The sequence below is a fragment of the Setaria viridis genome, chromosome 1 (assembly GCF_005286985.2).
Source record: "Setaria viridis chromosome 1, Setaria_viridis_v4.0, whole genome shotgun sequence".
In the NCBI taxonomy this organism is placed as follows: Eukaryota; Viridiplantae; Streptophyta; class Magnoliopsida; order Poales; family Poaceae; genus Setaria; species Setaria viridis.
In genome coordinates this window covers 8352866-8467821 of record NC_048263.2, presented here as the reverse complement: position 1 = coordinate 8467821, position 114956 = coordinate 8352866, and the positions used below count along the sequence as shown (strand labels likewise).

Genomic DNA, 114956 nt, shown 5'->3' with positions numbered 1-114956 from the left:
AACTTTACTAGCTAGGCACTGTATGAGTGCAAGGACTAAACTACTAATTGTATGTTTCTGTTTGTTTTTCTCTGTATTCTGTATTAATCAAAGGCGTTCATGTGGAACAAAAACAATTTCTTGGAAAATAAAATCATCATGATATGTGAGCTGACAATAAACTGATCTTGGTTCTACCTAAACCAAGGATTGTCGTCGCAAACCAAATGGAAATGGGAAATGGTGGACTTTGTGATTCTGATCGTAAAGTGATACTCAGAATGGCTTTTGGAGGTAGCTTAAAACAATTACGGATTTTTAAAGTTAGGCCGATTTTTTAACCATGAAAACTAAGATTAGTTGATCCATTAATTTTCGTTATTGTTATGGCCTTGGGTTGGGTACGTGTCCAAATGATGAAAGCTCCAGTTAAGGGTACGTGATGAACATGATTAGGGGGACTAGCTCCACTTAACTATGTCTGCCATTATAGGGACGTACATGTATGCACATAATCAATTGGCTCATGTGTGTATAGATTTTTTCCCTTTTAACTAGGCACACCAAGAGAAGTACAATTATTCAGTGTGGTGTGTGTACCTTGATGTAACAAGACTCCAAATCCTGTCGTGATCCATCTACTAAAATACATGGTGATCCAATTATTGGATTGGATTGGATGTGTGATAAATGGAAGAGACAAGGAGCTAGAGATGTGTGTTACGGCTCATTTCGAATGCAAGATCAACACCACGAAGACCAAAATGTGTTATCGGTAGTCGTGTTAATGTTCAGTTAATGAGATTGGTGTTAAGTGAGAACGACAAGAACTAAAGCTAAGCCCTTGTTGAAATACATGCAGGAGGACTCGGCCCAAATACGGCGCGCATTAGAAAATCCATGCTCAATCCCCACTATATGCGTGGATAATGAATGTATACTAATCACTGGTACCACAAGATGTTGTCTCCTTCTTTTTGTATCATCCTGAAATTTACTTTGATCATAAGACTTTTTTGCTTTATAATGATTGAACACAAAAGGGAATTATAATGCCTAGTTAAGTACTTAATTTCATGTGTATAATATACTAATATAATCAGACATTCACTTACCTTTGCCTCTAACATTATCTAGGAGAGAGAGAGAGAGAGAGGAGTCATCTATCACAAAATCAATTCAAAGCCTACAGTTGTCGACCTATTCTTTCCAGCTCTGCAATGCAATGCAAGAGAATGTGACATGTCTTGGGATCAACAGGTAGGTCAATGTTCAGCACTCACCCATATGCATGACCCTAGTGTGCCTTACCATTTGTGCAACAACACCTGATATATCACGCAGGAGCCCTGTCCACGGCCACTTTCATGGTTTTGGCAAGGGGGTCTAGGCAATGATTCAGCCCATGGGCATGCGCCGAAACACACGGCAGCGATCGTGCGGACACATGAACAGTGCCATGACAGACAGACAAGTCGGTAGCCGGGCACAGGCATGTGAAACACACATAATGCAGCTCATTAATTTGCATGCAACGATGATAGGAATTAGGTGTGGTGAAATCCTGCACTGTTCAGGTAGAATCATGTGGCTGATAGCATCCAGTGAGGTACCTGTTTTCTGTGTGGAACTGGGTCATGTATACAGCTAGATGCAAACATGTAAAGTGAAAGGATTCCTGCAGGAATGAACAGGTTCACCAGTCAGTCATGGATGTGGATCACAGGTGTGTTCCAGGGGTGCTTGATGTTATGTTACACAAGCACATGCTAGTTCTTCTATCCCATCGTAGGGCAGTGGTTGTACACCAGCACGGTTGTACCAGGTATGACAGATCAAACAAATGTTTCCTTTCTACATGCCAATTAACCAGATGTCCTTCTGGGCCTCTAAACATATGGACCCAAAATGTTGTGGTTTATATTCAATCATTCAAGAAGTCCAGGGTTGTAGTTGCAGTCAAAAGTAGGAAATCAGGCCAAAAGACTTGGCTGTTTCAATAGAAGATGTATAGTTCAGATCAATCCAAATCCTAAAGGATCCAAAGAACAAGTCACTCCAAACATTTGTTTTGAATAATAGGAATTTACCTGCATTGGAGAAAATAAAGTCATACAAGAGTTTATATGGAATAAAACAGGTCAGTACGTTGATCATTTGAGTAATCTTTAGTTCTACAACGACATGCCAAAACTATGCAAGTAGATTACCAGAAATCTAAGAACCCTATTAGCAGAAACAACCTGGGCCAGTATTTATGCACAGCTGGATTAGCCATAACACCATTTCAATGTAAACGAAGTCTTTTGAGAGTAGAGGACAAGCCATGGCATCTTGCAGTTTAAAGAAGATACGATCAGGGAGCTTGCTGAAAGGTCAAAAGAAACTGAGGACGATCTCATATGCCTATCAGAATTCTATGCTGTAGATTCCTCTAGATACAAAAATGTGATCAGTCTAGACACAATTTCTCTATCGTATACTGATCAAGTCAACGCCTCAGGGATGACAGGTGCATCCCTTCAAGGGAAGAACAAGAAACCGGAAAGTTGTCCATTGCTGAGCTTAGGCAATCAGTAAGTTCATCTATTTGACGCTTCATCGTGTACAGCTCTTCAGCCCGATATTTGGATGACCACTCTTCTACTATCCTGTGAGTTGGAAACAGCAGAAGATAAGTAACAGACTTGAAGGTGGATAACACATACAGTTGTCAATACAGCAAAAGAAAATAATACTGTGGTATATACAAGTCAGAAGCTGGACAAACTGAGCTTTACGTGCAAGAAATGTTGTAGATATGCAACAACTGGTCATTTCAGAACCTGACAGAAGAATGGAACCGCTAACAGTTTGAAATACTCCAATTAACTAAATATAGCCTCCAATCATTAGACAAACATGAATTGAACGTAAATATCAGACAAAGTGCTACTCCCTCCATTCTTAAATATATAACATTTAGGACAAGCTAATTAGTTCATTTTTAACTATTAGTCGATCCCAAACGTCATATATTTACAAATGGAGTATTAATTATGAATGAAAACCAAATGCATGATTTCCCCACAAAATGACAGTAGTAAATTACTAAGCACAATGACAAAGGTTTAAGCCAAAGTGCCCATATAATTCCGTACTTTTATCTTCAACTACAAGAACTAGACATCTATGTAAAATTGCAAAATAGTATGGAGCAAGAGAATTTGAGCAAGTCAGATTTTCACTGTGACACTAAAATAAGATTAAATCCACCAGTAACTATGGCGTAATATGTGCAGTGCATTCTTCTGAGAAGAGAAAAACAAGTGTTAAAAAGGTTTGTGCATGATTAAATAGGTGGACAGTAAACACCCTAACAAGCAAGCATACAGCATACCTTAAGTCTGCTTCTGAAGCATTGCTATAATCCGAATACAAGAGTTTAACACTAGGCTGCAGATCTGCTGTTCCATGTGAACCATCCATATCATTTTCATCGCAGCAACCAGAAGATAACCATGCTTTTGAACTAAGAAGAACTAGTTGCAGGATGGGCCTTTTGGTTTTCAAATCTCTGACTAATGTACGAAAAGATATTTCATCTTCTGCAACTTCGAGCAACAGATTAACAAAAACTCTTTCCAATGTATGTCCCCTGCACATAGATAATGAATGTTCATGTATCAGTGTTTAAATCAACTTATTAGCAATAAGCAAGAGTGGACTATCTCTACAGAGCAAAAAATGTCATGCTTTCAGTATTTTCCTTTTGACAACATAATCAGAGTTGTGACTTTTGAGTGAAAGTTCAACATGTATCTCAAAACTAAGAAGCAGTGCAGAAAGTTACCTAAACACATCATGAGGCCCCATAACAGGAAGTTCTGTAGATGTGTAGCACTTGAAGAGTCGTAGACGGCCATCAGCCGGAACAAGTGAACCCTGAGAAGGGTATGACCCAAGAGGTGATAGGCATCGACCACAGAGAAGTTCAACCCACTCGAAATCATTCAAAAGGTTAGACGCTTTAACGATGAAGCCACTACCCAGAGAAATAGTTTTTGTTAATTTGTAATCTCTTTTAGTCTCCAACATGGTCTGCTTTTTCTGGTTCCCCAAGGACATTTGTAAAGGGTTATCTTCAGCTTTCCCATTGTATTCATAGACACAACAGCCATGGCAAGGATCTACCAGTGACAAATCGACCTCTTTGTTAGATTCCTCCATCTTCTCAACACAAGAGTCATTTTTAGGCTTCTCAAAGTTCACATCAATATCGATTTCCATCTCACAAGTGCCAGATTGATCAGTCTGAAGAGTGACTCCATTTGTTTCTCTACTACTAACACTATGTCCCTTTTCCAAAATAAATGGAGGTTGTGCATGAGTAGTGGTGATATTTGCTTGCTCTTCTGAATTATTCAATTTTATCTTCCCAGAGGCATGACCTTTTCCTACACTAACATCAGATATAGCTTCTTCCATAGCACTGAAATCACTACTCGCCGAACAAGCTACCTGAGCCACTAAATCTGACTCAAGATAGTCTGTTTCAATAGTAATGGCAGTTGTATCCAGTAGACTTGTTCCCTCTAAACGACCATATGCATTAATAAACTGAGCTACAAGCTTCTCGCCTGCACCACCAAATGAGGTGCAACATCCACCAAACCAATTGTCAGCCACATCTTCCCAATTTACAGATGGCATTTCCATGATTTTCCTGGGGGAAATGGGTATCTGACTGTTAAACTCGCCACAAAGATAATGTCCAATCAAACTTCAGAACAATAAGAAATTTTACATAGTTTCTCAAGTATAGTATTAAAAAATATTTATAGGAAATCGTGAACAAAAGCTAACCAACATACACCAACTCCTAAGTAGCCAAAATTTGTAGAAAACTAAATTTACTACTTGCAGTAAGAAACTTCTAGGCTTATAGAAGATTGCAGGCAGTTCTCAAAGCTCAGAATTCTGGAATAAGCTTCAGATACTTCCAGCAAAACAAAGCAATAGAGGTAGAATAATCTGATGTCAACACTCAACACTTCCTTGAAACATTTCAATTCATTGCTACTTTGAGAACCTCTGCGGTCAAGCAGGAGCCGACATCTCATAAACAGTAAGATCTCTCCAACTTAAAATCAAGGGAAAACATACTAAAGCGCAGGCAATCTTAAAAGTAAACATGTGAACAACATACGTTTCACAGAAGCTGCGAAAAAGTAAGAAGTTGATTAACTTCACAGAAAAGAAAAAAAAAAGCTTATCCACTTTAAGCTAGACACACTTAGGTGAAACACCACCTAACAGTACCATTTCAGTTTTTGCTAATGACTGATGCAATAGACAAGCAGATTAATTATACACAGCACGCTAAATGTAATGCCATGGTCTAGTGGTGCGAAGTGTGAACCACTAGTCATTTGTGCAGGCAATATGATTCAAGCAGATCAAGTTTCTACAAATCTTTCACTGGACATATATGCCGCGCATAAACTGACTACTGAAGACTAGAAACAGAAAGTGAATAAAACTAGAGGTCCCAAGTTGGGATGTTCTATACCTCAGTGCCTGTTTTGTCAACCTTGCTGAGCAATTCTTGCAATACAAATGAACGTCTCCAGTAGACAGACTCTTCAAATCTAGTTATCCATGAAAATGAGTCACAAAAACGGATTTTTAGATGACTGAAAATCAGAGATAAAACGAATATCGTGTCTGAAGCCAAGCTTAATTTGACAAAGGGAGGCAGCGCAGGATATGACTCACCATCGCGCACAACGAGCGGCGCGGGAGGCTCGGCGCCGTGCGGCGGCGGGAACGCGGCGGCGACGACGGGGTGGTCGACGGGGAGGACGAGCGCGAGGCGGACCTCGACGTGGTCCCCCGCGGCGCGGCACTCGACGGGGGCGGCGGGGTCGACGAGCACCCTCGGCACGGGGACCCTGAGCGCGACGGGGGCGGCCTCCCCGGCGAGCGAGAAGGAGAGGAGGAGGAGGGAGTCCTCGAGGCGGAGGTCGGCGCGGAGACCGCCGGAGGGGATGGCGGCGGGGAGCGCGGGGCGGGGGAATACGTAGAGGCGGAGGAGCGGGAGGTGGCCCAGGGCTTCCCACGTGTACCGCCACTGCCGCCGGCAAGCGTGGTCGCCGGGAGTGGGGACGGCGGCGGCGGCGGCCATGGCTGTGTGCCTGTGTCGTCTCTAGCGCGAACGAACCCAGTAGCGTCGGAGGTTTAGGAAGCCCGCCTGCGTAGATCTTGACCGTTCATCCTTGGACGGACGCTCCCAGTCGTCTAGAGCCAAAACAAAAGGTGTAGTTGAGTCAGCTGACTAGTCTGGCTGCTGACGTGGACCGTCCATGCTGCGGTGCTGCCCGTGCCCGGACCGGCAACTGCGGCGGAGCAGAAGCACGGTGGCGCGCGGCTGATCAGAACTGCAGCAACGGCGGCCGCGGCTCGCCGTCGTCTGCTGGCCGCAGGGCCGGTAAGAAATCCCAGTCCAACACGTCAAATCACTCGATTCCAAATAGGAGAACGAGATCCTTGTCTCCGCACCGATCGATCACGATATAAGCTGCGGGAGGGAGATCGCGAGCGCGAGAGGTTGAGGATCCACGTGTTCAACTCTGCCGGGAGAGCTTGAAGCCGCGAGCTGCACTCGCATGGCTGCACCGGCCGTCGACAGCTCGGTTTTTATCTCCACGGCGTCCGCCTCGAGGCAGTCCCGCCGCCGCCGCCGTCGTCAGCCGGCGCTGGAGATCCGCCCCTCCGCGCACCCCGTCGTCCCCCTGGAGCAAGGAGGAGCACGGATACAGCGCACTAGCCGCCGTCTGCTGCGGCGCCATCTTCGGCCTCGCACGTCGGCGGCTCCCATACGTTGAACGGCCGTCCGCGACACGGCCACGCAGACCGACACTCCCGCCCCGCCATGCTCCCCATGACCCCATGGGAGAGACGACGCCACACAGTGCTCGTGAATCGTGATGGACACGGTCCTGCGCCCCCGGCCACTGCTTCCAGGCGCTCCGCCGCGTCCCCGGCAGCTGGCCAGATTGAACTCCGATCCTCATCGAGATTGAACATGCATGCGCCCTGGCGCCTGGGGCACCGGCATGCAGCCACCGGCGCCGCGTGCCCGCCTGGCGAGGGTCACGGTCACGGGAACAGAGCTAGCTTCAACATTGGCAATGCCATCTCATCGGGCCGACACCGGAAAATCAGGTACTGTAGCATCGAGCGACGTGGAACATGCATGACCGAACTTTGGTCAACGGTCAAACAAACTGCTCACCGTCGTCTTCTCCTTGACGTCGTGCACGGCGACACCCCACGCCCAACCAGCGGCCACCGTACCAGGCGCGCAAGCACGCAGTCACGCACGTACGCCTCCCTCCTAGCGCCTCGCCGGGCGGCTGCACCGTACCGGAATCCGGAAACTCTATATCGATCGCATGTCCAACAAGTCCAACGTCGTCGTGGCGGGGCACCGCGACGAACTGGATTTACCTGCCGGACAACGTACATCTCCGGCACGTGTCGACACCAGGCAGGCCCCCGCTCGTGGCTTCTGCCGGCGCGGCGCTCGACGCGGCCGCGAAAGGCGTCGGCGCGGTCGACAGCGCCCCTGAATCTTCGCCGCGATCACCGCTAGCTGCCTGCTGCTACAGCCGCAACCATGCCGGCGGGAGAGCGCCAGCGCGACAGGTTGAGGATCCACGCGTTCAACTCTGTCGGGAGAGCTTGAAGCCGCGAGCTGCACTCGCATGCATGGCGCGCACGGTTGAGCCGCCGTCGGCCAACGGGCCGATTTTCATCTCCACCTTCGACTGGAACGACGGCTGCCTCGTCCACGGCGTCCGCATAGAGGCAGTCCCGCCGCCGGCTCTGACGACGTCTCGCCACTGATGGAGATCCGCCCCTCCGCCGAGCCCGAGGTCCGCTGGAGCGAGGAGGAGCACAAACTCAGCGCCCTCGCCACCGTCTCCGGCGGCACCATCTCTTTGGACACGGAGACGGGAACATCGCGGAAGGAGGGGACCTGGGAGCTGCCGCTGGACAACCTCGGGATCTTCGTGCCGGAGCTCGGTGTGGTCATTGGCATCGCCAGCACCAGAGACTGCTTGGAGCCCTCCGACCCGTGGTTCTGCCAGGTGTGCGCGCTGGACGTCGTCGAGGCCCGGCCACCGGCGGTGCGGCACGTGTGGGAGATCCCGCCGGAGCGCGCTGAGGACGTCGCGCCGTCGGAGGCGGTCAGCTTGGCGTACCTTCGCGATGATAGCAGGTTCTGCGTCTCCAGGTCGGTAGGTCATCTTGCGAGGGGTGTCGTCGAGCGAGGACACGGGCACCTCCTTCACGCTAGTGGACGTGAGCCGCTTGCCCGGCGGCGACCTTGAGCTCGCCAAGCACGGGAACGTGTACTGCCACGTGTGACCGTGGGGGCATATCGGGCACGCACGCTTTCTCCATCCTGCTTAACATGGTGTAAGCGGCCGACGTTGCACACGCCAACGGTGGAAAGGCAGTCAGTTGGAGGAAGAAGGCCGGCAGGGTCAGGGGACGAAGGGCTTCAACGTCCAGGTGCGTGACGGCGTGAGGAACACGATCGAGCAAGGCGAGGACGACGGTGGTGACTGGCGACCGTACCCCCGGCTTAGTTTTTCCTGCGGCCATCGGCGACGCCAGGTCATGGCAGCACCCAGGGCGCTGGGTCTGGCTTTGCGAGCCGACGGCCACCGCGCGGTTGACCTTCCACACGACAGCAGTCGCCGGCGCCCCGTGCCCGCCTGGCGACGATCGCGGTCACGCCTGCAACGCCAACGTCGAACGAACGAACGCCGCCGCCGCCGCCGCCAGCTTCGACATTGGCAATGCCATGCCATCTCGTCGATCGGGTCGTCCGTCCCCCATGCGCTGCCGACACCGGAATCACAGCAGCGAGCAACACCCGGCGCAAATGTTACGTTGAACGCCGCCAGCTGCCTTAGTGCATGCCGCCCGACTCGCCGCCGCCTTCGCCGCGGCTGCGTCGAGCAATGGCACGCGCGCCGGCGCGGCGGCCGGCCTCCGCCTCCATCGCGGCGCCCCATCAGGTCCCTGAGCGCCGTCGTCGGCGTCGGAGATGCCGCGCGCCGCTGCCCCGGACGACCTGGCAAACCACCATACCCCCATGCGTTCAAGTTAATTAATATACTGTAGAAAGAACATTATTATCTGCTCCATTAATTAATAATCGTCCCATGCATCATCAGTCCGCGGCAGTTGATTCGGCATGCATCCGGTTGCCCCTGCTCCACGTCCGAAACCCCGGGGGGGGGGGGGGGGGGGGGGGGGGGGGGGGGGGGGCCTCACCAGCTTCAGTACACGATCATCGAGGCTCTCAGTGTCGTGCAGACACCGGCCGGCCGGCTCCATTTTCAGTCACCGATCGGGGTACGGTCCGCGTGTCTGATCAAGTTTGAACACGACTGCCACGTGCACGGCCGCGCGTCGTCGGTGTCGTCCGGTCCGGGAGCGAGCGGCGCGAACACGACCATCGAGGCATGCAGGCTTCCGGCGGTGTAGCTACCGGCGGCTCAAGCAAGCTACTTGCCGCCGTGGTCAACGGTCAACCCCGCCTTCTACTACCGCTCACCATCGTCTTCTCCCCGCCGGCTGCCTCGTGTAACTCGTCGCATGTCCAACAAGTCCAACATCGTCGCCGTCGAGCGCGTCCCGCCGCTCCGCCGCCCGGGGCCCACCAAGATCATCCACGCATGGCGGTGCTTCACGGCTAGCTGAAACTTGGAATTGCCGCCACCAATGCCAGCTTGGCGGCCACCGGCAACGTCGTTCCAGCCTTCGACACGACGGCGGCCACCGGCCGGCGCGCCGCCGTGCCTGCGTGGCCGGTCACGGCTGCAACTTCGAACGGCCGCCGGCGCCGCTGCCAGCTTCGACAGTGGCAACGGCATCTTGCCGATCGGCTCGTCCCCAGCGCTGACACCGAATTCAGCATCGAGCATTGAAGTTTAACGCCAGCTGCAAGCCCAGGTGCAGCAGGTTGTCGACGTCGTGGCTCGCCGCGGCTGCGTCGTCGAGCAACGGCACCGGGCCTCCGCTTCCAGCGGCGCTTCCAGCGGTGGATGACCCGAGACTAGGATCCTTCTTTTGTCTCAAATAATTAGTTCCGGATGGATTTTTCAGGAGATATTATAGGTCCGTTTTCCACGGTGTTGGTGTATATGCGGGACGTCGTCGGAGCCGGCAGACGACGGCGGCGCTACTGCCTCGACGCCGTAGACGAGGCGGCCGGCGTTCCAGTCGTCTGTGTAGATAAAAATCGATCTGTCGGCGGCCGGCGGCGCAGCCATGCGCTCAACGGGACGCGGAGATCCGTCGGCGGCCGGCGCAGGCGGGCGCGCCACGCGACGCGTGTGCTTGCAGCTGCAGGGGCGGGCTCGCAGCTTCGACATGTTGCCAGTGGAGGTGCGGCGGCCTCCCCGGGCTTGCAGCTCTAGATCGATGAGTCTGCACCTGACGTACATGCCGTTGATTGATCCTATCCCGGCGGTAGGGGATCGGATGCGGCGGCTGGAGCTTCACCCGGGCAGTCAATATTTATTGTTGGTGTAAATCCGACTCTCTCTCTCTCTCCCCCCGACGAGTCCTATTTCGATTTAGATTATTAGGAGGAGTATAATCCGAATCTCTCTCCCTCTCTGGCGGTGGAAAAATAAATTTTCTATATTTTTCATCCATCAAAATGATTATCCATAAAAAAATTTATACAACCCTCGATAATCTTATCAGAGCATCAACATGACGAAGCAGGAGCAGCTAATCGATCCCGATTACTTTCACATTACAACAACAGTCCATTCAACACATACAACAACATTAATTTTGATCAATTTGTGAGTGCATGTCCTGACAATACATAGTTAAAGACACTCGATTGATCAAGAATTAACACAATAAACAAATACGGTCCCATACAGGTCCCCGCGGCAACCTCTCGTAGGCGACGTTGCTAAACGACGCAGCCACGGCGACGACGAGCCCCGCGGCGATGAGCGCGCCGGCCACGCTGCCTGCGACGATCTGCCCATGGCCCTCAGCCCGGAACGCGGCGAGACTGGTGGTGCCCGGCGGCACCGGGATCCCGCGAGGAAGAGTATCTCAAACTTGCAGTGGAGCTCTTCACGGCGAGGGCGGCCGCCAGCCAAATACTCTGCATCCACCCCAGCAATTCCAAATCGCCACCACGCACACCTCCTCCACCTTCCCAGCTACCAACCAGAGCCACCCAAAGCGTAGGCCGTGCACTAACTCGCCGGAATCGGGCGGATTCCCGACTGCCATTGTTGTCAGCCACCAAGCACCTCCGCCGACAAAATCCTCCAAGCTCCTCCTACCATTTTCAAATCAACAAAGAAAAGAGCCTCTCCAGCTATTCTCTACTCACTAATCTGCTGCACGTCGACTTCTTTTCCCCCAAATCCCGAGCAACAGAATTAGCACAAGCTGCAGCGGCTGGGGCTGCAAGGCAGCTTCCCCAAGCCGCACTGCCCGAAGCTGCCAATCGGCCCCACCCACGCCGCTCAGGGACAAGCGGCGGGCCGCCGGCACGGAGAGCTTCATCCACATGCTCCGCTCGGCACCCAGCACCGCCGAGGCCCTAGAGCTCTTCACGGCAGCGGCGCGGCAGCTCCCGCGATCCACACCACGGAGTACTACAACTACATGCTGGAGCTGATGCGCGGGGTGCGGCCGTCAGGCAGCGAGTGGCGAAGCTCCGGGGGCCGCGGCCGGGGGCGGCGGGCCGCTGGGGGCAGGAGGAGGAGGTGCACGTTTGGCTTTGCAGAAGGAGGCGGAGAAGAATAGAATGGGGAGGAACGAATCGGTATTCATAACTAGTGGCAGGCAGGTAATTTTTTCCCCAAAAGCACTCAAAAGCAGGGGCAAGGTGCTTTTGGTTTTGTACTAGAGCAAAAGCAGCTTTTGGAAAAAGCACGTGTGACTTTTAGATCTTTCGGTTCATTTTTGGCTTTTGCAAAAGCAAAAGCAGGTTGAAAAGCTCAACTAGAGGCACCCTATATTTTCCTTTGCTAGACTCAGGCCTGGTTTGGTTTCTCCTGCTTATTTTTAACACCCCTCACATCAAATGTTTAGATACTAATTAGAAGTATTAAATGTAGACTATTTACAAAACTCATTACATAAGTGGAGGCTAAACGGCGAGACGAATCTATTAAGCCTAATTAGTCCATGATTTGACAATGTGTTGCTACAGTAAATATTTGGTAATGATGGATTAATTAGGCTTAATAGTTTCGTCTCGCCGTTTAGCCTCCACTCATATAATGGGTTTTGTAAATAGTCTACATTTAATACTCCTAATTAGTATCTAAACATTCGATGTGACACGTGCTAAAAATAAGCAAAGTGAACTAAACACCCCCTCACATATCTGGTTCATGCTCTATTGATGGGTAAATGCACATTTCACCATGATGCATGTACAACTCACGATATTTTAGGCCTTGTTTAGTTGCCAAAGTTTGGAGGTGCCAAATTACTGTTACAACACTGTAGCACACTGTAGCGTTTCGTTTGTATTTGTGAATTATTATCCAAACATTGACTAATTATGCTCAAAAGATTCATCTCGCAAAGTACAACAAAACTGTGCAATTAGTTTTTAATTTCGTCTACATTTAGTACTCTATGCATGTACCACAAGTTTGATGTGATGGGGAATTTTCTTTTTGCATAGTGCCAAAATTGGAAATTAGGGTGAACTAAACAAGGACTTGCACATGAAATGAGCAGGGTAGTCAGAGATATTTCAAGGGCACTATTTGGACTCTCTATAATAGATCTTCCAGGTTCCCCATCTACCCAATCCCCATATAAAACTATAGACTACTTTGTTCCCTGCCCTTTCTTGTTCCGTGGAAGCTAGGCATATTTTTTTGGAACTTGTGTACTACTTCACTTTGATCTTTGTGTTCCACGCGGAAGCTAGCTAGCTGATCTATGGTTGGATTATAGATTTGCATTATTTCAAAAAATTTAGAGACTTCTAAGTATGGATTTTAGAGGGGTTTTTCGGTTTCGACCGAGGAGGTGGTTTGCACGGAATATTTCCCCATATTTTTATTTCTATATAAAAATGGTAGTAAATATGTTTTAAATATGATTCTATAAGGGCATTAGTAAATTTTGATATTTTTGTTAGGACAACTACAATGTGACTAATTATATACAATAATAATTGTTCCACCTAGAGACCCCAGCAGACCACCTCTCTTAACGTATTTTTAACACATAATGTACTTAAAATAAGTGGAGATTGAGAAATTAATTTGCCAATGTGCGAACATACCGATGTGTTTGGGAGCGGGTCCGATACGCATTGGACCGGTTGGATGATATATCTCTAACCGAGGCCAGCGAGCCCATCTCGAGATGCTTCCACAACCTGTGCTTCATAAGATATTGTCGTGCTTCTGAAAGCAACAGTGGTAAATAATAGTGCAACATATGCACAATCTTCCACATAGGGTATCCTCTGGCAGAAATTGCAAATAAGATTAGGGGAAGCAAACGATGCGAAGCAAAGAAAATCAAACAAAAGAACCGAGCGGCCGATCGAGCCGCGCGTAGTCGCTGCAGCCCGCCGCCGCGATTATACAATTACTTATTTACTTTCCTCTGGCGATTTAGGTGAGACGCGTGTGATGTACTTGTATGGAAACCAATCTGTACTCGGTGGCATTTCGTTTTCCAATCCTGCTACCTACCATCATTGTTGAATTGAAGGAAAGGGTTAATGTTGTACACAGCTGCATACCCCATTGATGTGGTGCCAGATCAGCAACTCGGTGAGTGTTGCTGACCTAATTTAACCTACCAGTGATGTTTCTTCTACCTATAGGTGTGTTTGATTGGGCTGTGACTTTTGGAAATAAGTGGAGATTGAGAAATTAATTGATATATCTCTGACCGAGGCCAGTGCGAGCCCATCTCGAGATGCTTCCATAACATGTGCTTCATAAGACATTGCTGTGCTTCTGGAAGCAACAGTGGCAAATAATAGTGCAACATATGCACAATCTTCCACATAGGGTATCTTCTAGCAGAAATTGCAAATGGATCAGTCAGTTTTGCAATATCTTGGAATTTATACGGTGCAGCACTCCGGTCCGGTTGATCGCGTTAAGTGAATGACCAGAAGATATAGCTTTATGTTTAGCTTTTGCCTTTCCTTCATCCTGCTCATCTTAGTTCGGCAGTAAGGAGACAGATCTTTCGCCTTTAATAGCTGCTCTGAACCTTCTGTTAAGGTAGGCAGTTTGTCATGAGGATCCTCTTCTAAATCCTCAGGTGGGGCTTCTGAATCCTAATGGGGCTCCAGTCCTGAGTCGCTGGCGCCGCTGAGGATGCAGATCTTGCTCCGCTCGCCAGCGTCCCCCTCCACGGTCCCGGCGGCGAGCAAAATCGTGGTAGGGAGCGAAGGCTAGCACCGAGTCCCCACTCTTGACGCTGGCGAGCAGAGCCATGGTGTGGAGCCGTTTTGGGGACTTGACAGGTTGGAGATGACTTCCCAGGCTACGCCTACGCCTGCGGACATATGGGTGTGTTAGTGTGTGGTCGGCTACGGTATTTATGGGACTAATTGGTTGGGTGTATATCTCTCAACCAGGCTGAGGGGATGCATGTGAGGTTAGTTTGGTTGCCTGAGGGTCATCGGAGTTGAGCCCTCCGCATGCTGCAAAAAGGAGGCCGGAGCCTGAGGAAACGCAGGGAACGACCGTTTCCCGCGGGACACGCTCGCACGGTGCAGTGTTTTGTATGGGTAATGATGTAATTAGCACGTTATTAGCATATATTAAGTGATATTAGTATGCATTAAAGAATATTAAACTATATTTTGATAAATTAAAGATTATTTGAGCATAATCATGAAAAAATATTATGATGATGATTAAATTTTGATCTTGTGCAACATATATTTGGATGGGCAATCAAATAACATCGTTTCTCAACCAGACTTAATAGATACAATCAACCAAGGGCTTATTCGCTTCAGCTTATAAGCTGGTTGAAAAGCTGAAACGGCTGATTTGTTGTGAGAAGAAAATATTATTTGGTGGCTGATAAGCCGACTGAATAAGCTAAAGTGGGCTCACACATACGAGCCAGGCTAGGCCATGCAATCAACATCGGGCCCTATACCTCGGGCCGCACTTGTCTCGCTCAACTCGTCGTACAGGCCTCACAGGACCATGCGCTCTGTATTCTATACTTCTCTCTCTCCACATTGATCTTTCGTCTGGGGTCTACAATACATCTAATTTATATAGTACTAATTTCATTTTTACTAGATCGAAAATTTTTATGTTGAAAAGGAAAATTTTGAAAAGGAAAATTTAGAGATCCAATGTCACATTCTGTAAAAATTTATGATACATTCCGATTCGTTGGGCCTTTCCACGTATTCTATACTTGAGTCAATCCTTCTAGGTGAGACCAAAATTTTGTGCCGTGTTTTATAAATTGGAAATGGAATTTTATCGTCATCGTCTTCAGTACATCTCTGCGCATCCAAGCTGCCACTGGGATGACCCCATGTCGATCCTGGAAACGTCCACTCGAATTCAGCATTTCATCAAAGATGCAAACATTCAGATTCAGCCAAATTACAATCCTGGCTCTCAATTGCTAACACATTTTATAGGAAGGGGAATGACAGGATGTCAGAATCTGCAGTCTCCGTATACATGCTCTACTAGTACTTAGCCTACTGCACAAGTTAGATCTTCTCGATGAACTTACAGTACTCGTGCTTCCACCTGCAAGTTCGGCTGCAAAACCACCTCTCATCCTCGCCGTCGCCGTCGCCGTCCCAGGCCTCCACCATCTCCGTCTCCACCTTGCCGCACCACGAATTCGGGCAGGGCGTTGGAGGCTCGGCCATCCTCCACCGGCGCATCGTCAGCCTTCGCATGACCGACACGGCCTCTCTGCGCACGGAAGCCATCCTGCGCCTTGTCCTGCTGGGGCCAGCGGATGCGGACGCGGAGAACCAGTCCAAGCCTTCCAGCGCCTGCTCGGCGGCGCCCGCCGACGAGCGCAGAGAGTCGTGCAGCGTGATCATCCCGAGCATGTAGGCCGCGGCGGCGTGGCCGTGCTCCATGGCGCGGCGGAGGTGCCGGAGCCCGCTCGCCTTTCTCCTCCGGTTGCAGAACTCCTCCTGGCAGAAGAGACGGCGGAATTGTGAGTAAGCAGCTAGATACAGTACGCGCGCCGATGCGATTCCGCTTGAATCTGTGTTCCAGGCGTTACCAATCCAAGGATGTAGGATGCCTCAGGGTTGCCGCTGGCTGCGCACCGCCGGAGCACGGACAGAAACCTCGCCTTGTCCCACCAGTGCAGCCTCCACTCCCTGTGCACGGCCATGCACCGCCCCACCTTCCTCGCCGCCGTCGCGTCGCGGAACACCTTGCACCTACGCACGCAGGATCCACCAAATCATGTAAGGTAGGCAGGCAGAAAAAGACGGGGATCCAGAAGCAACATGGACTTACGATCGCCTGAGGTTGACAACGTCAATGAGGGGCGTCGCGGACCTCGTCGCGATGCTTGCAGTCACCTCCACGAGAATGTCAGAAGGGAGCCCGGCGATGTCCATGTCCAAATCTGCCGAGCCCGTTCTCCCCTGTCGTCCCTTGCCTTCTTGAGGCCGCTCCTACGGCCAAACAAGCACGTGTAAGCATAGCTAATTGTAGAAAAGTTGCATGGCAGGCAGAAAAGAAGGTGGTTTGTGGTCTGTAGTCTGCAGATGATCCTGGAATCTAAGACCCGCAATAAGCGGTGGGACGGCATTCACAGCCATACCACGAGACTACGAGGGGACCAGGAGAAGTTGGGTAGTTTATTTGCCACGAACACCCAGCTAGCTAGCTTCCGCGTGGAACACAAAGATCAAAGTGAAGTTAGTACACAAGTTCCAAAAAAAATATGGCTAGCTTCCACAGAATAAGAAAGGGCAGGGAACAAAGTAGTCTATAGTTTTATATTGGGATTGGGTAGATGGGGAACCTGGGAGATCTAGTTATTATAGAGAGTCCAAATAGTGGCCCTTGAAATATCTCTGACTACCCTGCTCCTTTCATGTGTAAAATATCGTGAGTTGTACTTGCATCATGGTGAAATGTGCATTTACCCATCAATGAGCATGAACCAGATATGTGAGTCTAGCAAAGGAAAATATAGGCAGAAGAAACATGACTGGTAGCTCAAATTAGGTCAGCAACACTCACCGAGTTGCTGATCTGGCACAACATCAATGGGGTATGCAGCTGTGTACAACATTAACCCTTTCCTTCAATTCAACAGTGATTCTCTGTACAACAAGCAGGAAATGGGCAGTTCATATGCAAATATGCAATAAATTTAGGCTATACAAATGGAAGTCTCTACACAAATCGTTGAAATCACAACAATTCACATGTCAGGACAAAGCCGAGCTTTGATGTCTAGTCAATAGCAACCAGGTATAGAGCGGTAAAAACTAATTTACATACAGCCTAACACCAGCCCAAAGGAAATCTTAAAGCTTGGAATACCACGCAACACCAAAAGAGGTGAAATATCAAAAGTTTTAGCGGGGAAAAAACATCATAAGAGTTACACTTCATGGTGTTATGCGGATGATCTGAGTGTCAAACCTTATAGGTAGAATCTAATTACAAATCTTTTTAAATATATGCATAAGCCAACATGCTAAAAAGTTATGTAGACCTTGAGAAATATAGTTTCCTCTTCTAAAGTGGGGCTGATCCAGTACTCAGTAGTAAATACCTATAATAAGTGCATAATTTTGCTGAAGCATGAAGTCCAGATAATAACCCATAAACTTACCAGATATAAACTGAGCTTCCAACAGTGCTAAAAATGGTCAAGTCATCAATTGCATCACCGACCAGACATAGGATTAGATACTCCTTGTGGCCTTTCTTGATAGAATAATTTAAACATCAGATCTGTACAAAAAGGGTAGTAAATCAAAATATAATGTTGCAGTTCTTAAAAATTAGATAATATCACGTAAGACACCGGCACAACAAAATGAGGCATGATGTATAATGATTTTATTCTCTGCAGCTAGTGTCAACATTGATGCCATAAAAGCAATCATTCCAAGTCGATCACAAAACATCACATCTATGACATGCCAATTTGGGCCAAATTAGCACTCAACTAAAACTGAGCATATCACTAAATCAGTGTATCTCCAAATGATTATGGAATGCATTTCCAAATCATAAAATGATTACCACCAAAGGCACCTCTGCCTAGATGGTATGACATCCCTGTCAAAAACCATAACAGTTGATGTAGCGTGCAGTCAAATTACACTAAATTTGACTAAAAACATCATGAATAGAGAAAAATCCCTCCGTCCACCAATGTCAAAAATCCCTTCGTCCACCAATGTAAGGTGTATTTTAGTAGAGGACAAATATTCCAAAGCAGATTTGACTCTTACTTTCTCTTACAATATATTGTCAAATGTCAATTGCTACAGAATCAATATCATCTTTGAATTAAAATCTATTGACGCAACTTTTATACACCAAATATGCATATAATGTGACTAATTGTGTGTCAAACTTTGTAAAGTTTGACTTCGTCCTTGTCAAAATACTCCTTACATTGACAGATGGAGAGAGTACTTCCATAGTGATGTAATTATGTTTCCAGGACTGTGTTCAATGTCCAAGATTATGCTTTTTTGTAACTGGAGGATGTAAAAAGATATGTCTTACACTAAACACGGGCTCAGCTGTGCTGAGATCCACGTCATATGATTAACTAACCAGACTGAATCTTCAAAACCCATGTTAATTTAGCTAGTTGCAAGCAAGTTCCTAGATTTTTTCCATGCATGTTTGTTGTCAAGGGTAAAGAAAGACTTACTTAACCAGTGTTCTCTAGTACATAAAAATCATCATTTTGTTGCTGTTTGTGCTCGTATACGTTGCCTCTTTGACCCCATCCTGTCCGCACTCTCCTTGTAATTTTCATAATTGTGCGGGCGCTGTCATCTCTGCACATCAATAATACAGTCAGCCACTGCAGCTCAAGTCCAATATATATAGATTAAACGTGGAGAACCAATTTTCTTCCTAGAATTGTGTCTTCTTAGGTTCTCAGTGCATATGATGTCATTATATTTAATTCATTTTGAAACAGCAAGTTATCCTAAGAATTGCAAAAAACTTGCAATGAAATAAAAACAGAGAGAATCTCAAAAAACACAGCACAAGAAAGTTGCTCCTGATCATACCTGTGCAAAAGAGCACGCCAATCACTCTGACCATTCTTGGCATGCTCATGCCTCCGGCTTCCAGGAGTAATCTTACCAGAATAGGTTCCAAGACCATCATTAAAGTCTGCCATTTCCATCATTTTCTCTGACAGCATATCAGCATCCTGCTTCTTTCCTTTATTACTTAGTGCATCTATCACTGGCATGAATGCTGCTGGATCAAATGTATATCCTTTAGATATTAACAGCTTGAGAAGATTATGTGCATGATCCATCTCCCCAGCTTCACAGAGTCCAGCAATTATCTGCTTATATGGGAAACTCTGGATAGAGATCCTCATTTCAAGTGCTGTTTCTAGGATGTTCTTGGCTTCTATCCATCTACCATAAGTTGAGACTTCAGTGCACATTAAGCAAAAGAGCACTTCCTTCTGCCCACATGTTCTCAAAGCAGCATCAAAGACCATATGAGCTGAAGGGAAATCAGCAATCTTGCAAAAGGCCTTAATCACCAAGTCAAAAGAAGTTATATTTGGAACTATTTCATTCTGTAGCATCTCATCCAAAAGAGGCATGGCCTTATTAACCATTCCCCGTTCACAGAAGGACTTGATCAAGCTATTGTAGGTCATCACATTAGGAGAAATTCCCTTATCCTTCATTTCACTCATTAGTTTAATGATTTCATCCGAATTGTGTTTTTCTTCAAATCCCCGAATCAATAAATTGTATGTCCTTGTGCTTGGATTACAACCTTTCTTTTCCATGTCCCTAAGAACCTTAATAGCCAAAGAGGTCTTTCCATGCCTACAATAGCCATGAATAAAGGTGTCGTATATGACTGAATCAGGGGAAATATCTTTCACTATCATCTCGAGTAATTTCTTCTTTGCTTCATCAAACCTACCTTCTTTGCACAATGCACTTATCAGAATAGAATAAGTAATTCGATCAGGAAGACATCTTTGTCTGCTCGAAGAATCACTAGTTACAGTAAGGAATGAATTCCCTAGTCGGCCAAGAGCCACATTTCCTTCTTGCCACATCCCATCAACAATGCCCATCGCCACATCTAATCTACTATTCCTGCACAGTCCATCAATAATGATATTGCAGCTTGCTGTATCCAAACTGTAGCCTTTCTCAGACATCCTCTCTAACAAGCTTTCTGCCTCTGTGATCCTACCAGCCCTCCATAGACTCTGCAGCAGAACGTTATACGTAAACGAATTTGGCGCACATCCCTTCTGTGCCATCTCATCAAGAACCCTGTTGGCCGCAGCAGTGTTGCCCTTTGAGCAATAAGCATGGAGCAAACTAGTGTAAGTCACAACATCTGGGGTCATCACACCACTCCTAATGAAATCCTCTACTCTCCTCACATCAAACGCCTTGCCCTCCTTGCACAATCCTGAGACAATAATGTTGTATGTGTAGCTATTAGGCTGGATTCCCTCATGTGTCATCTCCCTCAGCAGCTCCTGTGTCTCACCAATCTTCCCATTCCTTACCAACCCTGCCAACCAGCGGTTGTAACTCTCCACCCTTCTCAGGAACCCACCGCACCTCATAATATCCACCAGCACCCTCGCCTCATCAACAAACCCAGCATCACAGAACCCACTAAGCATCACGTCAAATGTCACCTGGTCAGGCCTCGGCAGCCCCTGTTGCCACTCCTCCTGCATGTCCTTGAAAATACTGTACGCATCCAGCACCCTCCCAGCCTTGCAGAGTGCCGAGATCCTCGCATTGAACGTGATAACATTCGGTGCGAGGCCCTGGGCGCGCATCCGCTCCACCAGCCTCTCAGCCTCCTCCACCTGGCCCTCCCGGCAGAACCCTGCAACCACCGTGTTGCAGACCACTAGGTTGATGGTCGGCATTCTGTCGAGTACCTTAAGGGCATCGACGCTCCTCCCCGCACGGCAGTACCCACGAGTCAGGATCCCAAAACTGAACTCGTTCCTGGCGGGCATTGCGTCGAACACCCTCTGTGCAAGCTCCATCCGGCCCGCGTCACAGAGTGCCTGGAGCAGGAGGTTGCGAGTGAAGACGTCCGGCTCGGCGCCGGCGAGGAGGAGGTCCTTGTAGAGCGCCTCGACGAGGTCGAGTCGGGACTCGCGGAGCGCCGCGAGAATGAGGCGGTTGTAGACGGGGGTGGGTGGCGGCGGCGCGGACGCGAGCGCGAGGAGGGAGCGGAAGGCGGGGAGGGCGAGGCGCAGCGGGAGGGCGTCGGAGCAGGAGAGGAGCGCGAGGAGGTGGGGCGAGGGATCGGGGAAGGAGAGGACGTGGCGGAGGAGGCGCGGGAGGAGCGCGTCGGCGGCGGGCTGCGCGGCGAGGAGGCGGGCGAGGAATGAGGTGGAGCGCGGCGGCGGAGGGGAGGCCGCGGAGGAGAGGTGGAGGAAGAGGCGGAGGGCGACGGCCGGGGAGGCGGCGTTGCGGCGGAGGAGCGCGAGCAGGTTGGCGGCGGAGGGGGAGGAGGACATGGGAGGGTGGCGGCCGGCGGGGGGAGCGGCCGAGATGTGTTTAAACCGGTAACCGGCCCGGGGCCGGTGGGGCGCGCGGTCGGGTCAACGGCCCGGTCCGCTGACACTGCTAGGTTGGCCTGGCGTGTTGGTGATTTTGCCTCGAGCTAATTCCCTCTTCAGTTTTGCACTAGCAGCCTGTAGCTTGAGCTTTGTTAGCTTTAAGATTTTAGATCTTCACAAATCACAAGCACATTCACAGACTATCCCTTCTCATTTTCTCAAGATCGCCATCATCTAGCAGAGCTCTTCCGTAAATGATGATGTGATGCGGATGAGATCTGTCGTGTCCTATAAACATTGTCGTAATTCAGATGTATAAATTGAACTAATTTGAAATTTTCGTAGAACAGTTCCCCTCGTCCAAAAAGATGAGAAAAATACTCGTGTACGCTGACTTGAAATTTTCCTAGAGCAATTCCCCTCGTCCAAAAAGATGTAAACAATGTAAACGTTTCAACATTAGAGAAGGTGGCAATCTCCATCTCACAACCAACCAACCAACCAAACCGGAATGGTAGCATCTGAAGATTCTGAACTTCGTAAGAAAGAATTTGTTATTTCACGGGCCTGTGAAATTGTAAGTTGGGAACAACATACATCACAAGTTTTTTTTTTCACGTTACATCATGCCAGCACTCACCACTACTGTAATGAACATCACAAGGCTAAAGAAAGGGAACCTAATTTTGAGGTAAAGATCAGCAAAGAAAGAAACTAAATTACAGATGCAAGATCAGAAGCAAGGCACGTTTTCAGTTCTCATGACCATGTTGCACGTCGAGTAGATCGACGCGGCAGCAGCTTGCACCGCCCATTCACTCTCAGAAGTATCCGGGTTCTTCAGCTTCCTGAGGAGACATATTAGGATATTTCAGTTAGACACTTTCCCAAACAGTGATTTAAATGAGCTTCATATATATCAACACTTGGCTCTAAACATGAATAAAAACATAAGGTAAATCAGTTTTGATTGAACGTCGTGATGAACTAACCATAATTCAGCCATAGGCCCGAGCAGTGGAGCATCACTGGTCATGTGTTTGAGGCCTTTGTCACAGTTCAATTGCATTTCTTGCACTTGCTTCAACCGGTTCTCCTGCAGAAGTATTAGGCAGTCAGGTACTCAGGAGTATATGCATATTCCATGCACATGTATGCAAAAAAGTGAGCAATATGAATACAGCTTATATATCAGGATTAGTTGGTATGACTCCAGTGTGTTTAACAACAAGAAAATGAACCCACGAAGGATGGCAAATCATGATTTGACATAGTCCTTTCCTACATAGCAAACTACTTCAATCAGTAAACTCACCAGGTGTTTCCCCTCCTCCTGAAGTGCTCTGTCCATCTGAACAAAGAGAGATTTCCACCGCGCCGCATGTGCTTCTGAAACTGCTTTGTCAGTACATCCAGACTCAGAAGTATTCGCAATAGATGATTCATTCTCTTGATTAGATGAAAACTCTGTTGAAATTAGGTAAGGTAGTTCCGTGTGAAGAGCATTTCTGACTCTCTTCCTGCTGCGCTTCAAAGCTTCAACAAAGACAAAAGACATACTAAGTAACAATGCATGGCTACAAATTTGGCATTTACTTTGGACTTCAGAATTATACCAGCAAGGCGCCCCCTTATGTCCTGATGAAGTAGCTCCAACCACTGAGAAGCAACACTGGCCGCTGATCATTGGAAGAGCAAGAAAACTATCAGGCATCAATATTTCCATAAGTAGTACCCCATGCAAATCCACAGACAAAATTATTTTTAAATAAGCAAGGAAGCATACCTTTTACTGACAATAAAGTCATGTAATCATGATTAGATGCAAGATCATCAGCTGATGTACTGCAGGTCCTATCTGAAGACGCAGCGGCCGCTGATGAGAGTTGCAGTTTAAGACTATCACCATCCTGTGGAAGGAACTGTGATGTGGTAGGCAGTGTTTGGTGAAACATCGCATTATTATCTTTCATCATGAAATGGCACTTCATGAAACCACCCCCATAGTTATGATCCTGAATTCTCTCACTAACTTCTTTCCCTCTTTCACTTGTTCGACTAGTACAAGCAGGCTGATTCTCATTCTCAAGCCTCTCAGAGTGTACCATAGCCTTTATTATGGAGTAAACTTGCTTGCTATTTCTCACATGGTTAATGATTCCAGGGTTTAGCCCAGATAATAGGCCACTAGGAGCAGCAACCTTCACAAACTTGTTAGCCTGGCCATGTTGTGTGGAAGTGTTCTTCTTGAATTCATCATCCCTTTTCCTTTTGGGGGGTCGACCACGTGGCCTAGGCACCACTGCCTTTCCATGAGATGAAGAAAGAAAGCCATTCTGTTTCATTTCTCTCCACTTTCTGTGCGACTCGCTCTCTTCTGTAGCACCAGTAGTACTGCCACATTCCGATGGATCGCTGACTTTTGACTGCCCCAGCTTCTTGTAGGGGAAGAAGGGATTAAGCTCAGCTGCATCAGAACTATCTACTGTGTTTAGGTCCAATCCAAGATGTGCAGAACTCATCCTATTCTCACCATGTTCTGCATCAGGCTTAGACTGGAGATCTGTCCCAATGTTCTCTTTACCACATGACAAAGGATCACTACCATGCAGCTTCTCCACTGATGCTGCATTGGAATCACGACCCAAGGTCAGACAAGGAGCTTCTGTCTGAAGTGCCCCAGCCAGAGGCAATAAAGACACTCTATCTCCACATTGTTTGGCACCATCAGCAGTGAATTGAGGAATATCCTTGTTACATGGATGCAAACATGCTTCAGATTGACCCGAAGATTCCGGAATTCCTGCCCTCAGATCTACAGGATGAAATTACAAATCAATAAGCAAGAGCAAAATTATTGAGGCACAAAGTAAAAAACAAGTGATGGAGAAATACTGACACAGGCAGTGCACAACAGTGTTGAATTGATGCAAGTGTAGACTGTGTTCTTACTACTCGAAGCATGAATAGAATTGTAATAGATGCGAGTTCCTAGTTACTGCTAAAGAGTCTGCAGCAACCAAGTTTCATTTTATTGGCATGCTGAAGAGTATGCAACCATAAAGTGGGTAGAGTTTCATTTCAATAGAGGCACCAACATCTCCCACAAAACCTCAGTTGTTCATGGGATGGTAAATCAATTGGTACAAAAGCAATTCACCAAAAACATGCATCTTACGCACATTTTATGCATCTAACTACCAAATATAACTAGATAAGCATGTCTTGCCACTGCAAGGCTGAGATTATGCTGTTCACTTACAACTATGCTAAATAGAACAAGACACAGCCTATTGGACCGTCCACAGCTTCATGAAAATTCTAGCGGAAAACGTGGATGTACTGGAACGCTTAGATCTGCTGCACATGTCTACATGGTACCGTACTGCGACGTTCTCGAATTCGTCTGCTACTAACCAACGCGATGCTGCTTAAAATTGGAGAACAACATCCCAAGAAAGACGCCACACTCTTCTTCAGTTCATCCCCCGTTCAAAGCATGGGGGCGCGAGCACGAATCGGGACGAAAGCACGAGAAGATCAAGAAACGCCAAGAACTCACCTCCCAACCCAGCCACCACCGGCCGCGGCGCGCTCCCCTCCGCAGCCCCGCCGCCGGGCGCTCCGCTCCCGTCGAATTCCTGCACGGACACGCACGGAAACGTCGTCAGCGCATCGCCCGCCATCCCCAGACGAAGAACCGAGCCAGAGGCGCGGGCCCACCCACCTTGGGCGGCGGCGCGCCCGATCCGGCGGGATCCGCGGCCGCGGGGTCCATCGGGGAGCCGGCAGCGAGGCGCGCCGAGCGGGGGCGGGGGCGACGGGGGAGCCGACGGGATCTGGGCGGCGGGCGCCGGCTAGGGTTTGGAGGAGCGGAGGAGGAGGAGGGGAGTGGGGGTGGGGAGGAGCGGGGGAGGGAGACGAGACGCGAAGCTCCGCGCGGTTTTGAAATGGAGGTGGTGGGTGGGGTTGGGATGGGATGGGATGGGATGGGACGGACGGGGATCGCGTGGGGGATTTATGGTTTGCTTTGCGGGGGTTTAAATTTTTTTTGAATTCGAGCGGAGGTGGGCGCGGTTTGTTTCGGATGGCGCACGCGCCGCGCGGCGTGTGGTGGGGGCTGGCTGCGGCTGGGCTCATGGGCCTTTTAAATACACAGGAGCGGACGGGGCTCTAGTGGGTGGTGACTGGTGAGTCCGTGAGTGGATTGGGTGGAAGCCCCGGGAAGCGGGGATTTTTGAATTGGGCGCAGGTTCGAATTTTGAACGACGAGATCTGTAGCCCCTTTGTGATTTCAAAAGGGAGATCTGTAGCACCCCTGGTGGCCTGGTGTTGTGTTTGAATGAGTTTGAATCGTGCATGTCGTTGGCTGTCCTTTACCTCTCCTCCACTGGTTTAAAAAGTCAAATCGTGGGGCAAGTATCAATTCATACGCTTTGTAGGTACATACCAACTCTGTGCTATGATTTTATAGAGAGCCATGATTTTCACCAAAAGTACACTTTTCCTGATTATATGGATACTTTTTTTTTACTCTAATAAACATGTATTAACACACGATATGGACTACCCCTTAGGATAGGTGCAACAATTCATTTGATTCGATAGTTACTTAGATACAAATTGATCGGTTTTTTCACATGCTTTAGTTGATTTGTGCTTTTTTTATTATTACATTCTTTTTTTATCTAACATATCACTTATATTACTCACTCTGCCACAAACTTGAAATGGGATTTAACCAAAAGTTTTAGCCTTTTTTTTGATGTATAAAGGCAGAGTTTTTTGTGGTTGTGAATAAAAAGTTTTTTTTTTGGTGTTGCAATGCTTAAAGCCCTTTAGCCTATTTTTTTATAAGCAACCATGACATAGCAACAGTACAAATTATCTTATGCCCTGTCGGGGCAGCCCACGGGGGTGCCCAGGTGGTAGATTTATAGGCGGGGGAGATCATAATACCAAGACCTTGAATGGTAACACAGATGTGCAAGGTTTAGACAGGTTCAGGCTTTCGGAGAGTAATACTCTACGTCCTGTGTTCTGCTGGATTATATTGCTGGTATGAGTTGCATTGGGTTCGCTACCCTTTGGGGTGTCCCTGACCATCTTATATAAGCTGACAACCTAGGGTTACAAGTCAGATAGGATTTAATCCCATCGGTTGTTACAATGAAACCAATGTAAGTCGGTTTACAATATGAATCCTGCGATATCCGGGCGAAATCTGTTCGCCCATCCTCCGAGCTTGTGCTTCACGCATCTTCATACCTTACCCTGTACGTCATGGTCGGACGGAGCCTACTTGTCAGACCGACCAGTATCCTAGTCGGTATGGACCCATGGGTACCCTTATTCCTCACGTCTAATAGAAAACTTAAATAAAACCATGCGAGATGACTGAACTCGATCATTTTGTCATATATATAGCCTTAGCACATGTTTATGCTAACAAATAACATAGAATGACCTATTTGAATTACACAACTTTCCTCAAAACTTCCAAAAAAAACTTTTCCCCCAAATATGCCGCAAGATTAAGTATGCGTTGTCACTTTCATACTTCTCATACTTCTAGAGGATATTTGGATGGACTTCTTTTCAATGCAAATATTTTGATAGATTAGTGGATTCCTCGTGTTCACAATAAAAAGAGGTTAGAGAGAGTTGTTTATGGCGAGCCAAGTTTTCTATATTTCATTCAAATTACACTAGTGTGCATATTCTTAAAACGACATGTAAATATTATGCTTGACAACATGATGGAGATGGGCATAGGAGGACTATGGTATATGGAGTCACACTTTTTCTAGTGGTTCCTTATATTGTTATGCCCATTCTCGTAACAATATAAGAACATCTCCAATAATTAAAGTAACTTATCGAATAAAGGGCACTTTAAATTGAATGAGGCCCTCAGTCATCTAGGAACCCATATTGTACTCGCACCTCTACAAGTGGATCATCTTTGTTGTTAAGAGGTTATGTAATTTCTTGTAACCGTAGCACCCAATTTATCTTTTTGGATGGAAAAAGCACCGAATATGTGGTTGTAGAGTCATTGATGCATGACTCTACTTACCAGATTTTCAAATCGTGGTGCCGACCAACTTATATGCTACTGATTTTGATGGTTGTATGTATGATGTATCTCTAATTCGTGAGGAGGCATGCTCCATGCGGCTCTGTTCCTCAACTCCACTTTTGGTGCTCATTGATGAGCTGCCTAGCGTTGAATAAGTTAAAAAAAGTTCCATAGCGACAACCATGTCCTTTTCATGGTGATTGGGAAAAAAGCTCTACGATGGCGACGGCTGGGATGTTGCATGACTCAAACAACAAAGATTTGTCCAAATTCATTTTCTCCGTTCAATATGATTTCCAACTCAAAACATGATTACACTCTCTTCTCCATTTCCTCCACAGGTCGTATCCTCTCACCATCGATTTCTTCTCTATTTTTTTCTTCCAAAAGTCATGTTCTTTCATAATTAATTTACTCCCATGTACACAAAGGAGGGTTTCAATGCATACACATGACACTGTTTACGTGTCCTCCGAAAAACACGGATTATACTCGACAAAGTCAACTGCATTATAGCATTTGATTAGTTTAAGTCACTAATCCTATCCCTAACACCGAACTTGATGTAGCCTCGTACCTGAGCTACACCTGTTAAGAACTGCAGAGCCTGCACTCCCCTATGGTGCTCTGAAGATGATGCTCATCTGCTAACTACCGAAAGTGTCAGGGTCAATGCAGTGGAAGAAGGGAACACGACGAGCGACCAAGCAAAACCCAACCAACCCCTCCCTCCTCCAGTCCCAGTTCTCCACGCCCCCCTTCCCCCTCCACTAGTCTCCGGTCTCGATCCTTCGAGAAGACCGCTGACGCCGCGCCCCCCGCCGGCCGCACCCGTCCATACGGTGAAAGCCTCGGGCCAATCTCCTCTCCCACTTACTTATCGTCGCCGTCGCCGCGCCGCTCAGATCTCCGCCGCGCCTTCGCGCGATCCCCCATTGGAGGAGATCCGGCCTGCGCGGGCGCACGAGGTACGCGCGCTCGCATCTCTTCGATGTTCGATCCTCTGGCGTGCCCGCGGTGTTTAGGATTTCCGCTTTGCGTTTTTGTCTCGTTATTAGTGTTCCGGAGGGATCCTGAACCCATGCATATGTGTAGCCAATCCGTCAGTTGAACATCCGGAACGCGCGCTGCATCATGAGTAGCGTGGCAATTTGGTCGGGGCGAATCGGGGTCTGTAACTGGGATGGGGATGGGGTATCTGGAACCGGGTTTTAGTGGGGTTTAGGATAATATAGTAGATATACTAGTTTCAAGCAGAGATGCTGTTGGAACTTGATTCTCACCTTTTCTGGTTCTTCTGATGCTGGGTCGAGCTGAGACTTTCCTTTGTCGTCGGTCCCGTGTTGTTAACTTTGCAGCATTTGTAGTTATCGGCTGACAAAAGTTTAGCGCGCTGAAACCGTCGGGATTGGTTAAGCATTTGTTGAAACAATAAAAAATAGTAATAGGCTCCCAACATGGGACCATAGCTGCTCTAGTTGTCAACTCTAAGGCTTCCAGTAAAGTAGAGGAAACAATTAGACACCGAGTCTGAAACGAAGTAACATGAAACCATTTGAACCTAAAGGATTCGTTATGAAGTCTGCCAGTTTTATCCAGAATTTGTTAAAAATCAAGCTAAATAAAAGCATGAGAATAATGCTTGCTCGGATTAATAACATAGCTTATATAAGTACTATATAACTTATCACCTCTCTATCTGATACCCCTGTTTTCTAACCAAACTTTAGGATTCTGTCAGCAGCCATTTTTAAAATCATCAATAAATTATATGCAACTTTCTCTAATTGGCTTGGTTTTCATGTGGTGTCAAGTATTGTATCTAGGAGTTAATCTGTTTTAGCCTTTCAGTTACATGTTACTTGTTGACAGGTGACTTGACCTGCCATTTATCATCTTGCAGGACTTGTTTTCATCAACTGACTGGTGAAATGCTTGCTTGGTGATGTCTGGGTATGATTTGGGCGTTGTTTATAATGCAGTTGGCTTCTCATGGCACTCGGTCAGAAGAAACAATGCAGTTTGTACCCCATTGTGATCATGAGGAAGTGTCAGATTTGCAGCCAATAAGCTCACAACTAAACACAGTCGAGGGATCCACAGAACATCTAGCCTCATGTGAAATCAAGCCAGTTAGCATTGATGATGACAATGAAAATATTGACGCCAATGAAGAAACTCACCTTGTTATTCAAGATGTCCCTCAATGTCGGATTTGCCTTGATAATGAAGGTCCACACCATGACTTGTATTATTTTTTTTATTGGCAGTTCTTAATGAATTTGAAATGCTTATTTTTAAATATTTAATTTGTTTTGTTTGGCACTTGGAGCAGGTGATGACTTGATTGCGCCATGCCGTTGCAAGGGAACACAGAAGTATGTCCATAGGTCCTGCCTTGATAACTGGAGGTCGACAAAGGTATGGATTCTTGAGCATCTTTTCTCTACACTGCATAGACTTATAGACACTCAATCCGTACTGCACAAATCTTCTTTACAATTCTTAGTCTAGTTGGCTTTAACCCAGTATGTTTTTTTACATTACCCAGGAAGGTTTTGCATTTTCACATTGCACTGAGTGTCGAGCTGCATTCTTGCTTCGTGCAAATGTACCTCCAGATAGATGGTGGTTAAGGTTGAAGTTTCAACTTCTGGTAGTTAGGGATCACACATTGATCTTCTTTATTGTGCAACTGGTAAGATGCTCACAGCTTCTATAGTACAATGCAGCAGATTCTTCAGCGATCCTGCATTAACATTAATTTGCACCGAATCACTCTTTATCTTCTTTTATGGTTTTTATTTATTTAGCTGAAGCTGGAAGCAGACACATCAGTGAGCCTGTTTTCTGCATTAGGGAAAAATTAAGCATCATGCATGCGCCAAGCCATATGTAGCATGGTTTTCTGAACTAAGTTCACCTCTTTTCCCTTTTCCGTTGGTTGAATACTAAACCAAGAGTACGGTACTCTTTATCATTACATTGTGGGAATTCAACATATAATATTTTACGTAATCAAGGAAGAGGCCTGGATGATCATAATGCAATGTGCACTACTACATCTTTGTTTTCTCTTACAATCTTGGTTTTCCTTATTGTCTGATAGGTAGTTGCTTTCTTGGGTATGGTGGTATACAGATTTTATGGAGATGAACTGCGAGAAATGTTTGGTTATGAAGAGCACCCATATGCTTTCTACGCCATGGCAAGTAAGTTAATTTAGTAGTTTTTTAAAGTGGGATCTACAGTTGTGTTTGTGCATGTCGGGGTTCTGTTTCAACTGTGATTTGAAAACTTTCGTGAATATCCGCTTATCTTTGAAGCTTAACGAGGACCAATACTAATGCATTTTGTTTTACTGGAACTGCCGAATGCTTTCTTATACTCAAGTTTTCAATGACGGCAATATGTTCTGGCATTTAATTTTTGTAAAGAAAGCCATTATTTACGCCATTTGTCTCGCATAGCTGCTTGAATATGGAGTGCAATTAACATCTCTTTATATATTTTCTTGCTCATTGTGAGGGCATACGTCATCTTGGTGTAGCTTATGCTGTGAGGACTTACCATTTTGGTGTGGTTTATGATATCAATAACAGATTTGGACCTTAAAGATAGAGATAATTCATTTTGTTTTATGTTACTGGGTCTTGGACTGTTACTCAGTATTACTTGTGTAATCGTGGAAACTATCTTGTAGGACTCCACTAATCACACACTATTATAGTTATAAACCCATGGATGTTTTTGGAACTTCATAACTTCGACGAGATCCCACAGATTATAGATGGACATAGTTAACACAGAATTTTATGTGCTCGAAAATAGGGAGAAGATAAAATCATTCAAAAGTAAAGCCCGCAACTGGAACCTGGTATACTGGATGAGAATGCAATGGCGTACATCCTTCCCTTGTTGTCATTTAACTGAACAAATTTGATTGTATGCGTACTATATATGCATCTGACCCCTGTTAAGTGCTGTATGCATACATGAATTAGAATTTTTACCTGTACACTTCACATGAAACATTTGTTGAGGAAAAAGATTAATGTTTGAAAAATTGCTCAAATTGCAGTATTGGCTATTGTTTTGGTTGGTTTGCTGTATGGGTTCTTCATTGCTATAATATGTGGGCAGAGGATAACTGAACGGCATTACCATGTTCTTGCAAAGCAAGAGCTAACCAAGGTCTGTGAAAGAAAGAGGAAACTTCAGCAAGTTGGATTGATTTATCTTTCTCCTTATGGTTTATTGTAGTCTCATTTACCCCATAAAACTTGTATTAAATAGTCTGCTTGCAACATTTAATATTCCATTGGTGGCAGGAGTATATCGTAGAGGATCTTGAAGGAGCTGATCAAGTGCCAGACCTTGATCCTAGCCATGTTACAGAGTTGAAGGTATTGGGACTCTATTGAACATAGCTGCACATAACATCAGGTATGCAATGTTGCTCTGGTTGCTTTAAAATATTTGCTTAGCTGTTCTGTCAATAAATTAAATTTTGCTTTAAAATGTTGCTCTGGTACGCAATGTTACAGAGTTGAAGGTATTGGGACTATTGAATATAGCTACTTTAGAACATTTGCTTAGCTGTTCTGCACATAATTAAATTTTGAAATATAAAATACCGAGGGCAAGATGTTCAGCTTCACAATGGATGCATGCAGTCAACAAATTTGGCTTTCGTCCACATATGCTGAAATCCAATTTGATCAAGTTCCTTGGACATATTTGCTGAGGCTTCTGATGCCCAGATTCAGACATATTCCGTACGTTGGTAACTTATGTCTTGGAAAGAGTACCTGGTTAATTCAAATCTGCCAAACTTGCATACAATTCATAGTCATTTTGTACGAATTTTCACATAAAGAAAATGCCCTAGTATACTATGATAGCAACAAATTAAATGTTGAACGAGGTCTTCATCAAGAGACATGGCATCAATCCTTTGGTCCCTCCAGGGACCACGATTCATGAGCCTAAATATCCCTCCCTTTCTCATTCTTCTTCTTCTTTTTGCTTTGAAAAAGGCGATGAATGTAAATTGATAGTCTGACGTATCAGGGGTACTGATGCCTGATAAGTCATAAGTTGGGAGTTCAGTAACAATTAGAACAGAAGAACACGTCAAAGGCATATGGTGGTGAGCCTCTTAGCACTTGCAGCTATTTTCAGTTATGCCATGTCATGGTCGGTGCAATGATTATGTGTAGGCATGTCATTTAATGTTCTTGAGATACATTATTGATGTTCATGATGAGATACTATTTCCTCTATTATCCAGTACAACCTCCTGGATTGGTACTGCCTAGACAGCTGTGTAAGGGTGGCATAGTTGTTAAGTTACCAAAAATGGGTTGGGATAACTGTTTGAGAATCAGCACTTGTCACATGTCCGATTGCCATGTGATTTCATCCATAGAACTCTTGAAATTGTTATGATGCTCTGTTGTTGAGAAATCACTTATATTTGTCACACTGCCTCACCACTTTGAAAACTGGGGATCTCTTCTAAATGTTTCAGGCACTCTGAGTCCCTGCCTCGGATTAACTTTCTTGTATTTTTTTTCAGATAAACATCGATGATGAATCGGGAAAAGCATACTGGAAACAAATCCTAGGTTGATTTGCAAGAAATACATATATCATTTGCCACTTACCTGGAGAAATGAAAAATGGGCCTTTGCACGGCCCATGGACTCTTGAAATCGTTTGAAGCCATGTGAAGATTCTTTGGTCTCAGACTCAGTGTAGGTTTGATAACTCTCAAACAAGATAATAGCATTAATTGCCACGCATCTCAACGGACGAGGAAGATTATGATAGAAGTGCTGGGATGCCAGTCTGAATGGACATTTTTGTAAAGTAGTAGCATATTTCTATTCTTTCTTTATTCAGGTTCACAATAAACACATAACAGCTAAGATGCAAATGCGCTGTTCGCTGTACATGCCTTGCAAAATTTTATTGTCAAACACAATCCTTTGTCCGCCGATTGTGTTCATCAAATCGATGAACTAAATAATATACCCGGGAGCTGGAGATGCGCAAAAGTCTGTACATGTTGCATAGCTCTTCAGAAAATGGTATTGATGCGGACTTATGCTGGATTGCTTGACTTTGCTGCCTTCATAATTTGGTCTGCACATGCTACTCTCGTACCGGTGCATCTTTTTCATCGTTCCTTACATTTTTCTAATTTTTCTATGGTTGCTAGTACCTTGGGACTTGGGATGTGCTGCTGAAATCAGGAGCACGCTTGCAGGAGGGTACTCCTGCCTTGATGCTTGCATTGTTAATAATACAGCAGGCACCTGAAGGTGGTGATCATTAACAGCCCTGTAGAACCATCTCATGTGCAAAAGCTATCAAGATTCTAATTTTCCAATATATATGTATGGATCCTGTTTTGAATAATCATAACTTTTGGCTTTAAGATTTAATAATATATTGTTGGATGAAGGTAAAAGTGAAACTGACCCTTGGTAACTTGTTAAAAGAGAATTCCAGGCAAGGCTGCCTCAGTGCCTGTCAAGTGTGTGAATAGCCATCATGGATCTGCATGAACTTGCTCCAGAAAATGCCATTATGTCACCACGACTGTAAGTTGTGTTCTAACTTTGTTTGAGCTGTCAATTAGCCATGACCTGCGAATCATCCTTGAACTGAAATTCTTCTAGTTTGGCCTGGTTGGATTGTTGAAGAAGCAACACGATGTTGACTCCTTGCTTCCTAACAAAACAAATAAATGCGGATCCAACCATCCATTTTTTTTATGTTAGGACAACTGCACCCATCTCGGCCAAAGATCAAGTTGCTTAACTTCCTAGCTCTTAACGAAAGTATCATGTTCTAGCTTCACCACGTGCGCTGCACTTAAAATAGAAGGAATCTTTTTCGTTTTTCACATCACCAAGGAACTATATTACTTCGATTCCAAGTTAACTGACCTAGCTAAGACAAGATTCAAGCCTTCATTGGGAGTTAAAGACCCACTAATGATGATCCTAAAGCTGATTGTGGCAAGAGCCTGGAAGAAAGCAACCATGTGTGGCAAGGGGAAAAAAGATGCTACTTACCTATAACTTTCCATGATATGCAAGCATGTAGCAACTGAACGGCACTGTGATGGATGTAAATTAGAGACAGCGACTTGCTCACTTGTTCTGTGTCAATGATTCCCAATGGTACTCAAACTCTTTGATTTGGTGGGGATATTGTGATTATGACTGGATTTGGGCATTGATTGGCTTGCTAATAAATTCACGCATGAATGCAAATTCAGTTTGTTGCATAATTAAGACTTGGAAGCCATGAGATTGCATGCAATGTGGTATGTTATTCAATGGCACAAGTAAGCATCAGCAGTTACAGACTAGTACAATGATAGCCATGGCCCATGAGACGGTACCTCAGCAGAGCTAGTAGCTCTGGTCTTGTCCAATTGAATTTGTGCTGAACAAGTTAGCCTTTTCTTTTTTAGGTCCATACCTTCCTCATTTGGTTGAACAGTATTGTGGCATTGCCTCTTCATTGGTCACCTGACCACATAATCAAAGGCCACCCACTGCTTTGCAGTGATTTGCTACAACTACCATCTAGTACAATAACCGATGAATTACAAGAAATTTGAAGATGCATAATACATGGCTTGAATTTTCTTCGATAATATCTACGCATATATGCTTGAGTATATTTTGGTTGACAAACAGACAAAAACCTGATTGTTTGATTGGTGGGAGTGAAAAGATGGCACCAAAGTCAAGGAGGCATGATTGTGATACGGAATGGCAAATTTCAAATCAGTGAATACTGACATTTTTTAGAGCTAACCATGGCATATGTCATATAGCAATCTGTTACTCTTTTTGACCTGTACATCTCATCACTGAATTGAGTTGTTGATGGCTTCTCTCAGTGAGGGATCATGTGTAGCTTTCAAGCACTGTAGTTCAACAGTGGGTTTGGTTTCCTAGTTTCTGCAATCCCTTGGACTCTCTTGCATGCATCTTGATTGGGTGGACAGAGATGGCACATGGAATCAAATGAACTATCTGGACAGCTAGTGTTCATACTCCATAATAGTTACCCTTTGCAGGCAGTTAATCAGTTAAATTATATTCATTAGAAAGACCTAGTTGATGGAGAAAATATTAGTGATTGTTTCGCTAGTGTTAGAGTAAAGAACTATTGTTGCCAAATATTTTTGGAATCTTAACTGAACACGCAAGACACGGAGTTCCTTTGATTTTTTTTCCCTTGCTAGACAGAAAATGCGAGAGGGAAAAGGAATTGCGAAAAGTCTGGAGAAGAATGGCTATTAAGGATGGAACAACGCATTTGCAATCTGATAGTGTTGCTTTAATCCTTTAAGGGTAAGGTAACAGCTACTTTACCACACGGCATAGCACTACACAGTCAGAATAGAGTCAAATTGGTGAGTTGATACTGATGCCTCTAGCCAGTTGATGTAGATGAATCAGGCAATAGTAGTCACATCCAATAGATACCCAGAAGCTTCAAATACCCCCCCCCCCCCCCCCCCCCCCCAAAAAAAAAAAAAAAAAAAAGAGAAGAAGTTTGGGTGGTTGTGCTAAACACAGCTAAAGTTATACCCAATCATGTCCTCCCAGCAAACCCTGAAATACGAGATTCCTACTTTCTAGAATGCAAAGAGCCACTGTTGTCGGAATATGCTAACTTTATTGCTTACCATGAACAGACTTTCAAGACATAAAAGCATTCTTTGTAGCAAAGACTTAATCCTTGTACCTTTTGTCCTTCAGTTTGTGCATCCAGTCAGAGGCCATGATCTTCATTGGCTGTTCTCCAAATGTCTGTGGAGAGTGCTGGGGGTCACTCTCTACATGCTCTTCCGGGTAAGTTCATACCCCATCCTTCACCGCCCATGAATGCACGCTGCCACCGCGCTTTTGGCATTGCAACAGCCTGCTTTTGCACACTCCATTGCCCCCCCCTGAACACTAGAAACAAAACCCTAGCCTTCAACCAATGACCATGACAAGCCTCTTTCACCACTCATTGGTGCAATAATGCCGCATTTTCACCTTCCATTTTGTGCGCATAGCGTGTCGTCAAAACCGTATGACTAAGGTTAAAAAATGAGGGTAACAAACCGACATAGTAAGTTTTATAAGTGGAGAGGAGCATGGCTGCTTTACAGAGCAGTATGTATGCAGGATCAGCTACATCTGGTACAAAGGCAAGGGGCAATGTGCATGTGAGCGTGTACATTATTTGGTTTTATCTTTTCCATTTGCAGAAAAGTTGCTCTAAAACAATGATAAAGCCGGCCGACCACGCATATTTCTCTGTTGCCGATGGTTACCTGCAACATGGAATGCAAGGGAATCAGACAAATGTAATCAGATTCTGCCAATTGTCTATACAATTCTTAGGTAGAATCAAATGGTCCATGTTTGCGAATTTTAAATCTACGCGCTTTATGCTCTTGGGGAAAAGCCAATGAAATTCGCCAGAATTCAGCACCTGGTACAGCCATACGTCAGGAATAACAGAGGATCTTCTTTATAAAGCATGGTTCATACCAGGTTCAAGAAGTTGTTCCTTGGCTATTTCAGTTTCAAAACCTAACAAAATGCTGGTTTCAACAAATCAGAAATTTCAGGCACCTTTTCTAAAAAGCAAAAAGTAATTTTGCACACCTATCCTCAATATTATTTTTCTTCAAAAGGAAAAGAGCGCACCCAAACACTATGTAATTTCACGCACAAATCCTTCTAAGTAAAGACATGCATATTGAAGATTATGCACTTACACAAATCTAATTTAACAAACTACTAATCCTTTAAATTTTAAAATTAACAATGACTGAATCTAATCTAGGGACCTGTTCAATTACTGATGGAGCAATGTGACTGAACATGAACACAGCAGCCTTTGTCTGCAGCCTTCCCCATATGGGTGCCAAGAATGCATCACCGGCCACATGGGCATAGGAGACACACAGCCAGACCAAATGCATGCATAACCCACGGTCGTAACTCGTAACCAAGTATTCAACTGGGCACAAGTACAATTCTGCCTTGGTTTCTGCAAGAAGGAATCAAGAGATCATATTTTATTTTTTTCATGCCATATCTGCGCATGATAGATCGTGTTTGCACTAATCACTGTGCGACTGGTAAGATCTGAGTTACTAATCTACTGTTAAGAAATTCTTATCATTGAATGGAAATAACATTTAGCGCACTTTGTGCTATATAAGTTTGGTCTTTATTCTATGGAGAACTGTTAAGGCGTCCTTTATTCCGATCTTCATTCGGTTACTCAATTTTATTGTATCATTTTCGAATTTTTTTTTATTCTTCATAACTTTTGCATCTCCAGATAAGATATTTCTAGGCTTTTTAGTCATAATTGTGGTGCAGAACTATTTTACAGAAGACAAAAAAATGATTCCAATATTTTCTCATATTTTTTTCAACATTATTTATCTGAAAATATATAGGATGCAAATCTGTCAATCCCACAAGAAATGAAATTCCCTAGTCTGCTGGCAGCTGATTGTAGCTTTTGGAACAATGTCTTGTCAGGTTTCCCTAGTCTCATGTGTATGGCATGAACCTGCCCTTGGACTCATGTGAAGCTATGATCCAAAAGCAACATTGAGATTCTTTTCCTGTTTCTTTTCATCTTCTATAAATTACAAGTGCCAGATGTGTAATAACAGAGGCAACTCATGTTAAGGTACAAAGTACAAGGAGAAAATATCTTCTTCTCACATCTCCAATCTCCACAAATTTTATATGTAAAAAAACAGAACTTTGAAACACCAAGTGGTGTTAAAGTACTATTTTGTAATGCAGTGACTCTGGTGCCATGCCATTGAGTAGCTTAAGAATCTTGAGAGATACTACCACCAAGAAAACCAAAGTCCTCTGTTCTTGCTCTCCAGGGCCATTTCCTAATATATCTACAGGCACCCCAGTTTTCCTGCTGCAAGCAACATGCACTTCTTTATAGAGAAACACAATGCAAAAACATATACACATCAGGTAGCCAGATCAAGCAGAAAGATGGGTAGGTGATTCACTTGGCCGTGCAGAAGAAAAATTGATTATTTATAATACACTACAGTTCAAATTAATCATGCTCCATAGAGAACCGTCAGTTAGCACCAATGCTGATGAGTCTGAAATTCTCAAACCGGCAGTAAGGTCCTTTTCCTATCCACCGACTTCCGGCTGATCGTCGGCGCATCTGCCGCCGACCGCCCCGACCGCGACACCGGCCAGACCGGAGATGGAGAATTCCGGGCGGTTATTCACATATCTTCCTGTGTGTGGGTGGAGATGAGGAAAGGCTGAGGCTTGGGCTGCAAGAAGGTGAGGTGAGGGTGACCACCTCCTCCTTGGCCTTGATTCCCCTCCCCCATTGCAGAATGGCTTCTGCAGCAATCCCCTCTGTGTGAGAGCTGGCTCTGCTCCATCAATGTAGCTACCTCCCAGCCCCAAGCATTGCAGGTCCATTGCACCAATTGCAATTGCAGAGCAGTGGTCCATTCCATTGCATGCCATAGTGACCATAAGAGCATCCTGCATTATGCTTGGCAGCGGCCATTTGGGGATTGGGAGTAGTTGGTGATCTGCAGCTCCAGTTATAGCCACTGCAAGATCAGATTCATGTGTGTGTTGTGTGTGTGTGTGTGTGTGTGTGTGGGTGACAGCAGAATCATCAGAGTGCAGCATGTGGCTTGGTGGGTACCAAGAGGGAGATCATGTGAGCTGTGGTCTGATGAATGGAATGGAATGCAATGCAATGAAATATCTGTGTGCTGTGGAACTTGAGAGACAGAGGGGAGCTGAGCTACATGGCTACGAGAGATGGCACTGAGGGCTAGGCTACCACTAGTGCTACTGCCATTTACTTGCAGGGATCACTGTGCTGGTACCATTGTACAACAGTGCTGGTCCATGACAACTAGAAAAGTGGTCTTCTGGTACAATCAAACTCTCAAGAACAAACAAACAGAATACACAGTGGCTCAAAGTGGGGGAGAACAAAGAAGGTAATTTGGAGAATCTCTTTCTCCCTGCACAATGGCCATCAATACTGTACCCAGCCAAATCCACAGAGAGAAGAGTGAAATAAAAACCAGCCAGTTATTCCATTCTATTCCAACCATAAAGACCGGCTGTTATCACTCCGATTATTCCCACTACCTTGAGGAATATCGAGAGGAATTTTCTGCAGTGAATAGTAGGTAATATGCTTCTGCACCACTTGCCCATGGGCATCAGAAAAATGTACCAGCTGTTATAATCTGAAGCTGACAGCCAGACAGCATCACAGCACTCAGAAGCAGCTGTGGAGGCTCTTTCATTTACAGCACAGCATAATTCAGAGGCACAGGAAAGGTTAAATCTTGCTCCAAACAACGCAGTGAAAAGATTAATAGCAGTGAACTGAACATTAAGATTGATGCAAGGCACAGGTAGAGTAAACTGTAAAAATATATATTGCACTTCCTTTGTTTGAAGGAGAAATACTAGTAGGGTTACTGCTCTGATTCTTACATAGTGGAGTGGCACAGTACATGAGAAGAGTGACCAGAGCAGACCTCAGAGTTACATATGGTAATTAGTAGTGGTTCATTAACCTTAATCTCAGCAGCTAGCTTAGTTAATTAGGTGCAGTGCTCAGTTGCTTACCCCCAACACAGTACGGTGACAGTGAATTCCATGGCTCACCACCTCTGATCTGATTTCAGTTCCATCTCACTAGCAAACTACTAACCTGGTGAAACACCAAAAGCAAAAAGGGATGATTGTTTTCGCCTCGTTGATGCTTTGTGCTGCCATGGTGAGTCCAGTGTTGGGCTAGCAGAGCGGGAACATCTCCGGGCAGGATCTGAGGAGGTCGTCGATGGCGGCGGCGCCGTCGAAGGCGAGGTAGGCGTCGGAGGAAGCGGAAGCAGCGGCGGCTGCGGCGGCGGTGAGTGAGACGGCGACGGCCCCGGCGGCGGCGGCGGCGTTGGTGTTCATGCAGGCGATGATGTCGTTGAGGGAGGCGAGGCGCGCGGCGAGCTCGGCGGCCTGGGTGCGGAGTACGGCGTTCTCGGCGTCGACGGCGAGGAGTCCCTGCGCGGTGAGGCCGAGCGCGGTGGCGACGTGCGCGTTCTCGCGGCGCAGGTGCGCAGCCTGCGCGGTGAGGTCGTCGAGGTGGCGCTGCTTGCGCATCCGCGACCGGCGCGCGGACTCGCGGTTGGAGAGCATCCGCTTGGCGCGACGCTGCTCCATGAGCGCCCGTAGCTCCTCCCCCGTGCCCGCGGCGGCGGCGAGCGCCGCGGTCGCCGCGGAGAGCGAGCCCGAGCTGCCGCTCCCGCTCGAGGAAGCCATTGTCGCAGGTCCCTGCTTCTTGATTTCTTCTTCTTCTTCCTTATTACACAACACCACACCAGCAGAACTAGCAGAGGAATCGGAGCTCTTCTTCTTGCTGGCCTCGATTTCCTTCTTACACTACTACTGAAGATCTTTGGTAGCAGCAGAAGTAGGGAAGTGCATGCAAAGCTAAAGCTTCAGGAAGCTACTAGTAGTTGAACCGAAATAGAGAAGAAGACGACGACGAAGAAGACAGAGACGACAGATGAGGACGGACGATCGATGCTACTAGAGAGAAATCAAAGGGAAGGCGACGAGGAGGCGACGAAGAAGAAGAAGACGGGAGGGAGGAGGGGCTTGGTGACGGGGGCGAGTAGTTTATGAGAAGACATAGAACCAGTAGAGGAAGACGACGGAGAAAGACTGGACGAGGTGGGTGCGTCGCCGGAGTGTGGAGTTGATCATAAACCCCGAGAGGAGGATCTCACTGATCACAGGCGACATCAATGAGGAACTCTAGGGCGAACGGCAGCATGTGCTTCCCCTGCTTTGGGCTCCGATTGGCACTCCCAATCGGAGCAACCAGCCCGCGGCTTGGGCTTGGGATTCGGCGGCGGCGAGGTCGAGAGGGAGGAGGCGCAGGAGCGCGGAGGGGCGGTGGCGAGGCGATGGAGCAGGCAGGGCTGAGGCTGGGTTATAAAGCGGCCGGAGAAGAGACGAACAGAGCAGGCGAGCAGCACCCGATTCGATCGGTGGTGGTGGTGGTCGGTGGCTGGGTCGTAGCTAGGCTAGGTGCTGGGGGCTCCGCGGTGCTCCTGCCGATGGGAGACGAGATGTTCGCGCATCTGCCGGGGAGGAAGCGGAGAGGAAGGAGGGGGTTGGGGCAGCGAGGGCGCGGGGATTTATAGCCGCAGGGAATGGGGAGGTGGGAATCGGAGCGCTGAGGTGGTTGCCCGGCGGTGGGAATCTGTTTCCGGGGCAGGAGTGGGGAGCTACTGGAGGTCTGGAGCAGAGGAGGCGCAGGTGAGGATGGGAATGGGAATGGGTGGTGGCTTGGCCGTTGGGAAGAAAAAACCAGAGCAAAAGGCCATTCTGATTCCGATTCCAGCGCGGCCCTGGTTTGGCGTGGGAATGAGATCGACGGTGGCAATCGGCAAAAGCATCTGCTGGTTTTACCATTACCGCTTAACTCGCCAAGCAAGCGAAACCAGCGACGGTGGCAAAAAAGAAAAAGAAAAAAATAAAAATAAAAATTCCACCCGCAACTGCAACTGGGTTTTCTTTTCACTTCCCTACGGATCCGCGTGCGTGCAGGATGCTGGCTGCTGGTTGGCCGGCTGCCTGCCCGTGCGTGCGCGCGCCGTGCCCGCACGTGCGGGCCCGATCGATCGATGCAGCAGCAGCGAGCCAGCGACGGCCGGCATCCATGGACAGGGCCCTCGTGCTCCTCTGCCCCCACCCCGCCCTGCCCGGCTCTGCTGCCGCCACGTGGCCGCCCCGCCGCCCCCTGCGGATCAACTAGCTAGTGTAAAATACTTTTAAAAAAACAAAAGGAAAATAGTACTGTAAAAATCGTGTCCTGTAATTTCTTCTCCTCCCTGTAAATTGGTCTGAATGAATTCCGTCAGGCATTGCGCAGATCACCTGGGACGAAGACGAAATAGAACGACAGGCTAGACTAGAGGTATCGGTGCCGTCGTCGCTCGCTCATCAGCCCATCAGTCTCCGGCTTAGGACAGAATCTAGAGCAGCGCACAAGGCGTGCAGAATCTCCCTTGGCCCAAAGTGGCGATTGAACAAAGCCCCGGGCTGCCCTCTCCATCCATCATCCTTCTTGGCCAGGAGTACTTGATGATGACAAAGAAAAACGAAAACGGTAAAGGTTTTGCTACATATCCGTGAGCCAAAATCTGCTGACCATTTCGCCTGCCGTCGACGACGCATGGAACGAACAGATCACGAATCTTTACGCGGATCATACGTACTGAGCTAAAATTTTTACAGATTAGTTATCATGAAATGTGTCTCCAATTCCAACAAATACTCCCTCCACCCCAAATAAATATTCGTTCGTTCTAAATTAATATTCGTTTTGGATTTTTTGATACATCACTTTTAATATGTATCTATACATATATCTAGAAAAGTCAAAATGAATAGTAGTTTTATATATAGCTAGGTGCATATCAAAAGATCTGTATCTAGAAAAGTTAAAATGAATAGTAATTTGGGACGGAGGAGGTAGCAGGATACTTTAAAAATAAAAATGGCTGGAGGTCCGCATGATTTGGGCCCACGTACAGACATCGACCATGTACATAACGTAACACTTGAGGACAAGACGTATATTTCACGGTCACGCGCCGCCTCTCCCTGTCGCGCCATCTCCTTGATGGTAACACCACAGTACGCCTCCTGTTCATCAGAGGGCTCAGTTATTTTTTCTTTTTAAAAAAAGAGCCTCAGATTTTTTTTAAAAAAAATCCTGGGCAACAAGTCGGCACACAACAAGAGAGAAATAATTGAAATAGAAAGATTCCTACCGGATAATATGGATTAGAGATTCAGATAATAACTGATCGCTCCTCAATGATACACACTCTGAATCAGTAGAAGGGAAAGGAAAAACTGAATAAAGAGAAACAGATACCTAGACACTAGAAAAAGTGTAGGCGAGGATGAAAAGCAACCAGCTGTGCTGCTCGTATTACACAGCCGTTAGTGGGTCCTGATAGCTACAGGAACTAGAAAAGGCCGGTAGTGGTTCCAGAGCAACACGGATACACACGCACGCATGGCCCTGTTCGTGCGCGGTTTCTTGCATTGCGATCCCTTTCGACCTTTACCTCTATCTCTTTCTCGTTGTGTGCTGGAACTGAAAAGGGAGCGAGGGGGAGGAGCAGAAAGCGGCCGGCCGGCCGGCCGGCGGGGAGAGAGAGCCCATGCGGCGCTGCCGCCGCTTTTCCCGAACCGGCGGTCGCGGCCGGCACACTGCTACAGCGGCCGCCGATGATCTCGATCCCGATTCCATGCACGCATCAGCCATCAGCTCGTGCGAGACGATAGATTCCTAGCTCAGAGATGCAAGTTGCTGCTGCTGTGCGAGCTCGGCGGCTCCATGCCGCCATGTCCGGCCCTTTTCCATGTCGCTGGTGGAGAGGCGAAGGGGAGCCCAGAGCCCCGGCCCCGCCAAAGGCGCGTGGCATCTTCTCGCGGAGGTAGCAGCTGCGAGCCCCATGGCCCGTGCCATACGTGGAGGCCGCTACTGGGAGCCATGCTCATGCATGCCGACTTCCGTAGAGCTAGTCTGTACATCTCTCTGCGAAAAAGCTCTGAATTCTGATTGTGCATGAGCTCTGGCCTGATCTGATCTGGTCTTGCCCTCCCTGTCACCCTGTGTATGTGGCAAGCAGGCGACGCGTGCCGTGCCATGCCATGCCATTCGTTTCTTTTTCTTTCTCTGCAAGGATGAATGGGGTATGGCGCTACTGATACTGGTTACTGGTGGATCGGAGTACTACTAACCTGTAGTAAGAACTGGGCACTTTTACCTTGGAGCGTCACATCGAGCTGAGACCTCATCCAACAATGCTACCTCAGCTAGCTCCTAGTCGCTCACACGGAAAAGAGAAGTTGAAGAGATAGTTCATAGAGAGAAAAAAAATAGATCCCAAACTTATGAACGTGAGAAAGAATATATCTCAAGATATTTTGAGCAATGTCTTATGAGACAATCCTGAAGAAACCCTTAGCTATTATTTTTATGACATAGACAAACTTAAAGGTAGCATGCTTTCGAACCAACTAGAGGTGGTGTGCGAAAAAAGTGATATCCAGTGTCAAGCCCCACGTCACCTCCCGCTCGCGCGACAGGGGCGGCAACCGAAACCCTAGCCGTTGCTGCTCCCTCCCTTTCGTCCACCCTACCTCGCCGTCACAGGAGGGCGCCGCCGGAAGCCCGCGCGGCCCTAGGAAGGTGGTGGCGGGGCGATTTTGCCCTGTCTTGGCTGCGTCCGCTCGGATCTGGGTGGGAGATCAGGAGGTGGCCACGGCGAGCTTGTGCCGGCGGTAGGGCTGGCCAGGGGCCACGGTGGCAGCACTGTGATGACCGGCCCCTAATCTTTCCGGGTTAATCTTATCCTAGCCCCTGATCATCTGTCTTGTTTTTCCGCGCCTAAGTGTTCAATCTTTCGACCGGTTCCGACCCCTGAGACCCGACCCCTCCCCGCTTCGCTCCGATCCCGACCCCGCCAAACCCAGCCCACCGTCGGATCCTTCTAAGTCTTTCCCAAACGCCCGTTCTATCCGACCAGTGGACCCTTGAGATCTTTTTCCCCAGATCTTCCGCGGCAGGCGCACTCGAGTTGCATGCCCGCTTCAGAGTCTCCCCGCCGCGTGGCTTATCTTCTCCGACGCCCGCCGCTCAGTTTTGTCTCTGGCTCGCAACCGAATGGATTCTCGCGCCCCCTTCCCCAATGGCAGCGGAAGCCCCTCTGCAACCTTTCTGCGGCGCCTCGCCTCCCGCGCCCATCATCACACCGCTAGATCCCGGCCGCAGAGCCCAGTGTCGCCCGTCTTTTCCATCACTTCGGACACAGTCGTGCCGCCTGGTCTTCGCTACCCGACGATTCCTCCTTCGCCAACCCCGACCACGGCAGCGACAGCTCCTTTTCCTCCGCCCTGTCAGAAGCCGCCCGACAATCTGTTGCTCCGCGCTCGCCCGCGCGCCCGCGGCTGCATGTCTTTTCACCTGTGCGCCCTCGATTCTAGCGTCGTTAACCCGGTCGCGTCCATCAAATCTTCCGCACGGCGACGCCCGCCTCCGCCAAATCTCAACCACCGGCATACCCGCTCCTGCGCCGCCCTGACGTCAGAGCCCAATAACCGCTGGCGTCATCTCCGAAGTCCTGCACCACCGCCCTCGTCGCTCAATCGCCGCCCCGGCAGAGCACTCCATTGCTTCTCCCCGGCCTTCGCGCCGCTCCCCTTCTCGCTCCTGCGCCGCTTCCCTACCCCCGTCCCAGCAGCTATAAAAGGGAATGCGCAAGCCCGCCGGAGTTCCCTCCGCCATTGTTGCCTTCAGCCATTCTCTTGCTCCCTGCTCAAGCTCCCAGCACCACACCCTAAAGTTCTGGAGGAACTCTCCTCTCAGCTCCCCTCCGTTTTCTCCAAGCCACCCAGCCGCTTGCTCCCCCGTGCTGCGTAAAGGCTCACTTGTGATCCACAAGAAGCACCGCCGCCGCCGGAGCACTGCCGGTCTTAGCCGTTGTTCAAAGCCTTAGTCCCTCCGCCCAAGTCTGCCTCTTTCCGACCCCAAGCTTTCCGTGTAGGAAGAAGGTAAGCTGCCGACCCCAGTCCGCTTCGCCCGACCCCTCTTATCCGCCCGACCCCGGTTCCGTCTCGCCCGACCCTATTTGTTCCGCCGACCCTTATCCGCCTCGCCCGAGGGCTCGGCTGTGATCTTTTTCTTCAACCGAGGGTGTATGTGTAAAACTTGGGAAACCTTTCAGCGCTTGAGTCTGAGGATCCCTAGCATACCAAACCCTCTAGTTGAAGGACCAGATCATAAGTTCCTTTCCAACCCTCACCTCTTGATCTCCACCAGCTCCTTTGAACCTCCCCACCCTCCTGCTCTTTGTCGCGAGTTTCTGGGCTCAGGCGAGCAAGTGTTGCTGTTGAAATAACCGTCTATGCTAACTCTTGCATTGCATTCGTGTAGAGCTGCGCCTCGCCGACGGCCTCTACGAGCTACACCTGGCGCCAGAAGACGAAGCTGTAGCTGAGCTCCTGCTCCCAGAAGCCGAAGCCGCCCTCGAAGTCGAGCAGTTCCCCTCCTCTTTGCTCGAAGGCAAGCCCCGGTTGCATGAAAACCCTGCGTTGTTTTCCAAACTTGCGCATGCCTTCTGTAACGTGCTTGTGCATTTACGTATAGGAGTTGTTTGAAACCCTAGATGCATGACCTAGATTCCTATGATCTGAACACTAGCTGTTGGACTGAGTAGCTACTTGCTTAATTAGGAGACGGTAAAAGCCGAGTGATTCCCTGTCACTCGCGAGTTGTAGGAGTTGGATGTCTACCCTTCTGTTACAGCTATAAGGACGATGGACGGGGCAGGGTTTTTGGGTAACTCTTTGGTGGTCGGATGGTTGCCCCGTCTGTCTATGAAAACTTGCTAAGGCCCGACAGTGGTGGTGTTCGTGATCAAGTGTTTGAAAGTACTAGCCTCATACTTAGTATGGGATGAGGAAGCCTAGTACCGGATTGAACCTAGATGTGAGCGGTCGCCCCATTGTTCTTGGAACGGAGTTTCTCCTGCTGGATGTCGCACGTGGTGGCATGCGTGGTCACAGAATGACAGAGGCCGGGTCTGTGGAACCTTGCACCAAAGGAAATGGGCCCGACACGGGTTAGGGGATTGATGGGGAAGGCTGACACAGGAAGCGACCTCCGGGTGCGCGGATGTCGTGAGGCTAGGTTCACCATGCATGGTTAAAGAACTCGAATCGATTCGTCTGCCTCTCACAGTTTGAGATTGCTTGATCGCTATGTCACCCTGAGTAAATGAGGAATCGGATGATGACATGGTTTTGTTGATATATATACCTTGTTTTGGTTCTATGATTGCTTAGAATAGGATGCAAAAACCTAGACCGGTTAATGAACTTAGAACCGGAGCTAAAACTTGAGAATAGGGTTTTACTTAGTGCTTTTGGCAAACAAACCTCTCAGCCAAAGAGCCCTGCATGTCTAGAATGGTGGAGTAGTTTTACTCCTGTCGGTTAAGTCTTGTTGAGCTTAGTAGCTCAGCCTTGTTGTGGCTCCTGTTTTTCAGGTGAAGTTGCTGCCCCCGACCCTTCTCTTGTTGGCACTTGGCCGTCCCAGCTCCCTCCGGGTTGGACGGTCGAGTGGGATCCCTCCTCGGACGGTGAGGAGAGGGATCAGTGATGTCCCGGCTGGCCTCACCAGGATGTCCGACCCCGACGATTGCTTCCGCTAGTGTTGTACCTTCTGTTGTTTTTTTTTCGAAATCCTGTAAAACTCTGATGTTCATTTCGCAACTCAATCCAGTGGTTAATTTGATAACTTGGTGGACTTACTGTACTCTCTGGAACCGCTCACCTTCGTGTGAGTCTGCTAAACTGATCCTGTTCAAGTGGTTAAATCGGAGGAAAATCCGACGGCACTTCGTGTTTACTCGGCTTAGGCATGAGCGTCGCATATCAGGCGGCTAAATCATGTTTAACCAAGTAGATCCGAAGTGGATCCGCCACAAGCACGGCGACGCAGAGCGAGGAGGCCTCCCGGCGGATGCGAGGCTTGGCGAGCGGGCGGTTGGGCGCCAGAGCTGGGCGAAGGGGCTGCGGTGGCGCGCGTGGCGCAAGGCGAGGCGATGGCTCGCGGGCGACTGGGCGGCGACAACGTCCGGCAGCGGTGAGCGCGGATCTGCACGGGTGATGAGGTCGCGCACCGCGGCACCAGCGCGGGGGGCAAGGGGGGAGGGGAGGTGAGGCAAGCGCGGGAATAGGTGCAGGGTGAGGACAGCCGTGGCGGCGACCTGCCTGCAGCCTAGGAGGCGTCAGGTCGTGCCCGGCGGCGGCCCGTGCGCGTTGAGGGGCTGCTCATGGCGGCGCCCAGATGCGGAGTGAGGAGGTGGTGGCCTTGTGCTGGATTCAAGCGACGAGCGGCTGCTGTGCTGCAGTGGAGCGAAGGCGTGGAGAGGACGTGCCTACGAAGTTCTCAGTTGTGCCGTGGTGGCGTGGCCGGCGGCGGCCTGCACTGCTGCTTCCAGCGACGCCGTGGTTGCGTAGCTGCCTACGATTGCGCGGGTGCGCGTTAGCGACACTGTGGGGGTGTGGTTGACCGCGCTGCCCCCCTCTCTGCTCATTGCCAGGTCGGATTAATGTGGCAGCGTGCGAAAGCCTTGCGACGGTGACGTCTTTGGGCACCACGCTCCTCCTTGGAGGCGTCGACATGCTACCTACTCTTCTACCGGTGGGATGCCCTCATGGCGAAAGCCGTGCTCCAGTCAGAGCGGCGATGACGACATCTTAGCACGCCATTTCTCACATTGGAGACATCATTTCGGAGGATCCCTCGGCGGCGGTTGGTGTGCTTTTTTTGGAGTGGCTATTGGGTGGTTGGCGATGTGTTGGCGGTCTAGCGGTAGTCAATGGTGGCTACTCGTGAGTCGGCTTCGCGGCTTGCAGCGGGATGTGGTGGCTAATCTTGCTTGGCAAGGTTAACCCGGTGCAGAACAACTTCGTGAGAAGGTGCAAGCGGCTATGATGGAGTGATGGCTACACGACTTGCAGCGGTTCGTGGCGACCAACCCTACATGGCAGCGGCTAGCTCGGTGCGAATCATCGCCGGTTACAACGGTAGCGGTTGGCTCGGTGCGAATCATCGTCGGTTACGACGGCGCAAGTAGTGACTTGCGGGTCCTTGGTTTCGTCAGGCGGTCAGCGTTGCTTGTTTGGAGTGGTGGTGGACCGATGGTGGTGGTAGGACTGTTACCATGGTGGCGAGTGTTGAGAGGCTACCACCAGTAATTGCAGCTCGTGTTGATGTCCCAATCCGACCGGATAGAGTATGCTGGGGATGATTTGAGTTCGGTACGTGTTGATGTTCCAATCCAACCGGCCGATGTGTTGTTGAGTTAAGTGCGATGGCGTGGTGCGTTATGTTGATGACCCAATCCAACTTGCCGGTGTTTGTGTTATTTTTTTTCATTTGTTGTTTTGTCCCGTCTGAATTTCATTTTCTTTTTTAATATATCGGCAGCTCTCTCTCGGTTCATTTTGGAAAAATAGAGGTGGTGGTTGGGGGGAGGATCGGAAATTTTTACTGGGCTCGATCGCCACGAATTTGGATCTGAATAACTTCATTGCAATTGCGAAAAGAAAAAAGGTGTTACCGCCACAGACTCTCTCCTGATAGCGAGAGAGAACAACAGAACATGCATGCGTGTGCACGCAGTAGAGCTGGTTTGGCTTGTTCCGCGCCGGCTACGTGCCTGCAAGTCGATGATGCTCCATCTGCACACACATGCGTGTCATGCATGCAGGACTGCTGCGGCTGTGCTGCTGCTGGCAGGGATGATGCATGCATGGATCATCGCCGGCGCGGGTCCCGACGAGCGACAGCTAGAGGCGCCCTGGCCCCTGGCCTCGTGTGGCCGTCATACAAAACTAAAACCGGCGGCGCCGATGGGTGTCTGAAGAGGACCGGAGGAGGGAGGAGCTCCGTCCACTCCTTCCACTTCCAGTTTCCAGGTAGAGAGCGCGAAAGACATTTAACCATCGGCGGTGTGTGTTGGAACTTGAAAGCCTCTCCGATCGACGACGGGTCTTCTTCTCCTCCGTGCCGCGGGCGGCCGGCGCAATGTGCGTGGCGGCCATGCACGCGCGCCTCCATGTCGGCCATGCCATGGATAGTGCTACGGCCGCCGCGTGCTGTCCCGGCATGCATGCAGCGGTGTCCGATCGATCACCGCACCGGCAGCCACGGGTCGTCTGGTCTCGTGATCCGACGACCGGCCGCTAGCACCTTCCGTTTCGGGCGGCGTGAACGGGCAACGGCCGCCATTTAACACGGGCCCACGTACATTTGCCGCCGCGCGAAGCTTCGCGTGATCCTGACGCCAGCAAGCTCTTCAACTCATGGCAGCAATGGTGGCCAGCCGGAGCTAGCTAGCTAGTAGTCTACCTGATTCCTGCTGCAATGTTTCTCGAATGTTCAGCGGCAAGCTAGTGGAGTATATTAGGAGTAGGTTCGCTAGGTAGCTGTGCGACTGGCTATTTCTACACGGTTGTACCAGAGGAGATCGATCGGATCGGAGCTCGCAAATGGCCGGGCGGCACCGTGCGAGCTCTGACAGGCAGCGTGGCTGACTGAGAGATGATGACTATAGTGAGTGGTGCGACACTACACACAGCGCGAGTAAGTGATCTGCACCACTGCTTTCGGATTTAGGAGCAGTATTCATACGATTCTCTTTCCGTACGTCGCACGTACGTAGACAGCGATCTGCGCCACTCTTTTCAGATATTATTTTTTATTTCCCTACTACTAGGATATATAAAATGGATCGTGGGATTTTGCTTCTGATAAACGATGTGAAACTATTGCTGATCCCGTGTTTCCGATCCTACTATTCAGTATGGGAAAAAAAAAACTAGCTCGCGAGCGGTCGCGCGCGACCCTCTGCGCGGCCTGCTACGGCCGTGGAGATTACTTGGGCTGCTGTGTTACTGTGCATACGTGTTTGTTTAGTTAGTTTTTATTTTAAAAATGTGATATCGTGTCCGTTTTCGATTCCGTTTGCACCATTGTGTCCATTACAATGTTACAATGAGACCTATAAATCTAGATCCATGATGCGTATGTTTCGGAAAAACTTTTATCTACCAACAACTAACGTAGAATTTATAAGTGCGTAGTAATTTATGTGCAAACTTATTAATAGAGATATGCTACAAAATATATTTGTACCTAGTGTTATCACCTATCTTAAGTATCCTTGTCGCAATTGCCTTTACATGAGTTGATACATTTTCCTGTATTAAGTTGTTCCGATGTCTCTACATAAGTTGTGATAACATACAAGGTAACGTACGTTCTCTACATAAATGATACTAATTTGTTGAGACAAATTATTTACACAAGTAATGGTGCTACTAGGCACACATGTTACTACACTAAAACATAAGTTACTACATGGCTTTGAAGAAATTTCTAGTGAACAAACAAAACAACTTGCGGAGTTCTAAAAATACAATATGAAATGCTATACTATTTGAATATAAGTTACTACTATACATATAATATAAGTTGCTAGTTGCACAAAACTACTTCAAAACATATTGAATATGGGTCTTATTTTGTAGATACTGTCGCATGGAACACGATGGTGCAAACGGATTGGATGTTTGATGAAAGAATAGTGCTCATTTCAAGATAATGGAACAAATTTTACATGCAAACATAAGCGATGATGTTATGTAGAAAGCATCATCTCTACGTAGTTGCATGCAAGTGGCCCCATGCTTGTGATTCTGATGATTATGTACTATAGTCTCTAAGAGGGTGTTTCACTGACATGTACTATCGCCTGGAAGAGGGGGTCGCGCGCGCGACCCGCGCGATAACGCGGTCCATTCAGTTTTCACTTCCACACCTGATGAAACGTAAAATCTACGATCCCTACGTTTGAAAATATTATTTTAAAATAAGAGGTGATGAAAAATAATGTGAATTAGTCCACTCAAAATTATAAAATTTAAATTAAATTTATCAAAATCAATACTACAAGCTTCAGCTTGTGTACAACATATTGCAATTGTTACATAAAATACATACTTTTAGAATTTGATAGCATCTGATGGTGGTTAAGCACCAAGAGTGGGGATCCGATAGGACACCTTTTTATAGATCCGGCCTGGAGGTTAGTTCGTGCGTAGAGATTCGAGAGGCGTGCAGGGAAGTTAGTGTATGATTATGCTAAGAGAGTTTTTAGATAGGTTCAGACCGCTCGGAAGCGTAATACCCTACGTCCTATGTGCTATGTTGCTTAGAGTTGTCTCCCTGTGTTTGTACAAGAGCCAGCCTTTTATAGGCCAAGCCCATGGGGCAACTGATTGGGACCAGACTTGCCCCCCAATCCACCCCTTTACATTGCATGTGTGAACGCGGCGGCCCAATTGCCGCCCTCCTTGCTATAGTTCCTCTGATGCACCATCTATTTGCTGACGCTTCCTTGCCTCGGTACGCACGGCTGTGGAGCACCCTGACCAAGCCCTCGGTATGTTAATCTCATATTTTACCACCTTACTCTAGTAATCCTTGCTTTTCTGAATCCGGACCCACCATCCTGGGACGGGGAGCGTTGAATTCGGTTCCCGGGGCTCTTCCCGGGAAGCCTTTGCCTCTTCCCGGGGCCACGGTGTGGGCCCACCCTACAGCAGAGGGCAGCCAGGGGCTAGGCAGGCGCTCTCGACACGAGGGCGGCACCCGCCACCTGTTGGATGGGATAGGAGAGGCCGTCAGTCCCCGAGGCGCCAAGCGCATCCCATGAACCGTAATAATGATGTTTTTACGGAGGCGGGACGCCTACTGGCGACCTACCTTGATTGTTGTGCCACCGCTTGCTTCACCCTGAAGCGAGCCTTCCCAGGAAGCCTCCTTAGGGGCAACCCGTTCCCACCGTGTGGATCCTCAGTAGGCCTCACCATGAGGAGGTATATTTTCTTGATCCTTTCTGGACTTTGGATTTCTATACCCATCTCCTTACTTGGACTTCTTGAGGGGGGTCCTTTTTGCAGGTGAGCCCTACCTTCTCAGGGATCCCGTCCTTGACGCTGTCAGCATCCCGATCCTACAATAAAATTCTGATGGGAAAAACAATACAAACTAGTACTATCCCCGTACTAATTACTGGGAGATAGAATTCTATATATAATATCAAGATCGATCCATGGCCATGCATCTCTGTCGATCAACAATGAGCTGCGTTACACCCTCTTCTCGAAACAAGGGGGATAAAAAGAGGGATTTGTGGCGTTATCCCTGATGGATAGATGTGGTGACCACAGGAGCAACACGAGGCCGATCCGCCGATCTAGCCGGCCGGCCGGCCGGGGGTGAGGAGATGAGGTGACACCACTAGCAGCGAGAGGAGCCCATTTGAGAGGTAGCTTAGCGCATCGATGGTATATACGCATGTGATGTGGGTAGCTAGCCAATGCGCTTCTTTTTCTTAGTACCCAAGGCATGATTGCAATTGCAAAGGATCACCCAATGCAACAGGCCTATCCACCTACCACCTTGATCGATCTGGCTTTTTTTTGCCTGCCTGCCTGTGTGCCTCCCTGTTGCTGGAGGTGGTGCATGCTCCAGCTGATGAGGGACATGACAACTACATGCATGGCCTGCTGCCCTTGAGCAAGCAGCAATGCTAGCATGTCTGCTTTGCACGGACCTGCCGCCTAGTGCCTACTGCACTGCCTGCAAATGAACTGTGCTAAGCTGCTGTTTGTGATGATGACTCACTACAACATTTGTGAAGTACTGTGTATATGTTTTTTTTTCTCAAAAGACGACTGAGGTTATCGTTCTCCTCCACATTTTTTTTCTCAAGTGGCCGTGGGTTTTTTACCATTTATTTTGGACAATACCTAAGTGGTGAAACAAATTAGCAACCAAAAATCCCTAACCGATATTTCAAAAAAAAAGTAGCCACTTGATAAATAACTCTTGGAAATGTCTCAATCGGATTATTTGAGAAAATTATAAAGAAATCACTAACCATCGGATCGATATTTGCAAAAAGCATTCAGAAAAATCTTGAAACCGCTGGGCCCGTGCAAGAGTAAGAACGACAAAAAAAAACACAGTGGGAGAAATATATATCAATTCATTTGGAGGCTTCAACAAGCTGAGGTCAAAAGGAGATCTCGAGTGAGAATGTGTGCCGATCGAGAGCTCCTTTTGATCCAGACCCCCACATCTGGCCACCAACTTGGCCGGCTGCTCTCATGGCCATGGAGAATACATCGTCCATGCGTAGCAAGGTGTGAGCTAGATCTCTCACTCTGTGTATATTCTCTCTACCTGCATCTACAATATCTACACATGCATGGCCTGTGTGGGGGTACCCAACACCAACCAACCACATGGTAAAAGTGGAATCTCCTCCCAAAGATTCAAGAGGTGGGAGAAAGGTGTGTTCTTGTGTGCTTGTGCACCTTTAGCTTGTGGTGGCATTATCGACCGGCATGTCATCCGGTTAGTGGCCAAGCTGCTGCGTTCTGCGGCTCATGAACTGGCCCGGCTTGTGGTGCCTGGTGGTGTGCATGAACATCCATGCATATCAGCATATGCTTGCTTCAAAACCTGGGTGCTGGTTTCGCACCTAACGCGTACCAGACCACCTGTACCATGTAAGCGGTTTTCTCTGTGTGTGTGTGTTCCTTGGCATCATGTCCTATACAACAGTGAATATCATATGCAGTAGAAGAAAGTAGAAACTGCAAGTTAAACTTTCTAGATAAATTGTTTTTATCATCGGGTGAATGTAAAACTCAGACATGTCAGCGTTGCGTGTAAAAGGTTTTGTACTCTGTTTGTTCCATTTATTATAAGACGTTTTAGTTGTCTAAAGTCAAACTTTTATAAATTTGACCAATTTTATTGAAAAATACATTTATGACACTAAATTAGTTTCATCGAAATACACCAACATTTACAACAGCAAATCAATTTCACTAAATCCACCATAAAATACATCTTGATGTTTAGTTTATTTGATATTTGTAGATGTTAATATATGTTTCTATAAAATTAGTTTGACTTGGGACTAAACTAAAACATCTTACGTTTTGGAACAGAGAGACTACATCGTTGAGGATTGTCAAAGCTGTCTCAGCGCGCGAAAAGAGCTAAAAGAAGATGCAATTCTGTTGTGAGGCTAAAGTTTTGGATGTATCGAACATCAGAGAAGGATTGATACGACGGCCTAACTAGTTCCAACCTGCTCTGTTCCATGGGTACCTTACATGATATATGATATATCCAATCCACTCCACACCACTGGTCCAAAACCTTTCAAAGTGCAAACATTTCTGTAAAGGAAAAGGGGTGCAAAGCAACTAAAATATATCTTCGCGATGGAGACCAGGAGCATGCATGTCTAGGGCATATGCCAAACCGTCGTGCATCTTAAGCTTGCTGGTTCCTGATTCTTTCATCTGGGGACACGAACGGGCCGCTCATTTTCGGCATATCGAAACCCCTGTGTCCTTTCGTATCTTCAAGTACACAGATTGTATGTGTGCACCGTTCGTAAAGCGGATCATCACAGACCCTGAATTTGTTTGGACCATTCATGTTATATCTAGAGTGCAAGTGTGAGTGTTTGCTTTTCTTGCTGTCTCCAGGGCCAGCGCATAATTTTCTTAAACATTGCTATGTGAGGTTTCTATCAAGAATCATACAAGGTACCAGCTGGGTCTGAAAAGAAACGGGCGAAAAAGGGAGGCCGGGAAATGCAATGTTGTTTTCTTCCCCTTTAAGTTTGAAGCTACCTAGACATATATGCACGTTTTAAGGTAATGCTAGTGTCCGGTCCATTAGTCACGGACAGTAACTTGACATGAGGAAGCCATGATGCGACGCATATGCAATTCGATTGCAGCGACATATTCTCTTGCAGTTGCATGCAATGGAATCAGCAAATCATGGTTTCTACGACTAATTCGCCGCTCCCAGGAAGAGAACTCATCAGCAGATCTTTTTCCTGGTTGGTGAGGCACTGAGACCTTGTGGGGCAGTATTGCTAGCTTGTTTCACAGTGACCAAACTCCTGTGGTCACATGGATTGCACTATAGGGAAGGGAGGCTGAGGCTCTACTGGCTAAGGCCATTAAGCCAAGTGGGGCTGGCAGGAATGGTGGCCTGTGGTCACACCAAAGGGGGCCTCAAATATGGCTAGTGGCCTCATGATCTTTTGGCAATGGCCTGGATGTATGATTGCTTGTTTCAAGCTAAAAAAAAAGGTAACACATGCCGCACCTTCAAACATTGCAACTAAATTTTGAGCAACTAACGAAAGGACATGTTCAGAAAAGCTGATGATGAAGGGGCAGTTTTTGGCTACAATTTGAAATGGCTCATCTTTTAGCCTGCCTGAAGGCTTCATATTGGCCTTGGTATGCCTACAAGACATATTTAGAAAATTCCCACCAATTGCTTAAGAAGATATGGTTTAATGCCAGCAATGATCATACGATCCAAGGCGACAGGAGCTAGCAAGAAAGAATGGATTTGCCTTAGCAAAAGGATCGATTTCACTTCATTTCATTTCAGTATTTCCTGGAACTGGAGTGGTAAAAGTAAATAGATCTCTTACCCCTCAGTCGCCTCATTAGTAGCTCTTTGTTTTGAACTAGCTCTGTTTTTGGAACCAAACTTAATGGTAGCAGAAGGCTTCAAATCCTCCTTGCAGTATGTCATATGACAAGCATTTATTATGTAGCGCACATGTTCATCTTCCTTTGATATCGTTTTCAGCAACTTCTTAGCTGCCTTCCAGCACCCGGATGAAAGAAGAGCCTGATACATCCTGCAGGCACAAATGCAACAAAGATCACATAAGAGAAATCTACAAGGCTCCATGAGAAAAATCAACCAATAAATGTACTATTATGATCCAACCTCAAGGAAGTCAGCACATTATGTGAAACACCAGCGGATTCATATTCTGACCAGATCTGCTGAGCACATTGTAAATTCTTTAACTTTACACATGCACTGAGAAGAAAATCAAGGCTTGTCCGAGAGACATTAAGCCCGAGCTCTTTGACGGCATGGAGAAGCACCATTCCAAGATCCAAATTTGTGATCTCCATTTCCCATATTTGGCCAAAAACCTTCAAACCCCCATCCAAGCAAGTAAGCAAAAGTTACAATGCAAACTGGAAGGAAGGGAAACATGTAGTTCATAGGGAAATGTGTTGGAACGTTTAATACACCCTTAAACGAAAACAATTCATAGGAATCTGTATTACCAACAGATGCAGTAGCACAATTATATCGTTCACTAAAACCAAAAAATGTTTATTACTCATTGTCACCGCAACTTCAACTGGAATGACTTCTTTAAACTAACAGAACAACAAACAAGAGAGATCGCATCAAGCAGTCATGAAATGCTCACCGAAGGCAAACAATAAAAACAGTAAAACAAAAGGGGAGCTTATTTCATGGAAAACAAACAGAGACCGAATGGAACAGGCAACACAGAAGGGGATGTACTTTCAACGCACTGGAAACAGAAGGGTGTGCAATTTGGAAAATAAAGAAAATAGTACAATACTGATCATTAATCAGCTTGAGATTCTCTGTTGATTTCAATGTCTAGTAAGTGTTCATTAGGCAAAAGAAAGATGGGGGACAAATGTAAAGAAGTGAATCATTGCATCTGCAAGTTTTGTTTATTGATTCCTTGATCATTTCATACCATGCAATAGCTGTTCAAAACTAGAGGTAAAAATTTGCATGCTTTCACAAGAGATCAGGTGTATGTATTAAGATAGTACACGGGTGATTCTGATCAAACTGCAGAAATCGGAAAGCCGTCAGGTATCCTGATGCCCAAAAGGGTCAATAAAAAAATTACCTGATCAACAACCATGTATGTACTCATTTCATCTTTTTCCTTGAGCTGCTTAAGTAAATCAATTGCAGCACTGGCAGACAAAAAACAAAGCATATAAACACATCATGGTAAGTTTGACTAAATAGTGTAGAAAGGCAACTGCACAAACATCAGTTATCGTACTCAGGGTAGTTGTGCTGAACACAGTATAGAATGACTCTGCCACACCCCTCAAACCAGCTGCTTGAGTCATTGAACTCATCCAGAAGTTGATGCATTCTATCCAGTTCACCTTCTGTTCGAATATGCTCCTGCAGATGCAAATACAATGCTATAAGAAATGGAGACATCAATTAATTCAAACTATTCAGATTTGCTTATTTCAACAGGAAAGATGATTCACAGATCTACTCACAATCAGGGCAATGGCAGCCCTTGGCTCTATGGAGCCTCCAGATTGCTTTATATCATCATACATGTGAAGTGCATCCAATACTTGGCCATTTGATGCCAGCGCTCCTACAAGTGCACTCTTGGTGTCATTGAGGAGCTTACGTGGTATTTCCTTATCCAGTAGAACCTAAGGAGGCGACAACAGTTTAACATAGCCAATATAACAAAGAACAAAATAGCCCTTGTTCCATGATACTGAGAAATATACAGAAGAACTGAAGCACGAAAGCAGCTAAATTGAAAGAACATTCTGATCAGAAAAAACCATTTACCTGCTTGGCCATATCAAAATTCCCAAGTCTTGCGTATGCATTAATGAGTGCCATATATATATTTCTGGTCATTTGAATTCCATCTTGACGTAATTGGTCATGATACTGTCAACATTTCAATATTGAGCAGTTCACATTAGAAAAAAAATACATAGAAAGGAATTTACAAAATGTGTTTCGCACAATCATTTCCAATGGAACTACAATGAGAAATTATAGGTAATAATAGTGCAGGATGTGTTGTGCTGCATGGAGACAGACTATACCAATTAAAAGAAATTTTGATTAACTGGGGATATGCTTAGGTAATATCAGCAGAAGGAACTGATCTGGTAGTACTTAGCTTAGACTAAGTCCTTTTTGCTAAGACAAAACTGCAGAACCAAGACCTGTGCCTTTCCACAAACCACAATATAAACACAGACAGTAAGAATAACAAATGGTCTGGTATGTGGCAAACCTTAGAAATGTCCTCTTCAGACTCACAGTTCACTATCAAATAACTGAATGTTTCAGAATCGGGTTTTACTCCAGCAATCTGCATTTGGGACATGACCATTTGTGCTCCATTGTGGTTTTTCTGCACAACATGCAAACTCAAAGTTACAGATAAGAGGTAAAAAGAACAGAGAGATGTCATTTCAGAATGTCATTCTTAGCAGTATTTGCAACTGTGAGATTTTTTTATACGGATCGATAAAATGCCTTGCATGACTATTGGAGTTGTTATAAATGTTAAAGAATTTTGAGTAACATTGAACAAACACAAGCCAAGTAGTGTCATTTAATAGGCATATATGCATAGTACTGACTAAGCATGGGATAACAAGGACATCAGCTGAACTGAACAAATATGCAGGCAATGGTCAATTATAGGGCCACTGTTGCATTCATGAATATAACTGAACACAGTAATGTATGCAATGTCGAGCTAAACAAAATGGAAGAAACAATGATGCAGGAATTTACCTCCCTATAATATCCCAGCATTATAGCATTATACAGGCTTACAGTTGATAACTCCCCAGATTCTTCAGCATCTGTGAGTATATTGTAAGCACCTTCAAACTGCAAACAAGGATCGATAAACAACAGTTTCACATGAGGCCAAGAAATAGAAGGTTTGCAGCATCATGACTTACATCCTTCATTTTCACAAATAAACTTATCATGCTTCTGAATGTTTCGCTTTTCAATTTCAAATTGTGCTGACGGATCAAATTATACATGGGGCGGGCCTGCAAAATTGGAGCAAATATTGAATATAGCTCATAATAAGACGCCACTTGACCACATAAAATATTGATTTTAAAAAAGAGAATTTCTAGGTGCAGACTGCCGATAGTTGTTCATCCTGAATCTTGTTAAAGGGGCGCTTTTCATACGCTTGTAAATATATATGGTTAGGCCTTTTGGGCCTTCAAATACAATGAGTTTCCCCTGACACGTATATCATGGAGTTTGCTATATAAACTTGCGAGGTGGTATAGTGTTACCAACAATCGAAGTTATGCTGAAACAGCTTGAGTGTGGCAGCATTCCTGTTTTAACTTAATAGGTTAGGGTGAGTTCATACTGGAAAAGATTGTGGTCAAGTAGGTGCTTAAGCTTGTTGCCTCCTGTTTAAATATTCTGAAACACTTGACAAATGCTTAGTATATACTCCCTCTGTCCCAAATTGTAGGTCGTTTTGGCTTTTCTAGGTGCATAGTTTTTGCTATGCACCTAAATATAGTGTATGTCTAGATGCATACAAACATCTATGACCTAGAAAAGCCAAAACGACCTACAATTTGAAACGGAGGGAGTACAATAATTCACAACAGGGCACTGCACCTCGAAATGACAGATTCTTCTGATCTACCAGACATATCCTGATACTGATAATTGGCTTGACAAGAAACAGTCACCTGCTGAATACACCTACATGATCTTGTACTTACCATGTGAAGTTCGCCTCTTTGCTCACAAGCATGTATGATTGGGTGAAACGATTCAATTGGCACATTGGAACTGGATTTACACATGCAGTCAGCTACTTCAAGAGCTAAGCCGATCTGCAAAGAATATTAAATTAGTTTACAACATTACTTTGAGAAGGATGAACTTAGGCACTCAACGCCAAAGCTAAGCTTATCTCAAAATTTTAACATGTATATATGTGATATCAGTTTGAAGTATATACATTGTTTAGCAATCCACTGATGCAAAATGTGTGTCAACTGCAAGAAATGTTTTTGAAAGTTAACAAAAGGAAAATTTAGAATTAAAGGGTATTTTAACACGATACCAAGCATGCACTTAAACTTTGGCACAACAGTACCGTAGTATGCCACATTTGCCATTTTTCTCACCTCATCCAATATCCAGAACCAGATCATTCAGAGGTCCAAGCAACCAAGAATTTTCATTGCATGAAGATGCAAATAAGCAAGAAGAAAAATTGCCTTCAATGTGGTGGTACTGGTGACAGAAGTTCTAACACCCAATTTAAATGAATTATGAAAAGAAAACATTGGGAAGATAACCAAATGAAATAATAAGTGAAACATGTGTTAACCATGCAGCTTATTTTGGAAATATAAAGTTGATTCAGTCATAGCCAAGCCAGCAGAAGGGAAAAAATGCAAAGGTAATAAAACATTTATGAACGTGACCAACACTGAAGCAACGCTTGTATGCCTGGGGACAAATGCAGGAGTTTAGCAACTTCCACTATTTTGTAAAAGATTGATAAAGCCAGTGTATCATGTCATTCATTCAACTAGGATTACAAGAAAGCTGTGAATGCATGTGCCATTACCTTTGATGAATTGCAACAGATAGAGATGATCTTGTCGTATACAGCAATAGAGGGTGCTACCTCAAACTTCTCATGCCATTTATGAAATGCCACCAACATGTCTTCAACCTTCAAGAAAAAACATCACTAAAAGGTGGTCTAGAAGAAAAATAATTAGATTTAAGGGCTTTCGTTAACTTAATAATCTCCTACACCTTTTTTCAGACATGGAGAAATTCTTCTTTGCATTGAGGCAACAGGAAACAGGGGAAGCAAAAAAAAATGCATGAAAATCCTAATGTAATAACCATGAAAGGAAAACAACTAACATAGTATAACGATGATTCAGTAAAGTGTGCCGCTTCACAAAGATCAAGCATAAGGATACCTCAAGAATCCAAAAGGTGTATGGTCAGTTGGCAAGATACCAACACAAGGTCCCTAGTGATCCATGATGACTAATGTCATCCTGCTAAATAAAAGTGGTTTGACTAATCTTTTGGACAATTTCTACTACACTTGGTAATTACTCCTAATGCAATGTATTTGCAGGTAAGTGATTTAAATTTGGAAGTTTAGCATGGTCTTTTTTTTGCTTATGAAAAAAACATACAATAAATACCATTTTTGCTACATGGATCGTACTTAAAGTTCATTTTATATTACAAGCTATGAATATTAATTACCAGTAGTTACTATAAAAGATTCCTCACCATTATGTTCGGTATATTTGCAGCATAGTATAAAATTAAGGATGAAATATTTCCATCAGCACATCCTGAAACCAAAAATCAAAAAATTAGCAGGTAGAGGATTCTGAAACAAGAAACCAAAACAGTCTTTAGGTAACACAAGAGAAGGAGGAAAAGAAAAGGCTCTGCAATATTTAGTGGTAAAGAAAATACCACTTCAGTGAAAAGATTTTCCGCAAATATTACTTGAGTACTTGTATCTTATTGACATACAAAGAAATGTGAACTAAATACGGAAAACTTGCACACGATTTATTACCTTTTGACCTCATCCCCTGGAGAAGTTTCTCAGCATAGTTCTCTAGTTCTAGCCTACCCAATGATTTGAATATATTAGATATGTACTTTGAGCCTGAGACTTTCGCTAGATCAAGCAAATCCAATAAGGCAATCAGATCTTCCTTTCTGCCGCTTTCGGCAAAGGCCAGCATGTAACTTTCTGCAAAACAGATATTCAACAGGGCATTGTTGTGAGAATCATCTGTCATGCGAGCTTGAACACATTATGCAATGTGAATCAGCACTTCCAGATCACCACAAACGAGTAAGAGAAAAGAAGAATCTGATTATGATTTTGGGTTGTTACCTGCTATGTCATAGTGAGCTTCCTCGTTGTAGTTTTCAACAGAGTGACAAAGTTCTTGAATTTTTTCTTCATCTTGAACTCTAATATAACGCAACATCTCATAATAAGCTATTCTAGAGGACTGAGGATTCGCATCCTTAAAGAATGCAGTGAACATCTCGAATTCCTCCAACAACCCCACGTCGACAAGATACAAGAGGAATGGGCCATAAATATCTTGCTCAATCATAAGTCCCTTATCCCTCATGGTCTCGAAAAGGCGGTAAGCTCTATAAATATACTCCGCGGCGGAGTCAACATCGTTGCAAGCCCTCGCCTTGTTAAGACAAAGCTTAATCAATGAATTGAACTCCTTGACCCCTGTTTCCCTCCCCAGCTTTCCAAAAAACTCAATCGTTGACTTTGTGCCAAGCTTATTAGCGCACAACTGCATCAGCTTCGTGTAGCGGCGGCTCTCAACATTCTTGAATATGTACTGTTTCTTCTTCTCCCTCGCCACCTCCCTCCTCCAATGCATCAGCGGGTCCTTCGACGGCGGTGACTGGAACCACTCAAAGTCGAGTATCTTGTTGCTCGTGGCAACCTCCCCAGCATCTTCAGAGTCCTCTACTGGCACTTCGGAGGGCGTCGCCTCTTCCACGTCATCAGGCCCTGAGCATTGAACTATGATAACTCACAATCACAGCCACAATTGGAACTGAAATTGCTGCAGGATTATATGGAAATGCAATGGTACCATCTAGGACGGACATGAGCGCCTTGGTGAGGGCCTCAGGGGGATCATCCTCATCTGCGCGGGAGAAGCAACAAGGGTGAGAGCGGAGCCAGAAGCCCAGAAGCTAGTGTGTATCGAAGAGTGGTAGAGAGAGGACGGAGGTGGTAGTGCCCCATTGCTCGTCACCTAGGGCGCACGCGTGAGCTTGGGGGAGGGAGGACGGCAAGTTGGTCTTCTTCGACGCCGCGGCCTGCTTGAGCCGCAGGAGGGAGGCCTGCGTGACAGAGGTGGCTGGGGTGACGGCGGCGCGGCGGCCGGAGGAGGGCCTCTTCCGGGTGCAGAGCTTCGGGGCAGCGACCGCAGTGTCGCCCTTGGATGCGGAGGCGGCGGCGGATGTGGCGGGCTTGGCGGCGGAGGGGGTCGCGGGCTTGGGAGCGACGGCCGCGGCGGGGATGGCCGGCTTGGAGGCGGAGGAGACGGCCTGCTTGGTCGTCTCCAGGAGGCGCTTCCACATGGGTGCCGGGGCGGCGGTCGGAGAAGCCGCCGCCGCCGCCGGTGTGTGATGCGGCGGCGGATTCCGGCGGGGCGCGGGCGCGGGCGCGTGAGCGGGTGTAGCGGTTCGGCGTTGTGGGGTTGGGCCGTTCGGTTTGGACTGGACCCAAATGGTTCCGAATTCCGAACCCATTTAACTTGTGTACGATCATTCCACTTTTCATTAATAGTATGTTCAGAATATCAAATTACTAGTTATTAGCATCAACCTCCAAAATATTCTCCAGATGCTTGTAGAAGGGGTTAACATGCAAGATACGAAAACTTTTGACACTAGAAAAGATGTCAAGATTATTGCTGGAGCAGTTCTGTAAAAAAAAATGGAACTTGGTGAGGTGTATTTACAACCAAGGCTCGAAAGTAAGCTCATACGAACATAGTTCAATCTTCTTGATAGAAATTTGAAGATTTGGTGACCAAATGTGTAAAGTGTTGATGACCAAACCGTTGCCAATATCCTCGTGAACAAAAAGAAAATCAATATCTAATTGGAAAATTTTCCAAGACACTAAACAGATAAAAAGTGGCAACAGATTGAGAATTTCACAGGGTAGACAAGTCTCATCTCAAAAAGATATGTACAGCACTAAAACACCGACCTCAAGCTATGAGGATACAACTATCTATAATACACACATGAACATTGCTACAAAATCTTATATACAGGTAGCCGAGGCATCGGTCGTGTTTCTACAAAATTTGTTTTCGAGGCCATGCGCCTCAATTAAAAAAATGACATGAACGTCTCCAGAACCAGTTGCATCTTTATCCATTTGCACTGACATCGCCAATGAGATACAAATCCGTCTGTTGGCATTTCGGTGCAAGCTGGCTGCATTTCATTTGCACTAGTAAATTAATTTACAGAACGTCCATATCTTATGTTTCAAGACAGGATACTCAGTAGCAGACAACCAATGGTTCTTTACCAAATACAAAGTAATTCTATTATTCATCTTCTCTCTAACTTCTGTTTCTTCAAAGATCCGATCCTCCAATCATTTGTATCAGATATATAAACAGGAGCTGGGAACCGGCCAACCTCTTGAATCCTTCTTTTCTTTCTGGTCAAGTCCATGATTATTGTTGCACGGTAACCACGATCAACCTTCAGAGTTCCCCGGTAAGATGGTTTCTCTATCCTCTGATCCACAGGAACTAAGTTATGATTTGTGTGTGTTCGCTGATACTGATTCTCTTCATTCGTCCTGCGATACTGATTCTCTTCATTCGTCTGCCGACACTGCTTCTCTTCATTCACCCGCCAACACTGGTTCTCTTCATTCATCCTCCTATGCTGATTCTCTTCATAGGTCCGCCGATGCTGATTCTCTTCATAGGTCCGCCGATGCTGATTCTCTTCATAGGTCCGCCGATGCTGATTCTCTTCGTTCGTCCGCCGGCGATACTGATTCTGTTCATCAGTCCGCCGATGCTGATTCTGTTCATCTGTCCACCTATACTGATTCTGTTCATTCGTCCGCCTATACTGATTCTCTTTGTCCGTCCGCTGGCGATACTGATTCTCTTCATCAGTCCACCGATACCGATTTTCTTCATTACTTGCCGAACTGCTGGTGAGCTTGTCAAACGAACTGCCAACAGTTACACAACTAGAAGCTTTGGTATTGCTACTACTAAAACTTCTCATTGAAGATTGTGTATGCCTCAGAGCAGGAGCCGGGGTTCTTATTTTCTGTTGTCTATCTGTCAGAGTTGGAGTTGGAATCGGCTTAATCGTCTGTTTATCCATCAGAGCTGGAGTTGGAGGCGGCTTGATCTGATGTTTATCCATTGGTGTTGGAGTTGGAATTGGAGTTGGTACTGGCTTGTTAGCAGAAACCATGGAACATGGGTCTCTTTTCTTAAATAATAACTCGGACATTTGCTGTATAACAGCTGCAAGTGTAATTGATCATCAGACATGATAGAAAACTTACGGAACTGACAAAAAAAAACTAGTTCAACAAAAAAAAAATTATTTGTTGTTATACCTTGCAACTGCTTTGGAGCAACATCAAACTCGTTCCACCACACTTTACCATTCTGGGAAGGAAGTACGAAGTTGTGAAATTTAGCTGCATGGAAGAGCGATCCAGCAGCTATGAAGTGTGGTTTGAACTGCACAACTAAAGTAGTCGGAAGCCTGCACGTATGTGTAGAACCAGCTCAGAAAAACAAGATTGCCGATTTCAAAAGGAAACAAATTAACAGATAGCTCGAGAAACTTACGTATCATTAATGAAACTCATAGCACGCTGTCTCACTTCCTTCTGGGAGATGCCCAGATTCTTCAGTGCAAGCTTTAGTGGTTCATAAGGATGCTGTATATTAAAATCAAACCTAATAGTTGAAAGCAGCAGTGTCTCCCCAACCAAAATCAAGTCTTTCTGCTTCGCAAAAACTTCCTGGTTTTCAATAAAAAGAAAGTAACAAAACAAAAGCAACAGGCCAAGTGTCAGGAGTCATAGTAGCATGTTCAAGAAAAAAGAGGGTAATAGCACAAAAGGCAAAAAGGATTAAATACCTCCTGGTGGATTCTCTTAGCAGCATCAGGGTTTTTCCGGTACATTGTTTCATATGCCGCAATGACCACATGTTTTAGTAAGCAAGGTGTGTCTTCAATCTTTGAAGCAAGAAATATGCAAACGGTTGCAATAGTCTGAAAAAACAGAGGGTTGGTAAGTAACCTTCAACTGTTCAAAAAACCAAGAGAATGGGATGAGTGGTAAAAGTTTTGTCTGCTATGGTTAGGGCACTCAACTTTGTGCAATATGTTAGGGATGATATAACACAAGGAAGAATATATAGAACCTAAATACGATACAAATAACTACAAAGAAATTAGATAGCAGTACAAAAGTTTGCTAATACTTACTGAACGAGTATTATTAATAAGTGCTGCTTCAAGTTCGATAAGGTTGCTCCAAAAGAATCACACCTTCGTCCACGATTGCAATTTTAGGTGCTCCAGGTAAATTGCTTAGCTAAAACTCACATCCAGACCCGTTACTTAAGGGGGCATTGCTCAACTCCTTGGTTACAGTTACAACTCACATTTCTCTTTTAAAGAAAAATACAACATGGCAACTTATACCACTCAGCGAAGAGTACACTGCTTATTGCATACCCAGGTTAAATACGCACGTGTAGACATATTTGATATTTCACATGAAGTCACCTTGAATCTGCACGCTTGTGTATTTTTCTTATGACACACACTACCCTCGATTAAACCCAACGAAGGTACATAGTCAGGCAATGTTAGGGTCTGATAGCCACAAAGAAAAACATTTACACTCTCAAAATATCTACACAAGAAAAAGAAATTAGTTAATCTCTCCACAAAGTTAAGGGGGAAAAAGTCAGTTACGGCCACTGCAGCAAACCAATAGGCAATTACAGGATCAATTTTACCCCAATTGAATGTGGAAATCCATTGCAGAAAAGACCAAGCTTCTTTTATGTGTTAACAAACTAAACTTGCTCCACAGATTGCTCCAGTCATTTAAGAATGTGTTTATACATTATGCCAACAAAAGTTTAAGGAACCCGCAAAAAAACAATTAGTTTAAGGATGAACGGTCATAATTCATCAGTGATAAGTTATGGCTTGGCACCTGAACTGGTGATTCAGATAAGACTAGTGTCCTACCTAAACATACGAAATCAGGTCCTCTGCAGAAAAAAAACCACCCCTTGTCCGCTAGGTTACAGCACCATTCTGGTTACTCCAGAGATGAAATGTGCAGTGCAGGATGCATATAAAACCTCAGAGAAATATCTGGCTGTGCCATCAAGCGTATGCGTGCAGGATGCGTACAATTAGTGGAAGGAACGCACATATTTACCTGCCACTCGTTCTTGGCGTGAGACTGGCGGAGGTAGAACCGGTGGCAGAGGAGGATCGCGGTGGCGACTGTAATCTGCGGCCTGCAAACGACATGGACGGACTCTCCCGTCAGTAAAACGCCAGCAGGCGCGCACTTGCTCGCAAACTCGCCAAAATTACGAACCGCAATGCGGCAGCCGATGCCCTAATATTGCCCAGCAGAATACCCAAACCGCAATTGGGGGAAAACGGGAGAGGAAAGCAGACCGAAAGAGGAAGAGGAAAATCACTCACAATTGGAGCCTGGTGCAGACGTCGCGGAGGAAGCAGCAGTAGGTGGCCCGGAGCTCGGCCTCCTTGGCCGCGCCGACGCCGTCCCGCCGCGACGGCGAGCCGCGCTCGATCTCCTCCCGGCTCAGGTACCACGACCGGGCCCGCCCGCCGCCGCCCTCCCACGCGTCGCCGTCCATCGCGATCCCCGCCGCCGCCAACTCAGAAACAGAGGGAGAAAAGACCGGAATTTTCCTTTTCTAGAGTAAGGGGAATTCGAAATTGCGGCGAGGAGGAGGGGAGCGGAGGGAGGGCGAAGCTTAAGGGCCAAGGCTCTCCCTCGACGGCGGTTCTAGCGGGGGTGTTTGGTTGGGGGTGGAAGGGGGAAGTGGACTTGGAGCGGACGGAACGGGAGGCGGCGGGGGGCCGGGAGGAGACTTGACTTGGCAGCCGCGCCACGCGGATTCGGGAACGGCGGCCAGTTGGTTCGCTTCCCTTTCCTTTCCTTGGCGGGGCCGTTCGTCTCCCAAGCGGTACGTGCGCGTATTGTGTCTATGGCGCGTGGGGCCAGAGGGAGCTTGGGTGCTCGACGAGTCGATGCCGTGTTGGATATTTTCACGGGCACGCGCTCGGCCGCGCAAAAAGCAAAAGGTTGCTTTTTCTTCCCCGAACGGTGACGATTTTCGACGCGGCCTACTTTTTCGGGTTGTCACTGCAAACAAAAACACTGGGAAAAAAAAAGTTCTTCGTCTTTCTTTATATAGGTAACTGGGTAAGATAAGATTCGGGTCAGGAATTTAAAAGACCAAGATAGGTTTTTGAATTTGAAATAAGTCAAAAGGTCATTGGAGTTTTAAATAACCAATGAAAGGTAAAACTTGGGGGTCAAAATAGGCAAGACGGCAACACAACTGGTCCGTCGAAATTCTTTTGTCCCGTCGTCTCTCCTCCGTAAGGATGTGATTTTCTTTTCTTTACCCGGCAAGCAACTCCCTTCCGTTCCTTCACAATGGCCGGCAAGCAATTTCTTTCCCCTCTCTGACGACACTCCTCCCATAAGATACCGGCAAGTAACTCCTAGTTCTTTCCTTTTACGATGGTCGGCAAGCAACTCCCTTCCGTTCCTTCACCATAGCCGGCAAGCAACTTCTTTTCTCTCCGTAACTCTATCGTCGATGACACTCCTCTCATAAGATACCAGCAAGTAACTCCTGATAACTCAATTCATTTTCTTTCTTTTACGATGACCAACAAGCAACTTCCTTCCGTTCCTTCGCGATTGCTGGCAAAAAGCAACTCCTTTCCTCTACGTAACTCTATCATCAACGACACTCCTCTCATAAGATACGAGCAAGTAACTCCTTTTTCTCTCCTTGCGGTGGCCGGCAAGCAACCTCTTTTCTCTCCTTCACAAATTGCAATGGCCTACAAGCAACTCCTTTTCTCTTCACCCGAACAAAACATACTTTCAGGTCTGGTCGATGGAGGATCTTTTATATCTATACGGGCTAGCTGTTCACACGAGCATGAAAAATCTAGCCGTGAATGAGGAGGAGAAACAAGAAAAGGAGGAAGAATTAGAGAGAAAAGGAGGAAGGAAAAAAAGGGTAAGATGAGCCCCCACTGGCTTGAGTTCTTGGATCCGCACTCTGGTACGGGCGGACAGGTATATTGACTTTTTTCAGAGTCTCTCTGTCGGCCGGGTTCGGTTGGGTCACCGCAACGCTCCACACTGTCATCTTTTGATGGATGGGAAGTGCTGGGTTGGGCCTAAAGTTAGTTGGGTCGCGAATGATTTGGCCCAACGGGCTTTCCACTTTCCTTTTCCTTTTTCGGAAAGAAGAAGATGCCCTCCCTTCTGTCTGTTGTTCGAGTTTCCTTTTTCCTGAAATTTTGTTTCTTCAAGTTGGTGTCGAACGAACTGAACCTTCTCTGCATGGAACAGTTGTAAAACGCACAAAAAAGAAAGGTTCGCGAAACAACTACTATACTCTCTCCCGCATCTGCATGCACGTTCAACACATTCAGTGAAACCTCCGTATAGTAATACCATCAGAGGAAGTAAAGCCAAGCTATGTGCGCGATCGAGAAGTAAGGCACTGAAGAAGCTTCGTGGGCAGCTAGCAATGCGATGGACATGCCCTTTGTTTGATGCACTCGTTCAATGTCTTCTCCAAGTACAAAACGTTAGGCTCACTAATCCTACCACCAGCTACGCTCCAACCACCTATCTACTAATCATTGGCACGCATGTTTGTTGCTACCACCAAATGGACGACGACCGTGTGAACGAACGAACGAACACGCAAAACAAAACACTCCATCCCCATCAGCAGCAGCAGCAGCAGCAGCTGGATCCGTGGATGGATCGCGTCAATTAAGCTGCTGCGGCGTTGCTTGATCAGGAGAGAATCATCCATTCGGTGATTAGGATGGATGGATATGGATGCATCATGCACGACAAATGGCAGGGTCGGGCGATCCTGTCCGGCCAGCTGGGAGCCAGGGACGCGGCGAGTCGGCGAGACGTCGTACGCCCCGCCCCAGCTAGCCCGGCGGCCGGCCCGGAGCTGCGAGAGCGTGAAATGAAAGCAGCTGCATGCACGCCGCGGCCTGATGTTGATGGGCTAGCTGGCTAGCTAAGCTAAACTTTTTTCCACTGGCAAGGCATTTTCTTTGGAGATCATCAGGGAGATGATAGCGCTGTCTAATTGAGCTAGCTACCGGATCGTGTACTTATATTATACTCCTTCCGTTCCAAAATGTGTAGATCGTTTTAGCTTTTTAATATATATATATAGAGAGAAAATTATGTCTACGTTCATCTTGCGCATTCTGCGATGTGTAATAGTCACAACAAAGGGAGAAATCGTAAAATCCCTAGAACCCCGATGAAGTTTGGAATCATCATTGTTCTAAATTAAACTCGACGCACACCAAGCGTGTAAGGAAAAAAAAATAGTAATGCATGGCGCAGAGCCCAGTCCGAGTCCCCCTGGACATTTTCTACAATGGCATGCATGGTCACCAACGTGTAGCTTGCTTTGACTATATGTTTCGTCTAAATGCATTTATAAACCACAGCAAGCTTACTAGTTCAGGGCATCACCGAGTTCCATCTCAAGACAAATAATCTGCGCATACGATTTTCAATTTTTCATGCTTACCTCACGTACGAGGCCTGGCAATTAGCACAGGGGGTTTAGCTAACACGGTGAGAGGTGAGAGCTAGAGCAGGGTCAGAGTTTCTTCACGGCCAAGCTAGGTTAATGTCTTTATTTAACCGCTCAATATACACACTACTAGAATATCCTTCTAGTAAGCATTGCATCCCTCTACATTAAATTGTTTGGCAAGCTGCTAGGTAGCTAGGGCACAGTTTTTTTTTTAAAAAAAATAATACCTAGGGCAGAGTAACTGCACGAAATGTTTGACCAAGAAGAAGACAGCATCCAAGTGGCTCCATGATGACGAAGCTGCCCTGTACACAGCAAGTCATGTGAGTTAGTTATAGTTAGGAACCGGCGGTCAAGCGGTGCGTGCTGGCCATAGCTAGTTCGTTCGTTCGTTCGTTCGTCAGAGACGGAGGAAACCGTCGACGAGACTGGAGGTACGAGTACTCAAGTCAGGACCGGAGTTTGGAAGAGTCGGCGCGATTGACTTCCAAGGTGCTCACTCCCTTACGCATACGCCACCACGGCACGTACACACAGTGGCGGACCCAGGGCCCGGCCACCCTGGGCCTCTGCCCGGGCTCCTCTAGGTTTGTGTCCATTAGCACCAAGTGAGTATAGTGCTAAGCTAATTAGATTGCCCAGGCTCCTAAAACCTGCTGGCGTACACATCTCTGTAGACCGAATCTTGCCTCAAAGCTCTGCCACGCTCCCCACCCGCTCCACTTACTAAAGTTTAAAGTTTAGCACATGTTACATCAGATATTTGGATGCTAATTAGAAGTATTAAATATAGATTAATTATAAAATTAATTACACAAATGGAGTCTAATTCGCGAGACGAATCTATTAAACCTAATTAGCTCATGATTTGATAATGTGGTGCTACAGTAACCATTTGCTAATGATGGATTAATTAGGCTTAATAGATTCATATCGTGAATTAGCAAAGGGTTCTACAATTAGTTTTATAATTAGCTCATATTTAGTCCTCCTAATTAGCATTCCAAGATCTAATGTGACATTACTAAAGTTTAACAACTGGTACCAGACATCACCGCACTTGACTGGCGAATAGATGGCAGCGAAGCCTCGGCCGCGGGCTGCAGCAGCGAGGGGTCCCGGTCCGGTGGACAGGAGCTGGAGCAAGAAGCTGCTCTATGTTCGCCTCAGACAGCAGCTGCAGCGGTAACGCTCTTTCTCGGCAGCGAGCTCTCTGCAGCTGGAGTAGTGGCTCATCCGTCGCTGCCTACAGGCCTTGGAAAGGTCTCCAGTTTTGCCGGATTCATCTCCACTGTACGTAATCAAAGTTGAAGGAGGAGACTCAAATATATATAGCACCAGGTAACAGATTATAACAAGCTCATCATTGTATCTAGCAGTGTGAAACAAATAACAAAAGCTCATCTTTGTATCTAGCAGTGTGAAGCAAATAATCTACGCACACGATTTTCAATTTTTCATGCTTACCTCACTCACGTACGAGGCCTGTATCTCCATAACAAGCAGTGTGACGACAATGATGTCTGTTAGTTTTGTAGTACAGATTGTGTATCTGCTTTTTTAATTTGGCATCAACAATTGGTTAGTTTCCTTCCAATTAAACTTATAGCAACTTATAGTGACAATTGGCATAACAATCTCTGATGATCCTCGTGCCCTGGGAAATTTGGAAGGAACACAACGCTAGAGTTTTGCAACGCAAGTTCAAAAATCTGGACCAACTACTCAGCAAAATCAAGGAGGAAGTGCGATGCTGGATCTTGACAGGAGCAAGGCATCTGGGCTCTATCTTCCAAATGGAGGAGTAATCGCTTCTCGTGAATTTTTCTCTTTGCACAGCTTCAGCTATACTTCCTTTTTCCTTTTACTTCGGCTTAGACCTTATCGCTCTTTCCTCTATTAATTAATATAAGCCTGGCAATCTCAGCCGAATCTACAGATTTTTTTTTCAAAAAATCCTGGGCTGGCCAGCTCAACGGCACCTGTGTTTCCAGTACTACACCAGTATTGCTACCGTATTGACCCGACAACTGGAGCAGAACGCTTCAGCGTGTTCCCTTGTTGACGCCGCCGTTTCTCTGACGTGAACGTGAATATTTTTCTCTGCGTGCAATGGTCAAGAAACAAAAGAGAGAGAGGAGGACGTAAAATAAAAGTCGGAACAGTCAATGAGTTGTTTCCGCTGCCTGCCTCCCCTACATCTCCGGAGCAGCTGATGCTGTCTCTGTGACACCTGACCTGGGAAAGCGATTTTGACGTGGCACGTGGGTAGGGCACGGCTAAGTAGGGATGGTTCTGTCTAAAAATCCGAATTATCCATATTCGTATCCGTCTAAAACGATTAATATGGATATCCGTATTCGATTTTAATATGAATGTCAAATGGATATATCCGAATTCGATTTTAATATTTTTCTCTATCGGATTAAAGATTCGTATTCGACAAAAATGTGAAATATCCGATACTATCCATATCCGTGAAGAGTAAAGTACCCCATGAAATCATCTAAAACTTATTTCTATGACTAATTACTAATGATAAATGATGTTAACTTTAATATTACTAATAAAGTAATTGTGTACACCATTTCAAGTATTAAAAGGTTATCTATTTGACAAATGACTAATTATGTTAGTCTAATATTACTAGTGATATATTGTGAATAATGATAATGTTTAATTAATTTTAATGTGGCTAATCATATTAATTTTAAATACATTATCCTATTTTATTTCATGAATAAATTATATTTATATGTATTATTGTACTTATTTTCTTATTAAATAATTTATATATTTATGGAATTATTTATTTGAATGATATTCATTTGATATATATTTAATTATTTATTAATAAATATGTGGAGCCAAACCGAAGGAAGAGCAAAAGGGCGAGGCCACACCCGGCTTCGAATAGGAGGGGGGCTTAGCTCTGGATCCCGCCTGCTTGCAGAAATGAATGGATCAGAAAGGGGGCTGGGTTCTATTTCCGGGCCGGGCAGGAGGTGAAGGCCAGAAGAAGAAGAGAAGTGCGCCTTCCCGGTAAGGAAGAGGATAAAAAGGTGCTGTCATCTATCTCGACCTGTTTCCCGAGGCGTTGGAAATGAAGACCGGCTCAGAGAATCACTGGCGTGCTTTCTCTCCCCCATCGTTTCGCCAACAAAGTGGTTTACAATGCTGATGAAATGCATATCGTGACTTCTGAAAGACTTCATGGCTTTATTTGCAAATTTGATCCCTTCGGAAGCATGCTTTGGATTCTAACAGCATAGTTTTGCTCCAATAAGCTATCTATTGTGTGCTATCCTCATAATTTACTCCTACTTGTAGCATGATTTTTTTTATCTACTATGAAACCATCCATAAAACAAATTGATACTCGATACGACGCTATGTTCCAACTTCCAAGTCAAGTAAGTATCCGAATGCGAATCCGGATTCAAACTGTTCATTTGTATTCATATCTGATATGATTCATATTCGAATTTAAATTCGAATTAAAACATGGTAAATAGCGCTATCCGAATTCGATTCCATGTGAATTCGATCCGAATCCGTCCCTACGGCTAACCACTGGCCACCACAGCTTTGGTTAAGGGGGTGTTTGGATACGAGGTGTTAAACTTTAGCAGGGGCATCGGATGTTCGTATACTAATTAGGAGAACTAAATATGAGCTAATTACAAAAATAATTACATAGATGGAGTCTAATTCGCGAGACGAATCTATTAAGACTAATTAATTCATCATTAGCGAATGGTTACTATGGCACCACGTTGTCAAATCATGAACTAATTAGGCTTAATAGATTCGTCTCGCGAATTAGACTCCATCTATGCAATTAGTTTTATAATTAGACTATATTTAATACATCCAACATCTAATATGACAGGTGCTAAAGTTTAGCAGGGTACCAAACACCCCATTGGTCTGATTTCCTCTGGCCGTAACAGTGACCGCGGAACGGGAGCACGGACGCACCCACCTGGCCACCCCCCCGCTGCTACAGTGCTCGTCCGGTCGTCCCTGCGCCCAAGCTGCAGCGCCACAAGGAATTGAAATCGCCTCGTGACGCACTGCACGTCGTCTGCACCGGCCCGGCTCAGGAATCCGAAGGCGCCGCGGCCCCTCCCCGTCTGGTTTGTCCCCCTCCCTCGACCGAGGCCATTCATCCATGCACGCGGGGGTTCAGGCTACTCACATGCGCCGCACGCAGGACCGGACCCACTGCTAGCAAGGCCTCTGCTCGCTGCCCGTGCCCGCTGCCCGTGCCAGGAGGCCTCGAGACGCGACCCCCCGGGCCGGGCCGGCGCAGAGAATCCCAGGCTCGCGTCGCCTCGGCCAGCTGCGCTCTGGGCCCGGCGGCCGTTTCCGTCGCTTCCACCTGTGTGTGTAACGGCCGCGTACAGTGCGACAGGCTCGGTACTCGCCTACTCTCTCCCCTGCTCAACACTGCCACGCGGGCCTCCGCGCGACCCGGGCCCGCGTGGCATTGACCCTGGAGCGCGCCGTCCGGCCAGGCGGCCCGGGTGGAGGCGCCGCGCCTCTGCCCCCGACAGAATGGTGCGCTCGCGTGCCGACCGCTGCAGCGGCGGGCGGGCAGCGTACGAGTAGACCTGTAGACTAGCGTAGCGTAGGGCGTTGCTGCTGCCTGCTGCGGACCTGCCTGCCGCTACGCAGGCCTTCCCGCCGCGCCGACGACGCGCATGATGCCGCCATCATGGCACGGGCACGGGGGGGTCCCTGTGGCCTGCGCTGCGTTTACGCGCGCTGCCAGGGGTCTAGACGCAAAACCGCCATCGCTGCCACAACGTCTAGAAGCCGGCTGCCGGTGGGGCCCCGGGGCTCCCCGCTTCCCCCGGGCACGCCACGTGCAACGGCCGTATCGGTGGGCCCCACCCGCACCGGGTCAAACCTGGAGATCTTTTTTTAAAAAAAGGGGGATGAGAATAGTAACTACGGTGGGGATGCTACGCTTGGTGCTGTTTTACTCGTAGACCCCTGAGGAATGTGCGATTTGGCAGGAGACGTTCTGTACGTGTGCATGTTGTCCTGACATCACCGTACGTCCACGGACGGCTTCAAGGCCATTCGTGTTGCTGTGGCTCACGCTTCACGCTCCGGGCGTGCATCCGGGCAGAGTCGGGGGGGATCAGCAGATACGATGAAGAAATCAATCCACCCTGTCACGAGGAACACGGCAGATTTTTTTGCGATGCACTCCTATAATCTCGACGATGGACAGAGATATCTCATTTTTCCGATGCATATCAGCATATCCCACCCCTTTTGCCATTCCAAGGAACTGCTGGTGCGTGTGTTCGAGCCAAGCAAAAGCAGGTGGCGCGGGGCACGCCATGGCATCCTTGCTAAAAGGAAAACAAAAGGCTAGCGCGTGCATGCACAATGGCAATGTCTTCTTTTTTCGCACACCAAGCGTGCCTTGCTTTTTATTTCTTCTCTGGTTCCAAAAGAATGCCCCTTTGCACCGTCATTCCCCCAACTTTGAATCTTGCAAATCCGTTCTCCATGCGCACCGTCAGGCACCTCCTTACGCGATTACTGTTGAGGGGACAGAGCTCGATGGCATATAGCATATTTTTAAAAGCAATTGCTAGACTAGAATTGTCTGGGCATTTAGCAGGAAGCATCATTTCGTTGCCGAATTTCCAAATGCCGGTCTCCTCTTTTACACTCCCCTGCGATTTTCTTCGAGAATCACACACCGCCATTTCTTAGCTTCACTTTATGCGCTGCTACTTGCACTTGCCAAAAAAAAGAACGATGAATTTGTTCCTCATGTATCACGCTAGAGCATGAACATAGCATTAATCTTTGTCGGTCCTTGAAGAAAAAATGAACCATCCTCGCTCTGGCTAAAAAAGCAATGCGTTGTAACCTTGCAGGACGCTCGTAGTCATTCATAAAAAAATCTACGCAGATATCATTATGCAAAAATATCATTAGTAAATTTTCTAGAACGTTTCAAATTGCATAAAATCTAAGTCAGCCAGCGATCAAACTTGTAGATTTGTTAAGACCTTCCGTCCTAATCCGGGATCCTGTTCGGCAGGCGTCAGCCGCCGAAAAGGAACACTAATTCCGCCGAACCCCAGGGGCTGAAACGTAAACGAACCGGAAGCAATAAAGATAGCCCTCACCGAATTTCCGGAGGACACTTCCCCACCTCGTCCCCCACCTTCCTCCTTTTTCTTCTTCCCCCACCACCAGCTCCCTCCTCCCCTTACTTTAAAGTTACTCCCCACTTACCACCCACTCCTCCTCCCTCCTCCGCTCCGTCCCGTCCCGTCCCGTCCAATCCATCCCCCACCTCCCCTCCGCGACGCCACTCCCCAAAAAATTCCCCTCGCCTCGGATTCCCACGCGGCCCTCCCCGCCCCCGCGTCGCCGGCGCCCGCCGACGCGCCCGAGGTACGTACGCACTAAGCGCGGGCGGAGGGATCTCCGGCGGAAGCCGCGGCATCCGCTTGGTTCCCCCCTTGCTTCGTTTGGATTGTTTTCGGGAGCGGGGGTGTTCTAGGGTTTCTGACGGGAATGCAGGTTCCGTTTCAGGCTTCGGAAGCGGCGGGGGGAAGGAGGAGGAGGAGGAGGAGGATCCTAGACGGAGCCCCGGAGGAGAGGAGGAGGATCCGGTGCCCGCCGCCGCCCATGTCGGGCCACCTCGATCGCCTCGCGCGGCCATGTGAGTTCGAGATTTCTCCCCTGCCGGCTCGCCCTTCTACCCCCGCCCCCTCGATTTCTCTCCGGGATTCGCGGCGGGTTAGCTGGTGGGGTTAGGATTCGGTCGCCCGCGTAGGGCTAGCGTAGTCTGCGGCGTTCATACGGTTTTACCCCTCGATTGTTTTCTCAATCCGGTTAGCTGTTTTGAGGCGTCGGCGAGCTCGCTGGGTTTGTGCTGGTCCTTTTCTGCGGCTTTCACGCGGCGCGTTTGTCTGGCCATCGGAATGTCTGGTGGTTCAGCAACCGGCGAGATTTGTGCGGTTTGACTTGTTCAATACTGCGTGTTTCGGTCTATTGGGAGGTTCTATTGCCTGGATGGGTGCGAAGCTTCCTACGAAGGAGCGGCTAGGCTAAATCTGATTTGGGAATAAACTTCTGGGGTTTGTCTGTTCGAGATTTGTCCCTAGACCCTAGGCAAGTAATCAACCAGAGGTCTCAAACCGATTTTCACATGAGACAGCACTTTGTTGTCTTGACCTGTTCAATGTCGGCAGGCTCTAAACCAGTGCAAAATTGAACGCCTTAAATTTCAACGCACGAATACGATTGCTGCTGAAACTTCCATAAAATTTATAAAAAAAAGTTTGGCAGGTCTGAATTTTTCTGTTAACATTGAGGTTGTAAACACAGAATCACCTTGTTTGGAACCTTAGCTGGATCATTGTTGCGTATAAAACTGTTTCCAAAAATTACTTTGTCAGCAAATTGTCATGGCCTGTCACTGCTCCTGCTAGCATGATGATCTTTAGGTGAACCGGAAGTTATGTTTTGGTGCCTTGAGCTGCATTTTTTTTCCTGTTGAAGTAACTTAGTGCTGTAATCTTGGATGAGTTGACTTGGGAGGACTTTCCAGCAAAATAATGTGAATTTTGCAATTCATTTTCACCAGCAGCAGCTCATTTAGTTATCATTGCAATGTTGCAGGTTTTGAAGGGTGCTCAAGTCATGATGAACGTAGAGACCATAAGTCGGACTTTGAAATCTCCGAAGATGAAAAGAAGACCAGAATGGGCTCTTTGAAGAAGAAAGCAATAGATGCATCGACAAAGATTAGGCATTCCTTAAAGAAGAACAGGAGGAAGAGTGGCAGTCGGGTTCTCTCTGTGTCTATTGAAGATGTGCGCGATCTAGAGGAGCTGCGAGCTGTTGAGGCATTTAGGCAGGCGCTACTTTTGGATGAGCTGTTGCCTGCAAGGCATGATGACTATCATATGATGCTAAGGTATATCCTATAGATTATGATGTGTCCCTTTTTTCCCGTAGCACAAGTCCACAGCTCCAACATAACTAAATCTGGTTTGTATAGATTTCTGAAAGCAAGGAAAATGGATATCGAAAAAGCAAAGCAAATGTGGACAGATATGCTTCAGTGGCGGAAGGAGTATGGCACTGATACAATTGTTGATGTAAGTTGAATGAGCACACGCATAAAACAGTTTTAATTTTGTTTGTCCATATAACATTTGTATGACTTTGTCTTCAAAACAATAACCTGGAATTATACTTGTTTTATAGGATTTTGAGTACAGTGAGTTGGACGCTGTTTTGCAATATTACCCTCATGGTTATCATGGAGTTGACAAAGAGGGAAGGCCAGTTTATATCGAAAGGCTTGGTAAGGTTGACCCAAGCAAGCTTATGAATGTCACAACGATGGATCGATATGTAAAATACCACGTGAAAGAGTTTGAGAGGAGCTTCTCGATCAAATTCCCAGCTTGCTCTCTTGCTGCAAAAAGGCACATTGATTCCAGCACAACAATTCTGGATGTTCAGGGTGTGGTATGTCACTGAAGATTTAGTCTTCCATGATGCCTCTCTTTCTGCAACTTGATGGTTTATGAGAGCTAATTTGTCACCTATGCTTTCTAGGGGTTGAAAAATTTCAGCAAAACTGCACGAGAATTAATTCAGCGGCTGCAGAAAATTGACAATGATAACTACCCAGAGGTATGAGCTTCAATTCCTTCTGCACTCTTTGTTGCTCATTTTTCTTTCTTGGAATCTATAGGGTTAATCTGTTGCATCTTCCATTCTCCAGACTCTATATCAAATGTTTATCGTCAATGCTGGTCCTGGCTTTCGGCTGCTATGGAGCACTGTGAAGAGCTTCCTAGATCCCAAAACTACCGCCAAGATACATGTGAGTTTCCACTGAAGCACAGACTACAGAACTATTTTTTTTTCTTGATAATGTTGTGTAATTTCTAACATATTCTTATGTTTCTTAAGGTTCTTGGAAACAAATACCAACCTAAACTGCTTGAAATAATTGACGCTAGGTAAGTGGGGTTCAATGGACTCCTTTCAGGGAACTTGCTTTCTTAATTGCTTGCATGTAATCATTATTTTCAATTTGTAAAAATTGCTCAGTGAATTGCCGGAATTTCTTGGGGGCACTTGTACATGTCCTGAATACGGAGGCTGCCTTAAGGGTGAAAAAGGACCATGGAAGGACCCAAACATACTGAAGGCATGTATTGTTTAAGCCTGTTATTGATCCTCCAGTCAGTTCTTTGCTAACAACTTTCTAACATGGTCATTTTTTTTTACCCTATGTACTGTACCAGCTAGTCCAAAGTGGCGAGGTCCAGTGTGCTCGACAAATTGTGACTATTTCCAATGGCGAGGAAAAATTTATTTCTTATGCCAAGCCCAAGCACTACAATGTATGTCCCAGAATCAATCTCCATTGCTTGCATTTCCAATGTTATCTGTACCAGAAATTCGGTACTTCGCTGCTTCATTAGAATTAATATTTGCTTTAATGTGGAATGGCAGACGCGAGGGAGCGACACATCAACTGCCGAGTCTGGCTCAGAAGCTGATGATGTTACCTCCCCCAAAGCTCTCAGAAGTTACATATCACATCCTAAGTTGACCCCAGTTCGTGAGGAGGTTAGCATTTGATCTTTATTGTCTGCAATTGTATTAGTAGATTCTGGTGCATAGAGCTGCAGCCTAAAACCCAGTATCCTAGTGGAATTAAAGTTGCCTTTCTCTCTTCAGGTCAAAGTGGTCAGGGCTACTAGCTTTTCTACTCGTCTCCCTGAATATGATGTGCCTGTTGTTGACAAGGCTGTGGATGCCACATGGAAGAGAGAGCAACCTCGAAAGACGCCTTTACCACCCAAAGGTTTGTTCCTGTTAATATTGTCTGTTCATGTAAAAGATTTCCCTGTTATTTTGCTTGTACCTGACATTTGCATTTTATCATTTGATGCAGACTCTTCTCTGAAAACGGCAACCAGGCCATCTGACAGCTCTTTGGATAAGATCGTAGCGACTCTTATGGCTTGTCTTATGGCTATTGTAATGTTGGTTCGATCAGTCAAAGATCTTGCTACAAAGAGATTGCCATATAAAACCGAGTCAGAAGAAAGCTACTCTACACTGTATCCAGACTCCACGAAAGAGGAGTTCCGACCTCCTTCTCCAACTCCTGGGTTTGCTGAAGCCGACCTATTTGCCGCAGTCTTGCAAAGGCTGGGAGAACTTGAAGAGAAGGTTCAGATGCTTCAAGAGAAGCCTTCTGAAATGCCTTGTGAAAAAGAAGAGTTGCTTAACGCTGCTGTCCGCCGTGTGGATGCATTGGAAGCCGAACTAATTGTAACAAAGAAGGTAATTTCGAACTGAACAGTTGTACGTTTGTACATGATGTTGCTTGTGACTCTTTTAGGTAGATCATGCAAAAGTTCACCCATCACTCATTATATGTATTCGCAAAATTTCTGTAGGCTTTGCACGAGGCTCTTATCAGGCAAGAGGAGCTGCTTGCCTACATCGACAGTAAGGAGGTTGCCAAGGCTCAGGTTTGTAAATCATCTTGTGATGTTATGATCCTAGGCCGCTATGCCATGCACCTTCATCAGCCTCTAATGCCTAGCTTTCCTATGTTGCAGAGGAAGAAGAAAACAATGTTTTGCTACTAGGACCTGGAGAGACCCTTTGTGCGGTTTCTGCCTTCCGAGATGAGATGCCAAAGATGGCATCGGAGATGTAACAGGCGGTGGGTGCGTTTTCTTGACATGTGAATCAACAGGCTTCCGTTGTAAATCGAGAAAATTCTGACAGAAATAAAAGGAGTTTTGTTTCCATCTTGACTTCTACCTTTTTCAACTCATGGTTGTCTCCTCTTCCACTTGAGACTTGTGCATACAGATTAGTTGTGTTTCGCATTTGATTCGTTGCGTTGCAGCAATAATTGGTTGGTTGGTTGGTTAGCCGTTGATAATATGGGTGGGTGGACGGTTAGCTGATGGAGTACGCGTACATCTTCCAGCAGCAGCAAAGACTTGGCTATCCATGCCATTGATTGATCTGACTCATACGATCTCGTTGAATCCCTTTTGGTGAATTATTGATCCGACCATACGCCGCAGAACTTAATCGTTGAGGGCTAGAGGCAGATAGTTTAAGAGAGAATGCTCAACGATTTACGCATTTCTTTTGTACGCTGCCGGCACAGTTTTGGGATTCAGAGACAACTCCTTTTTCTTTTGTATATTTTTCACTGTAGTTATCTTCATTCTACTTTCGTATTAGTACGAGGGAACGCAGACAGACACAGGCAACAAAGCCACACAGGCACGAGCACAACGAGACACGGGAGTTGCTCGCGGCGATCCACTCTCCCAGGGTCACTGGATCATCCTCAGCTCCTTCGCTTCGCGTCACCAGCGGAACGGGTTCTGCTGTTGGAGGCAAAACTTTAATGAAATCAGTATATGGACACCATGAAGGAACACGCCAGCTGAGGCTGCTGCAGATGACAGGCACAGAGACTGGATGAGCAGTAAGAATGATCACACATACCATTCCTCGCTTCTTCTTCTTCTTCTCGATGTAAGCCAGGACCTCCTCCTGCTGGCCAACCGACGTCTCCAGAAGCTGCAGCCACCACCAGCCATTGTTACACAAATCTGCTCAGCCACACCAATGCATGTCTCGATCAGTTACCTTCTTGGTGTTCTCGAGCTCGGTCTCGAGGGCCTCGACGCGGGAGACGGCGGCCTTGAGCATCTCCTCCTGCTCCGGCGGCATCTCGGGCGGCCTGGCCGCCAGCGCGGCCACCTTCCCCTCCAGGTCGTCGAGCCGCTTGACCAGCGCCTGGTACTGCGCCGCCGACACCACGACGGCGTCCGGGCCGGCCAGCTGCTGCTGCTGCAGCTGCATCTGCCGCGTCTTCTTGGCCATGGCCTCCATGGTCGCGATGCCCATGGCCGCGTCCATGGCCCGCTTCGGCGCGATCTTGCCCACCCGGAACATGGCCACCACCCCCATCACCAGCGCCATGAACCCCGACACAACCTGCCGGTCGCCCGGGTCCCCCTGCTTGTACGCGTCCGGCAGCTGCGCGTACATGTCTGCCATGCCACCAATCACACGCCCACACGGTAATAAGCTCCATGTCCTCGCAAAAAACTTTGGGGGTGGAAGAAGGAAGATGCGAGGTGACCTCGCGCGATCTGGAGCTTCTCCTCGCTGACCTCGCCGCTCCAGTCGACGCCGTGGAAGAGGTTGTGGTCGAAACCCTCCTTGCCGGAAGGAGCCTGCAGGCAAATCCAGAGCCAGCGTCAGTGCGCATTTACACTGGGGGAATGGAAGATGGTTAAGCTAACCACTGTAGCAAATCCCACAAATGCTAGTGTTCTAAGTTGCAGAAGAAGGGCATGTCAGCAGGTGAACTGAACAATGAGATACCGGATTCTCCGCGGTTTTCATCTCGTGGAGTGGGGACATCTGCGGGTGCTCAATCTTGTCGCGCGACACCTTGGGGGAATCGGCGGATGCGCGGCGCATGGATTCTTGCTTCTGCAAATGGAAGCGGTGCCGATGAGCAATCCTGAAGCATTGTTCAGAACCTGCAGTATAAACTTGCGTATGACAAACCGACGGCACCTTGGGAACGGACACTATCTCGTCCTCGGTGATCAGCTTCTCGTCAGCCTCGCGAGGGTCCGCGCTGTTCATCCCGCATCGACCCATGCCGCACTGGACCATCTGAAGAACCAATGACAGCAGTATAACGAACAAGAAATGTTCAGACTACTCCTGCTCTGTTAAGGCAGTTTCAGAACTGGGCAGTACATGAATCATGATTATGCTATGATTCAAAGACAAGTGATCTTTAATCTGTATCTTAATCAAAGAGAGTAGCTCGGAACCTTGAGGATTTCAGGGTCCTTCCATGGCCCTTTGTCAGAGCGCATGCAGCCGCCTTCGCAGTTGCAAGTGCCGCCGAGAAACTCAGGCAATTCGCTGTGCATAAGAATTAAGCGCACCAGTGAGCATATTGTGATCATTATGCTAAACTGCTAGAAGCAATGGTTTGAAAATATGGAGAAATTTGGGGAGGGACTCTGTTCAGCTGACCTGGCATCGATCACTTCCAGCAGCTTGCTCTGATACTTGTTGCCGAGGACCTGTTTCAGAGCAGGGACACAAAAAGTAAGGGCATGTGGTCGCATTGCAGCTCTGATCAAACGGAAACAAGGTGTTTGCAGAGGTGATAAGTTACATGGATCTTGGCTGTGGTCTTAGGATCAAGGAAGGACTTGACGGTGTTCCAGAGGAGCCTGAACCCTTGCCCAGCATTGATGATGAACATCCGGCACAGCGTCTGCGCACCGAAATGAAATTACGGACAAATTATACCAAGGAAGTAACTTACTAATAGCAAAATGATGCAATTGCTTCAAACTTTGCGATCACTAGGTGTGTAATTGTATCAATGCCTACGCCTACCTCAGGGTAGTTGTCTCCATCGATCTTCTGGAGGCGGCCGATGAGGTCCCTTGCAGCCTTGTTGAAGTTCTTGTACCCCTGCACTCACACACATGCCATGTGATGAAAACTGAGACAGACACCATGACACGGACAGGAAGCAGACAGGAGGCAGCGGAGACGGACCACGCCGGAGACGTCGAGGATGGTGGTGCTCTGGTCGATGTGCTTCTTGGCGGCGATGGAGCACGCGGGGAACTTGACGGCGAAGGCGCGCTCGAACTCCCTGACGTGGTACTGGACGTACCGGTCCATGCTGGTGACCTGCAGGAGCTTGGTGGTGTCGATCTGACCCAGCTTCTCCATGTACACCGGCCGTCCGTCCTTGTCGACGCCGTGGTGCCCCTGCGGGTAGTGCTCCAGCACCTGGTCCATCTCCTCGAACACGAAGTCCTCCATGATGGTGTCGGAGCCGAACTCCTTGCGCCACTGGAGCATGTCCGACCACATCTGCTTCGACTTGTCGAGGTCGAACTTGCGGGCGCGGAGGAACCGGAGCATCATGTGGTAGTCGTCGTGGCGGGCCGGGAGGAGCTCCTCCAGCACCAGCGTCTGCCGGAACGCGTCCACCTGCTTCATCTCCTCCGCGTCGCGCACGTCCTCGATCGACACCGACATCACCTTGCTGCTCCGCCGCCCCATCGACTTGCGGCTCAGCGAGCTCCGGAGGAGCTTCGACGACGCGCTCATCGCGCGGTGCCGCAGCGACGGCGTGCGAGCCGCCGCCGCGCCCTCGCCGCCGTCTGGCGCGGCAGCGCCGCTGCTGGCCGCCGTGGGCGTCACGGCTGCGGAGGACATGGATATGATCTGTGGGGGGTGTCCTCGCGCGTTGTTGTCCTGCGGCAGCAGCGGCGGCGGCTGCTACGAACGGGCCGAGCGCCCCTGCAGCTAGCACCGGCCTGGGCAATCGATGATCAATGGTGAGATCAAGATTGTGCCACAAATTTTTCTCTTTTTTTTTTCACATAGGGAACCTCCAGATTAAAACATTCAGCAGATCAATCGATCGGTTTTAATTGGCGTTTGTGAATCCATTTTACAGAGAGACGAAGCAAGAAATCGAAGCGAGAAGTTTCTTGAATAATTGCATAATTCAATGGCCAAGAACAGCGGATTGATCATCAATATTCTAAACAATATAATGCATGTATGCACATGATGGAAGGATCAAGAAGTTATTATCGAACGGAAGAACCCCTTGCAACCCCAGCGCATGCATGAGCGATTTGATAAAAGTTTGTTTACCTCGGAGACGGCGGCCTCGGGAGATTGCGGAGGGCGGAGAGAAGGCGGGGGGAGGAGGGAGGATGAAGAAAGGTGGTGATTGCAAGCTGCTCGGTTCACGCATGCATGCATGGCGGGCCTGCCTGCCTGTCTCTCGCTCCCCCTCGTCGTCCCCACTATTTCTGGCAAAACGGTAGCTGCGCTGTTCCAATTCTGTTCAGTAACATACTGCTGCAGCTGCTGTATAACAACATCATCTCATAACTTTGCAAGCGATTTTGTCATCGATCTACGACATTTATCCACAAACATGAATTTGAATTGTATTTGTCCTCGAATACAAATACAAGAGATTATATAAAATTCCGATGAACTGCGATTGAATTCTACCCGAAATACAAAAAGGCAAAAGATTGTGTTCAGTTCCAGCTCTGACGGCCCCTAGATAATTAAGCCCAGTCCAGTTCCAGCTCTGACGGCCCAGGAAAAGGAAAAAACAGACCATGTGGAGCCCGTCTTCCAGCCGCAATCTTCCTCCCCTCCTCTCCCACTGCCATGCGGGCCCCACTAGACCCGCCCCTTTCTTCCCCCACTCCCATCTTGGAGAAGAAGAAGGCCGCACTCGCCGCCCCCATCAAAATCGTCACACGAGCCCGAAGAGATCCCCAAACCCTACCACACGCAGGCACGCTCTCGCGCGCACCCGGGATCCTCGAATCGAGGAGGAGGAGGTTGAAGAAGGAGATTCGAGGATGTTCCGCAACCAGTACGACACCGACGTGACGACATGGAGCCCCCAGGGGCGGCTCTTCCAGGTGGAGTACGCCATGGAGGCCGTCAAGCAGGGCTCCGCCTGCGTGGGGCTCCGATCCCGCACCCACGCCGTCCTCGCCGCCGCCAACAAGCCCGCCTCCGAGCTCTCCTCCTACCAGCGCAAGGTCTTCCGCGTCGCCGAGCACGCCGGGGTCGCGCTGGCGGGGCTCACCGCCGACGGCCGCGTCCTCTCGCGGTTCCTGCGTAACGAGTGCATCAACCACTCCTTCGTCTACGAGGCGCCGCTCCCCGTCTCCAGGCTCGCGCTCAGGCTCGCCGACAAGGCGCAGGTCCGTTCGTCTCGATGCGCATCTCGACCCCCCCCCCCCCCCCCCCCCCCCCTCTCGTGACCTTTAATTTTTTTTCCCTTACGAGCCCGCATGGTTAGTGAAAAATTAGGATTCCCATGGTTTGATTCGTCGTACGAGTCAGGATCTGAGCTCCAGTTTGTTAGGGCGTTCTCCTGATGCGCTTCATGTTGAGATTTATCAGAATTTTTACAGATATAGGTTTTTTCCCAGCAGTATGTTGTCGCTTCCTTCTGGCGTGCCCTTAGTCCTCACGGTTATACTGTCATAGTCCGAAAGTCTGAAATCTGAACTCTCTCCCCATCTTCCCTGGAGGATTTGATATGTCAAGCGATTGTAATTGAGGACTTTGCTAAATATGGTCTTGTGTGTGTTCACGACTTCAGGTTGAGGTGTGCTTATATCTAACTGTAGGCATCAACTAGGTGTGGTGGTAGGCTTTGCGAATGTTGTTGAATTTGCTCTATTGGTGTTACTGCCACTTGTGAAACACTGACACAAAGTTGGCTTTGTGAATGTTGTTGAATTTTCTCTATTGGTGTCACTGCCCCAGTGCCACTTGTGAAACACTGGCACTAAGTTGAACTTGGGAGACACTCGATAGGATTTAATTAAAGAGCAATTCGACATGATTCACATAAATTCACCAATTTATATATCTTGCAACGGACTTAGGAATTCAACAGAAAATCACGAAATAAGCTAGCTACCTGTTACAGTTACTGATTCAAGGTTTAAGAATATTGTTTTGACTTTTGACTGTGTGCTCCATCAAGTAGGAGAGTGGATTCTAGTTCACTCACTGGTAACAAGCAGGAGCTGTTCTTCCTTTTCTCGTTGTTGTTTTATTCTTCCATAGTTCCGTTGCTAGCTTGTTACTTCTTAGAAAGAAGTTTAGGATCTATTAAGTTATTTTTGCTGCTTCTCATTCAGAAACTGCGTGTATATGGCGAAACATAAGGTCTTACTGTACTGCATATATGCATAATGACGGCATAGATGCGGTTGTCTTGCCACAACTTTATAGTGGCAAATTCCAATTGCAGACCACACAATCAGCAATCCACTAGCTATTTATGAGCATGCTCTCTGTTATGTTTTTGCGTTTATTCACAAATAATGTACTATCCTGAACTTGCATGCACTTGCCTGTCTAGTGGCATATCATGGCACATTGGCACCTCTAGTTATTTGTTATTCCATTATGCATTTTTAATAATATGCTAATTTGTGCAATATGATATATTTTTATTCTATAACACGAATTATTGCAGCTTATAAATTCTGATGGTTTCTCTGGAACATACTACTGTCTTCTTAGGATTTATAAGTTCACATCCTTAAGCTTAATCTTCGTACATTAAAGACATTGAGTCCAGTACTGCTGTACTGGTTCTTAATGGTATTTTTTGATCTTAGGCTAAATATTTTTCTAGCTTTGCTTAGTTAGGAAAGGCGTGTGGATAATTGGATATTCTGACAAAACTAGCTTTCTAAGGATAGCTAGATTGTTCCTGCAAGGAAATCCTTGGCCTCAAAGAAGAGGAGAGTTGGGCTTTGCCTTAGTGGGAATATTCTCTTGTGGAAGCTAAAGTTGGCTAATTCCCAAACCCAAAGGACTAGCAGATAAAGTTTTCCATCTAAAGTAATGAGCCACTAATTAGGTAAGGCAACCATGTTCCGGCTGAAATGAGTTTGCCCGGCTGGCAAAAAGTATCTGTTTTGGCTATTGGAAGGCCAAGCTGTGCCGAGTATCACATCTGCACTTCGCAACAGAATTATTGATGTCAACTAACATCTATTGTTCACTCTTATTGCACATTCTCTAACTTGATTGCGACCATACCATCGTACTTGATAATCACAACTTGATTGTCCTGATATCCATGCTTTTATCTTGGATTGGTTCATCAGATAGTCGGTGCATATCCTTTCCACAGGCATGCTATCAAGTTTTTGTCATGTTTGTTGTTGTAAATTATATAATCTTGAGATAATCAATTGAGTCATATGGTAACTTTCAGCAAACTCCTTTGTTATGCATTGCAGTGCAGACAGACTTTATGCGTACTGTACCAACCTAGCATTGGTGTAGTATTGGGTTATGGTGCTTAAGATATCTGTTATAACTACCGAGCCTCTAGTGCTGTATAACACATCCACACTGTGATAGAATACTTATATGTGGTTCGATATCGCTTGCTCACTCTATTGCACATCCTCCACTTGATTTTGATCGTGCTCATGTAAACATATCTGTATTTTCTTGATTATAATTATTTATTTTAGGGGACAGGATAGTTCTGTTCTTCCTGCAATTGTCCATTCCGTTTTTGTCATTTTTATAGTCAAAATGACATGCTGGATCAGATAATCTCTTCAATGGACATCTGATTACTTGTATGGAGGAGTATTCTTTAGGAGCAGCAAGAATCGATATGTTCTCATATCCATGCATTGTCTTACATTTTAGGTGGATGTGTACTCACCTTTGCATTAACGCTGTTGCAGGTTTGCACACAGCGGTCATGGAAGAGGCCTTATGGTGTAGGCCTTCTTGTTGCCGGACTGGATGAGTCTGGAGCTCATCTCTATTACAACTGCCCCAGCGGGAACTACTTTGAGTACCAGGCATTTGCCATCGGTTCTCGCTCCCAAGCCGCCAAGACTTTCCTCGAGCGCAGGTTCGAGGGCTACAACGACTACACACCTGAGCAGCTCATCAAGGATGCCCTCTCCGCCATCAAGGAGACCCTGCAAGGCGAGAAGCTGACCAGCGCCAACTGCACCGTGGCCATCGTCGGCCGGAAGGACGACGGCACCATCGAGCCGTTTGAGATGATTGACGCGAAGAGGATCCAGGAGATCATCGACTCCATGGAGGCTGTCGAGGAGGCACCTGCGCCTGCGGCGGAGGCAGAGTCCAGCTCCATGCAGGAGGAGGAAAGGGGCTCTGATGCTGCGCCCATGGACATCTAGACCGGAACACTCCGCATATGAACCCTTTACAACACCGCGTTCCCGAGTTCCCAAAGACTAGACTGTTTTAGAAAGTTGTGTTGTGACTCCTGTGTACGATTTGCTTCCATGCTTCAGCGTCGCGACGGTGTCTCTTCGACGAGGAAGTTACTTGGGTTTGGACTGATTATTTATCATGTGATGCAAACGAATCTTTTGGTTTCGGAGGCCATCCTGACTTTGCATATCATTTGTGCCTGAGATGATTTTGCTCTGGTTGCTGGTTTTTATCCAAAAGGTTTCTAGCATGGTAGAATCACCAGTTCCGTGCCGACAGGACAAGCTACGGGTCGATTCATTTCGCTGGGTTGGTGGCTATAAGCTGCCGGCTGAAAAGCTGAAACGGCTGATTTATTGTGAGAGGAAAACACTGTTTGATGGCTGATAAGCCAGCTGAATAAGCTGAAGCGAACAAGCCCATTATGCTCGGCCTGCTGCTGCAGCACGGGCATTCGATAAAGTGTGGCGTCAGCACATCTGCACATGTCGTTTTCATCAGACAGACTGCAACAGGAGAAGCGGCAAAGTTCTGGTTCGAATAGGATCAAGGGCGTCCGTCGACATGATCGTACGGCCAGGAAAATCACCAACCCGGACATCCAAAGAAACTTCGTTCTGCGGCAAGATCAGGACCGCCTTTATTCCGTAACAAGCCGCAGACGGTATAGAATAGACAGGTCCAAGATTAAAGGAAGAGAATGGCCCACGACACGAGCGTTCCTCTCGTCGCACCCGAATCCGCCGCCGGGCAGCCAGCCAGCTCGCCTCTCCGGCGGCAGCAGGACGCGCCTAGGCGGATCCCGAGTGCCGCGCCTTCGGAAGCCTTCGTGGCGAAGGGATCGGACTGTTGCCGGGGCCGCAGGGGAGGACACGAATACTAGCCACCCTGCAATAATTATACTTGCTGCGCGCAGGGTGGTTTCGAATTCGCCATTTGCCTGCCTTGCCGACCAATAACCGATGGCCCCGCCTCCGCGCGCCGCCCTCCTCCTCCTCCTCCTCGCCGCGCTCGCGCCGCTGCTGCTGCTGGTGGCGCCGGCCTGCTCCGCGGGCCCCGGGGTCTTCCAGGTGCGCCGCAGGTTCCCCGCTGACGGAGGAGGGGGAGGAGGAGGCGCCGCCGCCCTCCGCGCCCACGACGGCCGCCGCCACGGCCGCCTCCTCGCGGCCGCAGACCTCCCGCTCGGCGGCCTCGGCCTCCCCACCGACACCGGGTACGTGCCAGCACTACTACGCTTCCCCTCCGCCTCTCGCTAGCTGGTTTATTTTTCGGGGATTCCGCGGTGGTTGGTGGTTGATTCGGTTGTGGGGATTGCTGGGCGGGGCGGGCCGCCGCGCAGGCTCTACTTCACGGAGATCAAGCTCGGGACGCCGCCCAAGCGCTACTTCGTGCAGGTCGACACCGGCAGCGACATCCTCTGGGTCAACTGCATCTCCTGCGACCGGTGCCCCCGCAAGAGCGGGCTCGGGGTACTGACCATTCCCCACTTCCCGCTCCACTTTTTGGGGATTTCAATTGCATATTTCTCATCTCACCTCGATGTGACATTGTGGTGTGGGCGTTCGTGTGCAGCTAGACTTGACGCTCTACGACCCCAAGGGGTCCTCGAGCGGGAGCACGGTGTCGTGCGACCAGGGATTCTGCGCGGCCACCTACGGTGGCAAGCTGCCGGGGTGCACCGCTAACGTGCCCTGCGAGTACAGCGTCATGTACGGTGATGGTAGCTCGACGACAGGGTTCTTCGTCACCGATGCACTGCAGTTTGATCAGGTGACCGGGAATGGGCAGACGCAGCCTGGAAACGCCAGCGTCACATTTGGGTGAGTGGTCATTTCGGTTTGTTGCGTTACAATTGTTTTTCGAATGGTTAAACAGGAAAACCCACATTAGATCAGCTACTATTGCTCTACCTGTGTCATCAAAGATGTTGGATACATAATCAAGTTCGGATGTTTATGCTGAATAACTTTACCAATTAAATGACGTTTATGTAAGGAAACAATGTGCAGTTGTTCTTATATATCCACTTGCATTGTGTGGCAATCCCTCTAGGTAGGATTTGAACATGTCATCGCGCTGTCTCAAAAGATTGTCATTGATTCAATATTGTTGTATTGCCATGAGCTTGAATTCTTTATGCTCAGTATGGAGTAATCGAGTTGTATTCTTTGCCCTTGGCCATGTGTTTGTGCTATTACTTCATCGAAAAGTTAGGTATCAGGGGAAGGTACCTAACTCTGCTGTTGGGCTTACTATATTCATCGCACGCTTTTCATCAATAACATTGCAATACAGGAACTGAGTAGGAGACAAGTTTCAAATCATTAATATGCATGCTGAAAACTTCAGTGGTGGGTGAATGATTCTCCTTTCCTTTGTAGGTGTGGTGCTCAGCAAGGTGGGGATTTGGGAAGTTCAAACCAAGCCCTTGATGGAATTCTTGGTTTTGGCCAGGCAAATACATCAATGCTATCACAGCTATCTGCTGCTGGTAAAGTTAAGAAGATATTTGCTCATTGCTTGGATACCATAAGAGGAGGTGGAATTTTTGCTATTGGAGATGTGGTGCAGCCAAAAGTAAAAACAACACCGTTGGTACCCGATATGTATGTATGTTGATCTTGTCGTACTAATTATTATTTTTTACACTCTTGGTGAACCTTTCTTGAACTGTCTTCTATGTTGATATTTTCTTTTAGTTAATGTTCAGTTCCTAAAACTTGCTTCAGGACTTAGGAGGTCCATCACACTTCTGTATAAAGAGACATAAAAGTGACTTAACATAGTTCTGCATTAAGGGCCAAAAAGATACGGCAGTAGAATATTTGCACCATATTATGTTTTTATTGGTAGGAAAACATCTTTGCTCCTGCTATGTATAATATAAAATGAAAAATTGTTAGAGTATATTTGGTAGTTGTAGATCTACATATCGTAGACTGCCATATGTATCCGGGGGAGCCTTGCCCCCCAAGTCTCTGTACTCTATATATACCGGTCGAGGCCTTAATGCAATACAATCCATCTATTATACACAACATATTCCTCTTACAAAAATCACTGTTATTTTGCCAAACTAAAGCTCTAGCTGGACCTAGAAAGATGTTTGTTAGATAAATGTGCTGTCTGTTGTCACTGGGATTCATGTCATGCTACAAACAGATGTTTCACCAATGCCACTGTGCTGTGCTAGTAACCCTTCCTCTTCCATTTTTCTTTATTTCCCATGGTTGCTTCGAACACACATTTTTTTGGGGTTTAAATCGATAAAAGTCCTTATCAATGGCATTATTACAAACTTTATATGAATGCACAGTACTTGGCACATGGTGCTTATTTCTACTTGATGTGCAATGTACTGCAGCTGGCTCACTTAATTTATACCGTACTTATAGCCTGTCATAATTTTACCTCCCAGGCCTCACTACAATGTGAACCTTGAGTCAATCGATGTTGCTGGTACTACATTACAGCTCCCAGCTCATGTTTTCGAAACAGGAGAGAAAAAAGGTACCATAATCGACAGTGGTACAACCTTGACATACCTTCCAGAATTGGTTTTCAAAGAAGTAGTGTTTGAGGTACCTCAAAGATCCCATGCTATTTCTTCCCTTGTAATGGAGGATGATATGCATTCTTTACATATTATGTTTCTCAACTGATTGTAGGTATTTAAAAAGCATCAGGATATCAAATTCCAAAATGTTCAAGATTTTATGTGTTTCCAATACTCTGGAAGGTACACTTTACACACAATGTAACTACAGTTGGATAAGTACAAATTATTATTTACAATTTCTTCTACGTTGTGTTCTTATATGCTGAAATAGTTGTTATATTGAAATTCTGATATCCATAATGCCCTCTCGTACTTCTTTCATGAATGGACAACCTCTTATCTTCATTGGAATTGACACAAAAAGAAGTCGCCAGCCCACAGATAGTTTTCTCTTGCAATGATTACGATTCTAACTGATGTATTCCTTTCTCTTGCAGTGTTGATGATGGTTTCCCAACTATCACCTTCCATTTTGAGGATGATCTTGCACTGCATGTGTATCCACATGAGTACTTTTTTCCAAACGGGGTAACATGACATTTCTCTCCTGGTGGTATATTCTTGCAAGATAGAGTAAAGTTTTATGCACTCACTGGCATTGCTTCAGCATGTTACAACTTGCAGCACTTGCTTGAATTTGTCTTCAGTGCCCCTATCTGCCTTTCTCCCCTTTTGGTTTAAAAGAACTTTTGTAATATAACACCAATATGAAGAATCAGTTACTAAAGTTAGTATATGAGAATATATGATGCAGCTACTGGCACAAACATTTTTCAACATTTCCTTATGCTATTCTTTTTAGTTGCATCGTTTCTTTGTTGGGATTTCTGTTCCCCAAAATTTATGAAGCGCTCCATATCAAACCTTCAGGCTGTTCCTTTTAACTCGTCTCTAATATCGTCTGTTTGTCCTTGATGAGAAAGAATTTTGTTTAATTCAAGAGACATTCTTTATAAATGTGTCATATCAAACTAAGGGGAAAAAATATTCTGAAATGCCTCTAGTAAAACCTACTTTGCCAAAATGCCATTGAGCTCTGCCAGTGACAGATGGGAGCCTGGTCCCACATGTCATTGAGACACTCAATGAAATGTTGGTAAAGTGCAACTTCACTAATGGTATGTTGGCAATTTCCCAAATTCTGGAATTGCACAACTGGCCGTGGTTATCACCCATTAGTACTTTTGCTTCAAAATTAGTAAAGTTGTCTCAAAACCCAAGTACATGTATAGCACATCTAGCTTTTTGTGCACTTCAAAAATTTAATATCAAATTAATCCATGCTGTAGAGAAAGGAAAGGACAGTAGTGCACATTCATATCACGATCTTGGATGAAATCTACATCCCATGTCTGCTTGTAAAGGAAAATTGGCCTACCATTCTTGTTATATGTATACATTTTCTTTGTTATATGTTTGTAGCTTGAAGCTCTTCTCTTTTAGGGAAAAATTCTTTTTCAAGCCTTTGTTTGAACTTCTATCTGGTTAAAATCGCTATGCTGCATACTTTCTACATGAGACATAGACATATAGGTCACAGTTATTTCTAATAGATTATAAATCAAAGACTATTTTTTATATTTTGGGTTCAAGCACAACAATAGTTTGGAATAGCAGTGATTATGAGTGCTTCACGAAAAGTATGTTTTCATGACTCTTATGATCCCATGTTTTCTTTCGTTGGAGCAGAATGACCTGTACTGCGTGGGATTCCAAAATGGTGCATTACAATCAAAGGATGGAAAGGACATTGTGCTTTTGGGAGGTCAGCATTGCACTGCACTAGCAAATCCTTTTTGTTCTAAATGTTGTGTTTTTTAAGATACTTTCTGTTTTCTTCCAGATCTTGTTCTTTCAAACAAGTTGGTTGTCTATGACTTGGAAAATCAAGTCATCGGGTGGGCTGACTACAACTGTAAGTGCTAGCACGTTCAAACCTGCTCATTCTGAGTTCATTTCGTAATAGCTTGCAACTGTGGTTTGCTGTTAATTTTTTAGGAAATCTTGACTTTCCAACATATATTGCATGAACCTGGGTACCATGAGCTCGCATACAATAATTTATGTTATCTTAACCTGTCAACTGCCATGACCTGTGGTTTGTAATAAAACTTCATCTACATTTATTTCCTTTTTATGTTTCTTTCTTTTTCTGGTTAAAGACAACTTCTTCTTTCTGAAATAAAGAGAGTGAAAAGGTGAAAAATGCCATTGTTGTGTAGTACAAGCATTGCTTGCTCTGAATTCTAAAAATAGGACTCATGGGTTGCCTCTTGTTTCCTATTCATCGCTTGTAAACAGGTTCGTCGAGCATTAAAATTAAGGATGACAAAACGGGCGCAATATATACCGTCAATTCACATGATATCTCCTCCGGATGGAGATTCTACTGGCACAGGTCCCTGGTTCTGTTGTTGGTAACAGTTGTATGCAGCCATTTAATATGCTAACTCTGTTGTACAACACGAACACTGATGGAAATTCATTTGATTCATATTCTTTTCACGAAAAGGAAAGGTAGGGCCTTAGATTGTGTTGTCTGACCACGGAAAACATTGAAAACAGAAACATTGTACACTATACAATGAGCCTTTGTGTGACTATTGTAATGCTAAGGTGGGAAATATGGCTCTGCACGTAGTTTGAGTTTCCTGCAAGAAAAGTTGTATGTGTCAAGTATATTTATTCTTTTCTGTTTGCAATACAGTAATGTTTTTGATAGAAACCTAGGGTTGATTATCTTTTGATGGGAGGGTGTGGGATAATTCGATTGATGGATGGAGATGACGTTCACGGTCCGACTACAGTCTTCTAAGGATGTTGTGCCTTAGCAACCGATACACCACCTACAATGGCTGCTGCGATCTTGTGGAGCGCGTCACTCGGCCACTAGGGTACTCGTCATGCAAGCAATTGAAGAACTAGCATGCAAGCAATTGAAGAACTAGCAAAAATAAGTATAACAGGTATTGAATTACTAGATGTAGATAAATATTTCAAACTCAATCTTAATTATGGTGGGGTTCCAAAGATAAGAAGACGGACGGCTGATCCAGCACGCGCGCTTATAAGCAAGTAGCAAAAGTTAATCTAAATAAAATTCAACTGTTCTTGGTGACGGCTAAGGGGTATATGAACGTGAGAGGACGACCACCACGGTATTGGGGTCGTGGTCCAACCCTAGGACGCATCCTTCATCGACCCAACTTGATACATGGTCCAGTCAAAATAAGGCGATCCATCATCTTGTCTCAGTAGTAATTTGATCATTGCGGCCATCTCAGAAAAGCTATGGACTTGAGTCTTGATTCATATGAAAATAGACCTCATAAGGATTCCATGAAGTGCTTGAACGCCCCAATCCGAGTCCGTATGCGACCGTGGTGACCGTCATAAGTTGGTGTTATTCTGCAATCCGAATCCAGGTTGCGCGAATTCTTTTTCCTTTCGGTCTTCTTCCTGGTTCCTAACCAAAACAAGAGTGCACGTGTCTTCATGGTATAAATATGATGGACATGAACTCAAGAATGAACTCACCTAATGTTTAAGTTGACGAGCACGGACGCGAGTAATAGGACCAGAAATTGGTACTCGTGTCGGCGTGGATGTATCATTGGTGTTGATGTCTTCACCATCCTTCCCTTCTTACATTTGTGTCATCCTCGACACAAGCTCATCTTCTTCTCTCAAATATGGTTTCAAATCTGCAATATTAAATGTGGGACTAACTCCAAAATCTGCAGGCAGATCTAGCTTATATGCATTATCATTAATTTTCTCTAACACTTTAAAAGGTCCATCAGCCCTGAGCATCAATTTTGATTTTCTAAATTCAGGAAACCTATCCTCTCAAGTGCAACCAAACTAAATCTTCAGGTTCAAAAATTAGTTGCCTTCTTCCTTTATCACCAGCGAACTTATACTTAGCATTCATACACTCTATGTTTTCTTTAATGGTTTCATGCAGTTTTAACATCAATTCAACATGTTTTATTGCATCAAAATTTAGTTTTTCAGAAAATAGCAAAGGCATCAAATCAATACGGGCACGAGGCAAGAAACCATAAACAATCTGAAATGGGCACATCTTTATAGTAGAATGCAGAGAGCGATTATAAGCAAAATCAATATGAGACAAACAATCTTCCCACATCTTAATATTCTTCTATAAAACAACCCTTAACATAGTAGACAAAGTTCTATTCACAACTTCAGTTTGATCATCAGTTTGGGGATGACATGTAGTAGAAAACAAAAACTTAGTCCCTAATTTTGCTCATAAAGTTTTAAAAAATGACTAAGAAATTCAGCATCACGATCAGAAATAATTGTGTTGGGCACACCATGCAAACGAATAATTTCTTGAAAGAACAAATCAGCAATATGATTAGTATCATCAGTTTTATGACATGGTATGAAATGTGGCATCTTAGAAAATCTATCAACAACTACAAACATACTATCACATCCCTTCCTAGTTCTTGGAAATCCAAAACAAAATCCATATTAATAGATATCCCAAGAGCACTAGAAATAGGTAGAGACAAATACAAACTGTGTGGATTTAACTGTGACTTAGCCTTTTGACATGTCGTGCAGCGAGCAACAAATCTCTCCACATCTTTTCTAATCTTTGGCCAAAAGAAATGACCAACAAGTATGTCCTCCATTTTTTTTCTCCAAAATGCCCCATCAAGCCACCTCCATGCGCTTCCTGTAGCAACAGCAAATGAACGGAGCTAGCTGGAATGCATAGCTTGTTAGCTCTAAACACAAACCCATCACTAATGATGAATTTGTTCCATCCTTTACCATCTTTATAATGCAGAAACACATCTTTAAAATCAGCATCAAGAACGTATTGCTCTTTAATTGTTTCTAATCCAAAGATTTTGTAATCAAGTTGATTCAGCAAGGTATATCTCCTATACAAAGTATCAACAATAATATCCTCTTTTCCTTTCTTGTGCTTAATAACATAAGGAAAAGATTTAATAAATTCAACCCACTTGGCATGTCTACGGTTCAATTTTCCTTGACTACGAATATACTTCAAAGATTCATGATCAGAATGGATAACAAACTCTTTGGGCCACAAGTAATGTTGCCAGATTTCTAACATGGGAACTAAGAGGATACAATTTCTTATCATAAGTAGAATAATTCAAAACATGCCCGCTCAATTTTTCACTAAAATATGCAAGCCTTCTTGTAACAAAACACCACCCGATCCAATTTCACTAGTATCACATTCAAGCTCAAAAGTCTTATTAAAATCAGAAGTTGGAGGAGGGGTGCATGTATCAACTTATCTTTCAGCATGTTGAAGGAGTTCTCTTGTACTTTGCCCCAACTAAAAGGCACTCCCTTCTTCGTAAGCTCATTCAAAGGTGCAGCAATGGTGCTGAAGTTTTTCATAAAACGGCGATAGAAATCAGCAAGCCCTAGGAAACTCCGCAACGGTGTGATAGTCTTTGGTACAGGCCATCCCTGTATAGCTTCACCTTGACTTGATCAACCTCAATTCCCTGTGGAGTCATAACATAGCTAAGAAAATACACTCGATCGGTGCAAAAGGTGCACTTCTCAAGGTTACCAAATAAACATGCATCTCGTAAAGCATTAAAAACAGCACGTAATTGATCGAGATGTTCATCCATAGATTTGTTGTAAATCAATATATCATCAAAGTAGACTACAATAAATTTTCCAATAAAAACATGCAAAATCTCGTTCATTAATCTCATGAAATTACTATGTGTATTAGTTAACCCAAAAGGCATAACTAACCACTCATATAAACCAAATTTAGTTTTGAAAGCAGTTTTTCATTCATCTTCCAATTTCATACGAATCTGGTGGTACTCACTACGCAAAACAATTTTGGAAAACACAACAACACCACTCAATTCATTAAGCATATCATCCAAACATGGATGCAAGCTCTAAATGAATCCTGAGGAAAATGATTCGTCACTAGAATTTGAGTACGCTCCTAGCATTTTCATCTTTTTATGGCTGCCAAAAGGTTTATGAGACTTGCTTCAACAAGTCCCTTGGGGTGGTTCAGCCATGTGGTTGCTTCTGTGCCAACCAGGTGAGATTCTATTTGATATCATTGTTCATCCATATCGATAGCACGTGATGAGGATGAGCTAAGCTTATGGCATGGTCCTGTAGTTCTTGTGTGCTGTTGCTCTTAGTTTTTTCTTCCATGTATGATGATATTATTATTATTTCTAATAATCTGGCTCCATTTAGAACTGTGTCCAATGTAGAATTCCACTACATACTGACAATGTTTTCTGTATACTATCAAGAAAATAACTGCAGAAACAACATGCTTCAATTATGATTCTTTGGGTCCAGCGAGTCTTGTTTTGCATTTGTCTTCTTCCATTTATGCTATTATTTGGAGTACCAACTGATGCTAGCAAGTTCTTATTGTTAATATTATTGTTTCCGCCTTCGAGCCCATGCCTATATCCTATCATCGATAGGATGTATGCTAAATTTGCCAATTTGAATTATGTATTATCCTGTCCATAGCAACAACTTCAGAAATCATGTATTTACCATATAAGTATTAACATTAATATTGTATAAATATTCAATGCAAAGTGTCTTGTCTTGTATTCCCCCAGGTCCATTTTTAAACACCCAAATCGATTTTGATTCTTCTATCCCGCCCCCTTGCTGGCTGGTTTGTAACATCCAGGTTGCCTTGCTTGCGACCAGAAGGCATGCTGCAGAAGGATGAAACAAGACAAAAGCTAAGACACTGACCCATGCATTTGGCGCCCCTTGCACAGTGCACCACACACAGAGCATTTCAACACAGAAGCTGGCAAGCAGAAGCACCAACAACACTCAATAGGCTGCAACCCTATGCCTTAAATCGATCATAAGGTAATCATATTATACATCTAAATAGAGTTTTCCAATCTTTACATATCACTACAAGAATTTATAATTTAGCACTCACATCAATTTTGCTTGCTTGCATAGGCATTTCACTACAGTGATTCTGAACTGTAGGTTTAGTAAGAGCCGATTTGTGTTTATCTCTATACTGATTCTGTCATGATGACTGCACAACCAACTATATTCATTTATCGTGGTATTTATGTAGCAAAAGTTTTTAGATGTGCTGCTTGCATAGTGTCTGCAGATTTTCAAGATTGGCTTGTGTGTTCAGTTGTAACATTAAGATGAATCAAGTGTTTAAATTTGAATAGCATGGAGATAGCTGAAGATGATGACTACCCAATTTCTTTCATTGGGCTGGTTATGCAAATATAGTGGACACATGGAATGGGACACTATTTTCGTGCTATATTATTTTACCATATATCCTCCATTACAGTCTGACTGTATCTATTTTTCCATTAAAGACTGATAGTATCTATTTTCATAATTTTGTTTGCCTTTGTGCAATACTACAGCTACGCAACTGTTATATGATCACTGCACAGTTTCCCCTGGTTACCATGTCACCACAACACGAGACAACAATTTGGACAGAGACTCTTCTTTAGCTATCAGGTCGATTCTTGTTCTTCTATATTATGCCCTCTTATTTATAGCTTATATATCCATTGATTCCTAAATTCGTTGAATGGAAACAATTTCCCACAGCATCGCTTGATCCTAAAAAACATTGATTAGTTACAATTCTTCCACCCAACTTAAATCAATTTTGATACCTATGAAATGAAACACGATTAGTTGGTACTGTTGTATGTGACTTGGCAATTGAAACACAAATAATGACCGGCATACATTGCATACAGGGTGCACTGTAATCAGGCTCTTCTGCATGCTCTTTCCTCCCCCCTAATTTCACAATTACATTCTTGATGCTTCTATTACATATACTCTGCCCTTGTGTTCCAGAACCAGAGTAGTTTTTTTAGATGAATCCGAGGTGGTTAAAGGATGCTAGCATGGTGATTGACTTCGGTTTTATCTGTCTGTCAGATTCACAAGTGCACGATGGTTATTTCGTAGCAAAGAAAGAAATGAGGACCATGGATCAGAAAAGAAAAAAAAAAGAGGAGCATAGAACCATTCTTAGGTGAGTGTTCTTATTTTTCAGGCCTCTGGATGCAATGATCATGTTCCTACCGTTTGCATTCTACCTTTTCGGTATTTGTATATGCTCCTTATTATTTACTGAAAACTTTAGGAAAAGGCGTTACTCAGAGATAGCTGGTGACGCACAATCTAAAAATCGTGGGCAAAAATTTAGCACTACTCAAGACAGTACGAAAATCTGAATTCCCTCATGCATGCTTGCAGTAAGCAACACCTATTTTGTCATCTTATTTATATGCAAATTAGTTGTGTTTATTATCAGTATACTAAGAATCTGATTTTTTTTTTTGGCAGTCTGGTAAGGAAGCAATCTATCAACGCATAAAACAACCTGGTCATGAAAAAGCAAAGGATAGCACGAACTATGACCTGATATTTGCCTTTAAGATTTCAGCAACAGCCATAAGCTCTGAAGGTATTGTTAGAGTTCGCTTCCCTATTAGGTTTCACTTTTGTAGTAGTGCATTCAGAACGTCTCGAGCTTCTACTGTGCCATCCAAATCCTTTGATATACAATAACAAGCTGTAAACTATTAGCCACCTCTCTTGAAAAATAACCTGGCAATGGACGTTGTGCTACCAAGTTCCTTATCCAATCATTATAAGGTCGACCTGCATTTTTTTCTTCTATAGTAAAGAAAGTCCTGTCGATTTGTTTTAAAAAATCAACACACTGTACCAATAATCTCGGTGCAGCAATAGTTATTTCCATTTGCATTAATTGAAAACAGTTTTCCTTCTCTCAACACTCTATTTTTGTTCAGGCCTTACTGCAGCGAATATTCATGCACTGCACTTTTCTCCTCCCAATAGCACCTAGCGAACTACCTTATGCTTTTAGGTTGTCATTAAATCTAACAAATACCTATTGCTAATTCATTGCTGACAGGTTACTGCTGATTCTGACAGCAACCGCATCTATAGAAGAACAAAGTCAGCAAAGTTAAGTTTAGCCTCTACCCAAACCCTCATCATCATTCATGGTAACCACGCATCTCAAATTGCTAAGCCTATGTTGTCCTATGCCTAAAAGCTACTTATCCTCATCTCTATAAATTGTGCTCAACTCCTCACAGTTTCACATTCCTTTACAAGTAACTACTATTAGTCACAATTACAACAACTGAACTTCTTGACGATCCAGAAGTGGTTGCAAAACCTTTTGAAGATCAAATTATACATAATAGTAGACTTTACTCTGTCCCACACCTACTTTTATACTTCATAGACAACTTCAACTCTTTCTTTTCTCTGCCGTTTAAGTTTCAGCTTCAAATTTTACTGGACGCTCACTTTTAGATGTTCTATGTATAATGAGCTCTCATATTAAAGTGATGTGTGTATTTTCATTACTTCTACTAATTTTCTTATTTCATTACGTCCACGGATAAATCATCTTTTACAACCATCTTCCAGGTAGTGAAGGCGTGAAGCAACCAACACCACATGGGCAAGCACTTTGACGCCAATGCGGATCTCCTCCATGTTTACAATCATTTCAATTATAGACCTGTATGGATCCAACTACCCTCAAACTTAGCAATCTTGGGGCTGTTCGCTTCAGTTTATAAGCCGGCTGAAAAGCTGAAACGGTTGATTTGTTGTGAGAGGAAAACACTGTTTGGTGGCTGATAAGCTGGCTGAATAAGCTGAAGCGAACAGGCCGCTTGTAAATTATCTGCCCCTGTTCTTGCTCTACTAGGCTACTACTGTGGAGCATATAATAGTCCCAAGTGCTATATGTATTGTGTGTGCTGACTTGTGCTTATCTAAATATGTTTTCACCAATTCCCTATCCATCTCTATGACACATCAACATGTAATCGTGCAGCCATTCGCGCGCCCAAGACTTCACAGCAACAACAGGAATTCTTGTTGCAATGCATGCAACAGCAGCGTATAGTAGAGGGTACAAGACGATCCATCAATTGAGTTGAAATTACAGCGTTAATTGCACCAATTTGAAGACGATCCATCCAGGAAGTGATAAAACGATCACAAAGCAGTCTCTGGTATTCGTGCGTGGTAAATTAAACACAAGCAAACTTAGAGATTAAACTTCACATACAGACTTGGTATAACACGTGCAAGTTCAAGAACCAAGTGGCACATCCACACAATGACAAATTAAAGATTGTACTTAAAACAGCAGGACACACGACGAACTTCCTTTTTGACGAACCTACAGAACACACGATACAACTAACTTATCCGTTCATACAGCATGAAAGTACACACCATAAGATAGATGCTTCCTGGGCCACAACATGAAATAGCTCCTTCAGTTTTGTTGACAAGCAGGACAGAAGCCTTTCTTCAGTTTTGTTGGAACTCAAGTAATTTCCAACAGCATATAAAAGAAGGCATATATTGGCAGGCAGCTCTTATGTTCCAATCATAAGCTTCAAGGCTCAAATGTTTAGTAGGCTGCAGGCTACGCTAGTATTCTGCAGGTTGGAGAAAGAGGCTACACTACAACATATGAAATGCCAAAAATGCAAGATTGAAGCCATGGACAACAAACTTGCATAATTTACGCAGCAATATTCAAATATGGAACCGGCAGAATCAAAATCTCTATTGAGTTATTTATAAAAGGGCAGCAGCAATATTCAAATATGGAACCGGCAGAATCAAAATCTATTGAGTTATTTATAAAAGGGCAGCAGCAATATTACATACCTTGATAAATAGCAGAACCTGGGGAACTCACAAGGGCGGAAGGGCAAGGGAGTGGGATACGAGGACGTTGAGCTGATGAAGTCAAATTAAAGATTGTACTTAAAACAGGAGGACACACGACGAACTTCCTTTTTGACGAACCTACAGAATACACGATACAACTAACTTATCCGTTCATACAGCATGAAAGTACAGACCATAAGATAGATACTTCCTGGGCCACAACATGAAATAGCTCCTTCAGTTTTGTTGACAAGCAGGACAGAAGCCTTTCTTCAGTTTTGACCATTTAGAAGAAAGCACGACAAGTAGGATGAAGTATTGGCAGACGTGACTCATTCCATATCCTTCCTCTTCCTGAATAAATAAATACTGTGACGAATTAAAAATGAACTAGATGGATGGTGTTCAAATTAAACTTGCTTCTGTACGAAGTAAGTTGTTTACTTAGGAAAGAATTGAAAAAAAAAAACTGACAACATTGAAGGTTAAATGGTAGTATACTTGAGTTCCAACTGCTAGTAATTTCCAACAGCATATAAAAGAAGGCATATATTGGCAGGCAGCTCTTATGTTCCAATCATAAGCTTCAAGGCTCAAATGTTTAGTAGGCTGCAGGCTACGCTAGTATTCTGCAGGTTGGAGAAAGAGGCTACACTACAACATATGAAATGCCAACAATGCAAGATTGAAGCCATGGACAACAAACTTGCATAATTTATGCAGCAATAATCAAATATGGAACCGGCAGAATCAAAATCTCTATTGAGTTATTTATAAAATGGCAGCAGCAATATTCAAATATGGAACTGGCAGAATCAAAATCTATTGAGTTATTTATAAAAGGGCAGCAGCAATATTACATACCTTGATAAATAGCAGAACGTGGGGAACTCACAAGGGAGGAAGGGCAAGGGAGTGGGATACAAGGACGTTGATCTGATGAAGTCAATGTCGTCATCAGGTTGAAGGCACTCTTTGTCATCATGAAGGATCTCATTCCCATCCACATACAGATAAAATGACTTCACGGTCTTTGTGCTCATGTCTATGGAGAGCACCGACATCTTCTCGTAGGCTTTTCCAAACTCAATGAAAAGGAAGTGCACTACATGTGGCCAGTCAATGTCGACTTGAGGGTGAATGGGGATGCCGCGTCGGTAGCGGTCAGGGAGGTCATCAGAGGTGACAGTGTAGTCCTCCTTCCACGCCATGCTGCCGCCTAACACGAGGGTGTGGCAGGTGATGGTGAAGCCAGTGCCGGGTTGGAGCGCTCCATAGGCACGGCCATCATGGCGGGCGACATTGACGAACTTGAGCAAACGGCCGTGGTCGATGACGGACACGCCACCGATGGTGCCGGATGTGGCTTTGCGGGCTCTGGTAAGAGGGGACTTGTCCTCAGGGAACCAGAGGAAGGAGACAGTAGGGGCGCGCACTTTATCGGACACGTCGCAGAAGAGTATGCCTCGGTTGTAGTCGATCCAGCACAGCCATTTTTTGAAGGGGATGACGGCGGTGGTCTGCCAGCGGGAGAGTTCCAAGAGATCATCAGCAGAGGGGTTGTGAGGGGACATGATTGTCACACGCCAGGAGTCCCATTTGCTGCCAAGCTGATCGTCAGTGGAGGAGGAGCGCAGCAAGCAGATGTCAGCGAAGGCCTTAGTCTGGCTGCGGTCAATGGTGGGTACGTAAAGAGTGAGCTCTGCCACCACGAACTCCTCTTTGTCTCCGCACCATAGGCCCAAGGATATCATATTCAGCAGGCGGGGAGTAGGAGTAACATTGGAAGGTCGACGACTTAGGCGGTGATCGCTGCAGCAATAATCAAACTTGGGCTCGGTACAAGGGGGGAGCAATCTAAGAGAGGATGAGGAAGGGTTGTTCTCGTTGGCTCTGAAGATGAAGAAGTTCTGAACTAAAGCTTTAGAAGGCCTCGGGGTGATGATGGTGGTGTTTGTGGTGGTGATGGTGGTGGCGACGACGAGCAGGGCAAGATGGCGGTGGGTCGCCAGCATGATTAAGGGCTCCTCCTCGTGGGGACCCGGAAAGCCCGGCAGCTGCGCGTAGAGGCGGGAGATGTGCGGGGGCTCCTCGAGGGAGAAGGCGATGCGGAAGTCGGCGCCCCAGGAGGTGGTTCCGGACGCCCTGATGGGCGCCTCGGACTCGTCGGGGAAGGACTCATCGTCGTCCCTGCGGAAGACGTAGGGCTCCAGAAGCACCCACTTGGGGAACCCCCCGACCGCGGCGGCGGCGGACATGGCGACCTTGAGACAGCAGCAGATCGGGAAATTAAATTAGAAGGGCCAGGGGGAATCCAACCTCGGGGGATTTGTAAGGTGATGAGGTGCCTTACCGACGAAGACGCTGGAGACCCGCGGCCGGCAAGGAGAGGGGGAGGCGGAGGCGGAGGCGGAGGCGGCGAGAGGTGTGCGGGACTGAGCGGCGGCTTCCGGATTCCTCCAGATCCAGAGACCAAACCAAAGAGGATTTAGGGTTACGAATTGGTGGTACGAGGCTTCCTCTACCTATCGGTCGGTTACCGACCTATTGAAAGAAATCGAATGGGTCAAGCCCACGGCCTGCGCTAGGCCTAATTCATTTCCTCGCGGCCCAAATTGTTGACCCATACACAACATGTCGCATGGCGCTGGCGCTGCCGCTGATGATGGGCTACTTGTTTGTATACGAGGTTGTATGCAGTTTGGGCCATTGACCCGCTACTCGAGGATTGGGCACCAGCGGTCCCACATCCCACCAGCGTATTCCTTCTTAAATGATTTGGCAGGGCTGCCGTTACTTTTTGAAAAAAAAAGTATTGGCCGTGATTTTCCTGTGATCCAGTGGTTCGCAAAAGAAAGGAAGAAGGTAGTAATAGGATTGTATGTAGAGGGATTAATTTATCACTGATAAAATATCAGTAAACCCAATAATCCCGTTTATCAGTAAGGTTCGGTAAACTATTTTATCACCCGAAATTTTAAAGCTTCGCTCAGAGTTTCACAGATACACATATGTCTTGTTCTGTCCGTTTCCTAATCAAATGCATTGCTTAATTGCATATAATCCCATGTTTCTTATAAAAAGTTACATGCCGATCGAAAGATTATTACAGCGTTTCTAGATACGACTTGGCTAGCATGTTCCCGAGCTGGACCTGAGCTTCAGTGGTAAGATGCGTCTTATCGCTCGCAATGGGCAACCCCATGGCGTCGACGTACTTGACATTCGGGACCGTGGCCGTGACTGCCTTCTGAGCTTCCCTCACACGGCCGAGGAACTTGCCGTTGTACTGCGCAGTCGCAATCCCGACCTGGATGACGAGGAGATCCGGCCGGCCGAGGTCGCGGCGGACGTCGCGCACGAGCGCCTCCATGCGCCCCTGGTAGAGCTCGGCGTCCTCCCGCTTCATGGCGTCGGTCTCCCCCTGGTACCATAGAATGGCGGCCAGCTCGCCGCCTCCGTTGCAGCCGGCCATGGCCGCCCTGGCGCGCGTCACCATCCGCTCGTACAGCTCCGTGCCCCGCGTCCAGTTGGCGAGGGGCGTGCCGCCCTGCGCGCAGGGGACGAGCCCCACGGTGGCCTCCGCGCCCTTGCCGGCGGCGAGCACGGCGTGGGCGAAGGGCATGCCAGTCCCGACGCCGAGGACGTTGCCAACGTCGATGTCGGCGTGCAGTGGCTCGTGCGCCTCCTCCCAGCGGAGCGCGGGGGAGAGGCGGAGGATGCGCGGCGAGGGCGCGCACTCGGGCGGCACGACGCCGTCCCAGACGCCGCTGGTGGCGCCGCCGCGGCCGCTCATGTTGGACTGCCCCGCCAGGATGAAGACCAGCGTCCGGCCGCCGCCGGCGCGCCCCGCCGCGGCGCCGGCGATGAGGAGGAGCAGGAGGAGGAAGGGCAGTGCTGGCTGGAGCCTCGCCATTGCCGACACTACTGCTTCCTCGTGCTCCTCTGTTCGCTTGGATGGAGAGCGACTAGATATGACTAGTGGTAGACTGATAGGTATTGTCCGATCGACCGACTCTTTTATATTTTGGTCCTTTTTGCGAAAAAATTTCACAAATAGGCCCCTGGTGAAACCAATTCCGGAAATGGACCCTCGGCTTGGCGCCAGGACGCTGGCGCCAAGGTCCCCACGCCCCGCCTCCGACGTGGCGGGCGCCCGCTGACGTGGCGCGGAGGCTCGGCGCCAAGATCCGTGGCGCCCAGCCTCGGCGCCAAGATCCGTGGCGCTCGGCGCCAGGATGGCTGGCGCCAAGCCTTGGCGCCATAGATCTTGGCGTCGAGGCTCGGCGCCAGCCTCCCTGGCGCCAAGCCTCTTAACAGTACCCGTGCCCCTTTCCTTTGGCGATACCGTTTGCCTTGTCGATTTGAATCGCGCCGCGCCGCAACTGCAGGTTACCGCCGCGACCGCCGCCGCCGCCGCCACCGCCGCCGCCTTCCTTCGCCCGGCGCCCGCCCGGCCTCGCCCGCCGGCGCCCTCGCCCCCTCGCCCGAAGGCCGCCCGGCGGCCGGCCGCCGTCGCCCTCGCCCGAAGGCCGCGCGTCGCCCGTCCGCCGCCGCCGCCCTCGCCCGGCGCCCGCCCGCCGTCGCCCGCCCGGCCTCGCCCGCCCTCGCCCGAAGGCCGCCCGGCGCCCGACCGAAGGGCGCCCGGCGCCCGTCCGCCGCCGCCGCCCTCGCCCGGCGCCCGCCCGCCGTCGCCCGCCCGGCCTCGCCCGCCCTCGCCCGAAGGCCGCCGGCCCTCGCCCGAAGGCCGCCCGGCGCCCGACCGAAGGGCGCCCGGCGCCCGTCCGCCGCCGCCTCGCCCGGTGACCGCCCGCCCGAGGCCTCCTGGTGGCCGGAGCCGCCCCGGCCGGCGCCCCCGTCCGGTGGGCCTTGCCCGCGGCCGCCGGCGCCCGGAGCCACCCGGCCCGGCGCCCCCGCCCGGGCTCCCAAGGCCGGCCCGCGGCCGCCATTGCCCGCGGCCGCACCTGCCGGTGGCCAGTCGCCCGCGTCATCCACGACCGGTCCCCCGCCCCGACGCCTTGCCGCCGGTGTTCACCGGTGAGGTAAAACTCTAAGAAGAGTTATATTTAACTAGATAAAATAGTTAGATAGATGAATTAGAATTATATTGTTAGGTAGAATTTAGATAGGTAAGTAGAATTGGTAGGTGAAATAGTTAGATACGTAAATTAGAATAGGTAGGTAGAATTGTTAGGTATGAAAATTTATCTTTATGAATTGCAATGATAGAAAGATTAGAGGATACTCATGACACTATTTAACTAGATGCATGTCCAATTTTTTTTACATAGTTAGATGTACAGGTAGTTACATAGTAAACTAGTTATGTGTTAAGCAGTTGTATAGGTACGTACCTAACTAACTATTAGGTTAGTTAGTTGTATGACACAGTTAGTTAGATGTATTTGGTAGTTAGTAGGCAATTGATACTATCTTATTACATACTAGAGATCTTGTACTTAGAATGTTTAATTTATTATGGAGTAAATGAATTGTGCGTCGTTATATTGATATACTAGATGGAGAACGTAGTGAGCATATACTACGGAGGCACTGTGGAAAGGGATGAATATGGATGTGTTAAGTTTGTTGGCATGCAGTGCGAGGTTGTCATATTCGATGAGAAACCATCGTTTAGTGAGTTGGTTGCAAGGGCTCGGGAGGAGTTACATTGTCATGAAAATGATGAAATCACAGTCGAGGGTATACTTCACTTAGGTTCCCCTCTCAACATTCAAAGGAAGATTGTCCCAATTCGGTGTGGAGGTCAGTGGGAGAAATATGTGAGGACGGTTATGAATGGTCATTCCCCAAGTGTTGAAGTGGTTGTTCGGCCGGTGGGAGTTGATCGAAATTCTCGTCGGTTTTCCCGACCAATGGGTCAACGGGCACATTTTGATCCTCCCGTCCCAGAACCTGTTATGGACGTGGATGTTGCACCTACTATTCCCGATGCTGAATCTGCCCCTAATGAAGTAGTTGGACATGGTTGTCGGATTGTTGATGATGTGGCGGACTCTCCTAATGAGTTCATTTTCACTCAGAATGATCCGAGTAAGTGTCTCACCGGTTTTTATTGATAAGAGATAATCCATTTGTTCCATCCACTTATTCTTTACTTATATTTGTACTTGATGGCGCAGGAGATATTCCAGAAAATGTGGATGTGCCTCTAGTTGATACGCAAGTGCAATGTGGAGATGGATTGCGTGGCTCTAACAATGTTGAAATTTTGAATGATGAAGATGCATACGAGATGGGAGTGGATCTTGATTCTGATGATGATCGTCCTGTTCGAGAGATGACGGAGAGTGATATTGAGATATTCAGGCGTATATTCCCCGGACGTCGTGATCCGATAGTTAACGAGTTTAGCGACTTGAGTCTTTCCGATCAGGCGTTTGCAGAAGGACGTGATGATGAGCTCCTAGAAGCTCCTGAAGCTGGTCCTAGTATGGTTATTGAGGAGGGTAGAGTATTTAAGGATCTTCCCGCATTGAAGAGATGGTTGCAAGCTTTTGCGGTGATACGGAAGAGACCGTACAAAGTGTTGCATTCATATGCGGAGCGCCGTTACGCAGTTGTGTGTGACAAGGAACGGTGTCCATGGAGGGTTTGTGCAAGAAAGCAAAATATCACCGGGAAGTGGAAGATCACAAAAGTTATCGGTCCACACAATTGTGCTGACCATGAGCTTACAGTAAGACATCCGCAGCTAACATCTACCCTCATTGCGAAGCGGTTGATGGGAATATTGAAGGAACAACCCAACATGAAAGTGAGAACAATTATAAGAACTGTTGACGAGATTTATGGAGGATATGTGATAACTTATGGTAAAGCTTGGAGGGCTAAGCAGCAAGCGTGGAGGATGATTTATGGGGATTGGGAGTCTGGGTACGAGCAGCTGCCAGTTCTTTTTAATGCAATTAAAGCGGTGAATCCAGGCATGCATTATGAGTACATCCCAAAGCCAAATGCTTGGAAGAAGGACGGGAGGCAGATATTCGGGCGTGCGTTCTGGTGCTTCCCTCAGTCTGTGGAAGCTTTTAGGCATTGTCGTCCTGTTTTTTCTATTGATGGTACGTTTTTGATTGGCAAATATAGAGGCACACTTCTTATAGCCATATCTTGTGACACGAACAATATGTTGGTTCCTTTGGCATTTGCATTGGTTGAGAGGGAGAACAATGACAGTTGGGGGTGGTTCTTAAGACTAGTCCGGATACATGTGGTTGGTCCTGGTAGGGAGGTTGGCGTCATATCCGATAGGCATCAGGGCATACTTCATGCTGTGCAAGAATAGATAGAGGGTTATGCACCTTTGCATCATCGTTGGTGCACTCGGCACCTTGCGGAGAACCTTCTTCGGAAGGATGGTGTGAAGGATAATTTTGATCTGTTTCAAGTTGCAGCACGGCAGCTTGAGGACTATTACTTTCAGCGCAAATTGGAGCAGGTAAGGACCGCAACAAATGCAGAAGGTCGACATTGGCTTGCTGGTTTGATGAGAGATGTAGATAAGTGGACTAGAGCTCATGACGCCGGTGGTTGGAGGTACGAGTTTCAGTGCAGTAACATGGCCGAGTCATTCAATAAGTTGTTATTGGGGATACGTGGTATGCCTGTGAACGCAATCGTTGAATTCACCTTACCAACATGTTAATGCGGCGCTGACGAAGTGTAGGTTCAAACGCAAAGTTGGAACACATCCAATACCTCTGCCTATACGTGGCATGTTCTTCGGACTTGGCTACCTTGCAAGGATCGCCGCAAAAGCACATCGGCACTGGAACACCACTAGGCAGAGGCAATGGATCGAACGCATTTCCGGTCTTCTTTGCGCCATAACTACAATTTTGTTTATTTGGTTCTATGAATCAAACGCACTTAAGAATAAACCTACAATTAAGGTTTTTTCATTTGATCCACAACAATGAGTATATAACATAACTACGGGCGTTGAGATTACCTTAGTTTCTTAGCTTTTCCATGCCTCGGCATCCTACATTTGCATGAAAACCCTAAGTTCAAAAATGCAAGAAATATATAACAAATCGATGTGAAAAAAAGGTACGACGGAGAGAGGATACCTTGCTCTTCAGGATCCACGGATGAAATGAAACTTTCCTAAGCTACAATGTCGATTCGTAGTCTAGGGCGAAGTAGGGAGAGTTTTTACCCGAGAGAATGGAGAATAATGAGGATGAACTCTCGGGCAGGAAGAAGGGGCGGTATATATGGTAGGGGGCTTGGCGCCACGGATCTTGGCGCCGAGCCTCCGCGCCACGTCAGCGGGCGCCCGCCACGTCGGAGGCGGGGCGTGGGGACCTTGGTGCCAGGACGGCTGGCGCCAAGACGTTATACCTTGGCGCCAGCCAGCCTGGCGCCAAGCCGAGGGTCCATTTCCGGAATTGGTTTCGCCAGGGGTCTATTTGTGAAATTTTTTCGCAAAAAGGGCCAAAATACAAAAAAGTCCCTCCGATCGAAATAGACAAAGCCTTCACCCCCAACTCATATTATGCAAAAAGAAGATTTCCCATCACATCAAACTTGCGGTACATACATGGAGTACTAAATATAGATGAAATTAAAAACTAATTGCACAGTTTTGTTGTACTTTGCGAGACGAATCTTCTGAGCCTAATTAGTCAATGTTTGGACAATAATGCACAAATACAAACGAAACGCTACAGTGTGCTACAGTGCTGTAATAGTAATTTGGCACCTTCAAACTTTGGTAACTAAACGAGACCAAAGATGAGGGAAAGATTCTTTCCGATCCGTATGGCCTTTCCGCTGAAGCATGTGACATGTTGGACGCAGCATAATGGTGACAGATAAAGTGCACTAGGCGTTGTCGGGATGAAAATAAAGTTCATTAACCAATGTACGGAAAATAATTATTTTCTACTTCCACCCTCTCAAATTGTAGATCGTTTTATTTTTTATATATAATTTTTATTATTCATTCAGATATAGTGTATATCTAGATTCATATATATTAGAAAAACTAAAATAACCTACAATTTAGAATGGAGGGAGTAACATTTAAACTTTCTCATAAAAAATTGTTCATTTTAATTTCTATTAGGACTTACCCCCTCCGCTCTAAATTGTAGGTCGTTTTGGCTTTTTTAGTGCATAGATATTATTATGCATCTAGGGTGTATGTCTAGATGCATAATAATATTTATGAACTTCAAAATGATATACAATTTGAAACGGAGGAAGTAGTTAATTAAAGCAACACCTACATTAGAATAGAAAAACGTACGAGAAGAGTAAGAAAGCAACCGAATAATTAGTTGATGTTACTTTTCTGATTCTTATACAAGCATATTTTCTCAAGGTTCACAGATCATGCAATTTTTAATCACAACAACTATAAGTAATAGGGCAATATGATCATTTCTTGATCCTAGTAATAATATATCTAAAACTTTTTAGAAATACATTTTTTAAGGTAGAGATAGTATGTCTTTTTCGCTATCCGTAACCTTGCACGGCATGTGCCTAATTGCAATTAATCGTTTACCCACTACCAAGTCTACCATGTGACAAATTTATGTCTTTTTATTGGCCGTCGCGTGCTAGATGTGAGCAGGGGAGGACTTGGAAATGGCACCCAAGGGCACCAAGCTGTCTGATAATGCACCAAGATTAGTGTTACCACAGTGAAGTGCGCGGAGTGAATGTTGGTTTATGAGGGGCTGAATAGTCCAAGTCTGTGGCAAGGCCCGCTAACTAGAAAAATCTTAACGAGCAAGCACAACCAGCAAAGTTCAAAGCAACACGGCGAGAGATATTCAAGAAAAGAAAGTTGCTATAGAGCAGTTACTAGCATGTAATGTAACGTTTCTGGCACGATGCGTGGGTAGCAGGCCGTCGACCAAAGGACATCGCCCCACACCTC

At 46.4% G+C, this 114956-nt stretch overlaps 13 protein-coding genes across 19 annotated transcripts; 4 read left to right on the top strand and 9 right to left on the bottom strand.

Annotated features, from left to right (window-relative positions):
• Window positions 1-2249: 2249 nt before the first annotated feature.
• LOC117841481 (uncharacterized) lies at window positions 2250-6191 on the bottom strand. Its single transcript, XM_034721872.2, has 5 exons — window positions 5737-6191; window positions 5531-5609; window positions 3812-4684; window positions 3359-3616; window positions 2250-2630 (listed from the first exon to the last, which is right to left on the bottom strand). Exons 1-5 carry the CDS (start codon window positions 6143-6145, stop codon window positions 2471-2473), a joined length of 1779 nt encoding a protein of 592 aa, XP_034577763.1. The 5' UTR covers window positions 6146-6191; the 3' UTR covers window positions 2250-2470.
• Window positions 6192-16646: 10455 nt separating this feature from the next.
• Window positions 16647-21804, bottom strand: LOC117851824 (uncharacterized). Its single transcript, XM_034733728.2, has 4 exons — window positions 19301-21804; window positions 18931-19060; window positions 17872-17993; window positions 16647-17353 (listed from the first exon to the last, which is right to left on the bottom strand). The coding sequence occupies exons 1-2, from the start codon at window positions 21769-21771 to the stop codon at window positions 18931-18933; spliced, it is 2601 nt and encodes an 866-aa protein (XP_034589619.2). The 5' UTR covers window positions 21772-21804; the 3' UTR covers window positions 16647-17353; window positions 17872-17993.
• A 545-nt stretch (window positions 21805-22349) lies between these two features.
• Window positions 22350-25746, bottom strand: LOC117864554 (uncharacterized). The gene is made up of 7 exons (XM_034748689.2): window positions 25541-25746; window positions 25376-25454; window positions 23600-24628; window positions 23430-23492; window positions 23129-23349; window positions 22806-22909; window positions 22350-22661 (listed from the first exon to the last, which is right to left on the bottom strand). The coding sequence occupies exons 1-7, from the start codon at window positions 25589-25591 to the stop codon at window positions 22547-22549; spliced, it is 1662 nt and encodes a 553-aa protein (XP_034604580.1). The 5' UTR covers window positions 25592-25746; the 3' UTR covers window positions 22350-22546.
• A 2789-nt stretch (window positions 25747-28535) lies between these two features.
• Window positions 28536-34022, top strand: LOC117863225 (uncharacterized). 2 transcript variants are annotated; one of them, XM_034746844.2, is made up of 8 exons: window positions 28538-28863; window positions 29799-30127; window positions 30231-30316; window positions 30447-30593; window positions 31005-31107; window positions 31977-32089; window positions 32227-32341; window positions 33477-34022. In XM_034746844.2, the coding sequence occupies exons 2-7, from the start codon at window positions 29851-29853 to the stop codon at window positions 32317-32319; spliced, it is 819 nt and encodes a 272-aa protein (XP_034602735.1). In that variant the 5' UTR covers window positions 28538-28863; window positions 29799-29850; the 3' UTR covers window positions 32320-32341; window positions 33477-34022. The 2 variants fall into 2 exon arrangements, with proteins under 2 accessions (XP_034602743.1, XP_034602735.1); XM_034746852.2 differs by lacking the exon at window positions 30447-30593 and having other exon boundaries at window positions 28536-28863.
• A 6361-nt stretch (window positions 34023-40383) lies between these two features.
• LOC117838628 (bZIP transcription factor 44) lies at window positions 40384-42156 on the bottom strand. The gene has a single exon (XM_034718730.2). It carries the CDS (start codon window positions 41284-41286, stop codon window positions 40768-40770), a length of 519 nt encoding a protein of 172 aa, XP_034574621.1. The 5' UTR covers window positions 41287-42156; the 3' UTR covers window positions 40384-40767.
• Window positions 42157-54585: 12429 nt separating this feature from the next.
• Window positions 54586-64625, bottom strand: LOC117859356 (pentatricopeptide repeat-containing protein At4g04790, mitochondrial). Of its 3 annotated transcripts, none has more exons than XM_072292216.1 (17): window positions 64168-64624; window positions 64003-64056; window positions 63267-63917; window positions 62940-63119; window positions 62642-62706; window positions 61950-62057; window positions 61090-61203; window positions 60289-60384; window positions 60116-60214; window positions 59607-59726; window positions 59147-59251; window positions 58837-59001; window positions 58605-58732; window positions 58443-58512; window positions 57479-57693; window positions 57174-57386; window positions 54586-55250 (listed from the first exon to the last, which is right to left on the bottom strand). In XM_072292216.1, the coding sequence occupies exons 1-17, from the start codon at window positions 64493-64495 to the stop codon at window positions 55244-55246; spliced, it is 2718 nt and encodes a 905-aa protein (XP_072148317.1). In that variant the 5' UTR covers window positions 64496-64624; the 3' UTR covers window positions 54586-55243. The 3 variants fall into 3 exon arrangements, with proteins under 3 accessions (XP_072148317.1, XP_034598490.1, XP_072148314.1); XM_034742599.2 differs by lacking the exon at window positions 54586-55250 and adding an exon at window positions 55803-56129 and having other exon boundaries at window positions 64168-64625; XM_072292213.1 differs by lacking the exon at window positions 54586-55250 and adding an exon at window positions 56846-57069.
• Window positions 64626-65048: 423 nt separating this feature from the next.
• Window positions 65049-69050, bottom strand: LOC117851599 (uncharacterized). Its single transcript, XM_034733443.2, has 6 exons — window positions 68660-69050; window positions 68385-68466; window positions 67061-67195; window positions 66766-66941; window positions 66528-66679; window positions 65049-66432 (listed from the first exon to the last, which is right to left on the bottom strand). Exons 1-6 carry the CDS (start codon window positions 68833-68835, stop codon window positions 65486-65488), a joined length of 1668 nt encoding a protein of 555 aa, XP_034589334.1. The 5' UTR covers window positions 68836-69050; the 3' UTR covers window positions 65049-65485.
• Window positions 69051-78018: 8968 nt separating this feature from the next.
• Window positions 78019-82649, top strand: LOC117859673 (phosphatidylinositol/phosphatidylcholine transfer protein SFH6). 2 transcript variants are annotated; one of them, XM_034742848.2, is made up of 15 exons: window positions 78019-78243; window positions 78385-78514; window positions 79477-79774; window positions 79859-79958; window positions 80068-80334; window positions 80425-80502; window positions 80594-80695; window positions 80785-80834; window positions 80926-81025; window positions 81123-81221; window positions 81334-81450; window positions 81562-81688; window positions 81779-82173; window positions 82290-82364; window positions 82455-82649. In XM_034742848.2, the coding sequence occupies exons 2-15, from the start codon at window positions 78481-78483 to the stop codon at window positions 82482-82484; spliced, it is 1872 nt and encodes a 623-aa protein (XP_034598739.1). In that variant the 5' UTR covers window positions 78019-78243; window positions 78385-78480; the 3' UTR covers window positions 82485-82649. The 2 variants fall into 2 exon arrangements, with proteins under 2 accessions (XP_034598739.1, XP_034598731.1); XM_034742840.2 differs by having other exon boundaries at window positions 78373-78514.
• Window positions 82650-83088: 439 nt separating this feature from the next.
• Window positions 83089-86535, bottom strand: LOC117859690 (phosphatidylinositol/phosphatidylcholine transfer protein SFH12). The gene is made up of 11 exons (XM_034742856.2): window positions 85465-86535; window positions 85300-85377; window positions 85073-85174; window positions 84928-84977; window positions 84720-84813; window positions 84454-84555; window positions 84256-84366; window positions 84011-84104; window positions 83512-83918; window positions 83368-83442; window positions 83089-83246 (listed from the first exon to the last, which is right to left on the bottom strand). Exons 1-11 carry the CDS (start codon window positions 86134-86136, stop codon window positions 83226-83228), a joined length of 1806 nt encoding a protein of 601 aa, XP_034598747.2. The 5' UTR covers window positions 86137-86535; the 3' UTR covers window positions 83089-83225.
• A 615-nt stretch (window positions 86536-87150) lies between these two features.
• On the top strand, window positions 87151-90873 carry LOC117860480 (proteasome subunit alpha type-1). Its single transcript, XM_034743785.2, has 2 exons — window positions 87151-87665; window positions 90195-90873. Exons 1-2 carry the CDS (start codon window positions 87315-87317, stop codon window positions 90660-90662), a joined length of 819 nt encoding a protein of 272 aa, XP_034599676.1. The 5' UTR covers window positions 87151-87314; the 3' UTR covers window positions 90663-90873.
• Window positions 90874-91392: 519 nt separating this feature from the next.
• Window positions 91393-96898, top strand: LOC117860463 (aspartic proteinase 36). The gene is made up of 10 exons (XM_034743759.2): window positions 91393-91912; window positions 92039-92168; window positions 92272-92519; window positions 93081-93305; window positions 94118-94280; window positions 94368-94438; window positions 94696-94786; window positions 95948-96023; window positions 96102-96173; window positions 96560-96898. The coding sequence occupies exons 1-10, from the start codon at window positions 91662-91664 to the stop codon at window positions 96706-96708; spliced, it is 1476 nt and encodes a 491-aa protein (XP_034599650.1). The 5' UTR covers window positions 91393-91661; the 3' UTR covers window positions 96709-96898.
• Window positions 96899-104446: 7548 nt separating this feature from the next.
• LOC117860469 (uncharacterized) lies at window positions 104447-107552 on the bottom strand. 3 transcript variants are annotated; one of them, XR_004641496.2, is made up of 4 exons: window positions 107394-107552; window positions 105905-107304; window positions 105038-105394; window positions 104447-104802 (listed from the first exon to the last, which is right to left on the bottom strand). XR_004641496.2 is itself a non-coding variant. In XM_034743769.2 (3 exons), exons 2-3 carry the CDS (start codon window positions 107296-107298, stop codon window positions 105373-105375), a joined length of 1416 nt encoding a protein of 471 aa, XP_034599660.1. In that variant the 5' UTR covers window positions 107299-107304; window positions 107394-107552; the 3' UTR covers window positions 104447-105372. The 3 variants fall into 3 exon arrangements, 1 of the variants encoding a protein (XP_034599660.1); XR_011897644.1 differs by having other exon boundaries at window positions 104447-104537; XM_034743769.2 differs by having other exon boundaries at window positions 104447-105394.
• Window positions 107553-108068: 516 nt separating this feature from the next.
• On the bottom strand, window positions 108069-109013 carry LOC117843969 (probable carbohydrate esterase At4g34215). The gene has a single exon (XM_034724764.2). The coding sequence runs from the start codon at window positions 108954-108956 to the stop codon at window positions 108147-108149; it is 810 nt and encodes a 269-aa protein (XP_034580655.1). The 5' UTR covers window positions 108957-109013; the 3' UTR covers window positions 108069-108146.
• Between the last annotated feature and the right edge of the window lie 5943 nt (window positions 109014-114956).

Coding starts and splice junctions, on each gene's coding strand:
- LOC117841481 (XM_034721872.2), bottom strand. CDS start 6,145: ATGGCCGCCGCCGCCGCCGTCCCCACTCCCGGCGACCACGCTTGCCGG. Junction 5,610..5,736: donor GCCGCTCGTTGTGCGCGATG/GTGAGTCATATC, acceptor ATGGATAACTAG/ATTTGAAGAGTCTGTCTACT. Junction 4,685..5,530: donor TTGACAAAACAGGCACTGAG/GTATAGAACATC, acceptor CATTTCCCCCAG/GAAAATCATGGAAATGCCAT.
- LOC117851824 (XM_034733728.2), bottom strand. CDS start 21,771: ATGTCCTCCTCCCCCTCCGCCGCCAACCTGCTCGCGCTCCTCCGCCGC. Junction 19,061..19,300: donor TGGCGTGCTCTTTTGCACAG/GTATGATCAGGA, acceptor ATTGATGTGCAG/AGATGACAGCGCCCGCACAA.
- LOC117864554 (XM_034748689.2), bottom strand. CDS start 25,591: ATGGACCCCGCGGCCGCGGATCCCGCCGGATCGGGCGCGCCGCCGCCC. Junction 23,493..23,599: donor GACTTTATTGTCAGTAAAAG/GTATGCTTCCTT, acceptor TCCAATGATCAG/CGGCCAGTGTTGCTTCTCAG. Junction 22,662..22,805: donor GGGCCTATGGCTGAATTATG/GTTAGTTCATCA, acceptor ATGTCTCCTCAG/GAAGCTGAAGAACCCGGATA.
- LOC117863225 (XM_034746844.2), top strand. CDS start 29,851: ATGATTTGGGCGTTGTTTATAATGCAGTTGGCTTCTCATGGCACTCGG. Junction 30,128..30,230: donor GATTTGCCTTGATAATGAAG/GTCCACACCATG, acceptor CACTTGGAGCAG/GTGATGACTTGATTGCGCCA. Junction 31,108..31,976: donor TGCTTTCTACGCCATGGCAA/GTAAGTTAATTT, acceptor CTCAAATTGCAG/TATTGGCTATTGTTTTGGTT.
- LOC117838628 (XM_034718730.2), bottom strand. CDS start 41,286: ATGGCTTCCTCGAGCGGGAGCGGCAGCTCGGGCTCGCTCTCCGCGGCG.
- LOC117859356 (XM_034742599.2), bottom strand. CDS start 64,495: ATGTGGAAGCGCCTCCTGGAGACGACCAAGCAGGCCGTCTCCTCCGCC. Junction 59,727..60,115: donor TGCTGGGATATTATAGGGAG/GTAAATTCCTGC, acceptor CATGTTGTGCAG/AAAAACCACAATGGAGCACA. Junction 58,733..58,836: donor GGGCTGCCATTGCCCTGATT/GTGAGTAGATCT, acceptor TTGCATCTGCAG/GAGCATATTCGAACAGAAGG.
- LOC117851599 (XM_034733443.2), bottom strand. CDS start 68,835: ATGGACGGCGACGCGTGGGAGGGCGGCGGCGGGCGGGCCCGGTCGTGG. Junction 66,680..66,765: donor ATGAGTTTCATTAATGATAC/GTAAGTTTCTCG, acceptor ACATACGTGCAG/GCTTCCGACTACTTTAGTTG. Junction 66,433..66,527: donor TGCTCCAAAGCAGTTGCAAG/GTATAACAACAA, acceptor TTACACTTGCAG/CTGTTATACAGCAAATGTCC.
- LOC117859673 (XM_034742848.2), top strand. CDS start 78,481: ATGTCGGGCCACCTCGATCGCCTCGCGCGGCCAT. Junction 80,503..80,593: donor ACAATGATAACTACCCAGAG/GTATGAGCTTCA, acceptor TCCATTCTCCAG/ACTCTATATCAAATGTTTAT. Junction 81,451..81,561: donor TGACCCCAGTTCGTGAGGAG/GTTAGCATTTGA, acceptor TTCTCTCTTCAG/GTCAAAGTGGTCAGGGCTAC.
- LOC117859690 (XM_034742856.2), bottom strand. CDS start 86,136: ATGTCCTCCGCAGCCGTGACGCCCACGGCGGCCAGCAGCGGCGCTGCC. Junction 84,367..84,453: donor AGATAGTGTCCGTTCCCAAG/GTGCCGTCGGTT, acceptor TTCCATTTGCAG/AAGCAAGAATCCATGCGCCG. Junction 83,443..83,511: donor AGCTCGAGAACACCAAGAAG/GTAACTGATCGA, acceptor TGGTGGCTGCAG/CTTCTGGAGACGTCGGTTGG.
- LOC117860480 (XM_034743785.2), top strand. CDS start 87,315: ATGTTCCGCAACCAGTACGACACCGACGTGACGACATGGAGCCCCCAG. Junction 87,666..90,194: donor GGCTCGCCGACAAGGCGCAG/GTCCGTTCGTCT, acceptor ACGCTGTTGCAG/GTTTGCACACAGCGGTCATG.
- LOC117860463 (XM_034743759.2), top strand. CDS start 91,662: ATGGCCCCGCCTCCGCGCGCCGCCCTCCTCCTCCTCCTCCTCGCCGCG. Junction 93,306..94,117: donor ACACCGTTGGTACCCGATAT/GTATGTATGTTG, acceptor TTTACCTCCCAG/GCCTCACTACAATGTGAACC. Junction 94,787..95,947: donor AGTACTTTTTTCCAAACGGG/GTAACATGACAT, acceptor TCGTTGGAGCAG/AATGACCTGTACTGCGTGGG.
- LOC117860469 (XM_034743769.2), bottom strand. CDS start 107,298: ATGTCCGCCGCCGCCGCGGTCGGGGGGTTCCCCAAGTGGGTGCTTCTG. Junction 105,395..105,904: donor ACGTTCTGCTATTTATCAAG/GTATGTAATATT, acceptor TTATTTATTCAG/GAAGAGGAAGGATATGGAAT.
- LOC117843969 (XM_034724764.2), bottom strand. CDS start 108,956: ATGGCGAGGCTCCAGCCAGCACTGCCCTTCCTCCTCCTGCTCCTCCTC.